Source organism: Lolium perenne, chromosome 4, assembly GCF_019359855.2.
Source record: "Lolium perenne isolate Kyuss_39 chromosome 4, Kyuss_2.0, whole genome shotgun sequence".
Lineage (NCBI taxonomy): Eukaryota > Viridiplantae > Streptophyta > Magnoliopsida > Poales > Poaceae > Lolium > Lolium perenne.
This window is the reverse complement of record NC_067247.2, coordinates 48,730,942-48,855,667: the sequence shown is the minus strand read 5'-3', so window position 1 is coordinate 48,855,667 and position 124,726 is coordinate 48,730,942. Positions and strand designations below refer to the sequence as shown.

Sequence of the window (124,726 nt, the reverse complement as noted above, 5' to 3'; positions counted from 1 at the left end):
AGTGGCGCGTAGGGTGTAGTTTGCTAGCCCTAGACAGGATGTTCCGGGGATCAACTTCATGTTGGTTTTTAGGCCTTGTCTAGGGTCGGTTTATGATCACCGTGCGTGGCCGCCAGGCTCAATCACGAGTAGGATGTTCCGATTATGTGGTGAAAACCCTAAATCGTAGTAGGTCGTTTTAGCTTTATTTTGATCAAGCAGGACCACCATATATTCGTACACCTCGTACGGATCATGGGTGGATCGGCTCCTTGAGCCGATTCACAGGACAACCTGAGAGCCGATCGAGGCTCGTATTTAATGTTTACGTGTATGCCATGCAGGAAACTAAGCGAGGCACATCCATCACCTTCCTGACCAGGTATAGGTCAGGTGGCACGCCCTTGCACCAGCATCGGACGTGCGTGCCGAGTCTTTGCGGGCCGTCGCTCGGAGGGACCAGGGCCAGCCGCAGTCCTAGGAGCCTCCCGGCTCTACTGTGTTGCCCGTCGCTGCTCGCCGGTGGGTTTCTGACCGCAACAATTATTAGTCATAGACGCAGTTGGATTACGGTCTATGTATTATGTTGTAATACCTAAACGAATCTCATAGTAATCATCTTGTCATGTATGGTCATTATTCTGTCAATTGCACATTTGTAATTTGTTCACCCAGCATGTTATGGATCTTTATGGAGAGACACCTCTAGTGAACTGTGGACCCCGGTCCTTTCTTTTACACTGATACAATCATCCTATTCTATTTACTTACTGAAAGCACTATTCTCTTTAATTTCACTACAAACAAACATCTCTTTCCACACTATACATTTAATCCTTTGTGTTCAGCAAAATCGGTGAGATTGACAACCTCACTGTAAGTTGCGGCAAAGTATTTTGGTTGTGTTGTGTGCAGGTTCCACGTTGTTGCTGACGCCGGTAGTGCGCCCTGCCACAAGTCAGCTAGCAACACCTTCAGAAGTCACGCCTTTTTCCTACTGGTCGATTAAACCTTGGTTTCTTATTGAGGGAAAACTTGCTACTGTGCTCATCATACCTTCTTCTTGGGGTTCTCCAACGGTGTGCAATCTGCGCTTATCAAGAGACACCTCTAGTGAACTGTGGACCCCGATCCTTTCTTTTACACTGATAAAATCATCTACTGCAAACACATGTTCTGTTTACTTACTGCAAGCATTGTTCTCTTTAATTTCACTGCAAACAAACATCTCTTTTCACACTATACGGTTAATCCTTTGTTTTCAGCAAAACCTGTGAGATTGACAACCTCACCGTAAGTTGGGGCAAAGTATTTTGGTTGTGTTGTGTGCAGGTTCCATGTTGTTGCTAACGTCGGTAATGCGCCCTGCCAAAAGTCAGCTAGCAACACCTTTAGAAGTCATTTCTTTCTCCTACTGGTCGATTAAACCTTGGTTTCTTACTGAGGGAAAACTGCTATTGTGCTCATCATACCTTCCTCTTGGGGTTCCCCAACGGTGTGCAACTGCACAACATCAAGCTCTTTTTTGGCACCGTTGCCAGGAATAAAGAGGATTTCTGCAAGGGGAGTCTCTCATCTCCAATCTCTTTACTTTGTTATTGTTTTGCTTAGTTTATTTTACTTTGTCTTGTTTGCTTCATTATATCAAAAACACACAAAAAATTACTTCATATTTTAAGTTGCTTCTATGTCTAGTCCTGGTACAATATTATATAAAAAACACACAAAAAATAGTTCATATTTTAAGTTGCTTCTATGTCTAGTCCTGGTACAATATTATATCAAAAACACACAAAAAAATAGTTCATATTTTAAGTTGCTTCTATGATCTTTCACTTTCAAACAAGGGAGTGAGGAGAGTTTTAAAGAAGCTTGGTCTAGAATTAATAATTCTTAGGGATTTCTATTTTCGTGCCCTCAGGTCCTTAGTTGTACTCAGTTTTCTCCAGCCCCTTAGTTTTTCCTCAGTTTTCCCCTCCTCTAGTTTGAAACACTCACAAGTGATGGAACGGCCGGTAGCCGTCAGGTCAGAGACCTTGACCATTAGTCTGACCGGTGGGGCTGCACAGGGCCGGGCAGCTCCTCCCTGACCGTATCGTGCTCACGAGTAGGGTCAGGAGACACGTCGGAGCAGCCATCCATCTATCGCTGATGTGTGGGCCGTTTTATTTCATGATTTTATAGTCGGTACTGCCAATGATAAATGGGGCCGCTCTATAGGGCTGCCGCAGCCAATGACCAGTGGGGTCGTCTATTTTTCAGGAAAAGACATATATTGCCGCTCTGTGGGGCTGCCGCAGCCAATGACCAGTGGGGTCGTCTATTTATTTATAGAAAATCATATATTGCCGCTCTGTGGGGCCTCCGCGGCTAATGACCAGTGGGGTCGTCTATTTTTCAGGAAAAGACATATATTGCCGCTCTTTGGGGCTGCCGCAACCAATAACCAGTGGGGTCGTCTATTTATTTATAAAAAATCATATATTGTCGCTCTGTGGGGCCTCCGCAGCCAATGACCAGTGGGGTCGTCTATTTTTCAGGAAAAGACATATATTGCCGCTCTGTGGGGCTGCCGCAGCCAATGACCAGTGGGGTCGTCTATTTAATTTTTCTTAAGCTAGACCCATCAGGTGACTATTTTTGCAGCTTAATCTAAAGTGAATTTTATCCTAAACATGACTGGAACCTAGTGTTGTGTATCTCATTAGTCACCGGAGAACCGCTGGCAGCTCGTTCCCCACCCTCGGACGGAGCAGCCATCGCCGGCGCCTCGTCGTGCCACCGGCTCTGTCCCCCAGCGGCGTTGGACGGACTGCGGCGGTGCACGTCAACCACGGCTCCAACACTTGTTTCGTCCGCACACATTATACCCACCGCAGGAAAGTCCGCCGCAAGCAGATCCGCCGCCCACGACGACAGGGATTTGTTTCGCGCACCAGTTGGTAGTATAGCTTGGCAAGACCTCCGCTTCTGCCTCCCCCGCCCCCTTGATACGTCTCCGACGTATCGATAATTTCTTATGTTCTATGCCATATTATTGATGATACCTACATGTTTTGTGCACACTTTATGTCATATTCGTGCATTTTCTGGAACTAACCTATTAACAAGATGCCGAAGTGCCAGTTCCTGTTTTCTGCTGTTTTTGGTTTCAGAAATCCTAGTAACGAAATATTCTCGGAATTGGACGAAACAAAGACCCAGGGGCCTATTTTTCCACGGAGCTTCCAGAAGACCGAAGAACATACGAAGTGGGGCCACGAGGTGGCCAAACCACATGGCGGCGCGGCCAAGGGGGGGCCCGCGCCGCCCTGTGGTGTGGGCCCCTCGTCTGGCCCCCGACTCTGCCCTTCCGCCTACTTAAAGCCTCCGTCGCGAAACCCCTGATGCGAAAAACCACGATACGGAAAACCTTCCAGAGACGCCGCCGCCGCCGATCCCATCTCGGGGGATTCTGGCGATCTCCTCCGGCACCCTGCCGGAGAGGGGATTCATCTCCCGGAGGACTCTACACCGCCATGGTCGCCTCCGGAGTGATGAGTGAGTAGTTCACCCCTGGACTATGGGTCCATAGCAGTAGCTAGATGGTTGTCTTCTCCTCATTGTGCTTCATTGTTGGATCTTGTGAGCTGCCTAACATGATCAAGATCATCTATCTGTAATTCTATATGTTGTGTTTGTCGGGATCCGATGGATAGAGAATACCATGTCATGTTAATTATCAAGTTATTATACATGTGTTGTTTATGATCTTGCATGCTCTCCGTTACTAGTAGAGGCTCTGGCCAAGTTTTTACTTTTAACTCCAAGAGGGAGTACTTATGCTCGATAGTGGGTTCATGCCTGCATTGACACAGGACGGTGTGAGAAAGTTCTAAGGTTGTGTTGTCTTTGTTGCCACTAGGGATAAAACATTGGCGCTATGTCCGAGGATGTAGTTGTTGATTACATTACGCACCATACTTAATGCAATTGTCTGTTGCTTTGCAACTTAATACGGAGGGGGTTGGACGATAACCTGAAGGTGGACTTTTTAGGCATAGATGCAGTTGGATGGCGGTCTATGTACTTTGTCGTAATGCCCAATTAAATCTCACTATACTTATCATGTCATGTATGTGCATTGTTATGCCCTCTCTATTTGTCAATTGCCCGACTGTAATTTGTTCACCCAACATGCTTTTATCTTATGGGAGAGACACCTCTAGTGAACTGTGGACCCCGGTCCATTCTTTAATACTGAAATACAAATCTGCTGCAATACTTGTTCTTTACTGTTTTCTTGCAAACAATCATCTTCCACACAATACGGTTAATCCTTTGTTACAGCAAGCCGGTGAGATTGACAACCTCACTGTTTCGTTGGGGCAAAGTACTTTGGTTGTGTTGTGCAGGTTCCACGTTGGCGCCGGAATCTCTGGTGTTGCGCCGCACTACATCCCGCCGCCATCAACCTTCAACGTGCTTCTTGGCTCCTCCTGGTTCGATAAACCTTGGTTTCTTTCTGAGGGAAAACTTGCTGCTGTGCGCATCATACCTTCCTCTTGGGGTTGCCCAACGAACGTGTGAAATACACGCCATCAAGCTCTTTTTCTGGCGCCGTTGCCGGGGAGATCAAGACACGCTGCAAGGGGAGTCTCCACTTCTCAATCTCTTTACTTTGTTTTTGTCTTGCTTTATTTTATTTACTACTTTGTTTGCTGCACTTATATCAAAACACAAAAAAATTAGTTGCTAGCTTTACTTTATTTACTGTCTTGTTTGCTATATCAAAAACACAAAAAAAATTAGTTTACTTGCATTTATTTTATCTAGTTTGCTTTATTTACTATTGCTAAAATGGCCAACCCTGAAAATACTAAGTTGTGTGACTTCACTAGCACAAATAATAATGATTCCCTATGCACACCTATTGCTGCACCTCCTACTATCAATGGTAAAATAATTGGTGTTGGTGATGTTTCTACTCCTAGTGCAAAGCGTGCAAAACTACCTGAAACTGCTAAAACTGCTGAAACTGCTTGTGATAAAACTGCTGAAATTTTTTCCAACCTTGGGGATGATAATCCCATTGCTTTAGATTGTAATGATTTAGATTTTGATGATTGCCACATCTCTGAAGTTATAAAGTTCTTGCAAAAACTTGCTAAAAGTCCCAATGCTAACGCTATAAATTTGGCTTTCACAAAACATATTACAAATGCTCTCATAAAAGCTAGAGAAGAGAAACTAAAACTTGAAACTTCTATTCCTAGAAAGTTAGAGGATGGTTGGGAGCCCATCATTAAAATGAGAGTCAAAGATTTTGATTGTAATGCCTTATGTGATCTTGGTGCAAGTATTTCTGTTATGCCTAAAAAAGTCTATGATATGCTTGACTTGCCACCATTGAAGAATTGTTATTTGGATGTTAATCTCGCTGATAATGCTAAAAAGAAACCTTTGGGGAAAGTTGATAATGTTCATATTATGGTTAACAATAACCTTGTCCCCGTTGATTTTGTTGTCTTGGATATTGAATGCAATGCATCTTGCCCCATTATATTGGGAAGACCTTTTCTCCGAACCGTTGGTGCTACTATTGATATGAAGGAAGGTAATATTAAATATCAATTTCCTCTCAAGAAAGGTATGGAACACTTCCCTAGAAAGAGAATGAAGGTACCTTATGATTCTATTATTAGAACAAATTATGATGTTGATGCTTCATCTCTCGATGTCACTTGAGTTACACTTTCTGCGCCTAGCTGAAAGGCGTTAAAGAAAAGCGCTTATGGGAGACAACCCATGTTTTTACTCCAGTATTTTTGTTTTATATTTGAGTCTTGGAAGTTGTTTACTACTGTAGCAACCTCTCCTTATCTTAGTTTTGAGTTTTGTTGTGCCAAGTAAAGTCTTTGATAGAAAAGTAAGTACTAGATTTGGATTACTGCGCAGTTCCAGATTTCTTTGCTGTCACGAATCTGGGTCTATCTCCCTGTAGGTAGCTCAGAAAATTACGCCAATTTACGAGCATGATCCTCAGATATGTACGCAACTTTCATTCAATTTGAGAATTTTCGTTTGAGCAAGTCTGGTGGCCTAATAAAATCCATCTTTACGGACTGTTCTGTTTTGACAGATTCTGTCTTTTATTTCGCATTGCCTCTTTTGCTATGTTGGATGAATTTCTTTGATCCACTAATGTCCAGTAGCTTTATGCAATGTCCAGAAGTGTTAAGAATGATTGTGTCACCTCTGAACATGTGAATTTTTATTATGCACTAACCCTCTAATGAGTTGTTTCGAGTTTGGTGTGGAGGAAGTTTTCAAGGGTCAAGAGAGGAGTATGATGCAATATGATCAAGGAGAGTGAAAGCTCTAAGCTTGGGGATGCCCCGGTGGTTCACCCCTGCATATATTAAGAAGACTCAAGCGTCTAAGCTTGGGGATGCCCAAGGCATCCCCTTCTTCATCGACAACATTATCAGGTTCCTCCCCTGAAACTATATTTTTATTCCGTCACATCTTATGTACTTTGCTTGGAGCGTCGGTTTGTTTTTGTTTTTTGTTTTGTTTGAATAAAATGGATCCTAGCATTCACTTTATGGGAGAGAGACATGCTCCGCTGTAGCATATGGACAAATATGTCCTTAGGCTCTACTCATAGTATTCATGGCGAAGTTTCTTCTTCGTTAAATTGTTATATGGTTGGAATTGGAAAATGCTACATGTAGTAACTCTAAAATGTCTTGGATAATTTGATACTTGGCAATTGTTGTGCTCATGTTTAAGCTCTTGCATCATATACTTTGCACCCATTAATGAAGAAATACTTAGAGCTTGCTAATTTGGTTTGCATATTTGGTTTCTCTAGAGTCTAGATAACATCTAGTATTGAGTTTTGAACAACAAGGAAGACGGTATGGAGTCTTATAATGTTTACCATATGTCTTTTATGTGATTTTTGCTGTACCGTTCATCCTTGTGTTTGTTTCAAATAACCTTGCTAGCCTAAACCTTGTATCGAGAGGGAATACTTCTCATGCATCCAAAATCCTTGAGCCAACCACTATGCCATTTGTGTCCACCATACCTACCTACTACATGGTATTTATCCGCCATTCCAAAGTAAATTGCTTGAGTGCTACCTTTAAAATTCCATCATTCACCTTTGCAATATATAGCTCATGGGACAAATAGCTTAAAAACTATTGTGGTATTGAATATGTACTTATGCACTTTATCTCTTATTAAGTTGCTTGTTGAGCGATAACCATGTTTCTGGGGACGCCATCAACTATTCTTTGTTGGATATCATGTGAGTTGCTATGCATGTCCGTCTTGTCTGAAGCAAGAGAGATCTACCACCTTCATGGTTGGAGCATGCATATTGTTAGAGAAGAACTTTGGGCCGCTAACTAAAGCCATGATTCATGGTGGAAGTTTCAGTTTGGACATATATCCTCAATCTCATATGAGAATAATAATTGTTGCCACATGCTTATGCATTAAAGAGGAGTCCATTATCTGTTGTCCATGTTGTCCCGGTATGGATGTCTAAGTTCAGAATAATCAAAAGCGAGAAATCCAAAATGCGAGCTTTCTCCTTAGACCTTTGTACAGGCGGCATGGAGGTACCCCATTGTGACACTTGGTCAAAACATGTGCATTGCAAAGATCCGGTAGTCCAAGTTAATTAGGACAAGGTGCGGGCACTATTAGTATACTATGCATGAGACTTGCAACTTGTAAGATATAACTTTCATAACTCATATGCTTTATTACTACCGTTGACAAAATTGTTTCATGTTTTCAAAATAAAAGCTCTAGCACAAATATAGCAATCGATGCTTTCCTCTTTGAAGGACCATTCTCTTTACTTTTATGTTGAGTCAGTTCACCTATCTCTCTCCACCTCAAGAAGCAAACACTTGTGTGAACTGTGCATTGATTCCTACATACTTGCATATTGTACTTGTTATATTACTCTATGTTGACAATTATCCATGAGATATACATGTTACAAGTTGAAAGCAACCGCTGAAACTTAATCTTCCTTTGTGTTGCTTCAATGCCTTTACTTTGATTTATTGCTTTATGAGTTAACTCTTATGCAAGACTTATTAATACTTGTCTTGAAGTACTATTCATGAAAAGTCTTTGCTATATGATTCACTTGTTTACTCATGTCATTACCATTGTTTTGATCACTGCATCCACTACATATGTTTACAAATAGTATGATCAAGGTTATGATGGCATATCACTTCAGAAATTATCTTTGTTATCGTTTTACCTGCTCGGGACGAGCAGAACTAAGCTTGGGGATGCTTGATACGTCTCCGACGTATCGATAATTTCTTATGTTCTATGCCATATTATTGATGATACCTACATGTTTTGTGCACACTTTATGTCATATTCGTGCATTTTCTGGAACTAACCTATTAACAAGATGCCGAAGTGCCAGTTCCTGTTTTCTGCTGTTTTTGGTTTCAGAAATCCTAGTAACGAAATATTCTCGGAATTGGACGAAACAAAGACCCAGGGGCCTATTTTTCCACGGAGCTTCCAGAAGACCGAAGAACATACGAAGTGGGGCCACGAGGTGGCCAAACCACATGGCGGCGCGGCCAAGGGGGGGCCCGCGCCGCCCTGTGGTGTGGGCCCCTCGTCTGGCCCCCGACTCTGCCCTTCCGCCTACTTAAAGCCTCCGTCGCGAAACCCCTGATGCGAAAAACCACGATACGGAAAACCTTCCAGAGACGCCGCCGCCGCCGATCCCATCTCGGGGGATTCTGGAGATCTCCTCCGGCACCCTGCCGGAGAGGGGATTCATCTCCCGAAGGACTCTACACCGCCATGGTCGCCTCCGGAGTGATGAGTGAGTAGTTCACCCCTGGACTATGGGTCCATAGCAGTAGCTAGATGGTTGTCTTCTCCTCATTGTGCTTCATTGTTGGATCTTGTGAGCTGCCTAACATGATCAAGATCATCTATCTGTAATTCTATATGTTGTGTTTGTCGGGATCCGATGGATAGAGAATACCATGTCATGTTAATTATCAAGTTATTATACATGTGTTGTTTATGATCTTGCATGCTCTCCGTTACTAGTAGAGGCTCTGGCCAAGTTTTTACTTTTAACTCCAAGAGGGAGTACTTATGCTCGATAGTGGGTTCATGCACATTGACACAGGACGATGTGAGAAAGTTCTAAGGTTGTGTTGTGCTGTTGCCACTAGGGATAAAACATTGGCGCTATGTCCGAGGATGTAGTTGTTGATTACATTACGCACCATACTTAATGCAATTGTCTGTTGCTTTGCAACTTAATACTGGAGGGGGTTCGGACGATAACCTGAAGGTGGACTTTTTAGGCATAGATGCAGTTGGATGGCGGTCTATGTACTTTGTCGTAATGCCCAATTAAATCTCACTATACTTATCATGTCATGTATGTGCATTGTTATGCCCTCTCTATTTGTCAATTGCCCGACTGTAATTTGTTCACCCAACATGCTTTTATCTTATGGGAGAGACACCTCTAGTGAACTGTGGACCCCGGTCCATTCTTTAATACTGAAATACAAATCTGCTGCAATACTTGTTCTTTACTGTTTTCTTGCAAACAATCATCTTCCACACAATACGGTTAATCCTTTGTTACAGCAAGCCGGTGAGATTGACAACCTCACTGTTTCGTTGGGGCAAAGTACTTTGGTTGTGTTGTGCAGGTTCCACGTTGGCGCCGGAATCTCTGGTGTTGCGCCGCACTACATCCCGCCGCCATCAACCTTCAACGTGCTTCTTGGCTCCTCCTGGTTCGATAAACCTTGGTTTCTTTCTGAGGGAAAACTTGCTGCTGTGCGCATCATACCTTCCTCTTGGGGTTGCCCAACGAACGTGTGAAATACACGCCATCACCCCTAATCGATTCGGTTCCCGTAATTTATTGGAGTTTGCAGGTGCGAAATAGTCCTCAATGTCTGGTCGTAGCGGGTACACCGACGAGGGTGGGGATTCGATCATGTCATGGCCACATTCTACTTCTCCTACCTCGTCGGAAGTGCAGGTATCTTGCTTCTGCTCTCTGTACTATCGTTTAATTTGAAGAGCCGCCATGGCCAGTTGGAGTGATTTCAGTTGTTCTTTTTTCCATTATTGTTACAGTTAGCCAGGCAAGCCGATGATCCATGGTACATTGCATACCAAGATGAATCAACCCAGTGGTGTAGTCAGAGGATGGATTTGGAGGAGAAGGTGGCCAATTTAGGTGATGAATTGGCCCGAAACCTGATGATATTCGAGCTGAAGCGTACTGTGGAGGAAGAAAGAAGAATTCAGAGCTTATTCGCAAGGAGAAGTTGAGAGTTGAGACATATCTTGCCATATTTGATCAAGTGGTAGAAAATCTAGAACATGAACTTCAAGTGACGGGAGAGGAGAAAAGTAGATTCATCTGGGCAGTTTTATTAGTTGTCATCCCTATCCTAGCAGTTATGTGGTTGTGGTAGACGATTTAGATAGTATAGAATTGTTATTCAGTAGATGGCTCTAACCACTGTATTTTGTTACCACTGTATTTTGGCGTACAATTTCCTAGTTGTGCTAAGTAATGCGCGCGATGATTTTAGCATGTACCAGCATCTCGAATCAAATACATATCAAGTTGGGATAGAATTCAAATCATACATACGGATGTACATGGACACATCAAGAATGTGGAGAAGCTTTTTTTGAGACGGCGGTAGTAGTTCGAACAATTTTATTCCAATTTGAAATTGAAAAATACAAATTTATCATAATTTATCCCAATTTGCGGCGTCGAACACGGCCGCGCAGCGATGGACAAGAAGATCCGGGACGACGGGCAGCTGAGGGGTGGTCATCTGCGCCATCTGTCGTCGAAGCGATGTTGTAGGAGATGGCTTCAACGTTCGTGGAATCGATGACCACTATCGGCACCGCCGCTGTCTTGGTGTACTTCATCAGCGACGGATCTGTGGAGGGCTAGATCGGTGGCTTCGCAGAGCGGTTGTAGACGATGGCTTCAATCGTCTTGGCATCGATTCGCACTCTCGGCATCGGAAGTGAGACATCAACATGCTCCGACATTGAAGGCTGGATCTGCGCCGTCGAAGCGATGTTGTAGGTGATGGCTTCAATGTTCGTGGCATCGATGACCACTGTCTTTGCTAGCTTTGTTTTCACCTCTGGCTCTCCCCCTCGAGGTAGACACCTATGGACCTCCTCATTCTTCTTTATCTGAAACATAATGATAAGGGATGTCAGTAACAGTTAACAAATTTTACACCGTGATCTAAAATACACAACTGGTTGGCGTAGTACCTGAACCAAGGTGCTTCTGCGCATTATGGATGCATGCAGCCTCTACCTACACCTCTTGTATGGGCATTTAACTATGAACCCACCTTGCTCACTTTTAATAACCTCATAATTATTCTTAGAGAGAAGGCAATACGTAGTAATTGCATTACGGCAGTCCATCATCGTTTGAAATACGGTGTCTGCTGCAAGCTGAGGATCGTCCCTGTTCCACTCAATTTTTGGCAAGTCATCACCTTCGTAATCAGTTAAAACGAGGTTGTCATTGTTCTCATTCTTCTCTTCATCATCAGTGTCATCAAATCTGGCACCAAAAGCAATATCTTCCATGTATTGATCCTTCATTGCCTGCTTACTGCATCGATCTACCAATTCAGGAAACATCAACTCATCCTCATCATCTTGAGGAGACTGATCCCCAATCTCTGCATCGTCCTCCACATCGAACGCAGGAACGATCTGGCTACCACTAGCACTGGGGACAGATGGTGCTACTGTGGACCTACAAGGAGCGCTGCGGCGCACACTATTAGCAGAGGCAGCAGCAGTACAGAGACATGATGCCCGACCACCTGATGATGCCCCAGCACCAGATGATGCCTGGCCCCTGTCCACATGGATACGAATTTTACCGAACCGGCAAGAAGCATTCAAAGCAAAAAAGAATTCCCAGATCGTCTTCAGAAATTAGTGGAACAAATCTTCGCTCCGTGCTGTTGAAATATTCGAAATGAACTGCATCGAGAGAGCTCCAGGTGTACTTATCATAGATGTTAGCTTTGAAATTCCTCAACGAGGTGGTGGTTGCAACCACCGCAGGGAAGTAAAACCCATTCTTATAGCATTTAGAATCACGCGTAAAGCTAGAATCCAGCCTAACCACCAGCCGAAAAACCAGCGCTGGATCAATCCGATTCAAAAAGGAACGCAGTTAGTTGAGCAACAATGATTGGTGCTCAAAAACTGCCTACTGTTAATTCACATAGGCAGACGATGCTTACCCAGATGGAATCCATGTGTTAGATCCCTCTGATTCCCAATCTTAATTCTCCGGGCTGACGGGAAGAGGCGGCACACCAGACGGAAATACAAAGGGGACAGGGGTAGATCCAGATCTGGTGGAGGCGGAGCCCTCTCCGCCTCCCGGGGGTGGTGGTGGGGTCGGGGGCGGCTCGGCGGCGGACGATGCCATAAGGTAGGTGGGCAGGATAGCGTGGCGGTGGAGGGGCGGTGTGTGAGCTCCTCCAGTCTCGGGCGAAGGGGAAAGCTTTGGGTCAGCTCCTCCAGTCAACAGTCAACACAATTCAAAAGCAACGGTCAAGTCAAAACCACCGCGGCTCCCTAGCCGTCACCGGTAACGGAAGGCCTCTGACCAGACGGCAACCCTCCCGTCCGAGAGTCTGCGAGGGGTTTCAAACTAGAGGGAGGGGAAAACTGAGGAAAAGTTAAGAGGCTGGGGAAAACTGAGTACAACTAACGAACCAGGGGCACGAGAACAGAAAACCCTAATTCTTATAATAAAACTTAACCTAAAATGACTCTACGCCTGCTTCTTAGTAGCTTTTACTTTGGTCTTGTTCTTTTGTTATAGATATGCTTTGGATATTGTAGTAGGAGGAGATTTTCTTCATTGTGATGGAGATCAAGCTTTTAATGCCATAAAACATTTGATTGCAACATATATCTCACCTAGTAATTTTGATTCATCCCTTGTGAGCATTTATGCTAGATTAAATACTCTTGAGACAAGTACTTGCTTAAAAGAATCTTATAATCTGCTTCGTGAAAATTATGATCATGTTTCAATAAATTCTGAACCCTCAAGTTGGCTTCCTACAGTAAAAGTTGATCTAAATGGTGAAGTCTTTTATGCTTGTTGCGATATTATGTCTGACTTATGTCTTATGCCTAAAGATATTTATGAGTCTTTAAGTCTTTGGGAACTTTCTGACGGTGGAGAAGAAATATCTCTTACCAATAATGTCGTTATATTACCCATTGAAGTGGCTGAAGGAGTGTATACAAGAATCATAGGAAGGATGGTATCTACTGATTATCTCGTCACTGAATGTGCGGGAAAGGGACAAATCACACTTGAACGATCTCTGCTAAAACTTCTCGGAGCAAAAATAGATGTGGGAAAAGGCATTATGACTTTCACCTCCCCACCAGGCACTTCTCATTCTTTCCCTAAGAAAAAGAGTAAAGGTAAGAGAGGTAGATGTAAGGTTGCTGCCATTTATGATGTTGATGCTTCTTCACTTCAAAAATACTTGATGCGAGCTCTTTTTCTGTGCCTAGCTGAAAGGCGTTAAAGAAAAGCACTCTTGGAAGATAACCCATGGTTTATTTCTGTAATTTTTCTTTTGTTCAATCTTGGAAGTTATTACCTCTGTAATAACCTCTCCTTATCCATTTGTTTTGGTTTTTTTCAAGAATAGGCTCTAATAGGAAAAAACTAAGATTTTGGAAAGTTGTTGTCCTGAAACAGATTTTGTGATGTCACCAAAAAAAATCGTATTCCCAGACAGAACGTAATTTTGAGCTTACAATTTTTGAGCATATGTCCCAGGTTATTATCTAACTTTTGTTACTTTATCACATTTCGATTTGAGCAACAGAAGATTTTCTAAAAAAATCGATCTTTACCTGTTGTTCTGTTTTGACAGATTTCTGCCACTATTTGCATTTGCCTCTTAATCTCTTTCTTTTTGAGTTATTTTGAGAGAAAGAGCTTTTTGTAGAAGTTGATACAGTAGCTAATGTTTTAATGGATGTTTTACATATGTTAGAACTGAGGCCAAGTGGATTTTTTATTTTGATTACACTAATGCTGCTAATGAGAATTATGTGAAGTTTTGTATGAAGGAAGTTTTCAAGTGTAGGGAGAGAAGAATGATGTAATAAGATGAAGTATGGACAAAAGCTCAAGCTTGGGGATGCTCATGTAACCCCAAGAAATATCCAAGAGCTACAAGCGTCAAAGCTTGGGGATGCCCAAGGCATCCCCTCTTCATCAACAAAGCATATGGTTATCATTCTAGATGCTATATTTGTAACAACCCAAAAATTTCAAAACAAAACAAATGAATTTCCCTAGTTCCAAATTTTGGAACCAACAAAAACTTTTATTAAAATATGAACAGTATGGCCATTCCAACCGTCCATAACCGAGGACGCGGCTATTCGAATAGATCTACACTCTGCAGAGGTCGTACACTTGTGCCACAACATTTGCAATAATCCGTCAGGGTTAACTGGCCCTGATTTACCACACTCCGTGTGCGGACTACCAACCATAACCTTTCACTTACATATCCTAGTATAGGCATCTCTCCCCATGAGCTTGGCCTCCCGGTGAAAACCAACTGTTAACCCGGGAACTGCACAGGGCTTGGGCCGGACATTCACCTCATTTCACGTCATTTCATATCACTTCACTTTTGTAGAGGCAGCCTCCAGCATAACCCCGATGACGCTTGTTTAGAGGGAACCCATACTAAGATACATAAACTTCTAGTTAAGCCCTACCCATATCAGGTATTGTGGGGGTACTTGCAAAATTGGAAAGGTATCGCATCCAAACCCAACCATCAGTTTTTGTAAAATTCACCAAGTCATTCACCAGTCACATTCACCTTCAAAATCTTTCAATAGAATGACTCATCATTCCAAGGTTTTCAAAGTCATTTCAATTCACAAGTTCCCATCTAGAGTAGCCACTTTTGATATCGAGCACTAGCAACTAGCCCTGAGGGGTGCTAAATAACTTGGAGCTTGCTAGGCTAAGTTTGATACTCTTGTAGTATTCTATCTCTAGACCAAAGTTAACTATAAAAGCAAGTTATAAATAATCAAAAACAAAAGCTTGTAAGAGTAAAACTGGGAAATAGGATCATTAAGCATAAAGTAAAAAGTGGTAGTGCCTTGCTCTTGTAGAGCTTTGCACTTTGCAAGTATATTAGCTTGCAATAGTCTAGCTTGCAAAGGTGTTAGCTTGCATTGGTAAAAGCATGCAAGAGAATACTAGCTTGCCTTGGTTGGTGTATTGATCAAAGTGATCTTCTTCTCCTTGAAAGTAGACCTCCTCCTCCTCTTGATACTCCTCGGTACTAGCGTCTAAAATACGAATACGAGGATACCATCACCAAACAATTCATTGGCTATTCCAAACATCACATATATTCACACAAACTATTCTATTCACACAATTAATACAATTTGGTGCATTGGTGGTCTTGCTTTGAGGAAGAATAATTTCCTCTTATTTTATATGTAAAAGAGATAGTTTCCATATAGTTCTTGAGGAATAATTTCCTCTCATTGAATCTTCTTTAAGATTTAATTTCTCAAACCATTACTCATGAATTTATGTTGACCTAAGTCAACCATTCATCATCATCATTTGAGAAAATGATTTAAATGAGGTAGGGTTACCTCATATCATTTAATAGTGCCTATTATGATTTAAATCTCCAAGTATTTCATGTGAAGTTTGAAACCCTGGTCAAATACTCGTTTATGGTTGATTTTTAAGAATTATTATAAGGCAGAAAAGTCCCTGCCTTGTTTATTTTGTCATTTTAATTCTACAAAAGATCTAGGGTTCTATCCAGTGGCATTGTGTAGATAATTTCATAAGGTTTCCAGAAATATAAAGTTTGTAAAATTTGGCCGAGTAGATTTGTCACAATTGAATTTCAAAGTTTGCATCAGATTGGATATTTCATATACTCTGGAAAATTTGAATTCAAACTGGTGGGCTTGCGCGGGAAAAAGGAGTTGGGCCGGCCCACTTTACGGATTATCGTAAGCTTAACGATGTCACCATCAAGAACAAATATCCCTTGCCAAAGATAGAAGATCTGTTTGACCAGCTAACCGGTGCCCAAGTTTTCTCAAAGATTGATCTGAGGACAGGTTACCATCAACTGAAAATCCGAGCAACAGATATTCCAAAGACTGCCTTTACCACCAGATATGGACTGTATGAGTACAATGTCATGTCCTTTGGACTGACCAATGCCCCCGCTTACTTCATGAATCTCATGAATAGAACAGTATGGCCATTCCAACCGTCCATAACCGAGGACGCGGCTATTCGAATAGATCTACACTCTGCAGAGGTCGTACACTTGTGCCACAACATTTGCAATAATCCGTCAGGGTTAACTGGCCCTGATTTACCACACTCCGTGTGCGGACTACCAACCATAACCTTTCACTTACATATCCTAGTATAGGCATCTCTCCCCATGAGCTTGGCCTCGGTGAAAACCAGCTGTTAACCCGGAACCGCACGGCTTGGGCCGGACATTCACCTCATTTCACGTCATTTCATATCACTTCACTTTTGTAGAGGCAGCCTCCAGCATAACCCCGATGACGCTTGTTTAGAGGGAACCCATACTAAGATACATAAACTTCTAGTTAAGCCCTACCCATATCAGGTATTGTGGGGGTACTTGCAAAATTGGAAAGGTATCGCATCCAAACCCAACCATCAGTTTTTGTAAAATTCACCAAGTCATTCACCAGTCACATTCACCTTCAAAATCTTTCAATAGAATGACTCATCATTCCAAGGTTTTCAAAGTCATTTCAATTCACAAGTTCCCATCTAGAGTAGCCACTTTTGATATCGAGCACTAGCAACTAGCCCTGAGGGGTGCTAAATAACTTGGAGCTTGCTAGGCTAAGTTTGATACTCTTGTAGTATTCTATCTCTAGACCAAAGTTAACTATAAAAGCAAGTTATAAATAATCAAAAACAAAAGCTTGTAAGAGTAAAACTGGGAAATAGGATCATTAAGCATAAAGTAAAAAAGTGGTAGTGCCTTGCTCTTGTAGAGCTTTGCACTTTGCAAGTATATTAGCTTGCAATAGTCTAGCTTGCAAAGGTGTTAGCTTGCATTGGTAAAAGCATGCAAGAGAATACTAGCTTGCCTTGGTTGGTGTATTGATCAAAGTAATCTTCTTCTCCTTGAAAGTAGACCTCCTCCTCCTCTTGATACTCCTCGGTACTAGCGTCTAAAATACGAATACGAGGATACCATCACCAAACAATTCATTGGCTATTCCAAACATCACATATATTCACACAAACTATTCTATTCACACAATTAATACAATTTGGTGCATTGGTGGTCTTGCTTTGAGGAAGAATAATTTCCTCTTATTTTATATGTAAAAGAGATAGTTTCCATATAGTTCTTGAGGAATAATTTCCTCTCATTGAATCTTCTTTAAGATTTAATTTCTCAAACCATTACTCATGAATTTATGTTGACCTAAGTCAACCATTCATCATCATCATTTGAGAAAATGATTTAAATGAGGTAGGGTTACCTCATATCATTTAATAGTGCCTATTATGATTTAAATCTCCAAGTATTTCATGTGAAGTTTGAAACCCTGGTCAAATACTCATAAGTGTTCTATTAGTATTCCGGTGCTACTGGTCATGGTGATGGCCTTCTTGGCGCAGTCTATCAATCCATGATGTTTCGCCATCCAGTCCATACCCAGGACTACTTCCAATCCTTTTGTTCCCAGAACAATCAAGTTTGCATAAAAGTCTATTTCATGGATTCTGATGGGTACATCTTTGCAAAATTTTCTAGCTTTAGTTGTTGATCCAGGTATTTGAACTACCATGACATGTTTCAAGCTGATTGGTTGAATCTTACTAGTGCACACAAAATCTTCTGTGACAAACGAATGCGATGCTCCAGAATCAAACAACACTCTTGCTGGTATTGAGTTAACAGAGAACATACCCAGCACCACGTCAGGTGCGTCCTGGGCTTCCTCAGCATTCATGTGGTAGAGGCGACCGTTGTGGTTGTTCTTGTTCCTTCTTCCTGCAAAGCGGCGTTGTTGCTGAGCAGGTGCTGCTGTATTGGCGGCAATCCTGGCAAGCTTTTTGGGGCACTCGTTGGAGAAGTGACCCACAACTCCACATTCATAGCAGTTGACGGTGGACTTGTCTTTGGATCACAACTGAGTTGTGGGAATGACACTAATGTTCCCACTTGACTTAGTTGAGCAAATGAAGGTTTTTGATTATTAAAGTGTTTATGAAATAAAACTGGCTTTCTGCAAATGAAACTAGAGCTTAGCATCCCCTGCTATAGTTGATAGTGCTTACCTTAGTATTAGTTTGCGAGTACTTTAAAGTACTCATGGCTTTGTCCCTGGCTATTCAAATGGCCAGACTATGAAGAGGAGCACCAGAACCCGGAAGAAGGACAGCAGGACGTCTACGACAACTAGGATCACTCCTGACGTCAACGATGCTGTGGAATAGATGGACTACTACTACGCTACTTCGCTTCCGCTATGTGTTTTGTAATTGATCAATAGATCAACTAGTATTGTAATGAGACTGGATCATGTGATCCCGTGTTGTAAGACAATTATGCGTTGTAATAAATGATGTGTTGTGATATTAATCTATTATGTCTCGCAAAAACAATATTCCTGGGATTGCGATGAATGGCATAATAGGCATCTGGACTTAAAAATCCGGGTGTTGACAATATTTTTATTGCTTCATATGCTATGTGTTGTTCTTGGAGCGTCTTTATTATTTTTTGTTTTATTTTTTTTTATTTTTTATACCATATGATTGGATCCCACCATATTTTTTTGGAGAATGACACACTCTGTTTTAATCTCTGTTGGACAAGGCGACGCCTAGGCACCGCTTAAGCACGCTTAGGCACTTGGCGATGGACAAACGCTTCACCTAGGGCATAAGCGGAAGTCTTGGCAGTGTAACCAAGAAATTGTCTTCCACAATAAGAAATCATGTCATACTTCACGATCGAGCTAGATGTGCATTTTTCTAAAGGCAGTTATCAGAAATTTACACATTTGCATGCTCTAAATTAATATTTATTCACATATACCACAAACTGTTTGTGGTATAAACTATGCCCGCCTAGGCTGTGCCTAGGCCGCTTAAGTATCGCCTATGCACTAGGCGAAGGCCAACCGCCTCGCTTACGCGTACCACTTTTTCTAACCTTGATTTTAATTGCATAGAACACTCTAGTTTTCACTCTTATTGTTCTGCGAGTGTTCTCTTTTGCTAGTACTACGTTTAGCCCTCGTTTTCCACTCGTATTTTGTTTAGAGCTGTTAGTTTTCTTTACTAAGGTATGCTTATCTCTCAGATCTTTATTGATTAGTATCTATGAGATTTGTTTCAAATAAGTTGATTGGTGTTGGAGACGAGTAAAACGTTTCATGTTTGTAGTGATGCAAAAGGAAACTTATTTAGACTGTGGCATAGACTTTGGCATGTCATGTTGGATGTTATTTTAATCATATGTTTAGTAGTTATTGTTGTCGCATGAATTTTCTCATATAGCTGAGAGTGCCTAATGTGCCATTGAAAGAATCATGTGTTGTTTCTGTTGTGGGTATACTACATGGGTGTACCATCGACAGTGCTCAGATCCGGCAAGCCCAGGTGGCCCATAGAAGGTGATGGTGGCATGTGGCCCATCGGGCGGCCCAGTTGCTGTAGATCAAGATGGATGAAGTCCAGCCTAGGAACGAGGAGTCGGATCCACCAACCGACCGCGGAAGCCGGATCCGGCCTGGCCCATCAGGGGTAGCCGGATCCGGTACGACGTACAAGAAAAGATGGATCCTTGACGTGCACGGCAATGTAATATTCCGTAGTTAGGCAACTTGTATTCCGGCTAGGACTCTCCATGTAAACCCTAGATCCGTGCGTCTTTATAAGCCGGATCCCGGGAGCCCTAGAGGCACAACCACAACTCATTGTAACAACGTGAAAGCGCCCAGATAATTCCAGACAAGCATCAGTAGGCCCTGTCATCGTGCAGGTGTTCCGAAGCTGGGTAAATCGCGTACCACCGTCCCGAGGACACTCCGCCCAATGGCCCCTACTTCTTCTTCTCACCATGAGGATCCCTCCTCTGGAGTACCATCGAATAGGCAACGATAGTTGGCGCCCACCATGGGGTCAGCGGCGTCTGGAGGCCGGAACCGGGAGGGTTCCGCCATGGGAAGCTACGACGAATCCATCCCTGTGGGGCGTGTTCTTTATGCCGGAAACTTTCCGATCGTCCCTCAGGACGAGTGCTGGATTCGGGCTAAAACCGACCCCATCAAGCTCTCCATCGTCCCAATCGGCGGCATTCACATCTTCATCGGCGAGACCGTCGATTCCGACGGAAATGCCCTGGTAAGTCACGCTGACGCGACCGCCGCTGAGCAGGACGCAGTCGCGAAGATCCGATCTAAGATGCGGGAACTTCCTGATCAGATCCGGCACCATTTTCATTATCTTTGTCATGGTGTCGATAAGTCTAGTGCGGGCTCTTTTCACGGACAAGGTTTCAGCAATGCCACGGCAAGCTTGGAAGAGATCATCAATGGAGTTCCAAGCTTCTTCATACGCTTCCGTCCTGGAGAGGGCAGACTCGTTTGTCCATTCAAAACCAAGGTATGTTGTTTCGGTACAAAGAACGCATGAGTTTCCGGGATAAGATAAAAAAGCGTGCAAAGGAGATGTCGGAAACGTGAAGTCCTTACGGAAAATCAACTCATTGATGTCTACGCACGCTTCTATTCCTGTAGACAGTGTTGGGCCTCCAAGAGCAGAGGTTTGTAGAACAGCAGCAAGTTTCCCTTAAGTGAATCACCCAAGGTTTATCGAACTCAGGGAGGAAGAGGTCAAAGATATCCCTCTCAAGCAACCCTGCAATCACGATACAAGAAGTCTCTTGTGTCCCCAACACACCTAATACACTTGTCAGATGTATAGGTGCACTAGTTCGGCGAAGAGATAGTGAAACACAGGTGGTATAGATGGTGATAATATTGCAGGAAGTAAAGATGCAGTAAAACAGTAAACAAACGGTGCCAGAAAATAGCTTGCTGGCGTGGGAGGCAATTCTCTGTGGTGTACCTTTTCTATTCGGAAACAAGGCCTAGGGATCGTAGTTTCACTAGTGGACACTCTCAACATTGCAATCATAAAGGAATATAAATAAGCACTTCACTATGCTATTCTGAATTACTCTTTGGCAAGATAACGAACACTAATTCATCATGTAGGCAAACCTTAAAGATGTATTCCCAAGTACTAATAAACACCCCCACGCTGTCACTGTGAGCATTCATAGGAGGTACTAACACACCACAATTTCATAGAGACATCCAACTCAAATCATAACTCAGTGAATAAGTATTCTATGAAATATAGCCTAAGAGACCCACACGGTGCACACACTGTCACCTTTACACACGTGGGACAAGGAGTCTCCGGAGATCACATAAGTAAAATCCACTTGAATAGCATAATGACATCTAGATTACAAAGCTCATCATATGGATCTCAATCATGTAAGGCAGCTCATGAGATCATTGTATTGAAGTACATGGGGAGAGAGATTAACCACATAGCTACCGGTACAGCCCTTAGCCTCGATGGAGAACTACTCCCTCCTCATGGGAGACGGCAGCGGCGATGAAGATGGCGGTGGTGTCAATGGAGATGCCTTCCGGGGGCACTTCCCCGTCCCGGCGGCGTGCCGGAACAGAGACTTCTGTCCCCCAGATCTTGGCTTCGCGATGGCGGCGGCTCTGGAAGGTTTCTCGTACCGTGGTTTTTCTGTATCGATGTTTTAGGTCAGGGAGCTTTAAATAGGCGAAGAGGCGGAGTCGGAGGGGCTACGGAGCCGCCACACAATAGGGGGGCGCGCCCCCCCTTTGGGCCGCGCCGCCCACACGTGTGGGCCCCCCAGGGCTCCCCTCTGGTGCCTCTCCGGTGTTCTGGAAGCTTCGTGGAATTATAAGATGCTGGGCGTTGATTTCGTCCAATTTCGAGAATATTTCCTTACTAGGATTTCTGAAACCAAAAACAGCAGAAAACAGGAACTGGCACTTCGGCATCTCGTCAATAGGTTAGTTCCGGAAAACGCATAATAATGACATATAATGTGTATAAAATATGTGAGTATCATCATAAAAGTAGCATGGAACATAAGAAATTGTAGATACGTTTGAGACGTATCACTCATCAATGTCTGTCGCCTCCGCCTCATAGGCCTTTGCCTTAGACACCAGAGTCCTTACTCTCTGGTTGCTCGTTTTTAGCTTCTCGGCTAGCTCCGACATAGCCTTGGCATGTTTTTCCTCGAGTTCCATCTTCTCTTTGGTTTCTTTCTCGGAGGATTCCTTGAGGAAATTATTGAGGGAGGAATGCTCGGCCTTCAGTACCTCGAGCTCCGCGGAGATGTCGTAGATAGAAGGGTTCTTGGAAAGTTGTTCTTTAAGGCGAAAAGAAATATCACAATTAAAATAAACAGTCATATTTACATACAGAGTGCGCTGATGAACTTGAAGCTAAGTCGGAACCCTTACCCTCGTTGTTTTTCAAACAAGTTTCAAGGTGAAGGATCGCCTTCTGGCTCTGCGACTCCCTTTCGTGCAACCCCTCGATCTGCGCCTGCTGCTCCAGCACCAGCGTGCGCAGATCTTCGTGAAGCTTACGGGTGTTCTGTGCAGCAAACATTAAAAGTTAGCCGGAAACTTAAAATCTGGGGGCTGGCCGCGATGTTAAAAATTCTTGTGCTGGGAAATTTCAAGTTCCCGCAAGATCTATTGAAGTTGATGCAGTTAAAGCATCGGTTCACATGCATTACTCGAAACATTCTAAACCAATGCTTGGGGCTGGTATTACATGGCGCACGTGCTTGTGCTTGGCGAAGAAGACTCGGAGATTGCCCTCGAGCGTCGTCAATTCTTGTTGCTCTGTCTACGGGTTCCCCCACACTTCATTCATCAATTTTGTCATCTGTGTATGACGTTGTGATAGGGGAATCTTCTGAAGAACTAGAACCAGATGCGGATGCGTTTGGGGCGTACCAGTCGCGCCGCTCAGCAACAATTTTTGTTTGGCATCGTTAGCCGTAGCTTCAGCTGAGGTAACATCGGGTTCTTCAGGCGGAGGCTGAGAGGAGGATGCACCCTTGCCGGATCCTGCTGCTGGTTCCTCCGAAATGTCGTCAAGATTGATGACATCCTTTGGAATCTGAGCTGTGGTGGACGAGGCCTTGGGCGGAACCTCCACCTCCGGGGTAACTAGCATCGAAGCAGGTGAGGGCTTGGCTTTCTTCTTGGGGTTCTTAGGGGGCTTGCTTCCGGAACTTTTGCTGCACAACAGGAAAGGGAATAACATTTAGCATATGCTGGGTTAAGTAGCAAAGAGAAAATAAGTCGGAAGTCAAGCACTTACGCGGATGAAATAAAAAATTGTGCGATGTTGGGTTATGAGTGCTTGCTGGTGTCAATCTGCTTGAGGCGATGCATCTCCTTCTCAGCTTTCCGGGTGGCCGCGGCTCTTGGCGCTTCGCGTGCACGCTTCGGAGCTGGGCCGGAGGACACGCCCCTCTTTCGCTTGGCGGGAGCAGGAGCCTCAGGGGCCTCCGCGTCCGATGCAGCCTCCGGGTCAGTATTGCCGGAGTGAGGAACTCGGGTTAAGGTTTCGAGGTCCTTCTCCTCAAGGGCTTCAAGCTGAACACGCAAACATAAAAGTCCTTAGACAAATTCGCAGGAGCAACAAGGGAATCAATGGTTAGTCAGAAGACTTACCGCGGTGCCGGAGCCACCCGTGTGAATATCAATATTACACACGTGAGTATGAACATCACGCGGAGTCTTGATCATCACCTAGATCCGCTTGTCCAAGGCGTCGGCGGAGAGGTTATCCTTGGAGGCGCGCATGGTGTCGTTGCGCCCCGTGTATTGGTACATCAAGTGGTCCCGTTGTTGTAGTGGTTGGATCCGCTTGGTAAACCAAGACATGGGCAGGTCCTTCCCCGACAAGCCATCTTCCGTCAGCTTGCAGATCCGCCTGACCGCCCTTGTCAACTGAGGCGACTCGGAGAGATGGGGCATTGGGTCCAGGCGGGGGTCTCGCTGGCGGGCCCGTCTTTGAACTCCGACGACATCTTTGAGCTGGCCGGATCGGAGACATCCTTCACGTAGAAGAAACCCCCGGACTAGTACCTGACGGATTCATGGCGATCCGTGTGGGGGTAGACGCGGCCGGGGCGGAGCTTGAAGGTGATGCTCCCGCGGTTGGCCAGTAAGGAAGTTTGTGTAACCGTCTCTTTCTTTACGGAGAAATAGTATTGAAACAGGGGCAACTCAGGCGTTACCCGGAGATGACCCTAACAGAGGGTGACGTGGTTGGTGATGGCGAGGACACTGTTGGGCGAGATGTTGTGGGGCTGCAGCTTGTACGCTTTAAGGATTTCCGTGAAGAAGTTGCTTGGCGGCAGCGAGAACCCACGTTCAACCAACACCTTGGTCAACACCCATTCTTTGGCTTCGGGCGCCGGGGTCAGGGCACCCGGAACCGTTCGCCAGGATCCGGGTTGCAGGAAGCCCTCAGCCTCGAGGTTGCGAAGTTCATTTTCCGTGGTGGCGCAGGGCCACCAGTGTCCTTTGACCTCGCCTTCGCGAGATCGTGCCTTTGATTTTTTGGCGACCTCCTCCACTTTTTTCTCCACCTGTTTGGATCCGGCCAGTTCCTCCGGGTTGGTCGATGTTCCTTCAATGTTTTGTCCGGAACCCTTGGAAGGGTCTAGCTGAACAGGGCTGAACGGAGGAGGGGCGGAGGAGATGGGGGTCACCACAATGGGCTCCGATTGCGATGGAGGCGGAGTCAAGGAAGACATCTACAAAAGTGCGGGACAACTAAACTTAGTCGGAACTGTTTTTACACCCTAATCATCCCTACCAACATCGGTGAAAAAGCTCGAAGTTGCGGACTTACCGGAATGGTTTCCGCGGTGATCGGAGACGCCGGCGTTGAGGTATTTGCTGTGGTGGCTCGCCGGACTTAAGAACTCGATGTACTTCGTATGACGGCGCTAACTCCGGTGAACTTCTGGCGGGCTCCGGCACGGCGTAGGACTGGAGCTCGGTGGCGGCGCTGGGTGGAGAAGTGAAATGGGGGAAGAATGACTGGTTTGAGGTGTGCAGTGGGATATTTATAGGCGCGGGATGAGATTCGTGCTCCGCATCCTATGGTCGGAACGCAAGCGTCGCGCCATTGGATGGTTGACACGTGTCGAAAATCCTAGCCGTAAAAATGGCCAAGGATAGTTACCGCTCAAACTATCCAAAAATGGCGCCAAGATTGGCGGAACAGTTTGAACCACTCAAGGTTTCGGGTAATAATTCAAAAAACGACCAGCCGTTGTCTCTGCAGGGGAGTAACCCGGAAACTCGTTGTAAAAATAAGGTCGATGGATGAAGTCCCGTGAGATGAAGGATTTTTCCGGCATGCAAGCTGGAAAGGAAAAAATTCATGAAGTTGGAGTTCTTCAATTTTCCCATCGGGGGTAGCCAGATCCGGTACGACGTACAAGGAAAGACGGATCCTTGACGTGCAAGACAATGTAATATTATGTAGTTAGGAAACTTGTATTCCGGCTAGGACTCTCCATGTAAACCCTAGATCCGTGGGTCTTTATAAGCCGGATCCCGGGAGCCCTAGAGGCACAACCACAACTCATCGTAACAACACGAAAGCGCCCAGATAATTCCAGACAAGCAGTAGTAGGCACTGTCATCGTGCAGGTGTTCCGAAGCTGGGTAAATCACGTACCACTGTCCCAAGGACACTCCGCTCAATGACCCCTACTTCTTCTTCCCTCCATGAGGATCCCTCCTCTGGAGTACCGTCGAATAGGCAACGACAGTTTCCATCATAAAAAGCATAATATTGTGGTATTCTCCTTTGATGCTTTATTGGGTTGACTTGGCACATGTTTACATCATGTTATGACTACAAACCAGTCACCTAAAACCTCTATGATCATTTAGTTTTTGACTTGAATATCTTTATGCTTTGATTAATAATGTTTTGTCGCTATGCATGATTATGGTTATTATTGCTCTCTTAGTTGGTCACTCCCGGACTTTTTCTAGCTTTCGCATGTACTGAGTATGAGCTCTACTCGTGCATCCAACTCCTAAAAAACGAAATTTGTCAATTGTGTCCACCATACATACCTATATGTGGTATTTCACCGCCACTCCAAAGTGAATTATTTGTGTGCTACCTTTAAACCTTCAAAAATTATTACCTGTTTTGTGTTTTGTTTTAGCTCATGAGGAAGTGTTGAATGCTTCATCATCTCTTTCGTGTTTATTATGGCTTCACACTTTCACTAGAATGCACAATGTGTTGGTCCTTAGTTTTGCAAAAGAGCAGGCGCGGGTGCCCACTCACTAAAATTAAATTGAACCAATAATCTAAATCTCCTAACATTATGTACTTGAGAAATTATGAACTTAGCTTGTTTAAACAAAGGAGAAGAGAAACTTTATTGTTCTCTCTATGGGAGCCGCTCTTGAAGCCATTAAATATGAAACGATGATAGAACAAAATTATGTCATTCGTTAACATAGACATACATACCTCTCAAAATATATTTTGAACGCCTCTATTGCATTCAAACTAAAAATCTCTAGTACATGAGTAATCTTGCTTCCCTCTGCGAAGGGCCTTTCTTTTTATTTTATGTTGAGTCTTCATCTTCTTACTTTACGCACCAATTAAAAATCATAGTTGTCATTCTGAGTATAATGTGATGTTAGTAGATACTCTGGCCAATTATGTGCTTGTGACTCCAAGAGGGAGTATTTATGCTCGATAGTGGGTTCATGCCTCTAGTAATCTGGAAGAGTGACAATAACTTCTAAGGTTGTAGATGTGATGTTGCTACTCGGTAGAAAACAACAATGCTTTGTCTAAGGATAATTATATTGTTTACTTTACACACTTTGCTTAATGCGATAATCTGTTGCTTGCAACTTAATACTAAAAGGGGTGTGAATGCTAACCGGAAGGTGGATTATCGGTCATACACGCAGTTGGATTACGGTCCATGTATTATGTTGTAATGCCCAAATAAAACTCATAGTAATCATCTTGTCATGTATGGTTTTTATTCGTTCAGTTGCCCAGCTGTAATTTGTTCACCCAACATGTTATTTATCTTTATGGAGAGACACCTCTAGTGAACTATGGACCCCGGTCCTTTCTTTTACACTGATAAAATTATCTACTGCAAACACATGTTCTGTTTACTTAGTGCAAGGGGAAACTCCTCAAAACGATGTTTGCGTGTCGAGATGGAGGAATCCGACAGGCGGTGGAAAGTTGCAAGACAGTCTGCAGAGGCAAGCTTCGAAGGAAATAGGTGGGCAGAGCTACCGTGCACTGTTTTCTTTAATTTCACTGCAAACAAACATCTCGTTCCACACTATACGGTTAATCCTTTGTTTTTAACAAAATCGGTGAGATTGACAACCTCATTGGAAGTTGGGGCAAAGTATTTTGGTTGTGTTGTGTGCAGGTTCCACGTTGTTGCCGACGCCGGTAGTGTGCGCCCTACTAAAAGTCAGCTAGAAACACCTTCAGAAGTCATTTCTTTCTCCTACTGATCGATTAAACCTTGGTTCCTCACTGAGAGAAAACTGCTACTGTGCTCATCATACCTTCCTCTTGGGGTTCCCCAACGGTATGCAACTACACAACATCAATGATCTCCCTCTTCAGCAGGGTGTCGGGAAGAGCTTCAGAACCCTACAGAGCTAGGGTTGGCGATGGCGGCCGCGACGGAACTTTTCGTGGATGGCGGCTCGGGTCTTTAGGTTTTTCCCGAACAGGTGAATAAATAGGCGTTACGGCGAGGTCGGTGAGTACCCGAGGGGCCACACCACCCCTAGGTGCGGCCAGGGGGTGGCCCGCGCCTAGGGCAGGTGTGGCCACCTCCTGGCACATCTTCGTCTCTCCTCTGGACTCTGTCGTCGTTACAGTAAAATAGGAACTTCAGCTTTTGTTTCGTCCATTTTCTAGAATATTTCATGTACAAGTTTTCTGAAATACAAAACAGCAGAAAACAGGGAATTGGCACTGTGGCATCTTGTCAATAGGTTTGTTCCGGAAAATGCATAAAAGTGCAACGAAGTGTAAACAAAACATATAGAAATTGGTGTAAAACAACCATGAAGCGTCAAAAATTATAGATACGTTTGCGACGTATCAACACATTATACACAGAATGACAACTATGCTCTCTTAATTGGTGCATAAAGTTAGAAGATGAAGCCTCAACATAAAACTAAAAAAAGGCCATGCGTAGAGGGAAGCAAGATTACTGATGTGCTGAAGCTTTTTATTTTGAATACAATAGAAGTGTTGAAAATATATTTTGGGAGGTATGTATGTCTATGTCAACGAATTGCATCAAATGATCTATCATCCTTTCATGTTTGATAGCTTCAAGAGCAGCTCACATAGAGAGAACAATAAAGTTTCTCTTCTTCTTTGTTTGAACAAGCTAAGTTCATGATTTCTCAAGTACATAGTGTTAGGAGATTTTGGTGCCCGCCGCATCTCGGATAATTGCTCCAGTTGCGCCAATTCCAGTATCCGGACAGAAAGCAGCATCCACGTTCACTTTACTGTTCATAATATGGTAAAGTCCGAGGTTATTGGTTCATTTTATATTTTAGTTGGCTGGGCACCTACTTGCCTGCTCTTTTTGCAATATTAAGGACTAGCACATTATGCATGCTAGTCAAAGTGTGAATCCAAAATAAACATGAAATAGATAATAAAGCATTCAACACTTCCTCATGAGCTAAAATAGGAACATAAAGCAGGTAATAATTTTTGAAGGTTTAAAGGTAGCACACAAGCAATTCACTTTGGAGTGGTGGTGAAATACCACATATAGGTAGGTATGGTGGACACAATTGATAAACTTTGGTTTTTAGGAGTTGGAGGCACGAGTAGAGCTCATACTCAGTACATGTGAAGGATAGCAAAATACTGAGAGCGACCAACTAAAAGAGCAATAATGGCCATAATCATGCATAGCAACAAAACATTATTAATCAAAGTAAAAGTGATATTACAAGTCAAAAACTAAATGATCATAGAGACTTGAGGTGGCTGGTTTGTAGTCATAACAAGGTGTAAGCATGTGCCAAGTCAGCCCAATAAAGCATCAAAGGAGAATACCACAATATTAGGCTTTCGTATAATGGAAACAACGCATGACTCTTTCAATGGCACATTAAGCACTCTCAGCTATTTGAGACAAGTCATGCTACAACAATAACTACTAAGCATATAATTGAAATAACATATAACATGACATGCTAAAATCTAAGCCACAGTCTAAACAAGCTTTCTTTTGCACCACTCTAAGCATGAAACAGTTTACTCATCTCCAACACCAATCAATTTATTTGAAACAACTCTCATAGATAATAATCAATAAAGACCAGAGAGATAATCATACCTAACTAAAGAAAACTAGCAAGCTCTAAACAAAATACGAGTGGAAAACGAGAGTTAAACGCAGTACTAGCAAAAGAGAACACTCGCAGAACAATAAGAGTGAAAACTAGAGTGTTCTATGCAATGAAAATGGAGTGTGTCATTCTACAAAACAAATATGATGGGATCCAACCATATGCTACAGCAAACAAAACAAAAGAAAGCAAAAAAAACGCTCCAAGAACAACACATCGCATATGAAGCAATAAAAATATAGCGTCTTGAAAGATGACATGATACTTTGTTGATGAAGAAGAGGATGCCTTGGGCATCCCCAAGCTTTGACGCTTGTACCTCTTGTATATTTATTGGGGTGACATGGGAATCCCCAAGATTGATCTTTTGTTCATCCTTCATCTCATCACATCATTCTTCTCTCCCTACACTTGAGAACTTCCTTCATACAAAACTTACACAATTTTCATTAGCAGCATTAGTGCAATCAAAATAACAAATCCACTTTGGTTCAGTTCTAACACAAGTCAAACATCCATTAAAACATTAGCTACTGTAGCAACTTCTTTAAAAAGCTATTTCTCTCAAAAGAACTCAAAAATATAAAAATGAAGAGACAAATGCAAATAGTGGCAGAAATCTGTCAAAACAGAACAGCAGGTAAAGATCATTTTTTTCAAAAATCCTATATTGCTAAAATAGAAAAGTGCAAAACTAACAAAAGTTGGATAATAACTTGGAGCATATGCTCAAAAATTATCAGATGAATATGACGTTCTGGCTGAAAAAAACAAATTGTTTTGGTGACAGCACAGAATCTGTTTCAGGATAGCAACTTCCCTAAATATTACTTTCTTCGTATTAGAGGATATACTTGGCACAAAAACAAAATAAAATTGATAAGGAGAGGTTATTACAGAGGTAACAACTTCCAAGACTCAACAAAAGAAAATTACAGAAATAAAACATGGGTTATCTCCCAAGAGTGCTTTTCTTTAACGTCTTTCAGCTAGGCGCCAGAAAAAGAGCTTGAATCAAGTATTTTCAAGTGAAGAAGCATCAACATCATAGCTTGTCCTAATAATATATCAAAAGGTAATTTCTTTATTTTTCTAGGTAAGTGTTCCATACCTTTCTTGAGTGGGAATTGATATTTAATAATCTCATCTCTCATATCGATAGCAGCACCAACAGTTCTAAGAAAAGGTCTTCCCAAAACAATAGGACAAGAAGCATTGTATTCAATATCCAAAACAACAAAATCAACGGGGAAAAGTTATTATTAACCATAATAAGAACATTATTAACTCTTTCCAAAGGTTTCTTCTTAGCAATATTAGCAAAATGAACATCCAAATAACATTGTTCCAAAGGTGGCAAATTAAGAATATCATAAATTTTGCTAGGCATAACAGAGATGCTCGCACCAAGATCACATAAAGCATTGCAATCAAAGTCATCCACTTTTATATTAATGATGGGCTCCCAACCATCTTCTATCTTTCTAGGAATAGAAGCTTCATGTTTTAATTTCTCTTCTCTAATTTGCATGATCGAGAGCATTTGTAATATGTTTTGTAAAAGCCATATTTATAGCACTAGCATTAGAACTTCTAGCAAGCTTTTGTAAGAACTTAATTACTTCAGAGATATTGCAACCATCAAATCAAAGTCATTATTATCAAAGGTAAAACGACCATTGTCTCCCATACTTCGAAAAATTTCAGTACACTTATCAGAAACAGTTTCCGTGGTTCTAGGCAATTTTGTAGAAGGAGTGGGGACTTTTTCTACACCAATTATTTTACCATTAATAGTAGGAGGTTTGCTAACATTTGAGACTTCAGCACTACTACTGGTGGTAATGGTACAAACTTTAGTCATACTATTATTTCTAGCAATTTCATCCTCTCTTTCCCACCTAGCATGCATTTCAGCCAAGATCCTAACAATTTCATGAATTCTAAATTGAATGGCATTCAAAGTCTTGCTTTTTTTTAACATCATGAGGCATAACCTTTAGTTTAAGAAGTTCAACATCAAGAGCAAGGCTATCAACTTTAGAAGCAAGAACATCAATTTTACCAAACTTTTCCTCAACAGATTTATTAAAAGCAGTTTGTTTACTAATAAAGTCCTTAAGCATGACTTCAAGATCAGAGGGTGCACTTCTATTGTTGTAGTAGGAATTACCATAAGAATTTCCATAACCATTACCATTATTAGAAGTATATGGCTTATAACTGTTACTACCAATATTATTCCTATAAGCATTTTTGTTAAAATTATTGCTTTTAATGATGTTCACATCAACATGCTATTCTTGAGCAACTGATGGTGTGTATTTCACACGTTCCTTGGGCAACCCCAAGAGGAAGGTATGATGCGCACAGCAGCAAGTTTTCCCTCAGAAAGAAACCAAGGTTTATCGAACCAGGAGGAGCCAAGAAGCACGTTGAAGGTTGATGGCGGCGGGATGTAGTGCGGCGCAACACCAGGGATTCCGGCACCAACGTGGAACCTGCACAACACAACCAAAGTACTTTGCCCCAACGAAACAGTGAGGTTGTCAATCTCACCGGCTTGCTGTAACAAAGGATTAACCGAATTGTGTGGAAGATGATTGTTTGCAGAGAAAACAGTAAAAACAAGTATTGCAGCAGATTTGTATTTCAGTATTAAAGAATGGATCGGGGTCCACAGTTCACTAGAGGTGTCTCTCCCATAAGATAAAAGCATGTTGGGTGAACAAATTACAGTCGGGCAATTGACAAATAGAGAGAGCATAACAATGCACATACATGTCATGATAAGTATAGTGAGATTTAATTGGGCATTACGACAAAGTACATAGACCGCCATCCAACTGCATCTATGCCTAAAAAGTCCACCTTCAGGTTATCGTCCGAACCCCCTCCAGTATTAAGTTGCTAACAACAGATAATTGCATTAAGTATGGTGTGTAATGTAATCAATAACTACATCCTCGGACATAGCATCAATGTTTTATCCCTAGTGGCAACAGCACAACACAACCTTAGAACTTTCTGTCACTGTCCCAGGTGTCAATGCAGGCATGAACCCACTATCGAGCATAAATACTCCCTCTTGGAGTTACTAGCATCAACTTGGCCAGAGCCTCTACTAATAACGGAGAGCATGCAAGATCATAAACAACACATATGCAATAACTTGATAATTAACATAACATGGTATTCTCTATCCATCGGATCCCGACAAACACAACATAGAGTATTACAGATAGATGATCTTGATCATGTTAGGCAGCTCACAAGATCCAACAATGAAGCACAATGAGGAGAAGACAACCATCTAGCTACTGCTATGGACCCATAGTCCAGGGGTGAACTACTCACTCATCACTCCGGAGGCGACCATGGCGGTGTAGAGTCCTCCGGGAGATGAATCCCCTCTCCGGCAGGGTGCCGGAGGAGATCTCCAGAATCCCCCGAGATGGGATTGGCGGCGGTGGCGTCTCAGTAAGGTTTTCCGTATCGTGGTTTTTCGCATCAGGGGTTTCGCGACGGAGGCTTTAAGTAGGCGGAAGGGCAGAGTCGGGGGGCTGACGAGGGGCCCACACCACAGGGCGGCGCGGGCCCCCCTTGGCCGCGTCGCCTTGTGGTTTGGCCACCTCGTGGCCCCACTTCGTATGCTCTTCGGTCTTCTGGAAGGTTCGTGGCGAAATAGGCCCCTGGGTCTTTGTTTCGTCCAATTCCGAGAATATTTTGTTACTAGGATTTCTAAAACCAAAAACAGCAGAAAACAGGAACTGGCACTTCGGCATCTTGTTAATAGGTTAGTTCCAAAAAATGCACGAATATGACATAAAGTGTGCATAAAACATGTAGGTATCATCAATAATATGGCATAGAACATAAGAAATTATCGATACGTCGGAGACGTATCAAGCATCCCCAAGCTTAGTTCTGCTTCGTCGAGCGAGGTAAAACGATAACAAAGATAATTTCTGAAGTGACATGCCATCATAACCTTGATCATACTATTTGTAAACATATGTAGTGAATGCAGCGATCAAAACAATGGTAATGACATGAGTAAACAAGTGAATCATAAAGCAAAGACTTTTCATGAATAGTACTTCAAGACAAGCATCAATAAGTCTTGCATAAGAGTTAACTCATAAAGCAATAAATCAAAGTAAAGGTATTGAAGCAACACAAAGGAAGATTAAGTTTCAGCGGTTGCTTTCAACTTGTAACATGTATATCTCATGGATAATTGTCAACATAGAGTAATATAACAAGTGCAATATGCAAATATGTAGGAATCAATGCACAGTTCACACAAGTGTTTGCTTCTTGAGGTGGAGAGAGATAGGTGAACTGACTCAACATAAAAGTAAAAGAATGGTCCTTCAAAGAGGAAAGCATCGATTGCTATATTTGTGCTAGAGCTTTTATTTTGAAAACATGAAACAATTTTGTCAACGGTAGTAATAAAGCATATGAGTTATGTAAATTATATCTTACAAGTTGCAAGCCTCATGCATAGTATACTAATAGTGCCCGCACCTTGTCCTAATTAGCTTGGACTACCGGATCTTTGCAATGCACATGTTTTAACCAAGTGTCACAATGGGGTACCTCCATGCACCTGTACAAAGGTCTAAGGAGAAAGCTCGCATTTTGGATTTCTCGCTTTTGATTATTCTCAACTTAGACATCCATACCGGGACAACATGGACAACAGATAATGGACTCCTCTTTAATGCATAAGCATGTGGCAACAATTATTATTCTCATATGAGATTGAGGATATATGTCCAAAACTGAAACTTCCACCATGAATCATGGCTTTAGTTAGCGGCCCAATGCTCTTCTCTAACAATATGCATGCTCCAACCATAAAGGTGGTAGATCTCTCTTACTTCAGACAAGACGGACATGCATAGCAACTCACATGATATTCAACAAAGAATAGTTGATGGCGTCCCCAGAAACATGATTATCGCACAACAAGTAACTTAATAAGAGATAAAGTGCATAAGTACATATTCAATACCACAATAGTTTTTAAGCTATTTGTCCCATGAGCTATATATTGCAAAGGTGAATGATGGAATTTTAAAGGTAGCACTCAAGCAATTTACTTTGGAATGGCGGATAAATACCATGTAGTAGGTAGGTATGATGGACACAAATGGCATAGTGGTTGGCTCAAGGATTTTGGATGCATGAGAAGTATTCCCTCTCGATACAAGGTTTAGGCTAGCAAGGTTATTTGAAACAAACACAAGGATGAACGGTGCAGCAAAACTCACATAAAAGACATATTGTAAACATTATAAGACTCTACACCGTCTTCCTTGTTGTTCAAAACTCAATACTAGATGTTATCTAGACTCTAGAGAAACCAAATATGCAAACCAAATTAGCAAGCTCTAAGTGTTTCTTCATTAATGGGTGCAAAGTATATGATGCAAGAGCTTAAACATGAGCACAACAATTGCCAAGTATCAAATTATCCAAGACATTTTAGAGTTACTACATGTAGCATTTTCCAATTCCAACCATATAACAATTTAACGAAGAAGAAACTTCGCCATGAATACTATGAGTAGAGCCTAAGGACATACTTGTCCATATGCTACAGCGGAGCGTGTCTCTCTCCCACAAGGTGAATGCTAGGATCCATTTTATTCAAACAAAACAAAAAACAAAAACAAACCGACGCTCCAAGCAAAGTACATAAGATGTGACGGAATAAAAATATAGTTTCAGGGGAGGAACCTGATAATGTTGTCGATGAAGAAGGGGATGCCTTGGGCATCCCCAAGCTTAGACGCTTGAGTCATCTTAGAATATGCAGGGGTGAACCACCGGGGCATCCCCAAGCTTAGAGCTTTTACTCTCCTTGATCATATTGTATCATACTCCTCTCTTGATCCTTGAAAACTTCCTCCACACCAAACTCGAAACAACTCATTAGAGGGTTAGTGCACAATAAAAATTAACATGTTCAGAGGTGACACAATCATTCTTAACACTTCTGGACATTGCATAAAGCTACTGGACATTAATGGATCAAAGAAATTCATCCAACATAGCAAAAGAGGCAATGCGAAATAAAAGGCAGAATCTGTCAAAACAGAACAGTCCGTAAAGATGGATTTTATTAGGGCACCAGACTTGCTCAAATGAAAATGCCCAAATTGAATGAAAGTTGCGTACATATCTGAGGATGACTCACGTAAATTGGCTTAATTTTCTGAGTTACCTACAGAGAATTAGACCCAGATTCGTGACAGCAAAGAAATCTGTTTCTGCGCAGTAATCCAAATCTAGTATTTACTTTACTATCAAAGACTTTACTTGGCACAACAAAGCACAAAACTAAGATAAGGAGAGGTTGCTACAGTAGTAAACAACTTACAAGACACAAATATAAAATATAGGTACTGTAGCAAAAATAAACACATGGGTTATCTCCCAAGAAGTTCTTTCTTTATAGCCATTAAGATGGGCTCAGCAGTTTTAATGATGCACTCGCAAGAAATAGTAGTTGAAGCAAAAAGAGAGCATCAAGAAGCAAATTCAAGACACATTTAAGCCTAACATGCTTCCTATGCATAGGAATCTTGTAAATAAACAAATTCATGAAGCATAATGCAACAAGCATAGAAAGATAAAACAAGTGCAGCTTCAAGATTTTCAGCAGAAAGAGAGGTATTTTAGTAACATGAAAATTTCTACAACCATATTTTCCTCTCTCATAATAACTTTCAGTAGCAACATGAGCAAACTCAACAATATAACTATCACATAAAGCATTCTTATCATGAGTCTCATGCATAAAATTATTACTCTCCACATAGGCATAGTCATTCTTATTAGTTGTAATGGGAGCAAATTCAACAAAGTAGCTATCATTATTATTCTCATCATCAAATATAGGAGGCAACGTATCATCAAAGAAAATTTTCTCCTCAATGCTTGGGGGACTAAAAATATCACACTCATCAAAACCAGCTTCCCCAAGCTTAGAATTTTCCATGGCATTAGCAACAATGGTGTTCAAAGCATTCATAGTAATAACATTCCCATTAGCATGCATATAAAGTTCCATGGGTTTTTTAATTCTCTCTTCAAACACATCATGTCCTAATTCAATATAAAGTTCATAAAGATCTCTCATATTTTTGTTGTTTTCCATTAAGCCTAACTGGTGAAATCACACAACTTAGTATTCTCAACAGTACCCATTTTAGCAGTAGTAAGTAAATAAAGCAAACTAGATGAAGTAAATGCAAGTAACTAATTTTTTTGTGTTTTTGATATAGCAAACAAGATAGTAAATAAAGTAAAACTAGCAACTAATTTTTTTGTGTTTTGATATAATGCAGCAAACAAAGTAGTAAATAAAATAAAGCAAGACAAAAACAAAGTAAAGAGATTGGGAAGTGGAGACTCCCCTTGCAGCGTGTCTTGATCTCCCCGGCAACGGCGCCAGAAAATATGCTTGATGGCGTGTATTTCACACGTTCGTTGGGCAACCCCAAGAGGAAGGTATGATGCGCACAGCAGCAAGTTTTCCCTCAGAAAGAAACCAAGGTTTATCGAACCAGGAGGAGCCAAGAAGCACGTTGAAGGTTGATGGCGGCGGGATGTAGTGCGGCGCAACACCAGGGATTCCGGCGCCAACGTGGAACCTGCACAACACAACCAAAGTACTTTGCCCCAACGAAACAGTGAGGTTGTCGATCTCACCGGCTTGCTGTAACAAAGGATTAACCGAATTGTGTGGAAGATGATTGTTTGCAGAGAAAACAGTAAAAACAAGTATTGCAGCAGATTTGTATTTCAGTATTAAAGAATGGACCGGGGTCCACAGTTCACTAGAGGTGTCTCTCCCATAAGATAAAAGCATGTTGGGTGAACAAATTACAGTCGGGCAATTGACAAATAGAGAGAGCATAACAATGCACATACATGTCATGATAAGTATAGTGAGATTTAATTGGGCATTACGACAAAGTACATAGACCGCCATCCAACTGCATCTATGCCTAAAAAGTCCACCTTCAGGTTATCGTCCGAACCCCCTCCAGTATTAAGTTGCTAACAACAGACAATTGCATTAAGTATGGTGCGTAATGTAATCAATAACTACATCCTCGGACATAGCATCAATGTTTTATCCCTAGTGGCAACAGCACAACACAACCTTAGAACTTTCTGTCACTGTCCCAGGTGTCAATGCAGGCATGAACCCACAATCGAGCATAAATACTCCCTCTTGGAGTTACTAGCATCAACTTGGCCAGAGCCTCTACTAATAACGGAGAGCATGCAAGATCATAAACAACACATATGCAATAACTTGATAATTAACATAACATGGTATTCTCTATCCATCGGATCCCGACAAACACAACATAGAGTATTACAGATAGATGATCTTGATCATGTTAGGCAGCTCACAAGATCCAACAATGAAGCACAATGAGGAGAAGACAACCATCTAGCTACTGCTATGGACCCATAGTCCAGGGGTGAACTACTGTTATCACCAAATTTTGGCCAAATCAGGAGATGGGCCGTAAATGAGATGGGCTTGAAGGATATACATAGAAGAAATACGTGAATCGGCCTTATATGCAAAGTTTGGGCTAGTTTGCCCTTGTATCTGTAACATAGTAGATTACGTGTCGGTTAGTTAGAGTTTGCCTCGTGCACGGTCGGGATTATTCCCACGTTAGAAAGTCTACTGACTATAAATATGTATCTAGGGTTTATGAAATAAACAACAACCAACGTTCAACACAAATCAATCTCGGCGCATCGCCAACTCCTTCGTCTCGAGGGTTTCTCCTGGTAAGCACCATGCTGCCTAGATCGCATCTTGCGATCTAGGCAGCACAAGCTTATTACGTTGTTCATGCGTTGCTCGTGCTGAAGCTTTTTTGATGGCGAGCAACGTAGTTATCTTAGATGTGTTAGGGTTAGCATTGTTCTTCGTATCAGATGCTGTCGTAGTGCAACCCTTATACATCTAGCCGCCCTTACACCTATCTTAGGTGTAGGGGCGGCACCCCGCTTGATCATTGTTTAGTAGATCCGATCCGTTACAGTTGCTCCTTGTTCTTCAAGGATTAGTTTAATATCCGCAATAGTTAGGCCTTACAAAGGGTTGGAGGATCCAGCGGCGTGTAGGGTGTAGTTTGCTAGCCCTAGACAGGATGTTCCGGGCATCAACCTCGTGTTGGTTTTTAGGCCCTGTCTAGGATCGTCTTACGATCACCGTACGCGAGCGCGAGGCCCAATCGTGAGTAGGATGATCCGATTATGCGGTGAAAACCCTAAATCGTCGTAGATCGCTTTAGCTTTATCTTGATCAAGCAGGACCACCATATATTCGTACACCTCGTACGAATCATGGGTGGATCGGCTCTTTGAGCCGATTCACAGGATAACCTGAGAGCCGATCGAGGCTCGTATTTAATGTTTACGTGTATGCCATGCAGGAAACTAAGCGAGGCATCATCCAACACCTTCCTGACCAGGTATAGGTCAGGTGGCACGCCCTTGCGACAGCATCGGACGTGTGACCAGAAGGCTTTGCGGGCCGTCGCTCGGAGGGACCAGGGCCAGCCGCAGTCCTGGGAGATTCCCGGCTCTACGGTGTTGCCAGTCGCTGCCCGCCGGTGGGTTTCTGACCGCAACACATTCTGGCACGCCCGGTGGGACAATCTTCGACATCCACCGCATCGCCATCTACATCCGAGATGGCGGAAAGCACTCCGGTCAAGTACGAGGATCTGACTGACGAGCTCAAGAAGAAGCATGACGAGATCAAAGCAGTCCTCGAAGCCGACCTCATCGGCTCTTTCCATAGAACCCGCTCCCACGGCGTCAGGTGGAAGGGGTTCTCACCTGAAGGCGCGCTCGATGGAGTGGACCTGTCCGCCCCGTCAGAAGAACGCACCAGGTCGCTGCGTCGGGAGATCAACTTCATGGTGGCTCATTCGCTGCACCGCCACTCTGAGAGCCTGGTGAACACTTTGGAGCGTGTCGCTCTGCGCGTGATCCAGGAAATCATGAGCCATCAGTATTCTCCGTCAGGACCAGCTCTGGGGACTTACCAAGGAGAGATGCCACTCCAGTCCCGTCCACCGCTGCCGTTCGCGTTGGCAGCACCAGAAGTGCCGAACTCATCGGCGTATGTCGTCTACAAGATTGGTGGTGACCCTAGAGACTACCAATTCCTACATGAGGCGCCCAAGGAGATCCCGCACGGATACACGTGCGCATACGTGCGCTGCGATGGCGGGGCACTCTCGAACCAGGCTGCAACAGCAGGGACCTCTGGAACAGCAGGAGGAACATCGGGAGCAGATCTTGAGAAGCAGACGTGGCTAGCTAAGTACGCCACTCCGACAAACCTCCAGAGCTCAGCTCCTGCAGTTGGCTCAGAACTGGAAAAGCAAGCATGGCTGGCTAAGTATGCCACCCCGGCGAATCTTCAGGGTTCGACACCTTCAGCCATCACCGCGGATCAGATTTGTACAATTCTGAAAGATCAGTTCGGCATGATGCCGAAAAGGAAGACATTCGGCTATACCAAGCCGTACCCCAACGAGTACGAATTGATCCCGCTACCACCCAAATATCGGCTCCCTGACTTCACAAAGTTTAGTGGATCAGATGGTTCTAGCTCCATCGAGCATGTGAGCCGATATTTGGCACAGCTGGGCACGATCTCAGCATCAGACGAGCTGCGTGTGAGGTTCTTCGCACAGTCCCTCACAGGATCGGCTTTCGGGTGGTACACATCGCTGCCACCGAACTCAATCCGGACTTGGAAGCAGTTGGAAGAGCAGTTCCACATACAGTATCACTCAGAGGCTTCCGAGGCTGGTATTGCCGATCTAGCACAAGTACGACAGAAGCGCGGGGAAACGGTGTCAGAATACATCCAGCGCTTCAGGACCATTAGGAACCGATGCTATTCGGTTCACGTGAGTGAAAAAGAAGCAGTCGAGTTGGCGGTGGTGGGTCTCTCATCATCGATCAAGGACGTGGCCTCCCAAGCAGACTACCCTTCATTGGCGCACATGGTGCAGAAGCTGTCAGCATATGAACAGCGCCACCCAGATGTTTACCAGGACAAATTCAAGCGTGCGGTGGTCCTGGTTGAGGCAGACGAGGATGAAGGTGCTGCGGGAGATCGAGAGGTAGCAGTGGTTGAATGGACTCGGGCGGCAGGCCCCGTGTCCTGCAAGTGGGTTAAGCCACAAGGCCCTCCAAAAGGGTTCGACTTCGACGTGACCAAAGCTGAGCAGATTTTCGACCTCTTACTCACGGAGAAGCAGCTAAAGGTACCCGAAGGCCACAAGATCCCCACGGTGCAGGAGCTGAACGGAAAGCCATACTGCAAGTGGCATAACACGTTCACCCACACCACTAACGACTGCAGGGTGTGGCGTCAGCAGATCCAAATGGCGATAGAAAAAGGGCGGCTAATTTTCAACCAGTACGCCATGAAGGTCGACACACACCCCTTCCCCGCCGTTAACATGGTGGAGTGTACTTACCATGGAGGGTACCAGCCAGATTTCTCGTGCAATATCAACATGGCGGGACCTGGGCACCACTCTGGTAAGGACGGAGATGAGGGCAGCTGCTCTCATAGCAAAGACACAGAGGAAGCCGCTCCACGCGATCGGCTCCGCCACGACGGCAAGCGCTACATCACAGAGGGAGAAGTGAGGAACGTAAGATATCAGCGACCTCTCTCTGATCACCTCCTCAACAAGTATGTGGGTCAATACGACCAACGTCGGCGATACAACGACGATGATGAAAAAGATCGTCTGGCTAGGGATGACAGGAGACGTCGTCGGCATGATCACGACGAGGAGCGATATGAGCGCCACGCCAAGGAAAAGTCGAGGGAGCAAGACGACGTGGATAGGCACTGGGACTGCCCCTTCTTCAGACATTACTGGGATTCAGGAATGAGCCGATTGCCTACAATCGGCAATTGCCCAGAATGTAAACAAAAGAAGAAGAATGCAGCTAACGTGTCTGTGTTCAAACGTCTAGGGCCTCTCCCGCCTCGGAACAAGCATGCTGAGTCCGCTCGGGTGGAAGATCTCGAGGAACTAGAGGACGATGATGAAGAAGAAGACAAGTATCATCGGCCAAGGTGGCGCCCTGATGGGCTCAGCCGTTCCCAGAAGCGAAGGGTTCAGCGTCTGCGTGGGTTGGAGGAAGCTGAAAGGTTATACCTGCACACGTTGAGGAAGGCACGACCTGATCTGGCCGCCAAAATTCAGCGAACCCTGGACGAAGAAGGTAGGCCACAAAGGAAAGAGTGGCGCCCCAGACAAAAGAAAACCGATGATGAGACATCGGCTGGCACAAACATGGTCTCCATCCTTCCAACGGAGTTTAGTGCTCCATGATTGGACGACTGCGAGCGCATCAACGTGACAAAGGACGGGGTTAGGTTGGTTTCATCCACCGGCCTGACCGCGTAGCAAAAACAGCATCTATGGACAAACGTGGCGATGCCGATCCAGGAGATCGGCCCCAAGGATTTATGGAGGAACATTGCAAAAAACCTTCATCGAGCAAGCAACGTGGAGGCCGATTCCAGCAATCGGGCAAAATTATCCTCACTATACATTCTACCTGGGTTCAACATTTGATCCAACAGGGAATACCTGAAGAGCCGATACCATCAAGTCCCTTGAAAGAATCGGCTCGGGGGGCACCTAGGTGGATAAAACACGAGGATATGAAGTAGAAGCGTCTTTCAAATGCCCAGCAGCCCAAGATATTCTTTGATGATGGGTATTGAAGTATGGGGGCCGATACATAAATCGGCCATAAAAATTCAAAAAAAATTTAAGCACAGCCGATGCATGGCCATCGACTCCAGAGGTACAACTGTTGTGAGCAGAGGCTCGGAACTCCGAAGGTTCTCTGCCTGCAAAAGCTCGGGGGGCAGCTCACCCTGAAGGTTCTCTGCTCTGGGGAGCCGATTTTGTTGAAATCGGCTGGCTCTGCATCATGACTTGGAAGCCGATGGTGGCACGTTTGGTTGGCCCACTGCTGTTCTCGCCTTGATGGAGGCTCGGGGGGCAACTGACTGTGTAGATATTCTGTTCTTAAGAAGCCGATTGAGATTTCATCGGATGGCCCTCCATCATAACCTTTTTCAAGGGGATTGGGCAGGTTGGAAGAGTATCACTGAATATCTGAATATCCAGAGGTATCGGCTTCAGCGTCAAGTCGTTTCAGCAACGGTTCTGGGGCTCTTTTAAAGGCGTTGGTCTGCCTCATTGTCCACCAGAGCTCAAAGTCATCGTGAAGGATTGATATGTTAACATCAGCTTTTGAGCATTGATCAAGTTCACGATCACTCCGACGTCAAAGAGATGAAGAACGGATTATGAGAGACCGATGCGTTGTCATCGGCTCATTGAGCATTGGCTAAGCGATGATCGGTGGAATCAGTATGAGGGGAAATCGGCTAAATTGGCATAAAGGAAATCGACAAAATCAAATTGGGGAATTTCTTCATTGATAAACGAGATTTCTTACATAGAAGAGCTGATTGCTTTCAAAAGGGAGTACTAAGGGGATACATTGCCCCGTCTACTACTACTGATCCTATGCTAAGGGTCTTATCTACGGGCCGTCGCTGCCCTCGTCGTCACCCTCGTCGCCGCTGTCGGTGCTGCTCCCGGCGGGCTCGTCATCGCTGCTGTAGCGGCCGCCGGCAGGACCTTCGTTGTCCTCATCCTCCTCGTCGTCGTCGTCGTCGTCGCTGTCGAAATCACTGAGATTCCCCGGCCAGGGGCAGTGGCGCTTGGCCGGCGGCTCGTCGGAGGAGCTGTCGTCGTCGTCGTCCTCCTCCTCCTCCTTCACCTCCTCGGAGGAGGTGAAGTCATCCCAGGAGAAGCGATCGTCATCGCTCTCCTCCTCCGATTCCCCGTCGGCAAGGAAGCGGAGGTCGCTCTCCCCGTCCGTCGAGCACTTGTCGTCCTCGGACCAGATGGAGAAGTCATGGCCGGGCTCCTCCCCGGCCTCTATGGTGCGGCGGATGTTGGCCGCATGGACCTCTTGTGGGTCCCGTTCTGGCGTCGGCTCGTGGGAGGAAGAGGACTCGAGGGAAAGTCCTGATGAGGCGGAGGAAGAAGAAGACATGGTGCGCAGGAGGGCTTTTGGAGTGCTAATGCGGAGAGGATGAGGAGGAGAACTGTTCGGTGCGGTTAAATAAAAGAAGTGGGGATTTAATGTTCGAACAGTTTTCAAGGAGGTGGTGCCAAAAAACTGTCAAATCGTGCAGAGAAGTTGGGAAGGCAAGTCGTCATGATGAAAAATACTGCGACGGTTCTACTCTGCCACGACATGACCCCTCGGAGGAAAAACAGAGTGGTTTTGAAATTATCATTACCAAAACCAGGGGGCATGTGTTATCACCAGATTTTGGCCAAATCAGGAGATGGGCCGTAAGTGAGATGGGCTTGAAGGATATACATAGAAGAAATACGTGAATCGGCCTTATATGCAAAGTTTGGGCTAGTTTGCCCTTATATCTGTAACATAGTAGATTACGTGTCGGTTAGTTAGAGTTTGCCTCGTGCACGGTCGGGATTATTCCCACGTTAGAAAGTCTACGGACTATAAATATGTATCTAGAGTTTATGAAATAAACAACAACCAACGTTCAACACAAATCAATCTCGGCGCATCGCCAACTCCTTCATCTCGAGGGTTTCTCCTGGTAAGCACCATGCTGCCTAGATCGCATCTTGCGATCTAGGCAGCACAAGCTTATTACGTTGTTCATGCGTTGCTCGTGCTGAAGCCTTTTTGATGGCGAGCAGCGTAGTTATCTTAGATGTGTTAGGGTTAGCATTGTTCTTCGTATCAGATGCTGTCGTAGTGCAACCCTTATACATCTAGCCGCCCTTACACCTATCTTAGGTGTAGGGGCGGCACCCCGCTTGATCATTGTTTAGTAGATCCGATCCGTTACGGTTGCTCCTTGTTCTTCAAGGATTAGTTTAATATCCGCAATAGTTAGGCCTTACAAAGGGTTGGAGGATCCAGCGGCGTGTAGGGTGTAGTTTGCTAGCCCTAGACAGGATGTTCCGGGGATCAACCTCGTGTTGGTTTTTAGGCCTGTCTAGGATCGGCTTACGATCACCGTACGCGAGCGCGAGGCCCAATCGTGAGTAGGATGATCCGATTATGCGATGAAAACCCTAAATCGTCGTAGATCACTTTAGCTTTATCTTGATCAAGCAGGACCACCATATATTCGTACACCTCGTACGAATCATGGGTGGATCGGCTCTTTGAGCCGATTCACAGGATAACCTGAGAGCCGATCGAGGCTCGTATTTAATGTTTACGTGTATGCCATGCAGGAAACTAAGCGAGGCATCATCCAACACCTTCCTGACCAGGTATAGGTCAGGTGGCACGCCCTTGCGACAGCATCGGACGTGTGACCAGAAGGCTTTGCGGGCCGTCGCTCGGAGGGACCAGGGCCAGCCGCAGTCCTGGGAGATTCCCGGCTCTACGGTGTTGCCAGTCGCTGCCCGCCGGTGGGTTTCTGACCGCAACAACTACTCACTCATCACTCCGGAGGCGACCATGGCGGTGTAGAGTCCTCCGGGAGATGAATCCCCTCTCCGGCAGGGTACCGGAGGAGATCTCCAGAATCCCCCGAGATGGGATTGGCGGCGGCGGCGTCTCAGTAAGGTTTTCCGTATCGTGGTTTTTCGCATCAGGGGTTTCGCGACGGAGGCTTTAAGTAGGCGGAAGGGCAGAGTCGGGGGGCTGACGAGGGGCCCACACCACAGGGCGGCGCGGGCCCCCCCTTGGCCGCGCCGCCTTGTGGTTTGGCCACCTCGTGGCCCCACTTCGTATGCTCTTCGGTCTTCTGGAAGGTTCGTGGCGAAATAGGCCCCTGGGTCTTTGTTTCGTCCAATTCCGAGAATATTTTGTTACTAGGATTTCTGAAACCAAAAACAGCAGAAAACAGGAACTGGCACTTCGGCATCTTGTTAATAGGTTAGTTCCAGAAAATGCACGAATATGACATAAAGTGTGCATAAAACATGTAGGTATCATCAATAATATGGCATAGAACATAAGAAATTATCGATACGTCGGAGACGTATCAGCAACCAAAGAAGCTAAGGGAATATTGTTTGGATCAACATGAGATTTACCATTAACAATCATAGACATAATGGTATCAATCTTATCACTCAAAGAGGAGGTTTCTTCAACATAATTTACCTTCTTACCTTGTGGAGCCCTCTCAGTGTGCCATTCAGAATAATTTATCATCATATCATCAAGGAATTTTGTTGCAGCCCCCAAAGTAATGGACATAAAGGTACCTCCAGCAGCTGAATCCAGAAGGTTTCTTGAAGAAAAATTCAGTCCTGCATAAAAAGTTTGGATGATCATACAAGTAATCAGTCCATGAGTGGGACAATTCTTTACCAAAGATTTCATTATTTCCCAAGCTTGAGCAACATGTTCATTATGAAATTAACTAAATTTCATTATGTCACTTCTCAAGGATATAATCTAAGCAGGATGATAATATTTTTCAATGAAAGCATCTTTGCATTTAACCCAAGAATCAATACTATTTCTAGGCAAAGATAGAAACCAATCTTTATCTCTCCATCTCAAAGAGAAAGGAAGTAATTTCAGTTTAATAATGTCTCCATCTACATCCTTATATTTTTGTATCACACAAAGTTCAACAAAATTATTAAGGTGAGAAGCAGCCTCATCCGTACTAGCACCAGAAAATTGCTCTCTCATAACAAGATTTAACAAAGCAGGTTTAATTTCATAGAAATCTGCTTCAGGAGCAGGTGGAGCAATATGTGTACAAATAAAATCATTGTTGTTTGTGCTAGTAAAGTCACAAAACTTAGTATTCTCAGGAGCACTCATTTTAGCAAGATTAAAATAGAGCAACAGAAATAAAAGCTATAATAGAAACTATTTTGTTTTTTATATAAAGAAGCAAGCAAGACAAAGTAAAATAAACTAAGCAAAACAATAACAAAGTAAAGAGATTGGAAATGAGAGACTTCCCTTGCAGCAATCCTCTTTCTCCCAGGCAACGTCGCCAGAAAAAGGGTTTGATGTTGTGCAAAGCACACCGTTGGGGAACCCCAAGAGAAGGTATGATGAGCACAATAGCAAATTTTCCCTCGGTAAGAAACCAAGGATTAATCGACCAGTAGGAGAAAGAAATCAGTTCTGAAGGTGTTGCTGGCTAACTTTGGCAGGGCGCACTACCAGTATCAGCAACAACGTGGAACCTGCACACAACACAACCAAAGTACTTTGCCCCAACTTAGAGTGAGGTTGTCAATCTCATCGGTTTTGCTGAAAACAAAGGATTAACCGTATAGTGTGGAAAGAGATGTTTGTTTGCAGTGAAATAAAGAGAACAGTGCTTGCAGTAAGGAAACAGAATAGGTATTTGCAGTAGATGGATTTATCAGTATAAAATAAAGGACCGGGGTCCACAGTTCACTAGAGGTGTCTCTCCATAAAGATAAATAACATGCTAGGTGAACAAACTACAGCTGGGCAATTGACAGAATAAAGACCATACATGACAAGATGATTACTATGAGAATTATTTGGGCATTACAACAAGATACATAGACCGTAATCCAACTATGTCTATGACTAATAATCCACCTTCCGGTTAGCATGCGCACCCCTTCCAGTATTAAGTTGCAAGAAACTGATTATTGCATTAAGTAAAGTGTGTAAAGTAAATAATAGAATTATCCTTGGATAAAGCATTGTTGTTTTCTCCCTAGTAGCAACAACACATCTACAATCTTAGAAGTTATTGTCACTCTCCCAGATTACTAGAGACATGAACTTACTATCGAGCATAAATACTCCCTCTTGAAGTCACAAGCACATACTTGGCCAGAGCATCTCTAGCAACGGAGAGCATGCAAGATCACAAATAACATATGACAAGTTTATAATCAATCTCAACCATAGTATTCAATATTCATCGGATCCCAGCAAACACAACATGTAGCATTACATAAAGATGATCTTGATCATGATAGGCATCTCACAAGATCTAAACATGAAGCATAAAATTGGAGAAGACAACCATCTAGCTACCGCTATGGACCCGTAGTCCAGAGATGAACTACGCAAGCATCGCTTCGAAGGCGGGCATGGCGATGTAGAGGCCTCCGGTGATGTTCTCCCTCTCCGGCAGGGTGCCGGGAAGAGCTTCAGAACCCTCCCGAGCTAGGGTCGATGATGGCAGCGGCGATGGAACTTTTCGTGGATGGAGGCTCGGGTATTTATGTTTTTCCCGATCAGATGAATTTATAAGCGGAAGGGCGATGTCGGTGGGTGCCCAAGGGGCCCACACCATACCTAGGCGCGGCCAGGGGCTGGGTCGCGCCTAGGGGTGGTGTGGCCACCTTCTGGCTCTGGTCCGTCTCTCCTCTGGACTCCGTCTTCGTTACAGTGAAATAGGAACTTCGGCTTTTGTTTCGTCCAATTCCGAGCATATTTCCTGTACAACTTTTCTGAAATACGAAAACAGCAGAAAATAGGAATTGGTGTAAAGCAAACATGGTGGCATCTTGTTAGTAGGTCAGTTCTAGAAAATGCATAAAAGTGCCACGAAGTGTAAACAAAACATATAGAAATTGGTGTAAAGCAAGCATGGAGCATCAAAAATTATAAATACGTTTGCAACGTATCACAGACCCTCGTTGCGGCATTATTGGCAGAGCCCTTCTCCGTAGCATGCTTGGTGGTGCCCCTCTTTGTGACGTGCTTGACAGTGGCACTCCGGAGCCTTTCTGTTGCGGTGCTCCGCTGCGGCGCAACGACAACTCACCGATGTGGTGCTATGGTTGCGCTACGGTGGCGCTATGTCATCTCTCCAGTGTGGTGCTCCGACGCCCTCTGTTCGGCACTCCGGCGTGGCGACCCGACGTTGGCGCCCTCCGGCGCAGAGCTTCAACGCCCTCTGGTCCGTGCTCCGGTGTCTCCCCAACGCCCTCTGAAGCCCTCTAGTCGGCGCTCCAGCGTGGTGCTCCGGTGTCCTCCGGCGTCTTCCTGGCGCCCTCCAGCGGCGCTCCGGCTCTCCTTTGGCGCGATGCTCTAGCCGTGAAGTCTGACATAGAGCGTTGTGTGGCTGAGAGGAGAGCTCGTGAAAAGATGATGTCATTTCAAACAAATAGATAAAATACGAGGTAGAGTATGTGGTGCCTATAGGGACCCGATGTAGTTTGTCATCGTGGCGCGCCGCACGGGTGTGTTGTTGGTGCGGCGCTTCTGTCTAGATTTTCCTAACAATAAATGTGTTTACCATGTACCTCGTTGTCCTCTTATTTAGAACATGTTTTCTGAGTACATGTCTTGCTACCTAGGGTCGAATGGATCTGCTCCATCCGTTCACTAATATAAGATGTTTGAGGCTTTTAAAATTCATCTATTTTAGTATGTACCTAGTCTAGTTTTAGTGTGTAGATACACATATCATGATGTTATGATGTGTATCTAGTTTACTTTAAAACATCTAAAACATCTTATATTTTTGAATATATGTAGTAAAGTAGTCGTGGTACAACTTATATTTTAGAATTATTCATTAAATTATTATCTAATTATCCAACAGCTACCATTCAAGTCATAATTTATGTTCGTCTTTTTCTTGTTTCTCGTTAATCTAATCTATACCATTCAACAGCTACCATTCAAGTCATAATTTATGTTCGTCTTTTTCTTGTTTCTCGTTAATAAAGAAAATAAGGTTTCTTGTTGGTCCGTCTGTTTTTGCCCCTACTTCTTCTCAAAATTACATGGACTGCCATCCCGAAGTGAAAAAACGGTTCGTTTCGTTTTCTTCCGGTCGGTCCTCCACGTTCCTACCGTGAGACACGTCAAACCCATGGGCCCACGGCCAAATAAACAAGTGAACGTTCCTTTTCCCTAAAAAAAAAGTGAACTTTCCTTTAACCGAGTACAGAGTGGAAAGGAAAAGAGTCCCGGTCTGAGATCGATCCAGCCACGAGGCACGAAGAGTTTCCATGGTTGGGTCCATCATATTGGTTTCGTCCGTGGTATCTCTAAAGAGAAATCGTTTCACACGTTGTCGCTTCCATCGCTAGAAAGGCTGGCGTGGGTCGTGTGCTTTCCTCCCGATCGTTCGATGGCGTTGGCGCCGAGGCGTTGGCCTGTGTCGTAAGACCTTATGAACCGAAACCATCACGAAATCCATCTTCGTGACCCTCCATGGCTTCCATAAAAGCCACGGAGCCACGGGTGCAGTCTCCTATCGCCTCGCCGCCATAGACCGCGAGCAAGTCGCACGAGTCGTTCGCTCTTTCTGTTCGTACCATGTCCATGAGAGAAAAATCGCGAGGTATTCTGGCCTTTCTGTTCCGCCGCCGAGGTGTCCGGCATCCTTCGGTCGCCTAACGTTTCAACTCAGGGTGGGCATTCGGTTTTAACCGAAATTTCGGTTCGGTTTTTGCGGTTTTTGAACAAACTCGGTTTTAAAAAATGGTAACCGAAATTGGCATGAAAATTTAGGGAGCCGAAGATTCGGTTAACCGACAAATTCGGTTCGGTTTTCGGTTAAAACCGAATGAACCTACTCACTTGAACAAATAGTAGGCATCACCGAAGAAAGCAAATAGTGATTGACATATCAACACAAAAAGCATCAACTGCGCAAGAAATCGACAAATGAGCACCAATCGTGGAGGGATGCTATTTGGTAGGCTGCGGCACTCGTGGTACAGGTGCATCACTCGTGAGCGATTAAAAGGGGTAGCTAAGGCTTCGAGTGACGTGTTCTATTATGCAGGCTTCACGCTATATTCAGAAAAAGCTAGTACATCAAAGACCAAAGTCATACATTGAATGGACAATTTTTGGAACATCAAACGTAATTGGGCTTGTATGGAATGATCGGTTTATGCACAAATTGATGGTAGGTTACTCAATTCGGTCTATTCGGTCTTGTTCGGTTGGTGGGGCTAAAAACCGAATTCTACCAAATTTAATTCGGTTAGTATAAATGGAAACCGAAAAAATAGCGGTTAATGGAAAAAACCGAGATTTTGGTTAGTTCGGTTTCGGCTTCGGTTCGGTTTTCGGTTTCACGGTTTTTATGCCCACCCTGAGTTTCAACAAGGTCGAGCTTTACGATGGCTTCCCGCCTGCCCCCATGGCGTTCATCGGCATTGACATTGAGCGGGGACCCTCTCAACATGCCCGTCCGCCTCTATTCCTCCCGGTGACCCACATCACCTACGAGTTCCTCTCTGGTGAGGACACGGCCGACAGGCGCCTCATATATACCCGCCATGCAGGGTGTGCACCAGGATCCTGTCGACGTGCAACTCCATCAAAGTGCTTGCAAACAACTATGCAATGTCGGCCAGCGCGTTCCGAGAGGACATCGATCGTGCAGTACATGGAAGCTAGACCCACCATCAACGATGTATGGCACAGGGCAGTACTAATTGCGGCACGATTAATGGTAGTAATCTGTATACTGACTGTTGCATGGCCCAATGCCATCATGCACACGAATAAGAAGGCCTAGCTAGCGCTGTCGTACGATCCTGATTCATGTGTTACTTGAGATAATTGATCGCCGCCCCCATGACATTGCCATCAGCCAACGTCCGCAAGTTGCTCTTACTTGAGATAATTTTGTCTCATTTGTGTTTAAACTACAATACTCAGCGATCCCGTGAGCCCGCGACTGCAGCGTCCAAACCACACCCTGACGTCCAGGGAAATCTATACAACAGCTAAACCATGTTTTCGTGGTTTAATCCTTCATAATGCGTTTTCGTCCGCTCCATATATCTGATTATGCCCCATTGCAGTGACATGAGAAACGGGATGGTGATGAATTGGGCTGATCCAAAGAAGAAAAATATTTCCTATGGCTGATTTTAGATAACTGGTATTTGCCTATTATTTTGTCGTCCTCTAAGGAAAACTGTAAACTTTGGATCATCAGTGACATACCTTGACCCATGTATAAATAGAGTGCCTTACCTTCAGCTAGAAACGCCCATGTTCCAGATTTGATTATGTACTCCGTCAGTTCTTGGAACGATTGTTCAGTCTATCCGTGTTGGCTCCCCCGATGAATCTGTTTGGTGAAAGTCACTGTTCCTCTCAGTTCAAGGATTGCATTAGTTCTTAAATCCCGGGAGGCGGTCGTGTTCAACAATGTCGTTCTCCTATCAGAGAAACGGTGCCATGTTGTACATGTTTTGATCGGATTTGCTCGGATAGCCATGCACTTGGTCGACCAATTGAAGTTGATGTACCGGATTTCTAATTTTGAATCTCTGCAAGTTCTCCCTAATGAATTGTTTTCTTTCCTTCCAGTTTTCTAGGCTCTGGAATATGTGTTCATTTGTATTCTGTGATAGCTACATGCTAGGTACTGCCGCTTTCAAACACCCAATGAATTTCTTATATTCTTCGACACAAAGGTAGTTTTGCTGAATTTGTTTTTTTCTGGCACTTCAATCATTTATGGTGATTGCAATATAAAATATGCTAGCACAAGGTTACTAGAAGAGATGTAGATCATCGCACCTCTAGGGTTGTGCATAGCGTCGCGACGACACATCGTGCTGATTGGCCGCCGCACATAAGCTTTAGTGTCAACTAAGGGGGAGGATGTTAGTTTTTTTTTCTGTAGTTATTGTATGAACTTTCCTGTTTATGTAGAACTGTAGCTTACTCTACAATATTACTAGAGCAATTTTTTATTTTCTATTTTGAAGTCAATATATTATGCTCTGCCGCAGCAACGCGCGGGCATTGTCCTAGTCTATACATAATAATAAAGAAAATAAGATTTCTTGTTGATCCGTCTATTTCTACCCCTATTTTTTGCCAAAATTACAGTGGATGCCACCGCTCAACTTCTATACCTGTCCGACTCTATGCCCTTTGGTCCGTCCTACTTTACGCCTCCCTATGTGCTCACACTGCGGCCGATTTGTTTTGTTTGTTTGGACTTTTGATGCTGCCGGATAAAGCGGGAGAACAGGAGTTGACTCCAAAACCAACACGATTCATGAAGAGCGCAAAGCACTTGCTGAGCACCTCGATCGATCAAAAAAAAGGAAGGACTCAAAAAAACTAATTCGATTACCTAAAGCAAAGTCCCACCCGAATTAAACGGCAGGTTTCCGTCGTCCGTCTGGTTCACCCTCCGGTTCGATCGTCAGTTTCCTTCCTGACGTCGGTTGTACCATATCGGGACTGCTCTCTGTGAGTTGCTCGCTCAGAAAAAGAGTCCCACACGAGGTCTAAATAAACTGTTACGTATATATACACCGCCCCAGGATGCAAATGGACGCGGACGTCCGTGGAGTCTGCTTGTCCGTGTCCGTCAAAATAGCTAAACGACGTCACGGACGGGCCGTGTATTTTATACGGACTCACGGACAGCGTCCGCAGAGCCTGCCAGGACCATCTGTCCTGCGAAAAAAAAACAGGAAGAACGAAACATCTCCCTCGATAGGACACGGCGGCACGCCATTCGCCACCGCTGGGCCGGCGCCCCGCTCCTCGCCGCTAGCTTGCGCCCAGCTCGTCGCCGCCCTCCGCCCTCCACACTCCTCGTCTCCTCCCAGTGCCTCCCCTCTACCTTAGGTAGGAGCTCATCGTAGGGTCTGAGAAGGTCTCCGCCGCCGAGGACCTGGCCGCCGGCCGCCTGCCACCGCCCGACCCCCGCTCGGCAAGGGAGTGCGGCGGCATCGGCGTCAACCTAGAGGGCAAGGAGCAGGTCGGATTCCTCCCCTTGTTGCAATCTCGTGCCCTACCTGAAAATATCCCCAATTGATCCAAGAAAAATGGTAGGTGATGCCCTCTTGTTTTAGTTTCTTACTACTGAAGTTGTTGGGAGACGCAGTAATAATTGTTTGTGAGAGCTGAATAAAATACAGTGCACAAGAGAGTGGTGGGATGAGTTAGAGTGGGATGATGAGGAAGTCAAGGCATTTCAGTTTCGACTACTACGTTATATTCATCCGGAATTTCATATTTTGTCATCTCCTCTATTGTGTGGTAGAGATTTGCACTAAATTCAGAGATTGATGTTTGCCCTCCTCTGATGGGTGGCCCACGATCTAAGTACTGATGCTCCTCAGATCACATTATGTAGTTCAGAGATGTCTTATTTTCCCCGTTTGCATATGCTTGTAGAACTGCATGATGTGCAATTAAGTAGTGTTGTAATTTTCCATAGTCATTGTAGTTGGAATGGTCAAATGCCTCTTCTTAATACGAATGACAATTAAGTTAGTAAGCTAATACGAGTAGCCTACCTCCACAACGCCAACCAGGTGTAGAGCTGTTACAGTTCTTTGCACCCCAAATTTGATTTGGGCACTGATATGTGGATTGGATGACCGAAAATGCATACCCAGCCTACATCCTCCTGTGTTGTCTACTGATCTTTGGTGATGTTTGATTGAACCACTACAACTAGATTTGAGGTACTAGGGGGACAGATGTGATAGAGGTTGCAAGTTGATAAGTTTGTGATGCTAGCTCTCTGTAAATACTCTATTGCTAATTCTTATTTATTTTAAAAAGTTTGTCCAATTGCTGCTCTCTTCCCCAATCCGGGGAGGAATCTTGCTGAGGAGGAGATCATGAATCTGGCAGGATAGGTCTGTTTCTTCCCCCATCGATAATGTGAAAGATGCTGCCATAATCTTGTTGCTCTGAACTTTTTTTGGCTGCTCATGATATCATGTCGCTTCTCAAGTAGACAGACACTTAATATTTCCGCTCCCCGTGCAAGATTTATCATCTATAGTGGAATATGATTAGATGAGTCTGAATTGGTCCGTGAGTTATTCCCCATTTTACACACATGGGGTTTTCATCTTTTATTTGCAATAGGCTGCTTAAGGTTTTGTTTGAAGTTACCTGCTTGAACAGGGTTTTCATCTTTATAATTTAGTTTCAGCGGTTGCACATGACTGTGCCATGATCTTCTAATTTAGAATCAATTATCTCTGGTGGCAAATCTTGAAATGCAATAACAGGAGTGTCCGAGTGTGGCATTATGGTGTAGTGATATTCGGTAGTCGAGCTTATAAGATATCAGTAGTTCACTTTTAGATTACCCTATATCCATGCAGTTTGATCTGTAGCTATCTTGATCATACTTAATCTAGTTACGTTGACAGAATTTCAAACCTTACCATTGTACTAATAGACCTGCCTTATTTAAGACAGCTGCAAAGGTCGTCCACATTATTGTGAGGCCGGAATAATGATGCTGCGAAGTTAGTTTGTTGAAGCTACAAGTCTATCGGCGGAGCTTCAAAGGCGGCCACCGTTGTCAGCTGCAAAGGTGGGCTAGCATTGCTGCGAGGCTTGCTGATGATGCTGCAAACAAGCTGTTTCGATGACGGCGGTCGCAGCTCACGGTGATGGGCGGCGCTGATCGCGGCCATGGGCGAAGGTTGCTGCAGCTCAGGTCGATATACAGCGCCAAGGGCCCTGCCTCTGATTCATGCCGGATTCGTCGTGCAACTGCAAGGAGGAGGGATAGCAAATAACATGTGCAGTACGGTGGATGATCTGACGACGATCATAATATGGAGCAATGGGTTGTATGAATATGGAATATTTGTTCTGGACCTGATTGTACAAAGTGTATTACAATGAGAAGTCGCAGTGTGTACAAGCTAACTAGTGTCTGTGTACAAGCTAGTACCTAGAAAAACGTGGGACGTAGCGCTGTCAACTGGATACGCGGGGAGCAAAAACACTCTGTATGCAACAAGCTAAATAGCTTGTACGATGTCCGCGTCCGACCGGCGGATGTCCGCGGATATGCCAACTTACTAACGCGGTCCTCCACGGACAAGGGAATTAGCTAACGCGGCTTATGCGATTAATCAAGCGGGTGTCACCGCCTGACTCACGATCGAACTGCACTCGCGGGAGGACCGCGGAGCACGCAGCCGGCTGTCATCGCTACGATAAAACGCCGAATCTCCCATCGCGCGAGGAGTTATGCAGCAGTGGCTCAATATCAAGTTCGTTTCAGAGAGAGATGATCGATTAATTAGCTTTACAGCCCGAGAAAACTCTGGCGCAGCAACAATGGACACGGCGGAAAAACATGCGGCGATGATGGCCGGCTCCCACCCGTCAATAGCCAGAGATCGCGCACGGCTAGAGCTCGCCGGCGTCCAACTGCCAGCATGTAGCGGCGCGTGCCGCGGTGGAAAAATTGCACGACGTGTCGTGCCGCTTCTGGCTGCTGCAAGAAGAGACGGCGACGTGCGGTGGCCAGAAAAAAGAGCTGCTAGGGAGGGAGTCTCGGCGGACTCTACTCTATTTCGTCCAGAAGGGGCAGCGGGAACTCTGCGCGCGCCGCATACGTGATATATATAGGGAGTACGAGACTGAAGAAACGGCGAAGGAACTTTAGGGCAGGGCCTGGCAGGGGAGAAAGGAGTAGTTTTGTACGCCTCCTACTCGAGTTTCACGGCAGGCGCGCGAGAGTGCACACATGACCAACTGCCAAAGGCCGCGGTGTCACCGGCTTGTCGTGTCTCCACTGCCCAGCTAGGCCGTGGTGAGAGGGGGATGCGCTGAGTGGCGACATCGTCGAGGCGGACGTGCCCGCGGAGTTCCCTTGATGTTGCCTTAGCCGGCGCAGGCTTGTGACCCCGAACGTGGTGCTCAAGAAGATCTCGCTGCGGCGCCTGACTGTCGATTCGATCCCTGCAGAATTATTGCTAGGCTGCAGTCCTGCACTAGCCGGGGTTGTTGAGCCCCGATGCTCTTCGGGCCATGGAGCTAGGGTAGTGGGTGACCATGGAGGCGGGGAGCAGGGGATCCTAAGGCAGAGCTGGACGGCGACATCACATCGCATCAGGATTTCGTGTGCCGGCAAAGAAAAGCTAGCGCAGGTGGGGCTGCCTCCGGCAAAGAAAATACCAGCCGCCTCCTGCGCCGGATGCTCGGTCCAAGGAGCCCCAAAAGAACAGCTTGCTTCTCGCCATGGCACACCCGTTTGCCCGTGAGCTCTTCAAGCAAAGGCATGAAGGTTTGAGCGGCGTTGTGGCGCTTGTCATGATGGCAATACATCCACTGCAGGTGCTCCAACAGCAGATAGGAAGGGCAAGACACATTGAGTAACAGTGCAACAGTGTTCTGTTGGGATCACTACGATGGAGCGTAGAGTTACCCCTGCTGCTATTGGACACACCCAATTAAGCGTAGCATAAGATCTCGTCATTAAGTTATTTGCTATAAGCTTTCGATACATAGTTACCTAGTCCTTATAACCATGAGATCATGTAAATTACTTATACCGGAAAGGTACTTTGATTACATCAAACACCACTGCGTAAATGGGTGGCTATAAAGGTGGGATTAAGTATCCGGAAAGTATGAGTTGAGGCATATGGATCAACAGTGGGATTTGTCCATCCCGATGACGGATAGATATACTCTGGGCCCTCTCGGTGGAATGTCGTCTAATGTCTTGCAAGCATATGAATGAGTTCATAAGAGACCACATACCACGGTACGAGTAAAGAGTACTTGTCAGGAGACGAGGTTGAACAAGGTATGGAGTGATACCGAAGATCAAACCTCGGACAAGTAAAATATCGCGTGACAAAAGGAATTGGTATCGTATGTGAATGGTTCATTCGATCACTAAGTCATCGTTGAATATGTGGGAGCCATTATGGATCTCCAGATCCCGCTATTGGTTATTGGTCGGAGTGAGTACTCAACCATGTCCGCATAGTTCACGAACCGTAGGGTGACACACTTAAAGTTGGATGTTGAAATGGTAGTACTTGAATATGGAATGGAGTTGGAATATTTGTTCGGAGTCCCGGATGAGATCCCGGACATCACGAGGAGTTCCGGAATGGTCCGGAGAATAAGATTCATATATAGGATGTCATTTTATGTGAATAAAATGTCGCGGAAGGTTCTATGGAAGGTTCTAGAAGGTTCTAGAAAAGTCCGGAAGAAACCACCAAGGAAGGTGGAGTCCACATGGGACTCCACCTCCATGGCCGGCCAACCCTAGTGGGGGAGGAGTCCCAAGTGGACTCCCCCTTAGGGGGCCGGCCAACCCCCCACATGGGAGGTGGAACTCCCACCTTGGTGGGAGTCCTAGCTAGGCTAGGTTTCCCCCTCCCTATGGAAGGTTTTTGGTTCGGGTCTTACTCGAAGACTTGGAGACCAACTCTTGGGGTTCCACCTATATAATGAGGGCCAAGGGGGAGGGGGCCGGCCACCTCAAACACCACCAAGGTGGCCGCACCCCATAGTGGCCGGCGCCCCCCTCTCCCCAAACCCTAGCCGCCCCACTCCTCCACTTCCCGCACGCTTAGCGAAGCTCCACCGGACTTCTCCACCACCACCGACACCACGCTGTCGTGCTGTCGGATTCAAGAGGAGCTACTACTTCCGCTTCCCGCTGGAACGGGGAGGTGGACGTCGTCTTCATCAACAACCGAACGTGTGACCGAGTACGGAGGTGCTGCCCGTTCGTGGCGCCGGAACCGATCGTGATCAAGATCTTCTACGCGCTTTTGCAAGCGGCAAGTGAACGTCTACCGCAGCAACAAGAGCCTCATCTTGTAGGCTTTGGAATCTCTTCAAGGGTGAGACTCGATACCCCCTCGTTGCTACCGTCTTCTAGATTGCATCTTGGCCTGGATTGCGTGTTCGCGGTAGGAAAATTTTTGTTTTCTATGCTACGTTATCCTACAGACACAGGCACCGAGACTCCTCCCAGATCGCGATAACAAAACCAACACGCCCCTGATTCCATATATCCCATAAAGACTGGGCGATGCACCTTCCAAGATCTAGGGAACTCTTTCGTCGACGCCAACCGGCTCGTCTCAATGGCATCCAAGCGGTGCCCCATGGTTGGCGATGATCCGCAGTTGGAGCTATATAGTGCGTTAAGGTCGAAGACAATGGCCATGGCATTGGCCATTGATCACGAAGGTGACCCCCCTCGATCAGGTCGCAGATGCCCACGAGCTGGACGTAGCACGACGCAGGTGACATGCATCACAATGATGGTCTTCTGGAAGCTCTACGGAGGTGAGCGCAACCAGCATTTCGAAGATCATGTGGCGGAGCCCTCGGCGGACGCTGGGGCCAGCCGTGGATAGCACTACGATGCTTGCGGCGGGGAGACAGTCGAGGAGGAGCATAGCCCGCGGATCTCAGCGAAGCGCATAGTCGCGTGTAGTCTGGGACAGGCGGTTCAGGCGCGTAGCCTCGGCAACAGCTGGAATGGCCAGTCCGTGCCGGACTACGCTGCATTGTGTCAAACTCCAACTCGAGATGGGAGACAGCATTGTGCTGCAGTATGCGATCATCAAGCCGACCTTGACGAAACGCCGCCGTCGCGCTTTAAGTCTCCCGCCATCATGTCGACCTTGCCGGAATCCGCCATCTCACAGCCTGTTAACCCGGGAGATTAGTGGAGCGTGCTACGCCTTCTGTTGTTTCCCCGGGAGGAGAACATGAGTACCCAGGCCTTTGGTGCAGGCCTCGTGCAGGCCGAGTTCAGTACTTGCACTGCCTTTGTTCTTCTAAATTCATGAAACAGGTTTAGTACTAGCACTCCGCAGGACCCAACTCAGTGCTAGCTAGCTGATGTTTTTCGGCTGATGTGAATGTCTAGAGTCAGTGATATCAAATGAAGAGGTGCCCAAAGTAAGGAGTACATTTTGAAGGTATATTTAAGTACTCCTACTTAGCTGAAGATGGTCTTCTATTCTGATTCAGTAGATCGGAACGAAGATGGCAGGTCGGCCAAGAGCATCGATGCCGCACTCGCCACGGCATGCGTCGGAAGGACAGCCTGCGATAAGAGGGCAGGTCGGCCAAGGTCGTCCCTCTACGCGGAGTTTCCAACTACACTCAGTGTGGCTCGGGCTAATATGCTCACCCAAGGCGCTTTGGCCGTATGATGGAGTATATGTCAAAGAATGTCAATTATTCTAGCTAGGTTTACCAATGAATCAGGGAACCTATGTCTTATTTGCGTATATTTTTAGCTAAGCTTATGGATGGATTTCTCAAAGTTGTGTCCTATTAACTTAAAAAGGTAGGTGCATTGTGTGTGCCCTATGATTGGTGTTATACTACTGATGGAGCTGATGCATCATGAATTGGGATGTTGGAGTGAGATTTCTAATGGACATCAATGTCACAATAAAGCAAAGGTATATCTTCAGAATTTTCATTATTAAAAGAATTTGGGCATTTAATTTTCTCGTAGAAAATATAAATTGTTTCTGGATTGAATTCCAAATGTTGCAAACGAAATGTCAATTATTAGTTTCATGTCGCCTCTAGAAATAAACCTAGCCGCGTGAGTTTTGACTGCAATCTCACATGTTTCCAGCTCGATTAGATGATCGAATGTGAGCATACGAAATGGTATAATAGCGATCTTGTCCACTTCACAGTAGATCCGTTTTATGGTGAGGTGGAGGTGATTTGGCGGTTGAGGCATGAGTGGAGGTTAATCAAATAAATAAATATTAAGATGAAAAGGAAAAATTGTGCTAAGATTTGACCCTTTCCATCCAAAGTTGATTTTTTCCTGCCCCGTTGCAACGCACGGGCAAGTTTACTATATCTTTACCTACTAATAAAGGAAGTAAGGTTTCTCCCCAAAATTTTCGTCCGTTTTTTTATTACCCCTACTTTTCTGTGGAAATTACAGCAGCTGCCACCGCTTAAACGAACATGAAACGTTTTCCTGGACGATTGTATTTCCGTCGTTGGTCGGCCGAATCCTCCAGCGAGCTGGGCAATCACGGCATAGCTTTAAGTGGGCCTACGGCCGAACGGCCCAATAACCAGCAAAGAACCGATGGGGCGATCCACGAGCACGAAATAGATTATCCGTATAGACCAACGCGTTAACGCATAGATATGTTCTGTCGATAGTCCCACCTCGCTCCCGTATATGTAGTTCTACCGGTATATTGCCTAAATTTTCTGGGTTCTGATAGAGCTCAGGATGAGGCTCATCTCATTATATTGGATGGTAGCGGATTTAAAGGATGAGGATTGCACGCTGGTGGCATAAGGAAGGAAAAGAAATTAAAGTTGGGAGACCTAAAAGGTAGGGGATCGATCAGACGAGAGGAAAGCGAATTAATCCGAGGACATTGGTGTTTGCGTGGAAAAGAAATTCCCCAGTTCTGGACATCTCCGAGCAGGGACATCCGGGAACGGTGAGGGAGGTCGAGGCAGGCAGCGGGCCTCGCTCGCGGACCGGATGTGTTCCCCTGTGTCGCGCTCCTCTCAGCTCCGTCAGTCCCCGCCGGAGGTCAACCCCATCCAGGCAAGAGCCCAGAGCGCGCGGGCGGCCCTCGGCTCGCACCAAGGGCGCGGCTACCCCGCGATAGCACAGCCGCCACGGCGCGCGACCTAGATCTCCGGCGGCAGTGCCCGCCAGCTCCATGCGACTGGCGGTATCCAACGCGGCCTCTTGGCCTGCACTCCCAGCGACGCTCTATACTGGAATTTCTCTAATCTTGAGCCGCACAGGAGAAGGTCAATGGACCTTATCTATTCGGTCCTTTCTCACGAAGATCTATGGGCATTTGTAAATGAGGCAGCGAATAGCCTTTTTTGTGCTTTTACAAATTATAATTAGAAACAGGTTTCAGGCCTCTGCTGACGCCTCCTGCCTTTTGATACTCCTGTTGCAGCTGGTGAACTTATGGGACTTGTTAATTGTCATCCCCGATCGATGGTAGATTGGTAACCAACCTGAATTCATTCCAAGTATTGGTGCTGCTTCACTTACGGATAGTGATGATTGGTTTTGTTCGAATGGATTTGATGCTTCTGATTTATTTGGATGCATAAGCAAGTATAGTGGTGTGCGTGAGGAAAGCATATCCGGTGGCAAAACTGATAAACATGAGGAGATAAAAAAGAATAGATGATAAGGAGGAAGTGGCGTGTGGTAGAAGATTTTACTTTCTTTTAATCCAGTAACTAAGTAATATCACATAATTAGACGGCGATGCTGCAGCGAGCGGTGAGTGACGATAGTGCGAGCTGGCAATGCCTCTCACCGGAGGAGCTAGATAACGGGGCGGTGGGACGAGATATGGGGGATTTTTGGGCAGCCAAGACGAAGAGCACATGGCGCTCTAGCTAGGGTAGTCATTTTTTTACTATGATTTATCTTTTTCTAGAACTCAAATCGAGTTTTGAGTTTAAAAGTAATTAAATTAAAAGAAGTAACTTTTGCATCCTAAAGGTTATAAAATATTTATAGTGTCTTTCTACCATATTGGAAGATTTATAATGCGCATAATTCGAGCAATTGCATAATGTACCTATTATTTAAGGGTGTGCCAAACACATGTTTCCTCGGTGTTGGAGGGATCAGATGCTTTGAAATGGTACTGCACATCCACATCTCGACTCCTCCCCCACCAAGTTATCAGTCTTGGTCTGTTTTCCTCTACTACCCGACCCGAGGGTGTCGAAAGCCTCACTAGAGTGGGTTAAGGTAGAGATGATGGTGCATGCCCCTGCTGGCACGAGACATTACGCTTGATCGTGAAGCATTTCTTTTCCGTTGGGCCATCCAGTTTAGCTAGAGGGAAATCCTCGCGCCGACAACCTACCAATTCGAGTAAAATCCTCAGCCCAGTGGTGGTGAGGAAGGCCCACTTATCTGGCAGCACCTCATCATAATGTTATTTTTTCTCCCGGTGCAACGCACGGGCACTTTTGCTAGTACCTACTAATAAAGAAAGTAAGATTTCTCCCCAAATTTTCGTCCGATTTTTATTACCCTTATTTCTCAGTTGAAATTACGAAGAATGCCACCGCTTAAGTTAAAGCCATCGTACCGATTCGGCTGTTGCTCGTCAAACCGAACCGCATCTTCCCCTGCCCACCGCCGTTCATATCGCTCCTCTGCCTAGAGGAAGTCCTGCCTCTCCGCTTCTTGCTGCTCCCCCGCCGCTCCCTCTAGCCGTCACGCGCTGTCTCCCTAGTCCCTCCTGCCTCCATCTGAATCGATTGAGAAATCAACTCATCTCCTGCCCACACTGACGCTGGACGGGACAATCTGGCAGGCGGAGGAGATTGACTCGATTGGCAGTCGGTGGAGATCGGACGCCAATCTGTCCAGGTGGCAGGGCGGTTGCGTGCAGAAATCTGCTGTTGTTGGCGGTGCTTGATGCAGGGCGCCAGGGCATTCGCGATTGTTGTGGCCAACTGATGCAAGAATACTATCGTCAGACCGACAGTTTGTAGAGTATTGTTTCTCCAGTCTCCACACACCGGTGGGCGCCTGGGCGGTTGAGCCGGTTGTGCCGGTGTGCCGAAATAAGCGGCAGAGAGCGGCTCAGATTGGCGTGTGGCAGCCCAGGCGGGAGAAGCATGGAGGTGGCAAGAGCAGAAGAGCTGGGCCAGGAGTGGCGAGTGGAGGCCTGCTGTGGCTGTCGGCTGGAGCTGGATGCAACAAGCGGGATGCAGCGCTGCTGGCTGCTGCACGACCCGAAGATGAAAGGCGGCGTACTAGAGGGCGGTGTGTGCGGCACGTCGAGGAGGAGCAAAAGACGGGGGCGCACAGAGAAGAAAAGAAGTAGAGTGGCGGACGACTGGATTATCAACCAGAATATGACAATCAGAAGCACCATTGTTTGGTCTACGATCCCATGATATCAGGAATGAATTAAGGAGGAAGTGTGCTCGCATGACGATGAACGGAAAGCGCGTCCGGCTTCCTAAAAAAGTAACTTCCTAGATTTATAAAACATAGAATATTTAGATCCTAAAAAAATTCAACCATCACATGAATCAGAAGGAACTTTTTTTCGTAATAAGATACTAACATGACTAATAAAACTTCGAATATTTAGATCCTACAAAAACATTTAATTGTAGTCAACCCGTCGCAAGATGGACAAGTGTATGCTTGAGATGTACTTGCAAAGGTGAAACCAAATCAGATTTATAAACTTTACTTTTTTTGTGGGAATTTATAAACTTTGCTACAGGTAATATTGATGAAAATTATTGTCCAAAGTTGTTTCCATGGTGTTTGTCATGTGTAAATATAAGTTGTAAAATAATTATAGAAAATTAAGGAGATTTTACTTTGTATGATTTCATCATCTAATTATTTTATCTTCCGTTGTAACGCATGGGTATTTTTAGCTGGGATTGTGGGATCTATTCGGCAAACGTACGTAAGGAGAGGAGCAAATTTACACCCGTCACAAAAATAAGAGCAACCTCATACTAATGTGGAAATTGCGTATAAACATTTACTTATTTTCAGCGGTTTCTATAGTTCTCAAAGATTAATCAAAGATTATTAATATTTCTCCAAGCATGGTTAACTACACATAACGTTGACTACATGGTCAATAAATTTTTTGGTCTTCCACCGCAACGCGCTGGCATTGTCCTAGTCTACTTAAAAAGCCGATGACCATTTTACCTGCCAGCCTGCCGCGCGCTGACAGCCCCAAACCCATCCACAAGCAAAGCCGCGATACCCGCGCGCTCTGTGACAACGGCGATGGAAGTGACACTCCGCCGCTTCGAGCTCTCGGACGTGGACGCCATGATGACATGGGCGTCGGACCTCGAGGTCGCCGCCTTCTGCCGCTGGGAGCCCTACGCCTCCACGGAATCCGTCCTCGCCTACCTCCGCGACACCGTGCTCCCGCACCCCTGGTTCCGCGCCATCTGCCTCGCCGGCGACGGCCTCCCCGTGGGCGCGGTGTCCCTGGAACCCACGGCGGACGCGTGCCGCGGGGAGCTCGGGTACGTGTTGGCCCGCGCGCACTGGGGCAGGGGCGTGGCCACGGCCGCCGTGCGGCGCGCGCTCGCCGCGGTCTTCGGCGAGGTTGAGGGGCTGTCCCGCGTGGAGGCGCTCGTGGACGTGGACAACGCGGCGTCGCACCGCGTGGTGGAGAAGGCTGGGTTCCGGCGCGAGGGCGTGCTCCGGAGGCACTACTGGCACAAGGGCCGCGCCAGGGACCTCGTCATGTACAGCTTCGTCTCCGGCGACCCCTTGCCCCAGTGAACACCGTGCCGGATGCCACTGCATACGTCCGAAAAACTGCGTTTGGTGAACGCGACCTGCTGTGTAGCGTCGAGTGAAATAAAATCCGTGTTTGCAGTTAGTTTCTTGTGTGTTGCGTGTTCGATCAGTGACCCGATAGGGCTACCGACTGGCAGATGACGGCAACTGACAGCCATATTGCCATTTCCAGACGCAAGACGCAACGCGACACGGCGACAGCCAGGTGGCCGTGGTTGGCCACGACGTGGCTCACCATCATCGTTCAGGATCCCGACACGGAGACTCTCTTGGAGCAACCTGCCGACCATTTCGTACTTTAATCTTGTTACTCTGTCCAAATAATTAGGTTCGGCGATGGAGCAAGAAGCGGCTGCGCGGGCGCCGGAGCACGTGGGCAGGGTGACCCTCCGGCCGTTCGACCTCGCCGACGTCGACGCCATGACGTCCTGGGCATCGGACCCCGTAGTACTGCCCACGGCCTCCACGACGTGGTGCCCCAACCCCAACCCGTCCCGCGACGCGCTGCTCGCGTTCCTCCGGGACACGGTGCTCCCGCATCCCTGTTTCCGCGCCGTCTGCCTATCCGGCGCCGTCGTGGGGGCGGTGTCCGTCACGCCGACGGACGACCGGTGCCGCGGGGAGGTCGGGATCGCGCTGTCTCGCGCGCACTGGGGCAAGGGCGCGGCCGGCGCGGTGGCACTGAGACGCGCGGCGTCCGCGGCGTTCGTCGACCTGGAGGGCGTGGAGCGCGTGGAGGCGCTCGTGGACGCCGACGACGCCCCGGCCCGGCGCGTGCTGGAGGAGGCCGGGTTCCGCATCGAGGCCGTGCTGCGGAGCTACCGAACTGTCGAGGGCCGGCTCACGGACGTGGCCGTCTACAGCGTCATCTCCACCGATCCACTCCTCGACTGATGTACACCATATTGTTGCCAATCAAATGAATGCGTGATCGGAAGCAACAGATTTGTAAATTTCATCACCTTGAAGGCTTGAACGCGTGATCAAAGTTCCCAAGAAACTAGATTACATTGCCGCATTTTAGCTGCAAATTGCAAAGAAGACGATACGTCGCCCCGTAGAGATCGATACTACGACCGCTTTGTCTGTATGTCATCCTCCAAGAGATCAGAGATTGACAGAACAAACGGACTTATTTTCTTTCGTTGAGCTGCGATTCGACCGAGCCGCCATTGACCGGTAGAAGCAGGAGATGACCGGAGCACGGGCGGGAGAGCGAAGGGATAGGTGTGGCCGCGGGAGCTCATGCCTCCCACCCGCGGAGGACGGTGGCGCGGGCGACGCGGTTGACGCCGAGGGTGAAGGCGCCCATGCGGAGGTCGCAGTGGTGGCTGTGGCACATCTCCTTGGTGTCCCTGAAGGCGCGGGTCATGTACGTCTTGAGCTCACGGTTCACCTTCTCCTCGTCCCACATGAACCCCTGGATGTTCTGCACCCACTCAAAGTAGCTCACCGTGACGCCGCCGGAGTTGGCCAGGATGTCAGGCAGGATCAGCACCCCCTTCTTCGCCAAGATCTGCACATAGAATTCAGCAGGCAGTGGCACATTTCATTACTGTCAGTATGTGAAGTCAGTCAGGTACTACGAGTCTACGAGCTTTGGTTTTCATGGCAGAAAAAAAAAATGATGCTCTTGCCTCGTCTGCCTCCGGGTCTGTGGGGTGATTGGCAGCCTCGATGATGTACTTTGCTTTGATGTCGTCAGCGTTGTCCCTGAGGGAAAATAATCATGGTCAAGAAGAATGTTTCTTTTGCAACAGCCAGAAGGTTACTGAAACTGAACTCGCACCTGTAAATCTGACAGAAGTTAGGATGAAATGAACTACAATGAGGAAGGAGAAGATTACTTGTTTATGACTCCACCCAATGCTGCAGGGATGAGGACGTCACAATCCTCAGTGAGAAGAGAGTTCGAGTCGACCGCGTCGCCGCCCTGGAAGCCCTTGATCCCGCGGTTCTCCGCTGAGTGCTTCATTAGCTTGGCGATATCAAGGCCATTGATGTTCTTGACGGCTCCTGTGACGTCGCTGATGGCAATCACCTTACCTCCAGCTTCGGTGATCAGTTGAGCAGCCCAGGAGCCCACATTACCAAATCCCTGAAAAGGGGAGCAAGGTAAATAGTTGCTTATGTGTGATCAGCTATCCGGCTTTTCAATGCAAATGTAGGCCAAAAAGTGGCCCCTTTTGTAACCATAAAGTTCTCAAAGGCACATATCATGCGATCCACTGACACTGTGTAGTTCTTTACTAGTAGTATTTCTTAATCCATGTTGCATTAATATAATGAGGCTTCATGACTCATACCAGACTGAATTATCAACTGCTCATTGTTTTATTTACTTTTAAATTCAAAGAGCTTGACCTACACATTATTTACCTGTATTACAAAACGCTGGCCTGCGACGGTCTTGCCATGCTCTGCAAGTAAGGCTTCAGTAGCAAACAGGACTCCCCTTCCAGTAGCTGCATCTCTTCCCAGTGAACCTCCAAGGTCCTGCATTGAGCAAAATGTTTAGGAACATGTGTAGGGATAATTAGAAACCACATTTCTCAGAACAATCAAATCCTGGTGCTTCCATCTGAACAATAATATGTCTGCTAAGCATCATATCTTGACAAGAAAACTGTTAGAATTCTCCTTGGTATCTTGCCAATTTCATCTGCAGAACATCATTTGCACTGAAGGATGGAGACTTACCACAGGCTTTCCTGTCACCACAGCAGGTGAGTAACCATGAAACTTGGAGTACTCATCCAGTATCCATGCCATTGTCTGCCTCGATGCAAGAAGCAAGAGAATCCATATGAGAATACAGATTATTAATTCTCATGATATTCTTGCATAGAAACAAATATACAAGGGGAAATAACCTGTCCGTTGGTGCCCATATCAGGAGCTGGAACATCGGTATGGATGCCAATCAAGTCATGGATTTTTTGGGTGAAAACACGGGTAAGCCTTTCAAGCTCCGATATGCTCAAGTCTCCAGGGCTGCATCCTATGCCACCTTTAGCTCCTCCATACGGGATATTAGCCACGGCTGTTTTCCATGTCATTAGTTGCGCCAAGGCATTGACCTCGTCAGGTTCAACCTGAATTTTATGATAAACTTTCAATGCAAGGACTTCTTATTTTTTCGACAAAGAGTATATATTAATATCGCGGAGATACCAATTACACCCAGCCTCTACAAACACGGACTTCTTATGATAACACAAAATCCACACTGGTGTGGTGTATACACGTGACTGGCTTCTTCAGAACTAACACCCGTATGACAGATTTAGACCTTTAGTGAGATGTAGTTTCCATGTTACAGAATAATTTTGTTCTACATTACTGCAGATAGATATTGCAAATGGTGCAGAACCAGCTCTGAGTTGATTTCAACTATTTGAAAGGATTACGATAACTCGCTAAGTACAGAAGATTCCTGATCAAAGTAGAATCTATGCTGAAGGGCCATTTCAAGTGGGTGCCGCGAGAATCAAATACTGGCTGGTTGTATCACTGAAGAGCAGAAGAACCTAGGAATATATGTTTATTCTCACCTCATGGTGGTATCTGATTCCACCCTTCATAGGACCCCTGGCATTGTCGTGCTGCACCCTAAACCCAACATAGGATGCTAGTGTCCCATCGTCTTTCGGAATCGTGCACTCAACCTGCAACCACACAAGCAGCATGTTAATGAAGCATATATGCAAAACACTTCACTTGCATAGACAGCTTAACCTTACAAATCAAGTGAGTACGAGGTCAGGTCAACCACTCTTTTTTGCCAAATTTAGCAGGAAAAACACTCAAAATAACTTGACAGGGACACAGCGATTGAGAATGTGAGAGAAAAATAAAACCAAGTAATAAATAAAAATGCATTTAATAAAAAATAGTATAATCAAACAAAGAACTCATAAATCTTTACCCGCAAAAAAACTCATAAATCTAGGACCAGGTGAAAAATAATCATAGGTCAACTAGTCAACTACCCCAAGGACCAAGGTGATAGTTTGAAACCCGTCTGAAACCCGTGCACTGTTTCTCAAGATGTGGAAAATAGCGCCTCTGCCGCGGGCAAATTCGCTAACACGCGCGCTAACGGTATACAGCGCGCCGAATCGCGCGTTTACAGCGCCAGATTTTACAGCTCCTGTTGGAGATGCTCTTACACATATGAAATTGACATACTATATAGCAACACACCTTGTACCTCCCTTCTTTCATCATTTCCAAATCGCATCGAAGGTGGTCTTTAGCCCATTCATTGGAATAAAAATATTTTGCGATAGAATGAAAAACAAACATAACAACTCGGCTGATATGAAACCTATTTGTTACGACAGAAGTTGCCGATGCGTCGTTGCTGCAGTGCAAGGGATCTACTCCCCATGCACTGGTTCACTTTTGTGTCTACTCCCCATGCACTGGTTCACTTTTGTGTCCAAACAGCTCAAATCACCTTTCAATTCTACTTTTAGAGCATCCTCTTTCATGGAATTTTTTGCGCAACTAAAATCATTTACATGGTAAAACCCCACGTATAGCATTACATCATTCCAAGCTATTTTACATGACAATTTTTTAAATGTACATAGTAAATGGTTATGTAATAAAAACTTTTGCATGTAAGTTGTAAATCCCATTTATCGTAAACTAATTATCCACTTTTTACATGTAATCTGATTGAGATTCACATGTAATATAATAGCAATTTAATGATATTTGCAAAGTTAACTAGTTGTCGTCTTCGCTTTTTCTCCGGAGCTATCCTGATATCGGTTTGGACGTGTCACTGGAGATATGGCTGTGATATCATGCTTGGAATTTTGGGAGAGGTAGGTTTTTTTTTTTTTGCGAGGAAATTAAAGGCTTTATTCACCCATCACCAGCACAATCAGCCTGGATACTGGTAACCAGAAATATACATGTTCTGCTTCCAGTCTGTACTCTGTACCTATGTACAGCAATTCTCTGCAAGTGATGAAATAAAATAATTTCCCATAATATCACTCGTGCTTGGCACCCCTTTGCACCTACTTAATTCTTTCTGTGAATGATTAATACTACTATGCTACTCCTATCTGAACAGACATGGTGGGAGCCTGGGTTGCAAAATTAGGCAATTAGTTTGTCTGAACCCTACTTCCAGTGATCTGGATTGTGTGAAGAATTAAACAATCCGATCGAGTAGATTAAATCCAGACTCCTGCGCAAACTAAATTCAGGCTGCAATGAATTCAGCCCTGTCTCTGAACCGACAAGATGTTTTGCACTCAGAGCTGAGAATCAGATGTGGCAAATTAGTTTTTCTGAACAAGTCTGAAACCCGTGCACTGTTTCTCAAGATGTGGAAAATAGCGCCTCTGCCGCGGGCAAATTCGCTAACACGCGCGCTAACGGTATACAGCGCGCCGAATCGCGCGTTTACAGCGCCAGATTTTACAGCTCCTGTTGGAGATGCTCTTACACATATGAAATTGACATACTATATAGCAACACACCTTGTACCTCCCTTCTTTCATCATTTCCAAATCGCATCGAAGGTGGTCTTTAGCCCATTCATTGGAATAAAAATATTTTGCGATAGAATGAAAAACAAACATAACAACTCGGCTGATATGAAACCTATTTGTTACGACAGAAGTTGCCGATGCGTCGTTGCTGCAGTGCAAGGGATCTACTCCCCATGCACTGGTTCACTTTTGTGTCTACTCCCCATGCACTGGTTCACTTTTGTGTCCAAACAGCTCAAATCACCTTTCAATTCTACTTTTAGAGCATCCTCTTTCATGAAATTTTTTGCGCAACTAAAATCATTTACATGGTAAAACCCCACGTATAGTATTACATCATTCCAAGCTATTTTACATGACAATTTTTTAAATGTACATAGTAAATGGTTATGTAATAAAAACTTTTGCATGTAAGTTGTAAATCCCATTTATCGTAAACTAATTATCCACTTTTTACATGTAATCTGATTGAGATTCACATGTAATATAATAGCAATTTAATGATATTTGCAAAGTTAATGAAACCCTTGTATTTGTACAAAACATGTGACATATATTTACATGCTGGATGAATATGTTTTACATGCTATCTTGCCTACATTTACAAACTACATTTTTCATGTAAAACTAATCATAGTTGCTTGTAAAAATCCCCTCCCATTACATGTAAGTTAGAAATTTTTCATGTAAACCTATGTTTTACACGCTATGATGCCTACATTTAAAAGGGATATGAACATTGTAAAATGCCCATCCCCACATGTAAGTTGAAAATATTCATGTAAAATTTATATTTTATATGCTATGTAACTACATTTACAAGGTATATCGACATTGTAAAATCCAATATGCTTGATTGTACCCCCCCCCCCCCCCCGCTACATTTAAGTTGGAAAAAAATCAAGTAAAACGATATTTTACATACTATGTTGCCTACAATTACAAATGTATATAAACATTGTAGAAGTCATTATAATTGCTTGGAACAAAAGTTAATACATTCCAAATGTTATCATATGTCTCTCTCCCTACTACTTTATATGATGTTTTGCCTAGTATTACGTAGTGAACGACCTCTTAAAACTCATTCACATTATTTGTAATAAAATAAATACCTTTAAAGAATTTTATTTACGAAGATGCTTTGAAAACTCGGTATAGAAAATTCGGTCAGCTTGAGCCTTCGCTTGTGCACACTAGCGTAGCTATGTACAACTCAGGGGGGGGGGGGGGGCACCGCCCCCCAGCTTGTAGAAAATTAGTGAAGGAAATTTTTTACATGGCTTGTAGTAGATTTCTTTTTAGCATTTTGCCCATTCAGATCATGAAGTTTTGTGGTTTGCCCCCTAGATATTCTAGCAAGCTCCGCCACTGCTTGTGCACTTGCTGAAGGTAGCAACACTTTGGCTTGTGATGATAGTCCAAGCTACACTGGTATGTTCGCAACTCGATCAGGTAATGTATTCATATGAAAAAAATCCTAATGTACTAATTTGTTCATTGCATGCTCGCCTAGGCGCTTGTTCTTTTCAGAAAGTCAGTGCTGTTGTTGATCATGGAAAAAAGAATCAGTGATAGTGGTAACACTAAGGGTGGAAATGACAATACCAAGGACCAAACATCTGCATTCGATAAATCTGGCCCAAAATCCAATATAAGACGGAGACTTGCGCCATATTGAAAATCATAGGCGCTTCCATTACACCATTTAATGATGAAAACATTATGTTAATTAAAAAACATAATCACAAACTTGTATCGTTGTTAAAAAGGGAATATATCAGTAAATCGATCTGCAGTACTAGTTTTGTAGCCCACGAACATCATTCCCATCTAACACCTCTGTCTAGTCCACCACTATAAAATAGAAGAAAAAGAAATATAAGAACGGAATGGCTAGAAATCAGGCGCCTGATTTTTAGTATGTATCAGTCGACGCTTTTAGCCTTTGGATTTTGCCTCGCGATTTGTGCAGTGTGAGAACATAGTGAGTTTCCACTAGGTTGAAACTAAGAATTTAATGAGTTTCAACTAGGTTGAAACTGATAATTAGTACTATTTTTATAAGTTACAACTATATTGAAACTGAGATTTGTCACATGACATAGGCGACTGAGACCTAGACTCGCCCATATAAGAAGTACTTCATCAGCCCTTCGAGATAGAAATCAGGGACAACGAAACTAGAAACAGCAGCATACATGATACATGCTGCCAACTCAAAAACAGCGTTGTGAATTCTACATAGAGAAGCTTTCAGCTGCTTCCATCGTACATCAAATAACCCCTACTGAAAATCGAGATGAGCAACGACACTCTGAGCTAGAAAATCAGGACACAAAATTGGCCAAAAAATACCGCTCGCCCACACCCAAACTACATGGAGAGCATCTACAAACAACAAAAATTGAACTCCAAACAAGGCACTCATTTGAACAGTTATGGAAAGGGGGAAATCGCTGGGAAGAAATGCTCGCGCCTAAAAAAATCCACTCGTCAGAGAGACAACCTAGGGGAGCATACAGGGCACCAGATCTCCCAATTCAACACCTTCCTTCCCGCTCCTCTCGACCGCCCTCCACCACCAACAAACTCGGTTTAGGGCAAACTCTCCTCCCGGGTAATGGGTGTGCCTGGATATCAGTTGACTGAGAAATTTGTAAGTCTCAGTCGACGCGAGCCGCTCATTGATCGGCCCATCGATATTACAGTGAGTCCAGATATGCACGTAGTTAACTGTAGGCATTTCTTCTGTTTCTTACGTCGCTAGACCTGCTTCTAATAGTTATCAGCTGGGCCTAGAAAAAGACATGCGAGTGCTCTAGAAAAAAATTCATGTCGCGGCCATGAATAGCACACCGTATAGAAACAAGGTGCTAGTTATTTGAAACCAAAAAAGACACCTAAATATGAAAGAGTAAATGAAAAATATGCTAGTTGCACATTTCTTGAAAAAGTGTAACTTGAATCGCGTTGCACATTTCTTAAGAAAAAGTGCAACTCGTGTGAAACATTAGTTTTTTTCTAAGAAGCACAACTCACTGAATACCGATTGCTAGTTGCGCATTCCTTGAGAAAAAGTGCAACTCATATCAAAACCGTTAGAGTTTCACATTTCTTGTAAAAAGTGCAACTCGTACCGAATACCGGTTGCCAGTTGCACATTCCTTAAGAAAAACTGCAACTTATATCGAAAACGGTTAGAGTTCCACATTTCTTGTAAAAGGTTCAACCCCCAACCAAATACCGGTTGCCAGTTGCATATTTCTTTAGAAAAAGTGTAAGTCATATCAAAATCGTTAGAGTAGCACATTTATGTAAGAAAGTGCAATTCGTACAGAATACTGGTTGCCAATTGGGAGTTGCACAGTTCTTGAGAAAAAGTGTAAATCATATCGAAAAACATTAGGGTTGCACATTTCTTATAAAAGTTCAACCTGTACCGAATACCGGTTGCCAATTGGGAGTTGCACAGTTCTTGAGAAAAAGTGTAAATCATATCGAAAAACATTAGGGTTGCACATTTCTTATAAAAGTTCAACCTGTACCGAATACCGGTTCCCAGTCGCACATTCTTGGATTAAAAGTGCAACTCATAACGGAAGTTGTTAGAGTTGCACATTTTTTTATGAAAAGTATAACTCATAATGGAAACCGTTAGAGTTGCAAATTTCTTATAAAATGTGCAACCCTACCAAATACCGGTTGCCGGTTGCATATTTTTAAGAAAAATGGCAACTCATATCGAAACCGTTGGAGTTGCACATTTATTGTGAAAAGTGTAACTGGTACCGAATACTAGCTGAACATTCCTTGATAAAAAGTGTAACTCATATGGAAAAGCGTTAGTTGCATATTTCTTGTAAAAATTTCACCCCATATCGAAAACTGATTGCTGGTTGCACATTCCTTGAGAAAAAGTGCAACTCACATCTCAAACCTTTAAGGATTACACATTTCTTGTAAAAGGTGCAACCCCGTACCGAATGCCGATTGCCGGTCGCATATTTCTTGAGAAAAAGTGTAAATCGTATCGAAAATCCCAATGCTACATATACATTTATTGAGAAAAGGTGGAACTTTCAAAAATTGGTTGTTGATTGCATGTTTTTACAAAAGTGCAACTCATAATTTAATAGCGGGTAGAGTTGCATGTTTATTGAGAAAAATGCAACTCGTACGAAAAACAGTTGCTAATTGAGTAAGATGTAATTATACTAAAAACTAGTTGAAGTTGCATATTTATTTTAAAAAGTGCAATTCATACTGAATAAAAATCATAATCACAGCAACAGAACATAAGAAGACAAACTGAAAATCATAGTCGGAATAACAGTAAATGACAACGAATGATAAGAAAAACAAATAAAAAATCAGGTGAGAATGAAATGAAAAAACACGGAAAATGAGAAAAGATGAAGAAAAAAAAATGACAACGATATGAGAACAGAAAGAAGTAACATGGGAGACAGACACGAGAGAAGAGAACAGTACTCCAACAGACAAATAAGTTAAATACGCCTACTAAACCATGAAAAACTAGCCAAGCCGTCCGGTTGGCAGAAAGCGTGATCTCAGTAGCAGCAGGTACCAACTTCGACCGGTAGAACGAGCTTTTAACTTTTTTTCTTCTGTATCGGAAACCACCAAGATATGCACCAATCTTGCGTAAGATCGGATGGTCCTGCAGGTCGACTGAGACGTAAGCAAATCTCAGTCCCATGAGGATTAGCAAATCCGGGAAAATAAAACCGTACCAAGAAACCGGACATGGAAAACACGACGCGTCCTCAGGCTAAAGCCTCTCGACTCAACAGACATCAAAGATCTCTGGCAGACACGGAGGAACAAAAAAAAAATTGGAGGGGAGACAAAGATTTGACTGACGGTGAAAAAGAAATCAGTCGACATATAGTTAGCAAATCTGTTGATTTTTCACACGTCCTTCGTTGGTCAGCTTCAAAATACCTGGCCACCACGTTCAGATCCTCAAACCAAACCGACGAGTATGGAAGTGACCCTCCGCCGCTTCGTGCTCTCGGACGTGGACTTCATGATGGCGTGGGCCTCGGACACCGAGGTCGCCGCCTTCTGCCGCTGGGAGCCCTACTCATCCACGGAATCGCTCCTCGCCTACCTCCGGGACACCGTGCTCCCGCACCCCTGGTTCCGCGCCATCTGCCTCGCCGGCGACGGGCGCCCCGTGGGGGCTGTGTCCCTGGAACCCACGGCGGACGCGTGCCGCGGGGAGCTCGGGTACGTGTTGGCCCGCGCGCACTGGGGCCAGGGAGTGGCCACGGCCGCCGTGCGGCGCGCCCTCGCCGCGGTCTTCGGCGAAGTGGAGGGGCTGGCCCGCGTGGAGGCGCTCGTGGACGTGGACAACGCGGCGTCGCACCGCGTGGTGGAGAAGGCTGGGTTCCGGCGCGAGGGCGTGCTCCGGAGGCACTACTGGCACAAGGGCCGCGCCCGCGACGTCGTCATGTACAGCTTCGTCTCCGGCGATCCCTTGCCCCAGTGAACACCGTGCCGGATGCCACTGCATACGTCCGAAAAACTGCGTTTGGTGAACGCGACCTGCTGTGTAGCGTCGACTGAAATAAAATCCGTGTTTGCAGTTAGTTTCTTGTGTGTTGCGTGTTCGATCAGTGACTCTGGCGGACGCTGGCGCTGCGGCCGCTCCTCTTCCTGCTGCTCCTGGCCGTGGCCGGGCAGTGGAGATTGCTGCCGGCAAGCAGCCGGTGGCGGCGCCCAAGGGTGGTTCTGGGCAGGGGCCCAGCCAGCCCGGCGGCGTGGCCAAGGATGGCGCCGCGGCCTCCCGGATGGAGTGCTTCAAGTGTGGCCGCATGGGCCACTTCCAGGCTGACTGCACCTACCCGCCAGTTTGCCTTCTGTGCGGTGTAGAGGGGCACTTCTCGGCGGCCTGCACCTCCAAGGGCCGTCAGCCCTCGCTTCGGGTCCTGGGACAGGCCGTGGCGGGAGAGAGCTTCTTCTCGCTCGACTTCGAGGAGGACGACGATGAGGAGGAGCTCGTCTCCAACGGTGCCATCATCTCCTTCCGCGCCGTCTCTCTGTCAGCTAGGGAGCTTGACAGGGAGCTTCACCACCTGGTCGAGGCGGAGTGGGACTGGCAGGTTCAAACCCTGCTCGGTCATTCCTTCGCGGTGACCTTCCCCTCACGGGAGACGCTCCGGATGTCCACGCGCAGTGGCAAGCTTTACCTTCCCCTCAGCGGGACGGTGGCGGACATCCGGCTCGCGGACGCAGACCCTGCACCTGCCGAGCAGCTGCAGGAGGTGTGGGTGCGGCTCTCCGGCGTCCCCAGGCGCATGAAGAGGGCGAACCGCCTGCTGGCCGGCATGGGGATGCTTGGCTGGCCGATCGCTATCGATGAGGATTCCCTCAAGCGCCCGATGCCGGTGCGCATGCTTCTGGCCTGCCGCAACCCTGCCAAACTCAAAGGCACCGTCCAGCTCTTCCACAAGAAGTGGGGATACAACATTGGGGTTGCGGTGGAGGCTCCGGCGGGTCCGTCCGGTGGCTCCTCCCCCCCGGCACCCCACAAGCCGGGAGATGACGACGACGATGAGGATGTGGACGACCTCAGCCCGTCGGAGGGCGAGTGGGACGATCTTGGCGAGCAGGATGCCGCCAGGAAGGCCGATGCGCCGCCGGTGGCCCCGCCGGCTGCCCCGGCTCCTGCCCCTCAGGCGCCTTCTGACGCTGTCGGCGGGAGCCCTGCTCCTTGACAGGACGCCCCCGGGGAGGGGGGTCTCGCGCGCTCGCCGACCGGGCTGCCCTCCCTGGACCAGTACGGGTCCAACCTTCCCAGGAAGGGGGCCTGGCCGGTTTCCCTGGCCACCTTGGAGAAGCGCGCCACCCCTGTCCTCATGGAGGTTGATGTGCCGGCGGACTCTGCTCCGCTAATTTCGTCGGTGCTGATGGAGACGGACTCCGGTTCGGAGGGCTCCCCGTCCAAGAACATGTCAGAGATGGACTTGGAGGCGGACGTGGACGAGCAGCTGGAGGTCGTGGATGACTCGGAGCGTCTTCCCCTCGGCCAGCCTGCTGCTGGTGGGGTCCCGCGCCGCCGTCGCACCAGGACCGTCGCCGCTGGGCCTGCTCGCAAGAGCGCCCGCCTGAGGGGTCCGGCGGCCGCCGCGACGGTGATGGAGCGCGCCCAGGAGAGGACGGCGTCGAAGAACCTTGAAGGTAATCCCAAGCCCCCCTCCTCTCTCCCTTCCCTAGAACAGTTCTCGGTTCTTCCTGCTCTGTCGGACTCCCACCTGGAGGTGGTGGCCCACGACTCTGGACTTGCGTTTTCAGTGGAATCCGGGACGCCTGCAGAGACCCTCTCGCTCATCCGAGCTAAAGAGGAGGCACAAGCGGCGTTGGCCCACGCTGCTTTCTGCAGAGACCGGGCCTTGGCCGAGATGGCTGAGGCCTCGCTTGTTGCGCCCACGGCTGCGTTGTCAGAAGGGGTAGGGTCCCCTCCTGCTCCGCCTTCACCTATGACCACTAGGAGGAGAGCGGCCAACAGCTCGGTGGCATCCCGTCGTGGACGGAGGTTGACGCAGGTTCCTTGATGCGTGCGGGCATTTGGAACCTGCGAGGCTTTGGCGCTCCTAGACGGAAATCCCAGACCCGTGAGCTTCTGTCTCGCGAGCATCTTGATTTTGCGGGGTTCCAGGAGACGATCAAAGCTCAGTTCACCACCGCGGGCCTTCTGGGCATTGATCCGCGAGGCCGTTTCGCTTGGTGCGAGGTTCCGGCTACGGGACGCTCGGGAGGGATGCTCCTGGGTGTTAATGAAGACTCCTTTGAGGTCCTAGGGTGGACTAAGGGGACCTTCTTCATTCGTGTTGACATTCGTCAACTTGACAATAATGCCAAGTGGGCCTTTTTTGTCATCTACGGCCCAGCAGACCACCGCCGCACCCAGGAGTTCTTGGGGGAACTCACTCTCGCGGTTGAGGCCTGCGATCTTCCCCTTGTGGTTGGCGGGGACTTCAACCTCATCCGAGGGGCGGAGGACAAGAACAACTGCAACATTGACTGGCCTAGGGTGCACCGTTTCAATGACTGCATCGCCAATCTTGCTTTGCGAGAAGTCCGTAGGGGCGGAGCTCGCTACACCTGGACCAACAAACAGCTGAATCCTGTCAGATGTGTCCTCGACAGAGTATTCATCTCCCCGGATTGGGAAATTCTCTTCCCTCTCAGCTCCTTAGTGGCGGAAACCATCATTGGTTCCGACCATGCCCCGCTGATCTTGAGCTCCGGGGAGGATCTCAAGAAGCGTAGCCCTCGCTTCTTCTTCGAACAAGCTTGGCTTGAGAGACCGGACTTTGTGGAGCTGGTCTCTGACAAATGGCGCACCTTGGAAGGGACCTTGGGCGCCCCCCTCGACCCTATTGATGCCTGGCAGCAGATCTCCGCGGGGATCCGTCAGTTCCTAAGAGGCTGGGGAGCCAACCTCGGGAAAGAGGGTCGCGATCTTAAGGACTCCCTCCTTGCCAGATCCAGCGCCTTGATGCTATGGCTGACACCTCGGGCCTTGATGACGAGGGCTGGGCCCTTCGTTATCACCTTGAGGGCGAGATTACCCACCTTGCTCGTACCCAGGAGGCCTACTGGCGCCAGAGGAGCCGCCTGAATTGGCTGCTCAAGGGGGACGCCAACACGGCCTTCTTCCACGCCATGGCTAATGGTAGGCGGAGGAAATGCATGATCTCGAGACTCGTCTCTGACGGCGGAGTCATCTCGGACCCGCATGCCCTCCAGGACCATATCTACACCTTCTACCGCAACTTGATGGGTGCGGAAGGGGAGACCCGCGTTTTCTCTCTCGCTAATGCCCTTTGGGACCAGCAGGGGCAGGTCTCAGAGGAGGAGAACGAGGGGCTTATGCTGTCCTTCACCGGGGAGGAGCTGGACAAGGTGCTTGCTAGCATGCGTGTGGAGACGGCACCTGGGCCTGATGGGTGGCCGGTAATCTTCTTCAAGAAGTTCTGGGCTCTATCTAAACCCCACATCCTCGCAATCCTGAATGGCTTCGCCTTGGGGCGCGTTGACATCGCGAGGCTCAACTTTGGAGTCCTTTCGTTGATTCCTAAAGTCCAGGGAGCGGACGATATTCGGCAGTTCCGACCTATTGCTCTCATTAATGTGATCTTTAAGTTCGTCACCAAAGCCTATGCGATCCGTGTTTCCCCTATTGCTCACTGACAAGGTATCAACTTGTCAATGCCTATGGATTGTAGGCTAGGGTTTAGTTGGAAGTAGAGGGCAAGTAGATCTAGAAGGTTTCAGCCGAAAAGTACTCGACGATTATGAGAACTAGGGTTTGTAACAATGATTCAATGATCTCTTCGTCCCTCGATTCCCCCTTTATATAGGAGGCGGAGCCGAGGGTTTCGTTTTGTACAAGTTACAGAGTCCGGGACGGTTTCTAACTCATCCCGCCAGATTACAAATAACACTTCCTATTACAACTCTAACTTTCCTTAATATATCTTGGGCTCCCGAATCTTCTTATTCTTCGGGTAGCGGGCCTTCAGTAAACCCTGGGTACTATCTTCGGCAGGCCCATTTGGGATGCCTATGTCAGTAGCCCCCGAGATTTTGCTTGAATCGTAGAGTCAGGGAAAATCTCCACTGTTTATTTTTATTCAACAACTTCAACTTTTTTATACTTCTTCATAAAATTCTATATTGTACAGGGATAATGGTAGTTGGGGCTAGTTCATCTGACGGATCAGGTACTAGTTAACTGCTCTAGTGGCAATCCGCAAAAACCTACTTCAAGATCACGTCCCTGGACATGATCTCGGGATAGTGGTGTAAACTTCGACAGGTGCCGCTTAAGGTCTTACCATTCTGTCGAGTCCCAGTCAAATTTATCGAGTACCTAACGCGTCCGTTAGGATTTTTCTTCGTATCTGTTGATACGGATAAAAGTAGCAGAGCGCAGTCTTCGGCGATGCCACGCCCAGCAGAACGGATCTGGGGTCTTACCTTCGCAAATTTGCGGCATTCAGAAATTGATTGCAACTTTGGCGTTCTGAGAATATATTGTCGAGTGCTTTTCCGGCTGTTGGAATGGCACATTTTATCGAGTCAAAGATGACTTATATTGCTCTCCCGATGGGAGTATATGTAGAGTTAGTTATAACTCGAAATATACTCTTTTGCTTTTTTATCTTTCTCTTTTAATTTCATCGGGTACGTGAACAGCGTTCCCGATGGGAGTAGCCCCCGAGGCTACAACCAAGGACTTGTGCTTGGTTGTAGGCTCAACATTTTAGTCCATCTGTCGCTATATTGTCATTATTTCTCGATATGATCTTCTTTTCATCTCTCGGGTGCGCGAACAGCGCTCCCGATGGGAGTAGCCCCCGAGGCTACAGCCAAGGACTTGTGCTTGGTTGTAGGCTCCCACAATTTCTATATTGCCATACTCGAAATTTTACTTTTGTCGAAGTAACCCCCGAGCATTTGGGCAAAAACTTGTATTTGATCAAAGGCTCCCGAAGTATTCAATAACTTCTCCTGCCGCCAATCTTCTTTTATTTTTCTTTGTCGGCATGCTTCCCTTAGTCAAATTTACTTCATTTCTGTTAACAGTCGTGATTTTTCTGCCTTGTGGGTCCATTGTTTCCACCACATTGACACGTCGTGCAAGTGGGGGACACACGTCCTCCGCTTTTCCTGGCGCACGTACTGTAACGCCTGTTCTATTCCATCTCAGTAAAAATACCTTTTTACCCTTTATCTACAAGATCTTTTTTCACCACACGATTTCTTCATCCAACGGTTCATTGCTTCGCCCAATTCCTATATAAACCTTTCTTCAACCTCCGTTCGCACCTTCGTTTGCGCCGCACATCTGTTCCTCTTTGCAAAAACTTCCACTGCGCCCAACTCTCTTCGATCCTACCCACGCATGAACTCTGCTTTTCCAGTGCCGTTGATGCCACCGTGCACGCGACTCACTCGCCACAGTACTCTAGAGTCCAAGATGGCCGCTGCAGATCTTGAGTGGGAGAGATCTAAAATCTCCAACCAAGACGTCAACATGCTGAAGAGGCTTGGCCTGATGAAGAAAGAGGATGCCATCCGCTTTCCCAGCGAAGAAAGCTACCCAAACCCTCCAATGGAGTACCGGGTTAGTTTCGTTGATCACCTCATCCGCGGCCTTTCTGCCCCAATTCACGATTTCCTCCGCGGCCTTCTTTTTGTTTATGGGATTCAGCTGCACCAGTTGACCCCCAATTCCATCCTCCATGTCTCCATTTTTATCACGCTGTGCGAATGCTTCCTTGGAATCCCTCCTAACTGGGCTCTGTGGAAACGCATTTTCTGCCTCCGCCGCAATAGCTCCCACAACGCCACCTATAACATAGGCGGCGTTGTTATCTGTGTCCGAACTGACGTTGATTACTTCGACGTCAAATTTCCTGATTCTGTCCAAGGGTGGCGCAAAAGGTGGCTCTACATACACGAAGAAAGTGCCAATTCTATTGAGCACAACATAGTCCCTTTCGATGGAAGTGCCAAAATTCAGCGCCGCCGCTCCTGGGATGCTGAAGCTTCCGAAGAAGAGAAAAAGGCGACAGAAGCACTTATGTCTCGTATTCATCAGCTTCAAAATACTCGAGGCAAAGAGCTGTCTGGTGTTCAAATCACTGCCTACTTTCTTAGGATTAGAGTGCAGCCTCTTCAAAGCTCGCAAAAATCCCCTTTGGACGATATCTTTGGTGAAAATGACGCCAATAGGCTCTCCAATGATCTTTCTGTAAAGGACTTGGAGAAGCTGATTCGAAGAATTTCCTCGCTGAACAAGAAGGATCCCATTCCCTCCTCTTGCCGCGTGGAACCATACAGCTCCGCCAATCCTCTCCCTGAGGTATTTTATCTTCTCGAATTTTTATCTTGTTCTGAACTTTCCCTGCATCTCATTGTATTGATATCTCTCTAATTTTTCTTTTGTCGCTATTTTCCTGCAGAACCATCCTACTATGGCTTCCCTTCCTCCTCTTCCTGAGGATGGAGAAGTCGAAGAACAAGCTATCGTTGCCGAAGACAACCAAGGTTCTTCTCTTCCTGAAAGTGAAGTCGCAGGTTCTCACAAATCTGCGGCTTCCCATGAAAAAGAAGTTGAATCTGACGCCAGCGAGTCGACGCAATCCCTTCCTCCTGCTGTTTCCCCAAGGAACAAAAGGAAAAGGAATGACGCCGAGGATTCTGGCACTTCTAAGGCCGAAAAAGTTGTTCCTTCTCATCCGAAGGCAGCTTATGATCCTTATATTGAATCCCTCGTCAGCTCGTAAGTCATTTTTATTTCTCCTTATTTCTGTACTCAAAATGTTCATCTTGTCTTGCTTTTTATGCTGTCGATTTTTAATCAACAGTGATGACGAGGAAGAAGTACCAACTGTTGACGTGGCTCCTCGGACAAGCACGTCACATACTTTACTTGCCTCAGACACGCTAGTTGAAGGAGAAGAATCCTCGCCTCCTCAACGAAACGTCGTCACCACAACTCCGCCAGCAAGCCCCCTTGCTCCTTCACCAAAAAGGACAAGGATTGAAACAATTCTTGAACCTGCCCCTCAATTGGGCAGCTCTTCGACCCTGCTCTTGGATGATGTAAGTTTGCCGATATCTATATTTCCTCTATTTTGCTTTTTCACGCCTTCACTCTTTTTTCATGCCGATGTTTCTCTTGCTGTGTTCTTCTTTGACAGCCCATGATCAAAGATCTTATCCGCATCGGATCCCAATTCATTGGGTACCGTGAGTATGCTAGCAGAACTGAAGGTAACAACTTTTATACTTGCTGTTCTTTCTGACTTTTTGCTCCTGTTGTTTGTCGCGATTTTTGATCTTTCTTCTTTCTTCTTTTTTTTTTATCTCGACAGAGAAACTTGCAGAGGCCAACAAACGTGCCGACGCACTTTCTCAAAAACTGGAGCAAAGTGAGGCGGCTCGCAAGAAAGCCGAACTTGTTGCTAGCGAAGCCAAAGCCGAGGCTGATGAAGCCAAAGCAAAAGCTGCTAGTGTCGAGGAACTGCAGAAAAGACTTGAAGATGTTGAATCTGCTTTAAACGAGCATAAAGCTGCACAAGCTGCTCGTGAACAGGGGATCCTCAAGCACCTGAAATCACAAAGTCGACGCACTCACAGTAATATTATTGATCCCTTCTATTTTTATGAGAACCGCTGTTTCTTGTTGTTGACCAACGTTTTGTTTCCTGTGGCAAACCAAACAAACCAAGATTTTGATCTGGAGAATCCCGTCAATGACCCTCTCCTTGACGCACTTTCTTATCTGGAGCTTCATGGGTCCGAAATTCGTGAAGGCGTGGCAAATGCTAATGCAGGATTGTCGACACTTTTCCCCTACTTCTTCCCAAAGAAAGAGGAGCCCCCGACTTTCCTTGCCCTTGCCAAGAGCTTCAATTCATCAGAGGACCTTGGACTGAAGATGCGTCAGGAAAATATGAAGATTGCTGTCGAAAGCACTGTTGCCCTGGTTGCTGACAGCCAACAGACTGTTGATTGGATGAAAGTTGGCGACACCGATCAAATAGAGCAATCAAGATGGAGGTCGCTGATTAAGGCAGCCAAGCCCAACACGAAGAAAATCTTGGCCTATCTCGGGATCAAACCAGCTTCGACTCCTAGCTCATCAAGGCCAGAGGTCTAGTTGCATGCCTCTTTGTTTTTCTTTCTCTGTTTCTTTTGCTCTTGTCGCGAAAGTAGTTATTTGGCGACACGTACTTCATTAGCTCCACTGTAAGGCCTTTGTAATTATTCCGAAAGATTAATGAAAACTCTATCTTTGCTTGTTGATTGATGTTGTCTTGTTTTATTAAATTTCAGTTGGTATTTGATAACTATACTCCATCTTCCGCTCCGTCCAATGTTTCGCCTTCTTCTTCTCACTCAAGGAGAACTCTTGCTGACGCTACACCTGTCGAAGATTCCTTGCCGCGAGAATTGGATGAACTTCGGCAGCAACTTCAGTATGCAAAGAAGCAAACACTTGTGATGATGGAAAAGTCCCGTAAGTCATCTGAAGCCGAAAAAATTGCACTTCAGCAAGCTCGTGAGGCCGTGGCTGCTAAGGAAATCGCTACTTCCGAGGCTGAAAAGGCGACTACTCGAGAAAATTTCATGCTCGAGTTAATGAATGAAGCCAGTGCGGATATGTCGGGTATGCTTGTTTCATCCTCCGATATCTTCCGTCTTCATGCTACGTCTCTTAAAGTTTTCTGCTTCGTTGTTTTAATAGGTTCCTTTACTGATGCTGTTGCCGAAGAAGAGAGGGTAAATACTAGGACGAACCTCCTTGTTAACCTTTCCCTTGACCATGGTTCTCTGTTTTGGGCTACCCCAGAGAGGACCCGCCAGATTGTTAGATTTCAGGATCGCACCTCTCAAACTCGCGACTTCCTTGACTTCTGTACCAGGACCCTGTCTATGGTTTATAACTCCATGTTTCCTCGGAACGTTCAACCAAACACTCTTCCCGAGTTAATGGAGAAATTTAAGGATGCCCACAAGATCCATGATTTTGTCAGAGCTCAACTGGTAGCTGGCGCCAGATTTGCTCTTATCATGCTTCAGATCTGCCACTCAAATCTTGACCTGACCCAAGTTGTTGCTAAAGTTCATGAGAAGGTAAAGCGCCGAAGAGTTGGTGTCGACCGAATTAACGCGAAGGTTTCGCCTATAGCCGAAGAAATGATTGAAGACCTTCTTCGGATGGATGCCGACTTTTTTGCAGATGGTCATTATGCTGATTTTCTTGGCGCTGCTCCTGAAGAAAACAGAATTACCCTTGATGACATATTGAATCATGACTAATTATTTTCCTTTGGTAGATAACTCTTCTTTGTAACCCATGATTGTGATTATATTGTGAAGCAATCATCATATTTCTATATTTGTCTAGCCCCCGAGTGTTTCGGTGGCTATTTACTGTATTTGTGTATTGCGAGGTTTTGAACCAAGGCATTTATTTAATATGTAGTTTTGGCGAATATCAGCCCCCGAGCTTCTTTGTTGAGTACTATTTTGTATTTTTATTGACTCACGAGGTATTTTAATACCAAGGCAAGGCTTTTCTTTTTCCGGGGAACTATATTGAAATTCGTCGGGTCGGAGACTTTGAGCATGTCGATAAAGAAGAGTTATATTGACACTATCTTTATTATATTGCAGCACCGCGAGCCCGCCTCATTAAAAACCTTTCCCGGTCCCACTCGGTGCCCCGAAAAAGGAAAAGAGTGCGTCTGAAAACTCGCGGGCGTTTCAGTACATTGAAGTTTTACAAGGACTATATTTCAGCTCTAGGCGTAGAACCGCCTGAGTTGCGCCTAATGCCCAGGGGTTTTGCTCCTCCACCCCTGTCTTCTTGTCCTTTATCCTGTATGCTCCTCCTCCGATTACTTCCGTGACAATGTAAGGGCCAAGCCATGGTGACTCGAGTTTTTCATGACTTTTTTGCGTGAGCCGAAGAACTAGGTCTCCCACCTGAAAAGATCTTGGCCGCAAACGTCGACTGTGGTAATTCTTCAAGTCCTGTTGGTATTTGGTTACCCGAGACAGTACTTCATCTCTAGCTTCATCAAGTGCATCGACGTCGTCTTCTAGCGCTTTTCTCGACACCTCGTCATCATATTCCACGACTCGTGGAGAGTTATGCTCTATCTCGATTGGTAGTACTGCTTCTGCTCCATGAACCAAGAAGAACGGAGTTTCTTGTGTTGCTGTGTTTGGTGTTGTTCGTATGCTCCATAATACACTGGGCAGCTCCTCTGGCCAGGTGTGTCGAGCTTTCTCCAGTGATGCTAATAAGCGTTTCTTAATGCCGTTGCAGATGATTCCATTAGCTTTGTCGACTTGGCCGTTGGTCTGCGGGTGCGCAACTGACGCAAAGTGTAACTTGATACCCACTTCTTCGCAATAATCTTTAAACTCGTGGGATGTAAAGTTACTGCCATTGTCTGTGACGATGCTGTGGGGCACTCCAAATCTGAAGACGAGGCCTTTTATGAATTTTACTGCGGATGCTCCGTCTGGTAAATTTATCGGCTTCGCTTCTATCCACTTTGTAAATTTATCAACAGCTACTAGCATGTACTCCTTTCCTCCTGGCCAGGATTTGTGTAACTTGCCCACCATATCAAGTCCCCATTGAGCAAAGGGCCATGACAATGGTATTGGTGTTAGTTCTGCTGCTGGAGAGTGAGGTTTTGCGGCAAACCTTTGACACGCGTCGCAAGTTCTTACTATTTCCTTGGCGTCCTCTATTGCTGTCAACCAGTAGAATCCTGCTCGAAAAACCTTGGCTGCAATAGCTCGACTACTTGCGTGGTGGCCACATATTCCTTCGTGTACATCCTTCAGAATTATTCTTCCTTCTTCGGGTGTGACACACCTTTGCAGGACACCTGAAATACTTCGCTTGTACAATTCTCCTTTGATCACCGTGAAAGCTTTGGAGCGTCGAATTACTCGCCTTGCCTCAACTGGATCATCGGGTATTTCTTTCCTGAGGATATATGATATGTACGTCTGCATCCATGGTGTCTGTATCACCATGACCAGGTCCTGATCTTCTTCTTCTTCCTCTTGCTCTTCCTTGGGAGCCCCCGAGGGTTTCTTCTCCTTCTTTTTTGATTTTGTCGATTTTGTAGATCTCTCTGTTATCTCTTCCCAAAATACACCTGGCGGAACTGCAAGGCATTGCGACCCGATGTTTGCGAGAACGTCGGCTTCGTCGTTGCTCAATCTGCTAATATGATTTACTTCGCATCCATCAAACAACTTTTCGAGCTCGTTGTACACCTCCTTGTATGCCATCATGCTGTCATTGACTGCGTCACATTGGTTCATAACTTGCTGAGCCACCAATTGCGAGTCGCCAAAGATTTTTAGTCGAGTTGCACCGCAAGCTTTCGCCATCTTCATCCCGTGTATGAGAGCTTCATATTCTGCTTCGTTATTGGATGCGTTAGGGAACGTCATCCGAAGGACATATTTCAACTTGTCGCCTTCAGGTGATATGAGTACTACTCCTGCGCCAGCTCCTTCTAGTCTTTTGGACCCATCAAAGTTCATGGTCCAGGTTCTCGACAAGTCCGGGGTCCCGTGTTTTGCAGCTCCATCCACTCGCGATGAAGTCTCGTGAACTTGCGACTTGATTGCTTTTCTTTTTCATACGTGATGTCCCGAGGGGAAAGTTCTATTCCCCAAAGGGAGACACGACCCGTAGCTTTCACGGATTGTTTAGTATATTTGACAAGGGAGCTTCATTGACCACTATGATCGGGTGTGCCGAAAAATAGTGGCGCAATTTTCGTGCTGTTGTGAACACTCCATATGCTAGCTTTTGGTACTGAGGGTACCTTTGTTTTGAGGGCGATAAAACTTCGCTGACGAAGTATACTGGCCTCTGCACTCCATGGAGTTTTCCTTCCTCTTCTCTTTCGACGACTAACACCGTGCTAACCACTTGGGGCGTGGCTGCAATATACAACAGGAGTGGTTCCTTTTCCTTTGGTGCCACTAAAATTGGTGGTGTCGAGATTGTGCGTTTCAAATCCTCGAAAGCTCTGTCGGCCTCTTCGTTCCACTGGAATTTATCTCCTTGCTTTATCAGAGCGTAAAATGGTAACGCTTTTTCTCCCAGCCTGGCTACGAATCTGCTCAAAGCTGCGACTCGCCCAGTTAACTGCTGTATTTCTTTCAACTTTGTTGGCTTCCTCATTGTTATGATAGCTTGTATTTTGTCGGGATTTGCTTCAATCCCTCTTGCTGAGACTAGAAATCCCAGAAGTTCTCCTGCTGGGACGCCAAAGGAACACTTCGTCGGGTTCAGCTTGAGGCAGAATTTGTTGAGGTTGTCGAAGGTTTCCTTGAGATCCTCGATCAGCGTTGCCCCCTTTTTTGATGTTATGACGACATCATCGATGTATACTTGCACGTTTTTCCCAATCTGTGTCGCCAAACACTTCTGCATCATCCTCTGATATGTTGCTCCCGCGTTTTTTAAACCGAAAGGCATTGTTCTGTAACAGAACACGCCGTAAGGTGTTATGAACGCTGTTTTGGCCTCATCTTCTTCTTTCAATCTGATCTGGTTATAACCAGAATATGCGTCCAGGAAGGAAAGACGTTCACATCCAGCCGTGGAGTCGATAATTTGATCGATCCTCGGGAGGGGAAAGTGATCCTTTGGACAATGTTTATTGAGACACGTAAAGTCGACGCACATGCGAAGGACTGTCGTGTGTTTCTTCGGCACCATCACTGGGTTAGCTACCCATGTGACTTCTGTAGATATTTCTTTGATAAAACCAGCTTCCTTAAGTCGATTTACTTCTGATAGCATAGCTTTGCGGTTTGGTTCCGAAAAACGCCGCAGAGGTTGTTTGATTGGTCTCGCTAATGGATCCAAGTTTAGGTGGTGCTCGGCAAGTTCCCTGGGTACTCCTGGCATGTCAGCTGGACACCATGCGAAGATTTTCCAGTTCTCACGGAGGAACTTGACGAGCGCGCTTTCCTATGCGAGGTCCATGTCGTTTGCGATGGATGTCGTCTTTTTCGGGTCTGTCGGGTGAATCTGTACCTCCTTAGAATTTTTCTCGGTATTGAAAGTTGATTCTTTATTTGGCCTTCCAACGTCTGGCAGCACGTCGTAGTCAGTCATACTTTTTGACGCCAAATACTCAGCTTGCATCCCGAAAGTTTCTGATAGCCGGTGAAAATCCTTATCACACTTATCGGCTAAGGCAAAGCTTCCTTTGACTGTAATTGGTCCCTTTGGTCCAGGCAACCTCCACAACAGGTATGTATAGTGTGGCACCGCCATAAATCTAGCATATGCTGGTCGTCCCAACAGAGCGTGGTATTGCGACGGAAAATCCACGACTTCAAATTCCAGCCTCTCGATTCTATAGTTTTCTCGGGTCCCAAACTGAACGTCGAGATTGATCTTCCCCAATGGATAACTTGGTTTCTCCGGTGTGATGCCGTGGAACCTTGTGTCTGTTGGCTTCAAGTTTGCTAAGGATATGTTCATCTTCCTCAATTTATCTGCATACATAAGGTTTAGGCTGCTGCCGCCGTCTATGAACACTCGAGAGACATCAAATCCCGCGATAATCGCCGGCGAATAAGTGCTGACTGCCCTGGTCGAGGAACTTGCTGCGGATGATCTGCTATGGTGAAGCCAATATTTTGTCCTGACCAATTAAGATACTCAACTGTTGGTGGAGGCATTTTTTCTGCCATAAACACCTGTCGTGAGATTACTTTCTGAGCTCTATTTGACGGCCTTCCCTTCTGAATCATCGACACCGCTCCGTTGGAGTTAGGATCAACATAAGGTGGTGGTGGAGGTTCTGCCGCTATTCTGAGCTGATGCCGATTGTCGTCTGTAATCGCGGGAGGAGGCGGCAAGTGAATCTCGCTTCTGGGTTCTCGAGGATTTCTCTGTGTTGCCCGCGCATTAGCGTGCTCTGCATTCCTTAGCATTGCCTGAAAATTTCGACAGTCTTTCTGCAGGTGCCCTGACTGTCTTTTACCGTTGCTCTCGAGGAAAAACTGCATTTGACACGGCCCATTCATCATCTCTTCAGGGGACACGAAAGGCCTTGGGAACCTAGGCCCGCTATTTTGCCTGTTGTTGCGAGAATCATCCCTGTTATCACCTCGCTGTTCATCGCTTCTCCGATAATCATCTCTGTTGTTTCCTCCCGTGTTTGCCCGAAAACCTGCCGAAATTTGCCCTAGAGCGTCATAGTTCGGCAATCGCCGAGGAAATCGTCGCCTCGGTTGATAGTTTCGACCACGGTCCTCCTCTGGCGACTGTGCCGTTTGTTGTGGACAGCGTCTTCTCCATCTGCCCATCTGTTTGCTATCTCCATTAACGCGGATACCGTCTTTGGATTGGTCCTTCCCAAGTCCTCGACAAAATCTCCACGCTGATTCTGCGACAAACGCATCTATTGCTCTCTCGTCAGATATATTTTCTGCCGAGTTTTTGATGATATTCCACCTTTGGATGTACTTTCTCATTGGCTCATCTGGCTTTTGTCGACATGCTCTCAACTCCTCTAACGACGCAGGTTTTTTGCACGTGGATCTGAAGTTCTTGACGAACACGTCCTCGAAACTTTCCCAGCTGTCGATAGATCCTGGAGTGAGTTTCTTTATCCAAGATCGTGCGGCTCCACTCAAATGCACCTGGATGCTTTGCATAGCTGTTGCCCTGGTTCCTCCTGTGAGCTTCACTGTCTCGAGATAATCAACTAGCCAATCCTCTGGATCTTGAAGGCCGTCGAACTTCTTGAAGTTGTCGGGTAACTTGAATCCTGAGGGGACTCGAGTTTTTCGGACTCTCCTCGTGAAGCATGGCAAGCCGCACATATCTTCGTCATTAAGCTCCGGAGATTGCCGATGATCCCGTCTGCTTTGCCGTGCTCTGTCGACCCTTGCTTGTGCTGCTGTGTCTCTTGCTCCACTTGGTCCTTCAAAGCCGCCGTTGTCGCTGCAGTCGTGGACTATTTTGCCTTGCCGCTCCTTCGGGAGGCGTTGATACAAACGCTGTCCCCATAGCTCCAACTGCTACCGCCATATTGTATAGTGTTTCCCTTGGATCACCTGGAGGTGGTTTAGATGCAAGGATAAAAGCATGTGTCGCCATATACCCAGCCTCTGGTGTCTTAGGGATGATGTTTCCTCTTGTATCTATCGACATGAAGGACATGTCGAGGTTTTGGACCAAGTGCTCTCTTCGCGGTATATGTTGCAACCTTGATCTTGCTCGTTCCGCGCCTCCCCGTGGCTATCACCCGAAGTTCTAGATTGTCGACTTAGATCTGCCCTCCTCCCCGCTAGATGCGTGCTGCCTCCTTTCTTCTGTTTAACTCAATTGTCTGTTTTCCAATTCTCTTGCAGCTCGTGCGAGCCTATATTGATATGCTTGCAATTCCTCCGGTGTGGCTGTGGTGGCCATTGGTTCTGAACCGTTCATAGCTCTCGCGGCTCTATCCCACGCTGCTTGCGAAAGCTGAACTCGTCTCGCGGCCGCGGCCCGACGTATTTATTGCCCAGGCCTTGTCGCAGATTGGAGGGATCGACGTATGGATTTCCCAGATCGTCGAAAGCCTCAGATGTTTCCTCTTGATCTTCAATGGCATAAATCTGATGATACTTTGTACTCAGATCTATGTTGGGTTTGGTGACATCATCGTTGAGATTGATGAAGACCTTGCCCACTGTGATAGATTTGTCGATGAAGTCGTAACTATCGACATCGCTTGAGCCATCGCTTATATATGAGTCCGCAGATGACTCAAACGACATGTCGTTGAAGATCTTGGCGAGTTTCTCTCTTGCTCTGGTGCTGACGTAGCGTGTCGATGAAGTTTCTTCTTCTCCTGACTCGGTTGACGATGTATAGCTTGAAAAATCGGAATCGACCGCCGACGATCCCGACGAAATCGGAATTTCGACACGATACGATCCTTCCTTCTCGACGCGAAAGTGAAACCTTCCGAACGTCATCTCCATGGGCTCCGCCAGATACGCATATGCATCCAAACGGGAGGGTGGGTGAGGAACAAAATCGACAGGACCAGCAGCGATCTGTTTACCTCGATCCATTGCGTTGCTTGCGGTTGACGATGTCGAAGATCTTGAACGTGCCATCGAGATCAGATCCTTACGCCTCTAGTTCCCACAGACGGCGCCAATTGACAAGGTATCAACTTGTCAATGCCTATGGATTGTAGGCTAGGGTTTAGTTGGAAGTAGAGGGCAAGTAGATCTCGAAGGTTTCAGCCGAAAAGTACTCGACGATTATGAGAACTAGGGTTTGTAACAATGATTCAATGATCTCTTCGTCCCTCGACTCCCCCTTTATATAGGAGGCGGAGCCGAGGGTTTCGTTTTGTACAAGTTACAGAGTCCGGGACGGTTTCTAACTCATCCCGCCAGATTACAAATAACACTTCCTATTACAACTCTAACTTTCCTTAATATATCTTGGGCTCCCGAATCTTCTTATTCTTCGGGTAGCGGGCCTTCAGTAAACACCGGGTACTATCTTCGGCAGGCCCATTTGGGATGCCTATGTCACTCACCGCGTCATCAGTCGCGCGCAATCCGCCTTTATTAAGGGCCGGCACATCCTTGAGGGGATCGTATCCCTTCAGGAGATCATCCACGAGACCAAGTCTAGGAAACTCAGGGGAGTTTTCCTTAAACTTGACTTCGAGAAGGCGTTTGATTGTGTCAACTGGCAGTTCCTTCGCGAAGTCCTTCACAGGAAAGGCTTTGACCCGGGGTGGGTCCACCGCGCCATAAGTCTGGTCTCGGGGGGCCAGACGGCAATCACGGTCAATGGGGAAGTCGGGAATTACTTCCGTAATGGTCGCGGCGTCCGCCAGGGGGACCCTCTCTCCCCTCTCCTCTTTGACTTTGCGGTTGAGGCCCTGGCTGCCATCCTCCAGGCAGCCTCGAGGGCTGGGCACATTGCAGGGCTGGTTCCGCACCTTGTGGAAGGGGGAATCACCCACCTGCAATATGCCGATGATACGATCATCATGCTCCAACCTGATGCGCTTGGACTTGCGAATCTCAAGTTCCTCCTTCTCTGTTTTGAGAACATGTCCGGCCTTCGCATTAACTTCCACAAGAGTGAGGTCATGGTATTGGGGTCCACTGACCAAGAGCAGGAAACGATCGCCAACTTGCTTAACTGCAAGAAGGGCACATTCCCTTTCACCTACTTGGGGCTACCCATTAGTGATCGCGCCGTTAAGGCTTCGGACTGGGGTCCTCTTACCACTCGGGTGGGGCGGAGAGCGGACCCATGGATGGGGAAATTCATGTCTTCCGCGGCTCGCTTGACCCTCATCAACGCTTGCCTCTCCAACCTTCCTCTTCACGCTATGGGGGTGTACCTCTTGGGAGAGGGCGTCCATGCTGTCTTTAGGAAACACCGGGCCAGATTTTTCAGGGAAGCCAATGGCCCGAGGCGCAAGTACCACTGGGTCAGATGGGATGCGCTCTGCAAACCCAAGTCCTTGGGGGGACTGGGCATCATCGACACCAGGCTCATGAACATCTGTCTCATGACCAAATGGATTTGGAAGCTCTATCTTTGGGGAGCAAGGGCTTTGGGCGGAGATCCTCGGGAATAAGTATCTCAGATCGAGGGATCTCCTGGTGGACTCCCACCGCCGGGCTCTCAATTTTGGAACGCCATCCAAAAATTAAATCGGTGTTTCGCCTGGGAGCGAGACACCAGGTGCGTAGTGGATCCTCCACTCTATTCTGGAGTGACTGGTGGCAAGGGTCGGGACCCTTATGCTCCCGGTTTCCCGCGCTCTTCTCCATCGCCGCGGACCCACAGATCACGGTGTCCAGATGCTTTAGGGCGATGGGTGGGACCCCAGCCTTTCGCCAAAGCCTGGGATCCCCTGCCCGTAATGAGCTTGTGCTCCTTTTGACGGAGATTGCTGGGACGCAACTCTCTGATGGCCCAGACATCATCTCCTGGGCCCTGGAACCCTCGGGCAAGTTCTCGGTCAAATCCTTATATAGGAAGCTCTGCCAGGGGACGTCGCGTAAGCACTTCAGTGACATCTGGAAAATCGCGGTGCCCATGAAAATCCGCATCTTTATTTGGCAACTCCTTCGGAAACGACTACCCTCGAATGATAACATCCGCCGGAGAAGGGGCCCATCGTCGGGGCGATGTGCCCTTTGCTCGGATTGGGAAGACACCACCCACATCTTCTTCCTCTGCCCGCTAGCAAGATTCATGTGGAGTGCAGTTCGGGAACTGCTTGGTTGTGCCCTGGAACCCTACCTGTTTTGCGGAGCTCTATAGGCTTCTGGATGACCTCTCAGGCCAAACGAAACGGGTTCTTTGGATGTGCTGTACGGCCCTATGCTGGGGGGCTTTGGAACATTAGAAACAAGTTTACTATTGAGGGGATTTTTCCTTCGCAGCCCGCTGACGCCTTATATAAAATGTTGATGTACCTACAGGTGTGGAAGCCAGTGGCTAGGCGGCAGGACCGCGAGGCGTTGGAGTTGGCGATCGGGAGACTCCGCTCTCTCCACGCCAACATCCGGGACCGTTCGGCGTGAGGATCTACGTCGGCGGACCGAGTCGAGCTAGTTTTTTTTCCTTTTTCCACCTTATGATATCCCGTGCGTCGGACTAGTTCAGTGTGCATCTCCGAGAGGCTCGTTGGGGCGACCCCTTTCGTTGATGCTATGGATGCTTTGCTCGGTTAGGAGCATGTATGAATTGTTCGTGTTGTCTGTCTGTCTTGTGTACTCTGCCGTTGTGGCTTCATTAATTTAAAGCCGGGCTCACCTTGAGCCTTCCGGCTAAAAGATCAGTGACTCAACGGAGCTACCAACTGACAGATGACAACACTTGAGTGTGGTCGTGCCATTTCCAGACGCAACGCGACAACCAGGTGGCCGTGTTTGGTGACGACGTGCCTCACCATCATCGTTAACGATGCCGACACGGACACGCTCTTGGGGCAACCTGCCGACCATTTCGTAGTTCAATCTTGGTATTACTCTGTCCAAACAATTAGGTTCGGCGATGGAGCAAGAAGCGGCTGCGCGGGCGCCGGAGCACGTGGGCAGGGTGACCCTCCGGCCGTTCGACCTCGCCGACGTCGACGCCATGACGTCCTGGGCATCGGACCCCGTAGTACTGCCCACGGCCTCCACGACGTGGTGCCCCAACCCCAACCCGTCCCGCGACGCGCTGCTCGCGTTCCTCCGGGACACGGTGCTCCCGCATCCCTGTTTCCGCGCCGTCTGCCTATCCGGCGCCGTCGTGGGGGCGGTGTCCGTCACGCCGACGGACGACCGGTGCCGCGGGGAGGTCGGGATCGCGCTGTCTCGCTCGCACTGGGGCAAGGGCGCGGCCGGCGCGGTGGCACTGAGACGCGCGGCGTCCGCGGCGTTCGTCGACCTGGAGGGCGTGGAGCGCGTGGAGGCGCTCGTGGACGCCGACGACGCCCCGGCCCGGCGCGTGCTGGAGGAGGCCGGGTTCCGCATCGAGGCCGTGCTGCGGAGCTACCGAACTGTCGAGGGCCGGCTCACGGACGTGGCCGTCTACAGCGTCATCTCCACCGATCCACTCCTCGACTGATGTACACCATATTGTTGCCAATCAAATGAATGCGTGATGGGAAGCAACAGATTTGTAAATTTCATCACCTTGAAGGCTTGAACGCGTGATCAAAGTTCCCAAGAAACTAGATTACATTGCCGCATTTCAGCTGCAAATTCCAAAGTAAGACGATACATCGCCCCGTAGAGATCGATACTACGACCGCTCTGCCTGTCTGTCATCCTCCAAGCGATCAGAGATTGACAGAACAAACGGACTTATTGAGTTCTTTCGTTGAGCTGTGATTCGACCGAGTCGCCATTGACCGATGAAGCAGGAGACGACCAGAGAGCACGGGCGGGAGAGCGAAGGGATCGGTGTGGCCGCGGGAGCTCATGCCTCCCATCCGCGGAGGACGGTGGCGCGGGCGACGCGGTTGACGCCGAGGGTGAAGGCCCCCATGCGAAGGTCGCAGTGGTGGCTGTGGCACATCTCCTTGGTGTCCCTGAAGGCGCGGGTCATGTACGTCTTGAGCTCACGGTTCACCTTCTCCTCGTCCCACATGAACCCCTGGATGTTCTGCACCCACTCAAAGTAGCTCACCGTCACGCCGCCAGAATTGGCCAGGATATCAGGCAGGATCAGCACACCCTTCTTCGCCAAGATCTGCACATTGAATTCAGCAGGCAGTGGCATATTTCATTACTATCAGTATGTGAAGTCAGTCAGGTAATACGATCTTTGGTTTTCAAGGATGACAAAAAAATGATGTTCTTGCCTCGTCTGCCTCGGGGTCTGTGGGGTGATTGGCAGCCTCGATGATGTACTTTGCTTTGATATCATCAGCGTTGTCCCTGAGGGAAAATAATCATGGTCAAGACGAATGTTTCTTTTGCAACAGCCAGAAGGTTACTGTAACTGAACTCGCACCTCTAAATCTGACAGAAGTTAGGATGAAATGAACTACAATGAGGAAGGAGAAGATTACTTGTTTATGACTCCACCCAATGCTGCAGGGATGAGGACGTCACAATCCTCAGTGAGAAGAGAGTTCGAGTCGACCGCGTCGCCGCCCTGGAAGCCCTTGATCCCGCGGTTCTCCGCTGAGTGCTTCATTAGCTTGGCGATATCAAGGCCATTGATGTTCTTGATGGCTCCTGTGACGTCGCTGATGGCAATCACCTTACCGCCAGCTTCGGTGATCAGTTGAGCAGCCCAGGAGCCCACATTACCAAATCCCTGAAAAGGAAACCAAGGTATATAGTTGCTTATGTGTGATCAGCTATCCTTCTTTTCAGTGCAAATGTAGGTCAAGAAAGGTAATGGTGGCCCCTTTTCTAACCATAAAGTGCTCAAAGGCACATATCATGTGATCCACTGCCGCTGTAGTTCTTTACTAGCAGTATTTCTTAATCCATGTTGCATAAATATAGTGAGGCTTCATGACTCATACCAGACTGAATTCTCAACTGCTCATTGTTTTAAATTCAAAGAGCTTGACCTACACATTATTTACCTGTATTACAAAACGCTGGCCTGCGACGGTCTTGCCATGCTCTGCAAGTAAGGCTTCAGTAGCAAACAGGACTCCCCTTCCTGTAGCTGCATCTCTTCCCAGTGATCCTCCAAGGTCCTGCATTGAGCAAAAAGTTCAGGAACATGTGTAGGGATAATTAGAAACCACATTTCTCAGAGCAATCAAATCCTGGTGCTTCCATCTATTATGCTAAGCATCATATCTTGAGAAGAAAACTGTTAGAATTCTCCATGGTATCTTGCCAATTTCATCTGCAGAACATCATTTGCACTGCAGGATGGAGACCTACCACAGGCTTTCCTGTCACCACAGCAGGTGAGTAACCATGAAACTTGGAGTACTCATCCAGTATCCATGCCATTGTCTGCCTCGATGCAAGAAGCAAGAGAATTCATATGAGAATACAGATTATTAATTATAACGATATTCTTGCATAGAAACAAATATACAAGGGGAAATAACCTGTCCGTTGGTGCCCATATCAGGAGCTGGAACATCGGTATGGATGCCAATCAAGTCATGGATTTTTTGGGTGAAAACACGGGTAAGCCTTTCAAGCTCCGATATGCTCAAGTCTCCGGGGCTGCATCCTATGCCACCTTTAGCTCCTCCATACGGGATATTAGCCACGGCTGTTTTCCATGTCATTAGTTGCGCCAAGGCATTGACCTCGTCAGGTTCAACCTGAATTTTATGATAAACTTTCAATGCAAGGACTTCTTATTTTTTCGACAAAGAGTATATATTAATATCGCGGAGATACCAATTACACCCAGCCTCTGCAAACACGGACTTCTTATGATAACAGAAAATCCACACTGGTGTGGTGTATACACGTGACTGGCCTCTTCAGAACTAACACCCGTATGACAGATTTAGACCTTTAGTGAGATGTCACAAGTTTCCATGTTACAGAATAATTTTGTTCTACATTACTGCAGATAGATATTGCAAATGGTGCAGAACCAGCTCTGAGTTGAACAATTAGTCATTTCAACTATTTGAAAGGATTACGATAACTCGCTAAGTACAGAAGATTCCTGATCAAAGTAGAATCTATGCTGAAGGGCCATTTCAAGTCGGTGCCGCGAGAATCAAATACTGGCTGGTTGTATCACTGAAGAGAAGAAGAACCTAGGAATATATGTTTATTCTCACCTCATGGTGGTATCTGATTCCACCCTTCATAGGGCCCCTGGCATTGTCGTGCTGCACCCTAAACCCAACATAGGATGCTAGTGTCCCATCGTCTTTCGGAATCGTGCATTCAACCTGCAACCATACAAGCAGCATGTTACTGAAGCATATATGCAACACTTCACCTTGCATAGACAGCTTAACCTTTCAGAGCAAGTGAGTACGAGGTCAGGTCAACCACTCTTTTTTGCCAAATTTAGCAGGAAAATCACTCAAAATAACTTGACAGGGACACGGCGATTGAGAATGTGTGAGAGAATAGTATCTAGTGATCAAACTAAAAACTCAAAAATCACTCAAAATAAAAAATGCATTTAATAGAAAAATAGTATCTAGTGATCAAATTAAAACTCATAAATCTAGGACAAGGTGAAAATAATCATAGGTCAACTAGTCAACTACCCCAAGGACCAAGGTGATAATTTTCAGTAACAACTGGACTCCAGAAACCAAAGCAAGCATGGGTGTCCAGATTCACTCCTTCAGAGCCAATAAAACAACAACAAAAACTCGGATCATTTTTCTGAGGTAAGAAGGCCGGATCACCACCTTGATCTCCCTGAACGGGATGAGCAAGCTCTTCTCCAGCTTGGAGTCGAGACCCAGCAGCTTGGCCGCCTGCTTGAAGTTCCTGCTGGTCGCCGCCAATGCATTCATCCTGTTCGACGAAATTCCCCTCCGGAGCAGCCCCTGAAAAACGGATCGAGAAACCAAACAGTAAGTAAGAAACCAAGGAATCTAATCACGCGAGATAGAAAGATCAAATAAACCAATCAGACTCGGCGCAAGGAACCAAAGGATAATCTACTTTTATATTACCGAGTAGGAGCAGAGCAAAGTGTTACTGTCGAGCAGGGGGCAGGCAGCAGCAGCACAAAGATCGTGGAGGCGTTTCAGGTAGGTGATATGTATATATAGGCCGCACAGAGCTCCATCGTGGAGTCTGGATAAGTTCAAAAAGCAGAGGCGCAAAAAATTTGTCTCTGGCGTAATACAAGATCTGGTTTGCATTCCCAAAAAATGGTACAAGATCTGATTCTTGCCCTATTTGCAATTAATTGCTCTAGAGACCCGGGCCCTGTCTGCTTGTAAATAACTATTGTAGCATACCAGAGGAAGGTGTGTGTCAATCTATGCAAAAGAATCACTATTTACCCTTTTATTGACAAGGGGATACGAATCAGTGTTTAAAAAAAAGATAGGAACTTAATTACCATAGAAAGAACATACTTTTGGATCAGGTATATTTGGACAATTTTGATCAAGATTCAGACAACAGTTCCTCTTTAACTTGCTGGAGAATATCCAGCAATTTGAAAAGGGTGTTCAAGAAAGCTTCTTCATGCGGCAGCAACAAACTGCTCATCCGGTTAGGTGTACAAGGCTGAGCATGTACTGATTGTACTGCCACGCAGGAAGTTGCTGGAATGCTGACGATGAGCATGCACATGTGAGCGCTGACAATTTCATGGTTACACATACACATATCTGAATCATGTTCTTACAACCAGCCAAAAACTTTGTTTAAAAGTTTGAGTTGCTTGAGTACTACTGTGGAAATGTGAGCGTTAGAGGTTGACCTACCTAGTAGATAGAGAAGAGCGAAATTTCCGGCCCTGAGCAAGTTGGAAAGCACATGGCTGACTCAGCCGGGATACAGTCTGGAATTGTTTAGCTGACTATGCATACTTGCTCTGGAATTGTCACTCAACACAAACGAAATGCCTAAATACAACACATGTATCCCATGGATTCAACGGTTGTAGATAAACTCTGGTTAAGAGTTGGGTACTGCAGCATGTGAAGCATATGCCTTATATGTTCTTTCGAAAAAATAATGCCGCATATATTTTCTTGTCTTGTGGTGACAAGATAGATCATTTGGCTCTTGGTGTTAATTAAATGAACTTATTGGTATAGTTTGTCGGCTACAAGATAAGGAGGCATATGTTAAAGGAAGAAACTAAGCATTCGCTGAAAAGGTAGAAGGAATACAGGAGTAGGGCAATCCTAAAACAGACAGCAAAATCATGTGGATTATAAAGAAATGAGAAAAATCATACGGATTGTAAGTGGATTGGTTGGTTATCTTTAAGAAAACAAGGATTCCAGATTTTGTAATTCCTGCATTATATTTTGCTTTTTTTTTGCAGTACTCTAAAATAATGATAAAACCAGCACCCCACTGTCACCACAGATAGGGAGATAATGAAGCCGATATTCTCAAATCAGAGCCCGGATTAGGTAGGTTTAAGTAACAAAAAAATCAGAGCTTGGAGTAACTATTGATCAGTGTGACTAATGCTAACAAATGCACATCACCACCTGAACTTACACGGAAGCACGAAAGGAGAGGGTAAGATAATACTTTCTTCTCACACCTGAGGGAAGTGAAGGCGGCTCTGAGTCGGAATGTCGCCTGGCCACGCTGTTGTTGTATTCACGGAGGATAACAAGGGGTTTTATAGGGATAAACATTGAGAATATGATACACGGAATTTGATCAGAGATTTTTTTTATAATAGGAGCTTTATTATTTTAAAAAGCAATTACCCCGGCCTCTGCATAGCCAAGAAGATGCACACAGCCGTTTCATAGTCTCAAAAATCTCAACATGAAAATAAAAAGAAGAATTACATATCAATCATGAGCAAATGTAAAAACGCCTAAGGTGTAGGTGGCGGTCCAATCCTTAGATTATGCTGCCATCAATGTAGGGAAAAGGTATCCCTCACTGTATCCTCCAACCGTGTACAGACCTCCGTAAAGAGGTCGCGGTTCTCCACTCTCTGCAGCGCAGACCATGAACGGAGAATAGCGGTACATCTGTAAATAACCTGCATAAGAGAACAATCCTTATCAGTAAAAACTTTGTCATTTTTACATAACCATAGTGACCAGATAACGGCAAGCGCTCTCACCCTAATAAGCGTCCTAAACCTATGATCAATATCGTGAAGTCAATTACCAAAGATATTGGCCACACTAGTTGGAGGATACAGATCAGATGCTACTTGGATGCATGACCATATAGATCTGGCAAAACGGCATTGGGTTTCAGAAGATTAGATTACCCCTCGACTAAATACCAGCTAAAAATCTTTATTTTTAGCGGTATTTTCATCTTCCAAATCTTCTTGTTCTTATCAACTAGTATATCAGGCTGGATAATTGCATTTTGATCAGAGATACGGAGGGAGTGCCGGAGTGGGACCAAGATTCCTCCAAAGACTCCGGGGATGGAATCCACATATGATTCCAGCTGCTTGAGTTGAGTTGCATCTCATTCCATTCATCTCTATGCTATTCCAAGGCCAAATGGGCAGAGGGTCCACTCCCCTCTTGTTTCCTCTCCACCCTCTTGTGTTCTGAAATTCTTAGAGATTACTTGGCATCCCAAACTGTAGATCTCCCTCGTCGATACAGAACTATTGGCAGATTTTAACAAATTTCCTAGGTCATAAACCGCAAAGAGAACCTATTGTACGTTGCTGGAGATCGTATCATCCAAGCGATGATTATGAGTTGTAGTCACGACTCAGGACTTTCCCCAAATCTTATTTCAAAAGGATGCCCTCGTAATAAATATAGCAGAATAAGAAGACTCCTGCATGAAAAAAGAAGTCTGCCATAGGTGAATAATATGTCCACAGAAAAAAGTCAGGCCATGCATTACTAAGAAGCAACTAGCGTCCTAAAATCCTAATCAAAATGTGCCCGCAACCGAAAGCCAGTGGTCATGAAATATGACGCGGCGTATTCTTGCGTAGTTGCGTCACTGAGCCGGGAAAACCGGAAGATACGCCTTGCAAATTGGTGCAATTGGAGTCCAACAGCATTGCCACCCCGGGAGTCATGTTGCTTTGGAATTCCAGTAGATGGATTACCTGTATTTCTTTGGTGGGCAATGCATAGATTACTACTGGACCATTATTGCTGCTGTCATGGATGAAGCATCATGCTGCATTAGGCCAAGAAAGCAGACCCAAAAAGGATTGTAGGAAGGTTCTTTCAGCATAAAGTATACAATGTATTAAGTATAGAAAGATTCCAGCCGTGGCATACACCAACTTGTGAGGAATCTTCTGTATCAATGTTTAAGAGTTAGCACTGGACAAGTCATAAGTCTCCTTTCATCATTTGGTTTTCACAAGAATATGTGAAAGCTTTGCTTGGTTGTTACCAACTGCTAGCGATTCCTGGATTTTTGAAGAATTTTGAGGGAACGGAAATAAAATCCCTGATATATACTTTCGAAGCAAAGCAATTATGATTTATTTGGGTAACAAGAAACAATAGATTCGACTAATTTCATATACAAATAATAAAATGTAGCTTAGAGGATCAATGTGAAATTCCTAGGGATATTCTTTAGACTAAATCCGAAAGGAAGTTTTAATATGCTTATGGAAAGAATATATTATGTTATGTTCCCTGTTCAAGTTACAGCAAAATCCTCAAATATCATCGGGACATCTTTTGAGATTAACACTGACGTTTACATGATTGCATTATTATTTCTGTTTGTTTCAATGGTTTTCATTTCTGTGTGGCCACTAGACTTCATGCAATTATTTTAGACGACGGGTTTATGGACTCGTTAAAGACAGTGTGTTGAAGTCAATGCCTACCATAAGGTGCAAAGGAAAAAAGTGTGGACGTAGTTATTCCACAATCTGGATGTCGATTAGGACTACCACTTACGAGTAAACATAACCCTGAGCGTCTTTCTGTTAAGATCCATTCGAGTCATGGTTCTAGTGGTGCTATTTTAAAATTTTAGATAGTCCATTTAAGCTACAAAAGTAGTAGGCAGAAATGATAGTCAAAGTTGGAGCCATGTGGCACATCGGGTCTGCAAAAATACTTGACCCTTCAGAATCCGTAATGTAGAACAAGCACAAAGTTGAAGAAAAGGTATAGCGATGCAAAGTATAAATACTCCTAAGTTGTGACTCCTCTAGCTTGCAGTTAGCAATGTCATCATGCACTGGGAAGTGGGAAGTCTTCTGCCAACTTCTCCAGTTAATACATATGTGGGTATGATAGTGGTTAAGACACGGCATAACAAAATGTGTCTAAAGTGACAAAGTTGGGATGTACTCATGTACTGTATGTCTGTATACATTTGTTCTCTACATTTGGGACACTAATCATAGGTAAGTACAATCTTTCGAGATGCATGCTTCAGTGCTATGTGTCGCAAGATAACATGCAGACATTGCACCCAAATATGCCAGCTAGAAATTAAGAATACAAACAGGTTGCGTTCTCTTGAAATCCAAGCTCGTAACCCATGGACAACAATTGAGTAGTTTCATCATCTAACATTTATAAGAGCATCTCCAGCCGCGTCCCCCAAACCGTCCCCCAAAGCGCGCCGGATCGAGCGTTTGGGGGACGTGTTTTGTTCGTGCCGCGTTTGGGGGACGTCGCTCCCCAGCCGCGTCCCCCAAACGCCGCCCCCAAACATTAAAAGTACTTTTTTTGGCTAGAAAAAAACTATTTACTAATATTCAAATCGGTTGAACATAAACAAATTATATATAAAACTTCGGAAAAATATAATTAAATACATATAAACTATCTACTTCTTCTTCTTCGCTGATGGCCCCGCCTCGTCGTTGTCATCGCGGTGGCGCTTCCTGCTCGTCACCTCTTCCGAAGAGGCGGTGTCGGCGCCCGACGCGTCGGAGTCCTCCTCGTCGTCGGCGGTGCTCGTCGGCTGCGCCTTTGCCTTTGCCTTTGCCTTGGCCTTGGCGGCCTTGGCCTCGGCCGCCTTGGCCTTGGCCGCCTTCGCCTTCGCACGGGCCACCGCCGCCACCGCGTCCTCGCTCTCTTCTTCCTCCGCGTCCTCCTTCCAGCCCAGCCATTCCTCCTCGTTGTCAACTGGCGGCGGGGAATCGTCGCCGCTGCTCGGCGTCCTGGCTCTCTCCCACCAATGGCGCCAGCCAGCAGGCTTTCCCTCGCTGGAGGTGTCGGACGGGAGCTGGGAGATGTAGCTCATCGTCGCTGGAGGTGTCGGATGGAGGCTTGGATGAATGGTGGCGTACGTACGGGTCTTATTGAGCGCGGATGAACGGCGGCGCAGAAGTCGAAGAGAGCAGCGGTTGCTCTTCCGAGGAGTCGGCGCTCCATTCCGGCGGGGTTGGCGCGTCGTCGACGCGGTTGCGCTTCCTGGCAACTGCACCGTCACTACGTATGTGGCGGTTGAGCGTCCGAGCCGCTGACGGGTCGGGCCCACGCCTCCTCGCCTCTCATTTCGTTGTGTCCGGCGTGCCCGGTGCGTCCCCTGTGGGACGGGGACGGGCTCGGGACGCCGGACACCGTATCGGGCCGCGCCGGACAAAAAAGGCCTTTGGGGCGCGCAGCTGGGAACGTTTTTTTGTCCGGCGCGCCCCAAATCGCTTTGGGGGACGCGACTGGAGATGCTCTAAGCCACCATTCACACTGATGAGATTTCCCAAAGAACTGCCAAAAACTACTTGGAGTATACCATAGATCTGACACTAGCAGTGAGTATGCACAACGGGGAAATGGGTAAGGTAACGTCTGCCCAGTGACCCCTCTAGAATGGTTGCGAAAGGTCTAATAAAATGTGACCAAGGTGGCAAGTTAATACTTTCTCAGGCTTAATTGGTTTGCTTAACTGTCTAAGGGACCAGAGGAAGTGGCACACTTGTAGAGAGCTTCAAAATTCTACTTCAAAGTAGCTATTTTCAAAAAAAACAGCAATATCCTTACTGTCATGACAACCTACTGCTGGAATAACTAGAGCAAGCACATCACATTGCTGCGCTAGCTTTTAGGTTGCAAAGAAAAAGAATGATCCAGCCTACTGCAAGAATAACTAGATTAGGCACATCAACATTGCTTTGCTAACTTTTAGGTTGCAAAGAACAAGAATGATGATACAGCCATATACAGGACAGGCGTAGGCTTATCAGCATTGACCAGATGAAACAGTGAAAGGAGTCAGCACACAACAGTGGCATCGGAATAAAATTACTCTTAGGTGTTCAAAAGGAAATTCAAGATACAATATATTAAAGTTCCAGAACTGCAAAATATGATCTAGTGCAAAATATCATCCAAGGTAATTGTCTAAACAGGGAGCACCTCATTAAGACTCCCGAAATGGACACATCATCCAAGGTAATTGTCTAAACAGGGAACACCTCATTAAGACTCCCAAAATGGACCAAGCCAGAAGTAGTGGCAATCTATGTGTGTCAGTTAAAGCTTATCGCTTCTTGGAGACACCAACAGTCTTTCCTCTCCTGCCGGTAGTCTTGGTGTGCTGACCACGGACACGGACACCCCAGTAGTGACGAAGACCACGATGGTTACTGCAAAAGGAAGGACATGTAACATAAGAGATCACATACATTTTGAAATAATCAAATTATAAAGTTTAATCAGTCTACAGATAATCACACAACTTACCAAACAATGCACTATTATCCAAAACAAATTCTACACACCCAAAGGGATACTAAAAGGACACGTGGAAGATATTGACAACCACAGCAGTGATAGAACTTAACATGTCAACTAAAGCAATGGGCAAACAAGAAAATCGCATCCACAAGTAAGACACACAAACTGATTCTAATAAATGACTGCACTGAATAATTTGTAACCACATTCTAAAGTACCAGTTGCAGGTTCATATTACATGGGTAATGGGAAGACTAGCCTGGCATCCCTAAGCAATGATCAGCTCACCCTGAACAAGCCAAATCACCACTAGCAGCATATAAGACATATTATATCATTGCATTTAGTGCTCTCATCTTTTTCTTTTGAAGTGTTCTCATCTTTGTTCTTCACAAATTAGGGAGGAAAGAAAGGTGTGTGCCTCCAGTATAACACAACAAACGAAAGTATAATGAAAAACGGAATGACACACGTAAAAATATTACTAAATACAATTGCAATTTGTTCACTAAGTTGTAGCATAGTAATCATAATGACTCATCAACTAACAACCTATACATTGTAAACCAGACTAGCAAGAGGCACTTCCCTTATAAACAAAGAGAGAATTGGTAATCATTACAAACATTTCAGACTAGATTGATTTCCACAGAATACATAGATAATCCAAAATCCAGCGAGGTGAAACTGTAGAATATGAAATGTCAACTGCTACTAGCTCACCACCATAGCTAAGCATACCCAAAATGTGAAGTGCAAGCATCAACAGCTGGTGTATCTAAAAAATCATCACTCATCAACCAATATGAGTAATAATAGTAGAGACAAGTTCATACCGGATCTTCTTGAGCCTCTCGAGGTCATCCCTGAGCTTCATGTCAAGCTGGTTAGAGACGACCTGGGAGAACTTGCCGTCCTTGTAGTCCTTCTTTCTGTTAAGGAACCAGTCCGGCACCTTGAACTGCCGCGGGTTCTGCAACACCGTCATCACCCGGTCCATTTCGTCGGTTGTGAGCTCTCCTGCCCTGCACCCCCACAAAACACAACACACTGCTCAGCCCATCACATAACAATAAGAGAGATCTGACAAGGATACTTGTGCACTTGAGACGAGTGCTGGTTCATTACCTCTTGTCCATGTCGATGTCGGCCTTCTTGCAGATGATGTTGGAGAAGCGGCGCCCAACACCCTTGATGGAGGTCAGCGCGAACATGATCTTCTGCTTACCATCGACGTTGGTGTTCAGCAGACGCAGAATGTGCTGGAACTCCTCACCCGCGATCAGCGACTGCGACCAAAATGCACTTCGGAAGTCAGTACACGAGGGTGTATCGGCACGCGGTTTGATCAGGGAAGGCGAGACGAGGACGCTTACCATGGCGGCAGTCGGCGTCGGCGGCGGCTGCGGCGGCGGCTGGGGCTCGCGGGGGCACAAGGAGGAGGTGGGCGTTCGCGCGACTAAGATTTTGGAAGCATGGTTACGGTTACGACTATATACCAGAGGTGAAACCCTAGCGCTTCATCGGACGGCTGTGATCTGTGGAGTGTCGATTCAATAAATGGGTAGCATTCTTGGGCTTTGGTGGCCCCTATTGGGCCGTTTGAGTAGCTTTGCCTTTACACTGGGCCTTCCTCCTTTTTACCCTCGGGCCTGAAGAAACTATATTTCTCCTCGTATTGCCATTTCATTTATTTTTTTCTCAAAAAAAAAAAATCATAACACTCGATTCCATTAAACCGGCTCACCATTAAACCGGCTCGCTAACCACTAAAACATTTACAACGTCTAGTACTTCATCTAGTACCGTGCTTTCGTGTTTAGCGGTAAAATAGTTCGTCAGTCCGCTCATGTATCACGTGTCCCCAATAACTACATCTACCATGTTGTCCGCTCCCTCATCCCACCTCCACACCGCCCAAATCACCGCCGCGCCTCACCCCACGACCTCCACCCCCACCGCTGCGACATCAGCATCTGCCTCTGGTACGCCAGGATCTGCCCTCACGTCCCTCTGTCGTCGCCACAAGACCAGCCTTCGGGCACACTTCTCGCCCTATTACTCGATGCCACCCCCACCGAAAACCTCGTGGATAACATGGCGGCATCAATAGATATGATGTTGCTCCTTCCCATGCTGCCACGACGCTGCCCCACCCTCCAAAGCCCGTTGTGTCGCCTTTTCCGCCTGTCATGTTCTCTCCAAAGAGCAGCGTCTCGCAGGAAAATGCCGCAGTCCGCACATGCGCACGACCAAGCAGAGGATCGATGCGTCTTAGATGCCGCTCCAGGACGGATAGGCACCGGGGGACGCCGGTGTTAGATCGATCGACCGTGGCATGCACTGAGTTCCCGCACCAATTTGCTTCAACCAGGTGATTTCCAAATCTGGACAAACAAAATCTATGGTACGAGCACTTAAATTTGCTTCAGCGTAGTCATCGTGGTTGACTCTCTCTAGAAATCTTTGTTGCTTAAAAGATAATGCAAATGTTAATCAGTTGGTCGCCTCTAGTTAGTTGGCTCCCTCTTAACGACGCCCTCACACTAATTTATCTCTAACCCATCAACTTTTGTGGCTTAACAAATACTACAAATGTTAAAATGTTAAATGTATTGTCTTGTCGATTCAGTTTTCTATTCGATCATAGGAGTTAGTTTGTGGGGTTAATTTTCTCGCTCCCTGGGACATTATTCTTGTGAAGGGGATTCAGTTCTTGGCTTTCAAAGATTCAATTTATGTGCTTCTCCTTCTAGAGGGTGCGTTTTTTGGATGATAAGGTGCATGTTAATAAATTTGGAAGATGGCTCCTCCGTGTCTCGGCCCCACGATTCAGGCAGAGCAAGTGGTTATTGTCCAATTATACTTTATGCGACCAATCCTATGTAAACTTCAGGAAATAATTCTTATAATTTAATTCTTTTGCCCTGTCAAATTGTTCATTGTTCTTCACTAGCACAAAAATTTATTCGATGTTTCTTGTAGTTTAGATTGCCTCCCTATACTTTGTCAATTATATGAAACCATGGATAAGATTATTTAGGCATCGTGAACAATTGCAGGTTAGGAAGCCTGCTTCAGATGGAACTAGATTGCACAAACTTTTGGTAGCTCGAGAACACGGGTCGCTTTCGTTCCCTAGCTGGATGACTTGTTGAGCTGTTTGGGACGATAGTCGGCCAGTGTGCCTAGCATACACCGACTTGGAGCTTGGTTGCCTAAGGCCATGTTCAAACCTAGTTGGTAGATTACTTTACCTGTCTCCGGGCACCCGGTTACCCATGATCCCGTCACCTATAATGCTCAAGCACATGGTTAGTCCACTTATCATGATGTTATTGATGGTTGTGAAATACCCACATTTTCTCACGTTTAAACATTTAGCTATGTCAAGAAATTGACTAAGTTTACTCTCAATGTGCTATTAATGACTAATTATTGTAAAGATGTGCAATCTCTTATATCTTTAAATGGTGTGAGGAAATCAAATCATAATGGCAAATGAACTTGCAATTACTGAAGAAAATATCAGCACAAGTGCAACAAAATTAACCAGAGGCCGAAACTCGGTTCCAGGGAGTTTAGTGGACATCGGTACGGGCAAGCCCCGCCTGTACCGTCCGCCTGTACTGGGTGCCGCAACCTTCCTGAGGTCAAACCTTATAAGTTCCATGAAGGGAGCCACGCCAAAGAGAGAGTCATTCGTCGTCAAACAGAGCCACCACCCATCAGATCCATATACACCACACCAAAGGAAATCCACCACCATAGTTCATCCATTACATCTCCTATCTCCTCCATAGTCATAGCCATCACCATTGTAATAGAGATCTCATTGAGAATTGGCAACCATTGTAAAAATATTATGTTTTCAATTCAAGTATTTACAATAATGATTTCTAACTTTGATCGTGAAATTATGTGTGATTGTGAGTAGTCCCCACGGGATGCGGGTTGGGGTGAATCCTCGTAGCGTTTATATGCATCTGATAAGTATGCACCGAAGGTTGGGTGCACGGAAGGAAACAATTTCTTTTCTTCGATAAATATAACTATATAAGCACATACGAAAACTTAGATTTCTTAACCTAAACAATGAAGATGATAAATTTGTATAGAAATTTAGTGCATCATGGACTTCCTCGGTAAAATGAATGTATGCTTATTTCATGAATGGTCATACATTTTTTTAAAAAAAAATGGAAGCTGAAAGTACCACTAAATTAATATTACGATCTTCATGTGGTTCCTACACAAAAAAACTTATACTTACAAAACATAATTTGCAAAGTGTAGCTAGAATGGGTTTTTTAATTAATATACTTACAAAAATTATGTTGACAAAATCAAGAGTCAGATGGGAGAGGTTGCTCTCACATTGACCCCGCAAGGCGAACCTAACCCCAATATGTTCAATTTTTTACCGGTATACAACAACAACAGTGGAAATTATTTAGCATATCTACTCGTAAAGGCAAAATATAGACTAAATGACAAATAGGAAAGTAAACCCAACAGAAAATCACAGTTTTAAGCATCAGTTGCTACCCGCGTGTACTGTGGCTTCTGGGTTGCGATGCGATGCTTCTTGCTAATCACTAGCTAGGTTGATCGCTAGGTACTTGAATTGGCTACTTTTCAAATAAAAAGCAAAGATGGACTCATGATTTAGCCCAATCACTAGCGTTATTAGCCCTGCTCAACAACATCTTTCACGGTTCTGCCTGAGCCGCGAGTGATTGGAGCCCGGTCACTGCCTAATCACGAGCCCCAACTCCTTGTTAGGCAGCGTCTTGCGCCTGAAGGCGCATGGAGTCAAGGTTGGGCACATGATTGGGCAACGGGGACCTTGGGTCCACCGATGCATGGAATCAATCGTCACGACCATTTGGGAGCGAGGGCTTTAGGTGAGGAGCACCATGAGGTGCTAGGGTCATCGATTCAGTGCTCGATGAGGGATGTGGGGTGGCTCGGGGTACTTCTGGTGGAGAGAAATGAGGGAGAGCGATGGGTGGCTCAACATTTGACAAAGCTTAGGAGAGGTGATCTAGATTCATTGATTTTCTGGGCAAGTTGTGGGGAAACATAAGAGAAGAGGAGATGCAAGTGTACCGTGTGAGGAGACAAGTTTTGCATGGGTGGTGACCTCCGCGCACAGTCATGTTGCCCACGTTCCTGGTAAACCACCGCACCATAGCTCAAACCCTCAAGCCACCTTATGTCTCTGGGCACTCTAGGTTTTTTTTTTGACGTTTGGGCACTCTAAGCTAGGTGGCAAGGTAAGAGCATAAGCAAACTTGGACATGTGTTTGAATTGAAAATGTGCATGTCAAAGAAAGTAGCTGCTATTGTTGTCACACTCGGGTCTAGTCTGGTCACTACTGCGCCACCACTATTGATGACTTCTTCATCGACGTGATGTGCCTCAGCTCAGCCCGAGGTTAGGTAACACGCCACTAGGGACCGAGTGTTGGCTTCAAGAGCACCGTCTCGAGCATCTCGACATCGCCACCGTTCTTGGCGCTATGGATGACGACCGTGCTGTCGCCTATGAGGTAGAGCACGACCTCCAGGTACTCCTCCTCCTTGAACCATGTGCTTCATCGCCTCACACTTTTGTCATCCGGGCTCTCCTGACCCCCTGCTGCTTTTGCCTACGAGAGGAAAACGAGATGGGAGACTAATAGGTGGGACCCACATCCTCCTCATTGAGCAGTTCATACGTGTTCCGAAATAACTGCTGTCATGTTTATCGTGTTATGCAAATCTTTCTACTCACTCCGATACGTATTATCTAGACACATTTTAGTTATAGATAGATACATTCATACTAGCAATAAGTAATATGGATGAGATGAAGTAAAAAAATTTGGTGCATTTTTTTAGGAAAAAATAAAGTGGTGGTGTTCTTTAAATTCCTCCTCCATGGGGGTGGCACGTTCTGATCCTGACCGTCGAAGATACGTATCGTACCCCTCCGGTCTCACGATGGCAATTTTATCCACGGATCCGGGTATCCACGGATATTCGACCCGCCGGGCACGGGTATGGAGGGTTGGTTGTGTCCACGGATTTCATGGGACGGATATCCGATAATTCATGGAGCGGGAACGGGGCAGAGATTTTGCTCCATGGATATTCGATGGATATCCAACTGACATGTGAGACCCACATGTCAGTGACACATGAGATTTTACCTACGATTGGTTGTCCTTTTTAGGCCCAAATCACCAAACCCTTAATTTAAGCCTTAATGATTTTGTACTCCAAATAATCACGGAACCGCCTTGTGCTTGAAGGAGATATGCCCTAGAGGCAATAATAAAGTGGTTATTATTTATATCTTTATGTTTATGATAAATGTTTATATATCATGCTATAATTGTATTAACCGAAACATTAGTACATGTGTGATATGTAGACAACAAGAAGTCCCTAGTATGCCTCTTAAACTAGCTTGTTGATTAATGGATGATTAGTTTCATAATCATGAACATTGGATGTTATTAATAACAAGGTTATGTCATTATATGAATGATATAATGGACACACCCAATTAAGCGTAGCATAAGATCTAGTCATTAAGTTATTTGCTATAAGCTTTCGATACATAGTTACCTAGTCCTTATGACCATGAGATCATGTAAATCACTTATACCGGAAAGGTACTTTGATTACACCAAACACCACTGCGTAAATGGGTGGCTATAAAGGTGGGATTAAGTATCCAGAAAGTAGGAGTTGAGGCATATGGATCAACAGTGGGATTTGTCCATCCCGATGACGGATAGATATACTCTGGGCCCTCTCGGTGGAATGTCGTCTAATGTCTTGCAAGCATATGAATGAGTTCATAAGAGACCACATACCACGGTACGAGTAAAGAGTACTTGTCAGGAGACGAGGTTGAACAAGGTATAGAGTGATACCGAAGATCAAACCTCGGACAAGTAAAATATCGCGTGACAAAGGGAATTGGTATTGTATGTGAATGGTTCATTCGATCACTAAAGTCATCGTTGAATATGTGGGAGCCATTATGGATCTCCAGATCCCGCTATTGGTTATTGGTCGGAGTGAGTACTCAACCATGTCCGCATAGTTCACGAACCGTAGGGTGACACACTTAAAGTTGGATGTTGAAATGGTAGTACTTGTATATGGAATGGAGTTCGAATATTTGTTCGGAGTCCCGGATAAGATCCCGGACATCACGAGGAGTTCCGGAATGGTCCGGAGAATAAGATTCATATATAGGATGTCATTTTATGTGAATTAAAATGTCGCGGAAGGTTCTATGGAAGGTTCTAGAAGGTTCTAGAAAAGTCCGGAAGAAACCACCAAGGAAGGTGGAGTCCACATGGGACTCCACCTCCATGGCCGGCCAACCCTAGTGGGGGAGGAGTCCCAAGTGGACTCCCCCTTAGGGGGCCGGCCACCCCCCATATGTGAGGTGGAACTCCCACCTTTGGTGGGAGTCCTAGCTTGGCTAGGTTTCCCCCTCTTATGGAAGGTTTTTGGTTCGGGTCTTATTCGAAGACTTGGACACCAACACTTGGGGATCCACCTATATAATGAGGGGCCAAGGGAGGGGGCCGGCCACCCTAAGACCACAAGCTGGCCGCCCCATTGAAGTGGCTGGCCACCCCCTCCCAAACCCTAGCCGCCCCCCCTCTCCTCCATATCTCCCGCGTAGCTTAGCGAAGCTCCGCCGGACTTCTCCACCACCACCGACACCACGCCGTCGTGCTGTCGGATTCAAGAGGAGCTACTACTTCCGCTGCCCGCTGGAACGGGAGGTGGACGTCGTCTTCATCAACAACCGAACGTGTGACCGAGTACGGAGGTGCTACCCGTTCGTGGCGCCGGAACCGATCGTGATCAAGATCTTCTACGCGCTTTTGCAAGCGGCAAGTGATCGTCTACCGCAGCAACAAGAGCCTCCTCTTGTAGGCTTTGGAATCTCTTCAAGGGTGAGACTCGATACCCCCTCGTTGCTACCGTCTTCTAGATTGCATCTTGGCTTGGATTGCGTGTTCGCGGTAGGAAAATTTTTGTTTTCTATGCAACGTTATCCTACAGTGGTATCAGAGCCGTGTCTATGCGTAGATGGTTGCACGAGTAGAACACAATGGTTTGTGGGCGTTGATGCTCTTGTTATCTTTAGTTTGAGTACTTTGCATCTTTGTGGCATAGTGGGATGAAGCGGCTCGGACTAACTTTACATGACCGCGTTCATGAGACTTGTTCCTCGTTCGACATGCAACTTGTATTGCATAAGAGGCTTTGCGGGTGTCTGTCTCTCCTACTATAGTGAAGATTCAATTTACTCTTCTATTGAAAACATTAGTATCAACGTTGTGGTTCATGTTCGTAGGTAGATTAGATCTCTCTCGAAAACCCTAAACCACGTAAAATATGCAAACCAAATTAGAGACGTCTAACTTGTTTTTGCAGGGTTTGGTGATGTGATATGGCCATAATGTGATGATGAATATGTATGAGATGATCATTATTGTATCGTGGCAACCGGCAGGAGCCTTATGGTTGTCTTTAAATTTCATGTTGAGTAGTATTTCAAAGTAGTTGTAATAGTTGCTACATGGAGGACAATCATGAAGACGGCGCCATTGACCTTGACGCTACGCCGACGATGATGGAGATCATGCCCGAAGATGATGGAGATCATGTCCGTGCTTTGGAGATGAAGATCAAAGGCGCAAAGACAAAAGGGCCATATCATATCACATATGAACTGCATGTGATGTTAATCCTTTTATGCATCTTATTTTGCTTAGATCGCGACGGTAGCATTATAAGATGATCCCTCACTAAAATCTCAAGATAATAAAGTGTTCATCCTTAGTAGCACCGTTACCAAGTCTTGTCGTTTCGAAGCATCTCGTGATGATCGGGTGTGATAGATTCAATAAGTACATACAACGGGTGCAAGACAGTTTTGCACATGCGGATACTAAGGTGGCCTTGACGAGCCTAGCATGTACAGACATGGTCTCGGAACACGTGATACCGAAAGGTAGAGCATGAATCATATGGTTGATATGATGAACACTTTGAGTGTTCGCCATTGAAATCACACCTTTTCTCGTGATGATCGGGTTAAGGTGCGGTGGATTTGGTTCGTGTGATCACTAAGACAATGCGAGGGATATTGTTTTGAGTGGGAGTTCACTTAGGTTTTTAATTATGTTGAATTAAAATTTGAACTCAATTTGTCATAAACTTAGTCTAAACTCTTGCAAATATATGTTGTAGAGATGGCGTCCCCAATCAATTTTAATCAGTTCCTAGAAAAAGAGAAACTTAAGAGCAACGGTAGCAACTTCACCGACTGGTTCCGTCATGTGAGGATCTTCCTCTCTGGCGGAAATCTGCAATTTGTGCTTGATGCACCGCTAGGTGACCCTCCCGTAAACCGAAACCGATGAAGTAAAAGCATTTACGCGACTCGGAAAACTCGGTACTCTCAAGTTCGGTGTGCCATCCCGTGCGCCTGGAATCCGATCTTCAAAAACGTTTTGAGCACCACGATCCTCATGAGTTGATGAATGAGCTGAAAGCTATATTCGAGACTCATGCGGCCGTGGAATGCTATGAAGCATCGAAACATTTCTTCAGCTGTATGATGGAAGAAGGCAGCTCCGTTAGTGAGCACATGCTCGCCATGACCGGGCATGCGAAGAAACTCAGTGACTTGGGAATAGTGATTCTAATAGACTGGGGATTAATCGTGTCCTTCAATCACTGCCACCAAGTTACAAGAACTTTGTGATGAACTACAATATGCAGAACATGAACAAGGAGTTATGAAAGATCGAGATGTCGCCTAGAGGGGGGGGGGTGAATAGGCAATTACAAACTCTTGCGGATTTGTCTTGTAAGAATGCGGAATTAAACTATCGTTTAGTTTACAAGCACAAACCCTAAATATGCTAAGCTCAACTAAGTGTAACAATAGCAAGTAGAGCTAAGCAAGATAGGCACAAGATATATGTAGCACAAGTGATAGCAAGATATATGTACTTCAAGCACGATGGCTATCACAAGGAAAGAGAGCTCGGGTATAGAAATAACCGAGGCACGCGGAGACGAGGATGTATTCCCGTGTTCCCTTGCTTTGCAACAAGGTACGTCACGTTTGGAGGAGTGGAGGTCCCACGAAGGATTCCCCGCGCCACGAAGGCTCACCCTATTCTCCGAACCACACCCACGAAGGATTATGGCCCTTTCCTTATGGTTAGCTTTTCCTCCGCTCCGGAGATGGCAAGCTCCACAACCACTTCACAAGCTCCACGAAGGAGAAGCCCGGGCCCCTTCACAATCTTCCACGAAGAGATCACCGGGACACCAACCAAGCCAACTAGGAGGTCACCCTCCAAGAGTAACAAGCTCACGGTCTCTCACTCGAACAAATCGTGGTGGAGAGCTCAACACTATGCAATGATGCAAAGCAAGAACACCGGAGGTGTTCAAGTCCTTCACACTCAAATCCCACCAAAGCAACGAATGCTAGGATGAGATTGGAGAGGAAGAACAAGGGGGAAAGTCAACCAAAGACTCCAAGATCTAGATCCCAAGAGTTTCCCTCACTTAGAGAAGAAATCGATCGGTGGAAGTGTAGATCTAGATCTCCTCTCTCAAATCCTCAAATATGAGCAAGAATGATTGGAGGAATCAAGGGGGAGAGCAAGTTCTTCAAATAGTAGCAATGGAGGAGAGAGAATGGGAAGAACTAATTTGGCTCAAGGTGGAAGAAGCCTATTTATAGCTAAAGGGGAAAAATAGTTGTTGGGGGAAAAAGACAGAAAATCGGGCAGAAAAAATAGTCAGAAAAACGGCCCAGCCGGCTGCCAGGCCGGCCGACCGGATTTGGCGCTGAGGAGCCCGGTCGGCTGGCCGGTCGGGCTGGGCCCAGCCCGGCGGGGTGGCGCGCCGCACTGGCGGCAGCTAGCCTGTGCCGGGCGCAGGAGGTGGGCCGCAGCGGTGGGCTAAGGCCCAGCGGCGGGGAGTCTTGGCCGGGCCGGAGGCAAGACCGGCAAAGCCGGACCGTGGCCGGCGCTCGGGCCGGACCAGGTCGCGCGGCCCACTGGATGCCCCCCCGGATGGCACAAGCGGCCAGGCCGGAAACGGCCGGGTGGGCCGGCGTGCGGCCCGGCAGGCCGAGCGGCCGGCCGGCAGCCTCTCCCCCTTTTTCTTTTTTTCTTTTCTTTTCTTTTTATTCTTTTCCCTTTTTATCTTTTCTTTAATAACAAATGCTCCCGAACTCCGAATCGCATGAAACCAATTTTGTTTGGAAGATAACAACAAATGCTATCTTATGGAAAGTGAAAACCCAAGAATATGTAGGAGGGGATTTTATCATGAATATAAAAGGTAGAACCTTATATCATGAATAACCGGTAAAATCACCCAACCTCGAAAACGCAATAGAAGATGCATGCGAACTCCGTTTTCGATGAACTTGGGCTTGTTGTAAAGCTAGCAACAAGCTCAAGAACCTCACACCGAGAAATACCAAGAAGCAATAAGAATGTGCAAAGTATGCAAAGGATTGAGCTCCCTAAGACGATGTGGTCAAGTTACCCAACCGAAAGCCCCTCTTAATAGTGCGGCTATCTATCCTATAATCCGGTCTCCCATCAACCACCTCGAGACCGGTAAAAGGAAAACCTATCAAGGTCATACCTTTGCCTTGCGCATCCCATCACTTGATCATTTGTCGCTTCGTGTATACTCACAAATGCTCCCCCATACACTATGATGGGAAAGCTTCATTGAAGCACATCTTCATATGTCCACTATCACCAAATGGACGGCAAGCTTCAAGTATGTGATCCACTCAAGATGCTCAACTTGAACTTGCCCAACTCAACCTTGTATCTTCTCATACTCACTTAAGATAGAGCGTGGCTAATATTGAGTTCCACATAAGAACTCCATCTTCATTTCTTCTTCTTGATCATATCACATATATATCTTCATACCGATGATCTTGATGCCAATACACAAGGTATATCTTTATCTTCATGGCATCCATACTTGAATCCAACACATGGAGAGCAAGTAGTACCTATGGAATATTCCTTCATATAAACTCAATGAAAACATTAGTCCATAGGGGTTGTCATTAATTACCAAAACCACACATAGGGGCAATGTACCCTTACAATCTCCCCCATTTTGGTAATTGATGACAACCACAATAAGAGGGTTTATATAATGAATATTAGTGACAAGTACGCAACTTATCCGAGAATAAGTTGTATACAAGAGGTTGTATTTGATATGGTCAAGTAACACAAAGCTACTAGCCCATATCAAAAACCGGCTCTACTCACACGACTACAACAAATGCAATGGATGTGAGTAGAACCAATATATATAGAGAAAACTCCCCCACAATGTATGCACGTGTGATGAATCATGAATTCATTGCATATATTGTCAAGATTAACCTTTGGGATAGTTTCCACTATATATATACAACCATGCAAGACATATAGATATGGAATGCATGAGAGGCAAAACACTTAAGCACAAACCAAACTTAAGTATAAAACCATTCCCTTAAACCCTCTAAACTTCTCCCCCATTGGCATCGATTGTCAAAATGGGTGAAAAATTTAGAAGGCCAATATAATGTGAGTTCCTCCCCAAAGTGTGCACTTCTCATAATTTGAGTGGAATCAAGTGCACATATCCAATGATGAATACTTGAAGGAAATCAAACTATATTGAGGATCAAAGATTGCATAAAGATAACATGGTGAGGTGAGCTTCAACAAATAAAGCAAGCAATCAAAGATCCAATTGGACAAACAAAGATATCATGATAAGAGAAATATAGTGCTCAAAAAAAATAAGAAAGCTCCCCAAGGTTCGTGCACAATTTATAATGTTTGCATTTGAATACAATATGCACAAACATGGAATCCTCACTCCCTATATATCATTTAGAACACAACTAAGATAAAGAGAGTATGCTTATCAAGAACAACTTTAGTCCAACAATTACGAGATATGAGTGCATGAAGAAAAACAAATAAACCAAGCACTCATAAATCTTCTTTACCAATAACACTAAAATCAAAAGGATAAGAATATAGTTGGCAAAGAACAAGGATATCAAGGTGATGGATTAACGCTCTTATGTATATGAGTTTCTAAAATGGACAAAATGATCCATAAAGAAACATGCACACACAAGAGGTTAACAAAATAAATAGGACTAGATATCCAAGATGAAGTCATAAAATATACCAAAAGATGTTTGCTTAAGAAGCATATATAGCCTATGGCTCCAATTTTCACTTATGGTATATGAATGAACTTCAACCAAGTTAAACCTCAAAAACAACACAACTAACAATAAGGGAAGTAGAGCTAGTTGGAGTGTTTTGAGAAAGGCAACAAGTATCACAAATACGGATTTATTTCACAAATTCATCAATATTGCACACAAGAGCTCTTTGAGGAATTGATATGCAATAAATTGCTAGAGGGCATATTTGTGATAGGTGAATCATAAAATATGATATATATATAACCTATCATATGCATCTTCTCAAATTACTCAAATGTTCAATAAGAAGTCTTACTTTAAAAAGGGTTTTTCAAGAACCGCAATATTTTCGAAATAAATAATTTCATGCCAAGATACAACCTACAAGAGGTTGGATGCTATATGAGAGTGCATGAATAAGATACTTGTTACCGAGATAGCAATGACTTGATGTAGTAGATAAGAGTTCATTGATCATCCTAACTTGACTCCAATTCTCATATGGTGAATACACCTTCCTTATAGATGAGATAAGCCTCCATTGCATCTCCAATGTACCTAAAACATTATTCAAGTACATCTTGGTCCCCAAACTCATTGGGTCCAACATGGTTAGACTAACCACAATATATAGGACACACTCCATATAAACATGTGCATATTTAGATGAAGTTTGAATTTCATGCACATCTTAGCCATTTAGGATTTTATGGAGTATATCCTATATAATGGATCGAAGGAAGCAAGCATGCTATAAGAATAAACAAATTACATACAAGCATGCACAAAAGCTTTCAAAGATCCAAGAAGGATATACTTTGGACAAAACATCAAATGAATTGAATAAGGCATAAAGGTGTCCCCAAACAAATTTGTTGTCCAAATTATATCAAAGACGCAAATCACAAAAGATTTGTTCAACAAAGTTCAACAAATGAATTAAGAAGGAACCATTGAGCATAAAGGATGAAATAAAGCAAACATGCTCAAAGATTTATCTCATTCAAGCAAATGGAATATGTAAGAAGGAATGAGATAGCAAACTCCCCAAAAGAGCAAGGTTCAAACAAATAAACCAAACCCTCTTCACTTTTCACAATGGCACAATGTACCGTAAGGAAAAGGTTTGTCTTCCAAAACAATCACTTGATATGAATCAAGAGAATTTATCAAAAGATTTCTCAAAGGGACAAAGAAGACACATGGGAGCAACAAGGATTTGTTGAGAATAAAAATAAGGCAATAAGAAGCAATCCAAGGTGAAGGTGATCCATAAATTCAACCACATATAAGGTTATCAATTGTCAAAGACAATGAGTATATTGGAAATAATTTCCGGTGGTGAATTGACAAAGATAGTAAGGATCAACTACATAATAAAAGGCATAGGATAAGTATATAGAATTAAGCACTATGCACGGATGAAGATTCTTGATAACTTCAACTAGTCACACAATCACGCACGGCAATGATTAGAATAACTTGAAGCAAACGGTGTCCCAAATAAGATATAGAGATATGTATTTGAGGAAAAACCGCACCAAGAATTTCATATTCAAACAAGAGCCCACAAGATGAGTAATAAAATATTTTTATTAGAAATGGAGCTTGTTTGAGCAAACATGCCACCTAGGAACAAGATAATTGAGAGCATCAACTCTAAGTGGCATAACCTCATATGTTCACATTTTCTAGGCTTGTGATATGTACAAAACATATTACTCCCCCATAATGTGATAAAATATTTCTTCTAAACACGAGGCAACTAAAAATCGATTAGAGATGATTAATGGACATTTAGAATTTGAATTTCTCATGAGTATGACACACCACATAGTGACTAGATAATCTTGCAATATCAATACTAAGTGGTGCTACCCATATACACACATTTTATAGAAAGAGAGATGCACAAAGCATATCACTCCCCCAAAATGGGATGCTCCATTAATCACTCAAAGAGAGTCAAATAAGATATCATCAAGATGCATTAGGCTCAAAACAATACATAAGTATATGATGAGTCAAACAAACATACTTGAATACACAAGATAAGCAAGTAAGACACGACACATACATACACATATTTGGTACAAAACCAAACATGCAAAGGGGCAAGTAACTTACAATAAACATGAAGAGTTGAAGTATAAGTTACCGCAAAGAGGAACATTGGATATAAGATATAGATGATAATCCATACGACTTGGCTTGGTAAAAATACAATATATGAAGATCCCTTAATTCTTCATGAAGTAGCCAAATCTCCAATGTCCTCCACATGCACCTATTGATCAAGTTTGAGATTGTTGGTCCCCAACCAAGTTGGGTCCTAAGAGATTAGTCACAATAGGCTTGGCAACCCAAATGGTTCTTTTCTTGAAACCACTTTGAGTTCCAACAAACTTGGCAAACACATTGCCATCCTTATCCTTCCCTAGAGAATAATCATTATCAACAATTATAGGGTTAGATAAGGTACCACCTAAGCAAGAAGAAGCAAAGTGCCCCTTCTCACGACATAAGTAGCAAGTGTTCCCCTTTCTCTTCTTTATTGATTTCTTCTCTTGGGGAACAATATCTTGATTCTTCTTGGGAAGTGCCCTATCTTCAACTTGAGGTCGAGCATGAGCTTGACCTTCACCTTGTGGCCGTTTCCCTTGTTGTTTCTCACTCAAGTGCTTCTTCTTCTTCAATGGGCATGATCTAACATGATGCCCTTCAACCTTGCACTTGAAGCAAACCAACTTGGCCGGATCCTTGACTTTGTCTTGGCCCTTCTTCTTGTTGCTCTTGCTCTTGGACTTGTTCTTGTTATTGGAGTTGAATCCAAGTCCACTTTTGTCATTGGGGGATTGTTGCACACTTAGCATCTTGTCAAGTGCGGATTTCCCTTCATGACGCTTTTCCAAGTCTTTCTTCAAAGAAAGGACTTGAGCCTCGAGCTCTTTTATTTCCTCTACATGGTTAGTAGAAATACAAGTACTAGAGGAAGTAGAAGCTTCATTGTTAGAGCAACAAGGCAAAGTGAGTAATCCAACACAAGGTGTATCACTAGTTTGACTATATGGATTACAAGGACTAGCACATGGCAATATAACATTTGTAGTATAGATTGTGCTAACATCCATATGAGGCTCACAAGATGTTACCTTAGTGATACTTGCCTCATGAGCTAACTTTAGCCCATCATAGGAAATTAGAAGTTCATCATGAGAGCTTGAGAGCTTTTTATGACTTTCTTCCAATTCCCTATAATTGCTAGTTAGCAACTCAAGTTGAGCCCTTAGCTCAACATTCTCCTTTAAGGTCGATGCTTCACAAGAATTAGAGTTAGTAGCACAAGCATCAACAATAGTTTTCTCATTTTCATGCATATAGGATTCAATTTTTTGTGTAAGCATGAAATTAGCATGCTTCTCATCTTTTAGCTCATGCTTGAGAAGAGTGAATCTCATTTCCTCATTTTCAACATGGGACTCCAACTTCACTATGGTTTCCTTATATTTATTCAAGATATCCATAGAGTGTTCGAGATTAGCACGAGCTTTTTTATTACCATGAAGAGAAGCATATATCGTTGCCATATTATGCACCAAGGTATTATATTCTTCATCATTATCATCATCATCACTCTCATCATTAGAGGAAGTGTTAGGAGTCAAAGTAGGAGATACCTTTGATCCATTTGCCATAAGGCACATGTGCATACCAGAGAATGAAGATGAAGATATTCTTGAATCCTCATTTGAAAACATGTCTTGATCCATAGAGTGTTCGGTTTCCTCTACATTGTTAGTCAACAAACAACTAGAGGAAATATAAGCATTTTGATTATGGGGGCAAGACAAGGTAAGCATATCTTCATGAGATCTATGTAAGCAATTTACACATGATATGCAAGGACTATCAACACAAGCATGTAGGTCATTTTCAATGCTAGATGTGTTTAAGTCCAAAGAGGAAGCATTACAATGGGATAGAGATGAAGAATCATCACTATTGAGCACAATATCAACATTGCAATTTTCCTCACCACTCACCATATCATTACCTCGTGTCTTGCTACACGTTGGTGAAGTGAAAGAAGATGATAACTCATCACGACCGGAGGTGGAAGCAACTTGGAGCTCTTCATGATGTGAAGGGGAAGAGAGCTCCTCGGAGTCACCACCGACCAATTGAGAAGTGGATCCACCAAACATTTCCTTAAGCTTGATCCACATCTCATGAGACGATTTTCGCTTTATATATATCAAGAACCTACGAAAATCGGGTCTCAAAGAGAATAAAAGCTCATTAGATACTTGAGCTTCAAGATGTAAGTTTTTCTCATCCTCTAAAGATAGATTTTGAGAATCCATCGGAGGATAAAAACCGACATCTAGAAATTGCTCTATATGTGGACACAAGGTCCGAAGCTTACAAAGCAAGCAATTTCTCCACAAAAGATAATTTGTGCCATTAAAGATAATTGTGTCATTGTGCACTACACTAGCCGACATCTTTACTCTCAAGGCGGTGAAGCCTTAAACAAGGAGAGACCTTGCTCTGATACCAATTGAAAGATCGAGATGTCGCCTAGAGGGGGGGTGAATAGGCAATTACAAACTCTTGCGGATTTGTCTTGTAAGAATGCGGAATTAAACTATCGTTTAGTTTACAAGCACAAACCCTAAATATGCTAAGCTCAACTAAGTGTAACAATAGCAACTAGAGCTAAGCAAGATAGGCACAAGATATATGTAGCACAAGTGATACCAAGATATATGTATGATGACCCACAAGTATAGGGGGTGTATCGTAGTATCTTCGATAAGTAAGAATGTCGATCCCAACGAGGAGCAGAAGGTGTTGACAAGCAGTTTCAATGAAGGATTCACTGTAAATGCTCACAGACAAGTATTCAGGGGTTTTTGGTGTAACAGTTGAATAAAGTACGAGTAAGTAAAATGCGAGAGTAACAATTGCAGCGAGTGGCCCAATCCTTTTTAGCACAAAGGACAAGCCGGTTTGTTTACTTATAATGACCAAACGTTCTCGAGGACACACGGGATTTTAGTCTAGTGCTTTCGCTACATACGGCTAAATAATCTTCATCGTTATGATAAGTGTTGTGTGGGTGAACCTATGCTAATGTACCGCCCTTCCTAGGACTAATACATACTTGTGATTATACCCCCTGCAAGCATCCGCAACTACAAGAAAGTAATTAAGAATAAATCTAACCACAAATTTTAAACTCGAGATCCTGCGATCCCTCCTGCATCGATATACCAACGGGGGTTTAGGTTTCTGTCACTCCGGCAACCCCGCAATTAGCAAACGAATACAAGATGCATTCCCCTAGGCCCATAAATGGTGAAGTGTCATGTAGTCGACGTTCACATGACACCACTAGAAGAATAACACCACAACTTAAATATCATACCATTGAATATTACTCAACCATAGTTCACTACTAACATTTAGACTTCACCCATGTCCTCAAGAACTAAACGAACTACTCACGAGACATCATATGGAACATGATCAGAGGTGATATGATGATGAATAACAATCTGAACATAAACTTGGTTCAATGGTTTCACTCAATAGCATCAACAACAAGTAGAGATCGATACCGGGAGAGTTTCCCCTATCAAACAATCAAGATCAAACCCAAATTGCTACGGCGGTGACGGTGTCCAGC

The 124,726-nt window shown here is 45.5% G+C and overlaps 7 protein-coding genes and 1 long non-coding RNA gene across 11 annotated transcripts; 6 read left to right on the top strand and 2 right to left on the bottom strand.

Annotated features, from left to right (window-relative positions):
• The first annotated feature begins 53,155 nt into the window (after positions 1-53,155).
• On the top strand, positions 53,156-55,464 carry LOC127292439 (uncharacterized). Of its 2 annotated transcripts, none has more exons than XR_007845152.1 (2): positions 53,156-53,612; positions 55,006-55,464. It is a non-coding gene; the product is annotated as an uncharacterized lncRNA (long non-coding RNA). The 2 variants fall into 2 exon arrangements; XR_007845151.1 differs by having other exon boundaries at positions 55,002-55,464.
• An 8,690-nt stretch (positions 55,465-64,154) lies between these two features.
• On the top strand, positions 64,155-64,963 carry LOC127292436 (uncharacterized). The gene has a single exon (XM_051321826.2). It carries the CDS (start codon positions 64,346-64,348, stop codon positions 64,853-64,855), a length of 510 nt encoding a protein of 169 aa, XP_051177786.1. The 5' UTR covers positions 64,155-64,345; the 3' UTR covers positions 64,856-64,963.
• Positions 64,964-65,094: 131 nt separating this feature from the next.
• LOC127292433 (uncharacterized) lies at positions 65,095-65,845 on the top strand. The gene has a single exon (XM_051321824.2). The coding sequence runs from the start codon at positions 65,210-65,212 to the stop codon at positions 65,765-65,767; it is 558 nt and encodes a 185-aa protein (XP_051177784.1). The 5' UTR covers positions 65,095-65,209; the 3' UTR covers positions 65,768-65,845.
• LOC127292431 (glutamate dehydrogenase 1, mitochondrial) lies at positions 65,808-100,698 on the bottom strand. Of its 3 annotated transcripts, none has more exons than XM_051321822.2 (9): positions 99,111-99,363; positions 98,841-98,981; positions 68,428-68,541; positions 67,747-67,968; positions 67,574-67,648; positions 67,253-67,369; positions 66,721-66,971; positions 66,511-66,586; positions 65,808-66,389 (listed from the first exon to the last, which is right to left on the bottom strand). In XM_051321822.2, the coding sequence occupies exons 1-9, from the start codon at positions 99,300-99,302 to the stop codon at positions 66,117-66,119; spliced, it is 1,461 nt and encodes a 486-aa protein (XP_051177782.1). In that variant the 5' UTR covers positions 99,303-99,363; the 3' UTR covers positions 65,808-66,116. The 3 variants fall into 3 exon arrangements, with proteins under 3 accessions (XP_051177782.1, XP_051177783.1, XP_051177780.1); XM_051321823.2 differs by lacking the exons at positions 65,808-66,389; positions 66,511-66,586; positions 66,721-66,971; ... (3 more) ...; positions 68,428-68,541; positions 99,111-99,363 and adding exons at positions 95,648-96,223; positions 96,336-96,411; positions 96,546-96,796; ... (3 more) ...; positions 98,253-98,366; positions 100,673-100,698; XM_051321820.2 differs by lacking the exons at positions 65,808-66,389; positions 66,511-66,586; positions 66,721-66,971; ... (2 more) ...; positions 67,747-67,968; positions 68,428-68,541 and adding exons at positions 95,648-96,223; positions 96,336-96,411; positions 96,546-96,796; ... (2 more) ...; positions 97,557-97,778; positions 98,253-98,366 and having other exon boundaries at positions 99,111-99,314.
• On the top strand, positions 75,392-76,022 carry LOC127292437 (uncharacterized). Its single transcript, XM_051321827.2, has one exon. The coding sequence runs from the start codon at positions 75,398-75,400 to the stop codon at positions 75,905-75,907; it is 510 nt and encodes a 169-aa protein (XP_051177787.1). The 5' UTR covers positions 75,392-75,397; the 3' UTR covers positions 75,908-76,022.
• LOC127292438 (uncharacterized) lies at positions 75,920-94,694 on the top strand. Its single transcript, XM_051321829.2, has 3 exons — positions 75,920-75,952; positions 76,005-77,598; positions 94,465-94,694. The coding sequence occupies exons 1-2, from the start codon at positions 75,920-75,922 to the stop codon at positions 77,133-77,135; spliced, it is 1,164 nt and encodes a 387-aa protein (XP_051177789.2). The 3' UTR covers positions 77,136-77,598; positions 94,465-94,694.
• On the top strand, positions 95,016-95,596 carry LOC127292435 (uncharacterized). Its single transcript, XM_051321825.2, has one exon. The coding sequence runs from the start codon at positions 95,039-95,041 to the stop codon at positions 95,594-95,596; it is 558 nt and encodes a 185-aa protein (XP_051177785.1). The 5' UTR covers positions 95,016-95,038.
• Positions 100,699-105,392: 4,694 nt separating the features above from the next.
• LOC127292430 (small ribosomal subunit protein uS13z/uS13y/uS13x) lies at positions 105,393-107,242 on the bottom strand. The gene is made up of 4 exons (XM_051321819.2): positions 107,108-107,242; positions 106,860-107,020; positions 106,568-106,756; positions 105,393-105,640 (listed from the first exon to the last, which is right to left on the bottom strand). The coding sequence occupies exons 1-4, from the start codon at positions 107,108-107,110 to the stop codon at positions 105,535-105,537; spliced, it is 459 nt and encodes a 152-aa protein (XP_051177779.1). The 5' UTR covers positions 107,111-107,242; the 3' UTR covers positions 105,393-105,534.
• Positions 107,243-124,726: the final 17,484 nt, after the last annotated feature.

What these genes read in the sequence shown, in the direction of transcription:
- LOC127292437 (XM_051321827.2), top strand. Translation starts at nt 75,398, where the DNA reads ATGGAAGTGACCCTCCGCCGCTTCGTGCTCTCGGACGTGGACTTCATG.
- LOC127292435 (XM_051321825.2), top strand. Translation starts at nt 95,039, where the DNA reads ATGGAGCAAGAAGCGGCTGCGCGGGCGCCGGAGCACGTGGGCAGGGTG.
- LOC127292431 (XM_051321822.2), bottom strand. Translation starts at nt 99,302, where the DNA reads ATGCAAACCAGATCTTGTATTACGCCAGAGACAAATTTTTTGCGCCTC. An exon ending in CTTTGCTCTGCTCCTACTCG is followed by an intron (nt 98,982 to 99,110) that starts GTAATATAAAAG and finishes TCCGTTTTTCAG; the next exon opens with GGGCTGCTCCGGAGGGGAAT. An exon ending in TCCCGTTCAGGGAGATCAAG is followed by an intron (nt 68,542 to 98,840) that starts GTGGTGATCCGG and finishes GTGTGGTTGCAG; the next exon opens with GTTGAGTGCACGATTCCGAA.
- LOC127292438 (XM_051321829.2), top strand. Translation starts at nt 75,920, where the DNA reads ATGCCACTGCATACGTCCGAAAAACTGCGTTTG. An exon ending in CGTCCGAAAAACTGCGTTTG is followed by an intron (nt 75,953 to 76,004) that starts GTGAACGCGACC and finishes CCGTGTTTGCAG; the next exon opens with TTAGTTTCTTGTGTGTTGCG.
- LOC127292430 (XM_051321819.2), bottom strand. An exon ending in GACATCGACATGGACAAGAG is followed by an intron (nt 106,757 to 106,859) that starts GTAATGAACCAG and finishes GTGGGGGTGCAG; the next exon opens with GGCAGGAGAGCTCACAACCG. An exon ending in GAGAGGCTCAAGAAGATCCG is followed by an intron (nt 105,641 to 106,567) that starts GTATGAACTTGT and finishes TTCCTTTTGCAG; the next exon opens with TAACCATCGTGGTCTTCGTC.
- LOC127292436 (XM_051321826.2), top strand. Translation starts at nt 64,346, where the DNA reads ATGGAAGTGACACTCCGCCGCTTCGAGCTCTCGGACGTGGACGCCATG.
- LOC127292433 (XM_051321824.2), top strand. Translation starts at nt 65,210, where the DNA reads ATGGAGCAAGAAGCGGCTGCGCGGGCGCCGGAGCACGTGGGCAGGGTG.